General features: G+C 38.8%; 2 protein-coding genes and 2 non-coding genes across 7 annotated transcripts in view; all 4 read left to right on the top strand.

The window, feature by feature from the left end:
* CPD (carboxypeptidase D) overlaps positions 1-26,018 on the top strand; it is an 81,969-nt gene extending 55,951 nt beyond the window's left edge. The window contains exons 11-22 of one of the 3 annotated variants that reach the window (XR_006714784.1): positions 624-793; positions 5,389-5,712; positions 7,883-8,078; positions 11,415-11,550; positions 12,878-13,009; positions 14,707-14,802; positions 14,905-14,969; positions 18,728-18,859; positions 19,418-19,603; positions 19,904-20,003; positions 21,893-24,542; positions 25,754-26,018. Coding sequence is in view for 2 of the 3 variants with exons in the window: in XM_045487773.1 (XP_045343729.1) it covers positions 624-793; positions 5,389-5,712; positions 7,883-8,078; positions 11,415-11,550; positions 12,878-13,009; positions 14,707-14,802; positions 14,905-14,969; positions 18,728-18,859; positions 19,418-19,603; positions 19,904-20,003; positions 21,893-22,119 (1,764 nt within the window). In the remaining variant the exon portion in view is untranslated. Of the gene's footprint in view, positions 1-623; positions 794-5,388; positions 5,713-7,882; positions 8,079-11,414; positions 11,551-12,877; positions 13,010-14,706; positions 14,803-14,904; positions 14,970-18,727; positions 18,860-19,417; positions 19,604-19,903; positions 20,004-20,535; positions 20,585-21,892 lie in introns of those variants that run through there. The other 2 variants (XM_045487773.1, XM_045487774.1) reach the window with 2 other exon arrangements.
* A 7,215-nt stretch (positions 26,019-33,233) lies between these two features.
* On the top strand, positions 33,234-33,340 carry LOC123604798. Its single transcript, XR_006715515.1, has one exon. It is a non-coding gene; the product is annotated as a U6 spliceosomal RNA (small nuclear RNA).
* A 2,483-nt stretch (positions 33,341-35,823) lies between these two features.
* GOSR1 (golgi SNAP receptor complex member 1) lies at positions 35,824-83,158 on the top strand. 2 transcript variants are annotated; one of them, XM_045487771.1, is made up of 9 exons: positions 35,824-35,947; positions 38,662-38,782; positions 43,048-43,135; positions 43,519-43,626; positions 47,608-47,699; positions 51,019-51,093; positions 70,483-70,512; positions 77,537-77,619; positions 81,182-83,158. In XM_045487771.1, exons 1-9 carry the CDS (start codon positions 35,917-35,919, stop codon positions 81,304-81,306), a joined length of 753 nt encoding a protein of 250 aa, XP_045343727.1. In that variant the 5' UTR covers positions 35,824-35,916; the 3' UTR covers positions 81,307-83,158. The 2 variants fall into 2 exon arrangements, with proteins under 2 accessions (XP_045343727.1, XP_045343728.1); XM_045487772.1 differs by having other exon boundaries at positions 35,839-35,947; positions 38,662-38,776.
* Positions 83,159-97,742: 14,584 nt separating this feature from the next.
* Positions 97,743-97,846, top strand: LOC123604709. Its single transcript, XR_006715447.1, has one exon. It is a non-coding gene; the product is annotated as a U6 spliceosomal RNA (small nuclear RNA).
* The last annotated feature ends 11,449 nt before the right edge of the window (positions 97,847-109,295 follow it).

The raw sequence follows: 109,295 nt of genomic DNA, 5'->3' as shown, positions 1-109,295 counted from the left end.
ATTTCAATATAAATTGCAGCTATTATGGCATTTCACCCCTAAATATTTCAGAATGCATCTTTTAGAATAAGGATATTCTTCTATATGATATCTTCAAGTGCCATTATCTCACTGAAGAAAATTAACAGTAATTCTCTAATATTACCTAATACCTAGCCCACATTCAGATTTCCTTCTTTTCCCCCAAAATGTCTTTTCATAGCTATATTTCAGAACCAGGATCTAGTCAAGGTTTATGCATTGCATTTGATTATTACATCTCTTTATTCACTTTAATCTATAATAGTCCTTCCATTTTTTAAAAATGACATTTCCCTTTTAAAGAGGCCAGGACAGTTTTCTTGTAGAATGCCCTATATACTGAAATTGTCAGAAGTGCTAAAGTTTAAACAGTCTTATTTATATTCTTCATGATAAAGACAAACATAACCTATGAAAAATTAGCCTTTCAGCAACTAAAATACTTTGTTTAATGGGTGTTTACCTTTACTATCAACTCCTAAATTCCTCTTTGCTCCACATGTTTATTTTATTACCAATCTGTTATTTGGGATGTAAGCTCCCAAAATAATTAGATGATGATCTTTACCATTGACATATGGGTGTCCTTGTACTTTATCCAGGTTCATCAAGGTGTCAAAGGGTTTGTCCTAGATGCCACGGACGGCAGGGGTATATTAAATGCCACCATTAGTGTTGCTGAAATTAATCACCCAGTGACTACTTACAAAACTGGAGATTACTGGCGTCTCTTGGTTCCAGGAACTTATAAGATCACAGCATCTGCTCGAGGGTGAGTGAATGAATACTTTGAAATTGAGTGCTTTAAGAGACTCTTAAAAACTGAGAACAAACTGAGGGTTGATGGGGGGTGGGAGGGAGGGGAGAGTAGGTGATGGGCATTGAAGAAGGCATCTTTTGGGATGAGCACTGGGTGTTGTTATGGAAACTAATTTGACAATAAATTTCATATAATAAAAAAAAAAAAAAAGAAAAGAAATTGAGTGCTTAAGGAAAGACAAACATGGTTGTATCCTAGAAGATTATTGCCAGAAAGCCCCAGAGAAGCCAAGCAACCCTGAGTTTCATGCTGGGAAGTTTAGAGCTGGTTACCCATTTGAATCTCCTCTAGTGATTAAGTGAGTACATGAATTATCACATTTAAGAAATCTGTGAAATTATGCACTTTGGACAGTGGCCTCTTTTATCCTCCTCCTCTCAGGTCCACTGTTCCCCGTCTAGATGTGAGTAAATTCCTTCACTATTGGTAACAATTCTGGGAAGCACCTTTGGGAAAAAAGGACTCTTGCTCTACTGTATACTTCTAGTCATGTCCAATGACTAGAAGTTACATTTGTTGCCTTTTATTTTCATTTATTTATTGAGAGAGAGAGAGAGAGAGAGAGAGAGAGATTAGGGGAGAGGGGCAGAGGGAGGGAGAGAATATCTCAAGCAGCCTCCACAGTCAGCACAGAGCCCAATGCAGAGCTCAATCCCACAGCCCTGGAATCATCACCTGAGCCAAAACCAAGAGTCGGACACTCAACCTAGTGAGCCACCCGTACATTTGTTCCCTTTTAAAGCTCTTTCACACTTTTTTCTATCCACACTTAAACCATTCTCTTTTTTTTTTCTATTTAAAAAAAAAGTATTTTTAATTTGAGTATAGTTCACACCCAATGTTACATTAGTTTCAGGTATACAACAGTGATTCAACAAGTCTTTACATAATGCTATGCTCACTGTAAGTGTAGCTACCGTTGGTCATTATACAATGCTATTACAATATCATTGACTGTATTTCCTGTACTGTACCATTTATTTCTATGACTTATTCATTCCATAACTGGAAGTCCAGGACATAGAAATAAGTTATTTCTATGACTTATTCATTCCATAACTCCTACTCCTCTTCCCCCATTTTGCTTACCTGCCCCCCACAACTATCAGATTTTTCTCTGTATTTATGCGTCTGTTTCTGCTTTTTGTTTGTTTATTAGTTTGCTTTATGAGATTCCATATCTGAGTGAAATCATACAGTATTTGCTTTCTCAGTCTGACTGATTTCACTCAGCATAATACCCTCTAGGTCCATCCATGCTGTTGCAAATGGCACGATCTCATCTTTTTTTAATGGCTACATTATATACCACTGTGTATATACACCACATCTTCCTTATTCATTGGTTTATTGATGGACACTTAGGTTGTTTCCATCTCTTGGCTATTATAAATAATGCTGAGATAAACATAGGGGTGCATGTATCTTTTCAATATACTGTTTTTGTTTTCTTTGGGCAAATAGTCAATAGTGGCATTATTGGCTTATATGGTATTTCTATTTTTAATTTTTTGAGAAACCTCTATAGTGTGTTCCACAGTGGCTATACCAGTTTACATTCCCACCAGTAGTGTAAAAGTGTTCTTTTTCTCCTCGTCCTTACCAACACTTGTTATTTCTTATCTTTTTTATTTTAGCCATTCTGACAGGTGTAAGGTAATATCTTGTTGTGGTTTTGATTTGCATTTCCCTGATGGTTAGTAATGTTGAGCATCTTTTCATGTGCCTATTGACCATTTATATATCTTCTCTGGAAAAATGTCTATTCAGGTCCTATGCCCAATTTTTAATAGGATTATTTGGGGGTTTTTTGGCTGCTGAGTTGTATAAGTTCTTTATATATTTGGTATATTAACCCCTTACTGAATATATCATTTGCAAATGTCTTCTCTTGTTCAGTAGGTTGCCTTTTTGTTTTGCTGATGATTTCCTTCACTGTGCAAAAACATTTTATTTTGGTGTAGTCCCAATAGTTCATTTTTGTTTTTGTTTCCCTTGCCTTAGGAGACATATCTAGAAAAATGTTTCTTTGGCCAAGATTAGAAAAATTACTACCTCTGTTCTCTTCTAGGATTTTTTATGGTTTCAGGTCTCACATTTAGGTCTTTAATCCATTTTGAATTTATTTATGTGTATGGTGTTAGGAAGTGGTCCAGTTTCATTCTTTTACATGTGGCTGTCCAGTTTTCCCAGCACCATTTATTGAAGAGACTACTTTATCCCTATTGTATATTCTTGCCTTTTTTTTTTTTTAATTTTTTTTTTCAACGTTTATTTATTTTTGGGACAGAGAGAGACAGAGCATGAACGGGGGAGGGGCAGAGAGAGAGGGAGACACAGAATCGGAAACAGGCTCCAGGCTCTGAGCCATCAGCCCAGAGCCCGACGCGGGGCTCGAACTCACGGACCGCGAGATCGTGACCTGGCTGAAGTCGGACGCTTAACCGACTGCGCCACCCAGGCGCCCCTATTCTTGCCTTTTTTTAATCATAGATTAATTGACCATGTATGTGTGGGTTTATTTCTGGGCTCTCTATTCTATTCCAGTGATCTATATTTGTCTATTTTTGTGCCAATACCATACTGTTTTGATTACTACAACTTTGCAGTATATCTTGAAATCTGGAGTTGTGATACCTCCAGCTTTGTTTTTCTTTCTCAAGATTGCTTTGGCTATTTGGGGTCTTTTGTGTTTCCATACAAATTTTAATATTATTTGTTCTAGTTTTATGAAAAATGCTGTGGGGGGGGGGGGCACCTGCATGGCTCAGTAGGTTAAACATCCAATTCTTGATCTCAGTTCAGGTCATGATCTAATGGTTTGTGAGATCAAGTACCATGTTGGGCTCTGCATTGACAGTATGGAAGCTGCTTGGGATTCTCTCTCTCTCCCTATCTCCCTGTCTCTCTGCCTCTCCCCTGCTCACATGCTCTCTCTCTCTCTCTCAAAATAAAAAAAAAGTAAAAATAAATGCTATTGATATTTTGATAGGGATTGCATTGAATCTGTAATTGCTTTAGGTAGTATGGACATCTTAAAAATATCGATTCTTCCAATCCATGAACATGGAATATCTTTCCATTTGTTTGTGTCATCTTCAATATCTTTTTTCAGTGTTTTATAGTTTTCAAAGTACAGGTTTTCACCTCTTTGTTTAGTTTTATTCCTAGGTACTGTATTCTTTTTGATGCAATTGTAAATAGATGGTTTTCTTAATTTCTCTTTCTGCTACTTTGTTATTAATGTGTAGAAATGCTACTGGGTAGTATTTGTATCCTGCAACTTTCTGGGTACTTTGTATCCTGCAACTTTACTGAATTCATTGATTACTACTAGTAGATTTTTGGGTAGCCTTCAGGATTTACTATGTATGATATCATGTCACCTGCAAATAGTGACAGTTTAACCTCTTTACCAATATGGATGCATCTTATTTCTTTTCTTTCTTTTCTCTTCTTTTCTTTTTTCTTTTTTTTTGGGGGGGGGGCGGGGTTGCTATGGCTAGGACTTCCAGTATTCTGTTAAGTAAAAGTGGCAAGAGTGGACATCTTTGTCTTGTTCCTGATCTTAGAGGAAGAGTTCTCAGGTTTTACCATTGAGTATGATGTTAGCTGTGGGTTTTTCATATATGGCCTTTATTATGTTGAGGTATTACTTTGGTGAAATTTTCTTTCTTATTTCTAATTCTCTAAGAAAGGACATTTTCATCTTTTTTTACAGGTTTTACTTCTACAAAGTTATATTTACTTTAAAAAAAAAAAGAGACAATGAACTTAGGACTTTTTTCCTTGGATAAAACTTAATTTTCTTTATCTTCTCTACCCTTTACAAACAGCTTAGAATCAGAACCACCTGTTTAATCCAAAATGCATCATTTTTACCGTGTTGTAGTTTTCTTTTTTGTGTTTTAACAAGTATAGATGTTACAAATGGATATTATTCCCCTCCCTTACTAGTTATCTTATTTCTGAAGAGTTAGCTTGAACATTATATTGAAGGGTAAGAACATGAAAATATTTCTAGTTACTGCTACCTTTTTTAAAAAAGATTTCAAATATCTATTGGTCCATAAAATGTATGGATTAGAACTTCACACTAATGAGAAACGAGGTCTTTTCTGTTTTTCTTACATTTTGTCATAGTATTAGAAAAACGAAAGCAGCAAAATATCTGAAAAATAGGGCAAGAATGATGTGTTTGGTAGTTAATGTCCTAAGTTAGTACCTCTCAAATTTTTCCAACCGTATACCCTGATGACAGACAACTGAACTCAGATTCCAGGAGACGTGGAGTATTTACTGCAAATACTAACTTTCTTTTGAGGTCATATATTTAATCTTAAAAACCCACTCATATTTTACAGTTTACCCATGTCTGTTCTTTGTTAATTTATGTTTAAAACAAATAATAAATTATCACAAAGTTAAAAATTTGACTCTCATAGGATTTATCTCAAGGATTCACATATCCTCTGCAGCCTTCTGTTTCTGCAAAGCATAGGTACTCCACCTGTGGAAGCATGGCTCTAATCTCCCCTTTATTACAGGTATAATCCAGTTACCAAGAATGTGACTGTAAAGAGTGAAGGTGCTATTCAGGTCAACTTCACACTTGTTCGATCGTCAGCAGATTCAAACAATGAATCAAAGAAGGGAAAGGGGGACAGCACCAACACCGATGATGCCAGTGATCCAACCACTAAAGAGTTTGAAACTTTAATTAAAGACCTTTCAGCCGAGAATGGTTTGGAAAGCCTCATGTTACGGTCCTCCTCAAATCTGGCCCTTTACCGATACCACTCGTACAAAGACTTATCAGAGTTTCTGAGAGGACTTGTGATGAACTACCCACACATCACAAATCTCACCAAGTAAGTGTCACCCTCTTACTGCTTTTTTCATTTGTTCGTTCGTTCATTTTTCTTTTCTTTTTCTTTGTTTCTTTCCTTTTTTTTTTTTTTTTTTTTTATTTTTTTTTCAACGTTTATTTATTTTTGGGACAGAGACAGACAGAGCATGAACGGGGGAGGGGCAGAGAGAGAGGGAGACACAGAATCGGAAACAGGCTCCAGGCTCTGAGGGGTCAGCACAGAGCCCGACGCGGGGCTCGAACTCACGGACCGCGAGATCGTGACCTGGCTGAAGTCGGACGCTTAACCGACTGCGCCACCCAGGCGCCCCCCTTTTCTTTTTTTAAAGAAGGTACATTCAACATAAGCCATGTTGAATGGTTCTTGTAATTTATTTGGAACTGCATATGGGGAGAACTGGATTTACTTCTTTTGAAACAGTTCTTTCTAACAATGAATCTGAAAACTTTTATGAGGAACATTGGAGGAGAATTACTTGTTAGATTAGCAATGGATGATCTGTGCCTCCTGGAAAACATAAAATTACTCTTCCTAGTGATAACTTTGAATTAAAAACGCTCTTTCCACTTTCTCAGCTACAGATTCACGTCCTGTCTGTTTCTTAGTTTGTTTTATTTTTCTGGGGGCAAGGGACAAATTTGGAACTGTGAGTTCACCTGTCAGAGATCATTCTTTCTTTTCAAATAGAAAATGAAGCCTGGTTGCTGCCATTCCCCGGACTCTAGTCTCTATTCACAGTTGCTTTTCCCTGAAGCCTTAGGGACATCTGTGATCAAGGGTCCTGGGAAAATATCCAGTACTGGCTTAAGTAAAACCGATGCTGAGCCAGCCTTTATCTTCATTTTCTGGGGCTTCTCTGCCTCACTTCACTGTTTCATTACAAACCTTCTTTAAATCTTGTTACAGTCACTTAAGGAGGGCACTTTTCGGGACGAGCACTGGGTGTCATATGTAAGAGATGAATCACTGGGTTCTACTCCAGATGCCAAGACTACACTGTATGTTAACTAACTTGAGAATTTAAAAAAAAAAAAAAAAATTAAGAAAAAGAAAAGAAAATAGAATAAAAATAAGATGAGAAAAAAATTGTTACAGTTACTTGAAAATTATTTTCTTCATTTGTTGATTCCTGTTGTCTGCTTATTGAGGGTTTTACTCTACAAGTCGCCCCGAGCTGATGGCCCTCTACTACATGCCTTGTGAACATTATCTAGCCTTCTGTATTTTTACTTTGTTTTTGCCAGTACTTTGGCAATACCACTTTCTTCTCTTCCTCAACTGGTTCTTGAATATTTCTGTCCAGTTCAGGTTTTAATATTGTCCATCTTAGTGCTGTATAGAGCTTATAGACCTTCTTATTTTAAAAGGTAAAATCGGACATTATTTTTGCTATCCATTACTTCATCTATTTAAGCTTTTTCAACCTTACAAATCAAGATGCACTTTTTAGTTAAATATTTTCCTCCAAATATGCAACACCTGCCAGTGATGGGACACAAGACAGTTTTAGGTGGTCCACCAACAGGTACTAAGTATCACTGATTAGAAACATGGGAAACCAATAATTTCTATTCTATTAATCCTTCTCAATTTAATGCTAATTTTTTTTTTCTATGTAACTCTTGTAAATCTCCCTTTGTGTAAAAGAAACCAGGCCTTAAGCTCAGAGCTCGTGGGCAAGAGCAGAGCGCTTTAGGATGTTTGCTGCGATACTGGTATTGCATTTATAGTAAAGTATAAAGTATCTTATCTATATAAATTAATTTGCATTTAAAAAGTAAGGCTCTGTGCCTTTATGTATATTTAAATTTTTCCACAATTAAAATTTCAAGCGAGTTAATTTAAAAGCCACACATTAAGTAAATAGTATAGATTATAGAAGAAAGGGCAAATATTGTGATGATGGTATGAAAATGACTGAATATGGAGGAATGCTGAACCAAATCATACTCTTCCCTAAATCTGACAATATCTCACTTGTATTGGATTTTCTTTGGTCAAGGAAAAGTGGTTTTCTTCAGATTTTCTGACACAATGATGCATTCTTTCTGTTTTGAAAGGCTTTTCATGTTTGTGTTCATGTCTGAAACATATTTTTTCAAAAATCTGTATGTTGGCTTCAACATAATGCTTGATTACTTGCTGACTTGATGTTTTTGATTTTTGAAAGTTTGGGACAGAGTTCCGAATATCGTCACATCTGGTCCCTTGAGATCTCCAATAAGCCCAACATATCTGAACCCGAAGAACCAAAGATCCGTTTTGTTGCTGGTATCCATGGAAATGCTCCAGTTGGAACTGAACTGCTTTTGGCCCTGGCGGAATTTCTCTGCCTAAACTACAAAAAGAACCCAGCTGTTACTCAAGTAAGAGATAGCCTGTTCTGACATGCATTAGAAGGAAAAAACTCAATCATACCTTGATATCAAGGCACCATTAAAAATTTTTCAAATTTCCTGTTAAATTTGACACAGAGGCGGGGCGCCTGGGTGGCGCAGTCGGTTAAGCATCCGACTTCAGCCAGGTCACGATCTCACGGTCCGTGAGTTCGAGCCCCGCGTCGGGCTCTGGGCTGATGGCCCAGAGCCTGGAGCCTGTTTCTGATTCTGTGTCTCCCTCTCTCTGCCCCTCCCCCGTTCATGCTCTGTCTCTCTCTGTCCCAAAAATAAATAAACGTTGAAAAAAAAAATTAAATTTGACACAGAGGCACTTTTAGTGCATTACTATAAACTTTACCCTTTGAAAATGGACCACCTTTGTATATACTCACCGTTAACAGTGTCTTTCTGCTGTATTGTATATAATTAGAGGCATAGAGAAAAAAAAAATACTAAAGATTTGCATTCAATCTTTTACTCCTTTATTTACTAGTCAAATTATCCTTCCAATCTTTACTTACCATTCTGTACGTTCTAACTTGAGGGACTTCCATTGCTAGTGACTTGTAATTGGGGCACTATATTGAAAATGAGGTGGGGCATTTCGGTGGCTCAGACGGTTAAGCGTCTGACTTCAGCTCAGGTCATGATCTCATGGTTCGTGACTTCGAGCCCCACGTTGGGCTCTGTGCTGACAGCTCAGAGAAATGGAGCCTGCTTCGGATTCTGTGTCTCCCTCTCTCTCTCTCTGCCCCTCCCCTATGTGTCAGGTACTTACACCGAATACTTTGCATACATCATAATTTAATTCTCAATTTGTTATCTCCATTGTATAGATATGAAAATCGAGGCAGAGATATTTGATAACTTACAGGAGGTCACACAGCTAGTATGTGGTAACACTGGGGTTTAAACCCAAGCGTGTCTCACTCTCAAGTCTGTGCTGTTTTGTTACATGATACTGCCTCCCCTAAAAGAAATTTGGGGAGAATTGAGATCATGATTAGGACCAGAAAGTACCTACGGGATTAAGTAAGATGAACTTAAATCAGACTTGACCAGAAATTATTTTACCATTTTCAGCAAAGCAAATTGTATTGATTTCTTTTTTTTTTTTTTTTTTTTTTTTTTAATTTTTTTTTTTCAACGTTTATTTATTTTGGGGACAGAGAGAGACAGAGCATGAATGGGGGAGGGGCAGAGAGAGAGGGAGACACAGAATCGGAAACAGGCTCCAGGCTCTGAGCCATCAGCCCAGAGCCCGACGCGGGGCTCGAACTCACGGACCGCGAGATCGTGACCTGGCTGAAGTCGGACGCTCAACCGACTGCGCCACCCAGGCGCCCCTGTATTGATTTCTTAATGTGAGTTGTAAAGAGTACTCCAAGGACATGTTTTGTTCTGTTCTTAAAAAATGGGAGAGTATCTAGGATAGTGTTTCTCAAGCCTGGCTATACATTAGAAACATCTGGGAAGTTTTTAAAAATACCAGTGCCTGGGCCCCATCCCTAAAAATATTAGTATTCCTTTAAAAGCTCTTTAGATTATTCCAATGTTTGGCCAGATGGCTGCCTACTGATATTATGGTTATAAAAGTCTGTATGACCTAGGTAAAATACCTACCAGCAATTTCAAAACTTCTAGCTTGTGAGAATTTGCCTCACTGGCCCAATTAGACTAGAACTAGTAATCATACTTTATTATTTTTTTAATGTTTATTTATTCTTGAGAGAGAGAGAGAGAGAGAGACAGAGTGTGAGCAGGGAAGGGGCAGAGAGAGAGGGAAACAGAATCCAAAGCAGGCTCCAGGTTCTGAGCTATCAGCACAGAGCCCCACGTGGGGCTCGGACTTGTGAACCACGAGATCATGACCTGATCATGATGCTTAACCGACTGAGCCACCCAGGCACCCCAATAATTGTACTTTAAATATTTTTTTAATTTATTTTGAGAGAGAGCATGCCAGCAGGGGAGCAGCTGAGAGAGAGAGAGGGGGGAAGAGGGTGTCCCAAGCAGGCTCCACGCTGCCAACCCGGAGCCCAATGCAGGACTTGATCTCATGAACCTCAAGATCATGATCTGATCTGAAATCAAGAGTCAGATACTTAACCAACTGAGCCACCCAGGTGCCCCTCGAAATGTTACTTTAGATTGCCATTTGTTTTGAGATAAGGGCCAGAATTATCTGGCAAGTTCAAGAAAATATACACATACCCCGAGACCTGTAGCAAAGCTCAAGCATGTACACTTTAGAAAAAACTCTCTCCCAGTGGAGAAAGTTAAGAACTAATGAATTTAGGGTCTCCAATATTTTCAATCTTTAGACTGTTTTAGCAGAATAAATAAACCAGGGATTATTTATTCTGAATTACTATCAGAAATATATAAGATAAGATGAAGTATATCAGAAATTAGTTCATGCCACATATGTAGGTATTGATGCATATGGATCATTTGGAGGAGAAATTATTATGGGTAAGGCAAATATTTTACTTCATTTTTTTTGTCATGCTGATTTCAACTCTTCTGTCTCATTGTTTCCAGACATACATTGATATTTGTTACAACATGCATTCCAGTTTTTAACCTGGAAAATACAGTCTTAAGCATTATTATTGGTTTTAGCCAGTGTTTGGCAAACATTTTCTATAAAGGGACATGTAGTATGTATTTCAGGCTTGGTGAGACAGCTGTTCTGTGTTGCAACTATTCAACTCTGAATTACAGCACAAAAACAGTCATATGAATGGGCATGGCCGTGTGCCAATAAAACTTTATTTACAATAGCAAGCAGCGGGCTGGATTTAGCCTGCAGGCAGTGGTTTCTGACCCCTTTGTAAGTCATTAGGAAGTCTGGAAATAGTTGTGCAGTAGTTTTTCATTTCTTTTTAAATTTATTTGAAGCAAGAGAGAATTTTATTTTTATTTATATTAGTCCTGCCTTTTAAGTCTATGTAAAACAGTAAAGACTTGGGGCACCTCGGTGGTTCAGTCGGTTGAGCATCTGACTCTTGATTTCAGCTCAAGTCATGATCCCAGGGTCTTGGGATCGAGCCCCACGTTGGGCTCTGCACTGAGCCTGGAGCCCGCTTGAGATTCTCTCTCTCTCTCTCTCTCTCTCCCCCCCCCCCCCCCTCTCTCTCTCTCTCTCTCTTTCTGTCTGTCTCTCTTTCTCTGCTGCCTCTTTCCCCCGCTTGCACTCTCTCTCTAAAATAAAAATAATAATAATAAAAAATAAAATAAAACAATATAGACTCTGAGGCATGGGAAGTTATGATTCCACATATTGCTAATAAACTTCACTGGTTTCTGTTTCTCTTTTAGCTGGTTGACAGGACTAGAATTGTGATCGTCCCATCTCTAAATCCAGATGGGCGAGAGAGGGCACAAGAGAAAGACTGTACTTCAAAAAGAGGACAGACAAATGCTCATGGCAAAGACTTGGATACAGACTTCACAAGTAAGACTAATTTTGGAGCCATTAAACTGCTTTGCACATAGTTTGATTTCTCTTAGCCAGGAAACTGGTAGATTGTGTAGATGAATAATGGGGAACTTCCTTCCAGGTTGTACATGTAGGGTATAAATGACAAACTAGAAACTTGTCAAATTTTTCTCCTTTATTATTTGCAAATTAATTCAAGTGTTTTCTTATAAATTCAATCAATAATATTGGAAGGGTTCCATTACTAGTCATACAGATATATATTTTTTCTCTCTCTATCCCCCCATGTATGTGCGTACACACATACACACAATTAATGTGTATGTTGATGTAAAGGAGCCTCTTTCTTGTTTACTTAAACAGAATCATAACTATACATATGTTCTTCAACTTTTTTCATTGAGTACATCACTGGTATCCTTCCACTTCAGTACTTATAGATCTCTAACATTCTTATTAATGACATCTTAGTATACTGTTACTGTATGCCAATACTCTAGTTTGATGAACAATGTTCTTACTAATGGACATTTGCTTTCTTTCTAATTTTTTGCTCTTGCAAACAGTGCTACAGAAAACATCCTGATTTCTGAAAATCTTATTTTCTTTCAAAGATAGGTTATATGTTCTCAAAATTATTTTTTTTTAAGTTTAAGTTATTTATTTTGAGAGAGAGAGAGCACAATCAGTGAAGGACAGAGAGAAGGAGAGACAGAATCCCAAGTAGGCTCCGTACCATCAGCGCAGAGCCCCATGTGGGGCTCAAATTCATGAACTGTGAGATCATGACCTGAGCCGAGATCAAGAGTCAGATGCTTAACCAACTGAGCCACCCAGGAGCCCCTCAATATTATTTTTTTTAAGAGGACACATTCGGGGCGCTTGGGTGGTTTAGTTGGTTCTTGATCTCAGCTCAGTTCATGATCTTACAGTTTGTGAGATCAAGCCCCATGTCAGGCTCCACACTGATAGTGCAAAGCCTGCTTGGAATTCTCTCTCCCCCCTCTCTCTGCACCTCTCTCTCTCTCTCTCTCTCTCAAAAATAAATAAACTTAAAAAAAATAGAGGATATGTTCATCCCTTTTTGTTTCCAGTAAGAATTTTCTTAAGCTTGCTTAGAGTCATTAACCTTTACACACTATCCTGAATTATATAAAACTCAAAGTAATCTACCTTCTAGAGTATATCTTTCACACTATTGAGATAGTATTGAGTCATACAGTGTTTATATACAGATTTCTAAAGTTAGCCTCTGATTGTGCTCATTAGAGAATATTTTCTTAGCTATTCATACTAAAATTTTGAAATGGTACTTCATATTTGACTTTTGCATTTTTTTTAGATAATGCCTCCCAGCCTGAGACTAAAGCAATCATTGAAAATTTGATTCAAAAACAGGACTTCAGTCTTTCTGTTGCATTAGATGGTGGTTCAGTGCTGGTCACATACCCGTATGACAAACCAGTACAAACAGGTACGTAGAATATCAATTTATGTATATATTTTCTAAGCTTAGATAGGAAATTCCAAATAGGTAATGTTCCTTCTAAATTTTTTTTAAAAATTGTGAGCATTTGAGCACACTCCATGAGCAACAACCAACTTGGGAAGATTGTGCTTATATCAACAGCTCAGTTACTTGGAGGAGAGAGGTCAGATCTAATGATGGGCCAGCTTTATCCAGTGCAGCCATCTTGTCACATTTGTTCAATCTAGTTCACAAACATTTATTGAATAATTATTATGTCTATGGACATTGGGAATACAAAAGTGAATAAAACACAATGCCTGCCTCAAGAAACTCATACTGTGTTTAAGCAAATATTAGCAATACATGGGAATGCAAGCTGGTGCAGCCACTCTGGAAAACAGTATGGAGGTTCCTCAAAAAAATAAAAATAGAACTACCCTATGACCCAGCAATTGCACTAGTAGGCATTTATCCACGGGATATAGGTGTGCTGTTTCGAAGGGACACGTGCACCCCCATGTTTATAGCAGCACTATCAACAATAGCCAAAGTATGGAAAGAGCCCAAATGTCCATCGATGGATGAATGGATAAAGAAGATGTGGTATATATATATACAATGGAGTATTACTCGGCAATCAAAAAGAATGAAATCTTACCATTTGCAACTATGTGGATGGAACTGGAGGGTATTATGCTAAGTGAAATTAGTCAGAGAAAGACAAAAATCATATGACTTCACTCATATGAGGACTTTAAGAGACAAAACAGATGAACATAAGGGAAGGGAAACAAAAATAATATAAAAATGGGGAGGGGGACAAAGCATAAGAAACTCATAAATGTGGAGAACAAACAGAGGGTTACTGGAGGGAGTGTGGGAGGGGGGATGGGCTAAATGGGTAAGGGGCACTAAGGAATCTACTCCTGAAATCATTGTTGCACTATATGCTAACTAATTTGGATGTAAATCTAAAAAAATAAAAAATAAAACAAATTAATAAAAAAAAATTAGCGATACAGAATCGCCCTTCACTGCTTTAAACCTTGACTGACTTGCTTGCATTTAAAACAAAATTTTTTTTTAATGTTTATTTATTCTTGAGAGAGAGAGCGTGGGTGGGGGAGGGGCAGAGAGAGAGAGAGAGAGACAGGGACAGGATCCAAAGCAGGCTCCAGGCTCTGAGCTGTCAGCACAGAACCTGACACGGGGCTCAAACTTACAAACCGTGAGATCATGACCTGAGCTGAAATCAGATGCTTAACCTACTGAGCCATGCAGGCACCCCGTGACTTGGTCGCACTTAGATGAGTTTAACAATTGCTTCTTGAATCTCTCTGGGGCCATCGTATATGGAGGTAGTTTGTGTTGTTTAAATGCAGCCTATAAGGAATATTGTTATTAGGCCTTCATTGCCCTAAATGTAAGAAAACATACCAAGCAAGTTTGTATTTTAGTGTGGTGTCCTGTTGTGTAAACTAACCATTAGTACCTTCTAATACAAGGAAGATGTGTATCTTCTTAGTCTGATTGTCCTGGGCTCAACAGAACTATGTGATTAATTATAATAATTCCTCAATGCACTTCAGTGGGGTTTAAGATTAACTAGAAGGAGAGAAAGATGACTTTTATATCCATGAAGTTGAACTTGGAGTAAGATTTTTTGGATTTCTCCAACTTCTGAATTTTTCTTTTTATAGTGGAAAACAAAGAGACTCTGAAGCATTTGGCATCTCTTTATGCAAATAATCATCCATCCATGCACATGGGTCAGCCCAGTTGCCCAAATAAATCAGGTAAGTATTTTCCATACCCTTTGTTCTTGTTGGTGCTTTCAGGGACCGAGGGTGTCTTACCTTAAGGTCTTGTTGAGCCTCTGTCTCTCAATGCTTTTGTAGATGAGAATATCCCAGGAGGCGTAATGCGTGGAGCAGAATGGCACAGTCACCTGGGCAGCATGAAGGTATGCTCTATAGAATACAGTGAAAGTAGCATATAATTGTTGGCCATTGAGTGACAGAATAGGTGACTTTTCTGATATAAGCAAAGTGAATGGCAGCTGCTTCATGGCTTTCTTGATAAGACAGCCCTCAACTTAACCTCTGGCAGCATTTTTTTCCACCATTTGAATCATTTTTAATTGTACAGTTCAGTGACATTAATTACATTTAATATAATTAAACTAATCACCATTCTAAACCATCTGTTTCCAAAGCTTTTTTATCACCCCAGAAAGAAACTCTGCATCTGCTAAGCAATAACTCCTGATTCTGCTGGTAACCCCCCAACTCCTGGTAGCCTCTCTACTTTCTGTCTCTATGTTTTTGCCTATTCTAGATATTTCTTGTAAGTGCAATCATAAAATATTTGTCCTTTGTGCCTGTCTTCTTTCACTTAGCGTAATGGTTTCAGGGTTCAACCATTTTCTTAGCCTGTATCAGTCCTCTATTGCTTTTTATGGCTGAATAATGTTCTATTGTACGTATATACCACATTTTGTTTATCAGTTTATCAGTTTAACACTTGAGTTGTTTCTACCTTTTGGCTATAGAATAATGAACAAGTTGTACAGCATACAACTGTAAGTTTGAGCCCTCATTTTCAATTCTTTGGGGTATAGATCTAGATGTGGAATTGCTACCCATGTTCTAATTCTATGTTTAACTTTTTAAGGGACCACTGAACTATTTGGTACATTCCCACCAACAATGTATAGGAGTTCCAGTTTCTCTACATTCTTGTCAAAACTTATTATTTTTCTTTTTTTTTTTTAATTATAGCCATCCTAGCAGGTATGAAGTGGAACTTCATTGTAGTTTTGATTTGCATTTCCTCAAACACTAATGATGTTGAGCATCTTTTCATGTGCTTATTGACCATTTGTACATCTTCTTTGGAGAAATGTCTGTTTCTCCATTGCCTATTTTATTTTGTTTTGTTTTTATTATTTAAAAATTTTTAACATCTATTTACCTTTGAGAGAGAGAGACAGAGCATGAGTGGGGGAGGGGCAGAGAGAGAGGCTCCAAAGCAGGCTCTAGGCTCTGAGCTGTCTGCACAGAGCCCACAAACTGCAAGATCATGACCAGAGCCGAAGTCGAATGCTTAACCAACTGAGCCACCCAGGCACCCCTTATTTTGTTATTTTTAAAATTCCATTGCCTATTTTAAAATTAGGTTGTCTTTTTGTTGTTAGGTTATAAGAATTCTTCATATATTTTGGATGCTAAACCCTTATCATATGTTTGATTGTGAGTAGTTTCTCCTATTATGTTGGTTGTCATTTCATTTTCTTAATAATGCCTTTTGATGCACAAAATTTTTTAATTTTGATGAAGTCAAACTTATCTTTTTGTTGTTCATGCTCTTGTCATATCTAAGACTTCATAGCCAAATCCAAGGTCATGATATACCTCCATGTTTTCTTCTATGAGTTTTATGGATTTAGCTCTTGTATTTAGGTCATTGATATATATATATATATATATATATGTGTATATATATATATATACACATATATATATATGTGTGTATATATATATATATACACACATATATATATATACATATGTATATATGTGTATATATATGTATTTTTTTTTTTACATTTTTTAATGTTTATTTATTTTTCAGAGAGAGAGAGAACAGAGCACGAGTTGGGGAGGGGCAGAGAGAGAGGGAAACACAGAATCCAAAGCAGGCTCCAACTTAACTGACTGAGCCCCCCAGGTGCCCCAGGTCATTGATACATCTTAAGTTGATTTTTGTATATGATAGGAAGTAGGATTTCAACTTCATTTTTTTGCATGTGGAAATCTAATTGTCCAAGCACCATTAGTTTTAAAGATTGTTCTTTCCCTTTGAATGGTCTTGGCACCCTTGTCAAAAATCAATTGACCATAGATGTATGTGTTTATTTCTGGACTCTCAATTCTGTTTCACTGGTCTTTATGTCTGTTCCCCCAGTATCACTGTTTTGAGCGCTGTAGCTTTGTAGTAAGTTTTGAAATTAAGAAGTGTGAGTACTCCAACTTTTTCCTTTTTCAAGATTGTTTTTGGCTATTCAAGGTGCCTTGCAATTACATTTGAATTGAATTGAAGATTGGCTTTGCTTTTCATTTCTTTCTTTCTTTCTTTCTTTCTTTCTTTCTTTCTTTCCTTCCTTCCTTCCTTCCTTCCTTCCTTCCTTCCTTCTTTCCTTCTTTCTTATCAAAAAATGCTGTTGGAATTTGTTAAGGGTTGTGTTGAATCTGTAGATCACTTTGGGTTATATTAACATCTCAATAGTATTGTCTTTCTATTCATGAATGCAGTTATGTCTTTCCATTTACTTAGGTCTTCTTTAATTTCTTTTTGATAGCATTTTAATTGGTTGTCCATCCACTTCAGATTAGTAAGGAGTTGTTAGATGGGTGATTAGCTCATCATTTCATTAACATGTGCAACTAGAAATTTGACTTCATTCTCATCTCTGCCTGCCTTCCCTCCTTTATTTACTAAGAACTTACTATGTATGAGGTACTTTGCTATACTAGTGATAAATGAAATATATTTCCTGTCCCATTGTACAAATAACTATTTTACATAATTAATTGATTTGATCTAGAAGAGAGCAACTCTCAATGTGCCATAAGAAATTAAAGACAGAAAAGATTACACCTAATCAGAGATGTAGTCTTTTCTTAGAGAAAATGGCATTTGGGATGCAGAGATGGTGCAGCAGAACATTCTAGAAAGAGGAAGCAATATGGGCAGAGGTCAATAAGCAGTCTAGTTTAGTTAGAACAAGAGCCGTAACAGAGAGCAGCAGAAGACAAGAATGGAAAGAGAGTTTGGGGCTTTGAACACTTTGTTTTAGTAAGGAATGGGAAGCCACTGAAGGTTTTGAGCAGGTATATAGTAACATGATTGGAACTGTGCTATGGAACAATTAATCTCTCTGTAGTGGGTTGAGATAGTTTGGAGGAAGGAGAGAGTGGCGTGGGGAGACTAGTGTAGAATTCCCTAGACAAACAAAAATGAGGTTCTGGGTTAGGGTGGTGACAATGGGAATGGAGCCACAGGATGAAGTCTCAGAGATATTGCAGAGGTGGAATTGACAGGATTTGGCAAATTATGGATGATGGCAAGAAACCGAAGTCAAAGACAAGAGATTTCATGTCTGCGTGAGGACATGAGTTCATACCATTAACTGAATAAGGAAAAAAAACAGGTTTGGGGGGAAAGGTGGTAAGTTAGGTTTGGGAACCTGTCCACAGCAGCAGTTGCTGGGCCTGGATAATTGCTATTCTGTAAACAGTGGCTGCCGTCACCAGCAGTGGAAGGTACCAGAGGGTGAGTGCTTGTGCTTCTACCTCCACAGCTCTGAGAACGGCTGACGTTCCAGAGTTGAGAGGGAAGCTGGCCATCTGCATGCACTTATTTATAGAGTTGTATTCAGCAAACCCTAGTCAACCTCCTCTACCTGCCAGGCACCATGGCAAGCACTGGAGATACAAAAGTGAATTAGACCTAGTCCCTAGTCTCAGAGACTCTCTTAGCAACAGTCATGTTTGTGACTAAGATTATAATACTGAGCAGTTTATTTGCTAGAAAATGCTTTACAGATTCTTTGCTTACATCACCCAGGTTTTCTTTCTATTCATTTGTTGCATTACAAAGCCTCACTCCTACTTTTATGTGTTAATTTTTCTACATTCGTTTTTGAATTTTATATTCCAGGATTATAGCGTCACCTATGGCCACTGTCCGGAAATCACAGTGTACACGAGCTGCTGCTACTTTCCCAGTGCAGCACAACTCCCTTCCTTGTGGGCAGAAAATAAAAAATCTCTTCTTAGCATGTTGGTGGAGGTGAGCCTTTCCCTTTTTAACTAGAAGCAAGCTCCCAGGAATATGTTCAATGAAAATCTTCATCAAAACATGTTCTTAATTTTTTACTAAAAATTTTATTACTTATTTTAAAAATATGTATGGAAAGAGTTTTGTTGAATTTATATCACCTAGGTCAGTGCCGTGACTTCACGTGACTGGAATCTGCTGTAATTTAGATAATTTAACCCTGTGTGATGTTGCACATTTTTTTCATTTGAATCTCATGCATTAGTTACTTTGAGCGAGTATACTGTGCTGGAAAGTAAATCATTCAAGATATCAGAAGATTTGTGTTCCGACACTTTAGGCTTTGACTGTTATCAAAGTTCTTTTTTCACATATTTCATCTTTATGCTCTGAAGCAGTTTATGAGTAGCAAATGAGGTCAGAAGCATTTGGGGAAGGACCAACAAGCCAGGTTTATGGGGGTTTTTTGCTGTTGCTTTGTTCATTTGTTTATTGTTTTTTATCATGCCTCAGGCTGTTGCCTCTGGAAATATCTGGAAACACATATTTATATGTTGAATATTTTTTCAGGTCCACAAGGGAGTTCATGGTTTTGTTAAAGATAAGACTGGAAAACCAATTTCTAAAGCAGTCATTGTACTCAATGAAGGAATAAAGGTACACACAAAAGAAGGGGGCTATTTCCATGTACTGTTAGCCCCAGGCGTCCATAATATCAACGCCATCGCTGATGGGTATCAGCAACAACATTCACAGGTGAGAAACTCAAACTAAGTAGTATCATGTAAATTCTTATTCTTAATAGTACTTCTGTTTTTCTTTGCAACTCTTGTGAGGAATAAAGAAACACAACGTATAACCAACGCTTGCTTATGATATCTTGTTATCTATCTTTCTAGGCTTTGGCAACACAAGGGAAATTTTGATAGCATTTTGTATACTTGTGATGACAATGACTCATCTCCTTGGTTTGGTATAAAGGCCTTAGGGCTATTCCCAGGATACAGTATACCTTAAGGGAACTTTTTTTGTAATTCTTGCACTTTATCCCTCTAGGTCTTTGTGCATCATGATGCAGCTAGTTCTGTGGTAATAGTCTTTGACACAGATAACCGGATATTTGGTTTGCCAAGGGAGCTTGTGGTAACTGTATCAGGTAAAGAAATTTAAATTTTTAGTAGTTGAAGTTAAAACCGGTTCTGACATTTCAACTTGAGAGTGGATTGCCTCCCAATCACCTGAAGCTAATCACTTTTCTTCTAATACCTCCTTATCTAAACATTTTTTTGGATTTTTCTGGAACACTGTTCTCCCATATGTTCTCATGGCTTGCTCTTTCACGTGTTCAGGTCTATACGCAAATGTCACCTCCAGAGAGACACCTTCCCTGATCACCCTAGCTAAGACAGCACCCCTGTCACTCTCTCTACCCCACTTTTTTTATTATAGGACTTATCACCATTTGACATTATATTATATATTTAGTCATTTACTTGTCTATATTCGATCTTTCCCACTAAAACATAAAAGCCTCAGAGAGAACAGGGAGTTTATCTACATTTCCTGCACCTAGAACCATGGCTGGCACATAGTGGGTCTTAATGAAGAGTTATTGACTGAATGAATGATTTGCTTTATATTAAGATCATAAGTCCCTTGGACTTTGACTTGTATTCTATTTTTTCAAGATCATAGAAGGAAGAGGAGCACCTGAGTGGCTCAGTTGGTTGAGCATCCGACTCTTGATTTCAGCTCAGATCATGATCCCGGGGTCATGGGATCGAGCCCTGCATCAGGGTCTGTGCTGAGTATGGAGCCTGCTTAAAATTCTCTCTGTCCCTCCCTTTGCCCCTCTCCCCAACTCGTGCTCTCTCTCTAAAATACAATACAGTACATCGTGGATCCTGTTTTCTCCAGGATTAATATGTGCCATAGCTTGAATTACTGAAAGGTTAAAAAGTTAAAAAAAAAAAAAAAAAAGTATAGTACAATAATAAATACTCTGTATTGTATCCTTTTGATACAGAGAACCTTGGCTCATTTCTAAGTGCAATTTGGACTTGACACAAAATAACCAAGTTTTATTACAGGGTGTGTGGCAGAGAGAGTCTTAGTTAATAGAGAATGGTATTTTGGAAATATGGTCAAATCATAGATACTAGTGTGGAATATTTAAAGTAAACAGTTATTAGCTTGAACCAGATAAAGTGTGAATAACTTAGTGGTTAGACGGACATGGGAGCTCTGAGTCAGCAATGGTTTAAATCTGGCTTTGCCATCCATTTACTGTCATGAACTTAATTTTTTTTATGATTTTGTTATTATTTCTGTTACTAAGACTCTTATTTGATAACTTATGTACAAATATTTTAAATAAATGGGGGTTTGGGATAAGATAAAATTTGTTGGAAAGGAGCAGAAGTCACTGATTGATATAGACCCAGTTGTAGAGCAATAGTTTGGCTTCATTGTGGTTAATATATATATATATACACACACACACACATACCTACACATACATGCACATGGAAAGCTGTGGAAAAATATTCATGAGCGTTATTAAAAATCATCTCTGGTTAATGGAGATGTGATGTGGAGTTTTGGCTTGGGGTTTTGGTATTTTTACTTACCTGTATTTTTTCTCTTTTTTTAAAAATTTTTGTAATGTTTTTGCTTTTTGAGAGACAGAGAGAGACAGAGCATGAGTGGGGGAGGGGCAGAGAGAGAGAGAGGGAGTCACAGAATCCAAAGGAGACTCCGGGCTCTGTGCTGACAGCTCAGAGCCCGATGCAGGGCTCAAACCCACAAACTGTGTGAGATCATGACCTGAGCCGAAGTCGGACGCTTAACTGACTGAGCCACCCAGGCGCCCCGGTTATCTGTATTTTTCTACACGTACTGCCTGTGTAATAATAAACGGTTGTTTTTGAGTGCATGAAATAAAAATAAAAGAAGTAAAGGGCATATTATGAAAAGCATCACTGTAAGCAGCTTATTCATATCCTTAAAGTGGAACACCACTCAAGTGGCAATTTTGTTTGATAGGTGCCACCATGTCAGCGTTGATCCTAACAGCTTGCATTATTTGGTGCATCTGCTCAATCAAGTCTAACAGACATAAGGATGGCTTTCATCGGCTCAGGCAGCATCATGATGAGTATGAAGATGAAATTCGCATGATGTCAACAGGCTCCAAGAAGTCCCTCTTAAGCCACGAGTTCCAGGATGAAACAGACACTGAAGAGGAAACCTTATATTCTAGCAAACATTGAAACAGACCTCGCACATCTCCCAGCATAAGTACCCAGCAAAATTACAGTTCCTTTTGGGAGACACTGCATTCAGAAGAGAGACTCTCTTGCTTCTTCAAAGAGCTTTGGGAAGTTAACTTGCTAAATTTGTATTCTCTGTGAATTTGGCTGGCGGTTTTGAACTTCCCCTCCTTTAAGTACTGTTACCTTAAAAAAAAAAAAAAAAAATCTGCTTTCTATTTATGCAGCAGAGATGGGACAGCCACTTTGTTTTTCTTTTTAATTTAAGATGAGCTGTTTGGAGCTTACGTTATAACTGCATAAAGCCACTTGGATCTTATATTTTGCACATCAGGTGTTTACTAGTGGCTTTAGCTTTTTTATTTTAAATGGCCAAAAGAATCCAGAAACATTTAGGCAGGGACAGCAGTCAGAATCTGACATAAAGCTTTAAAAACTCAAGGTTTCTCAGCCTACTGAGAAGTACTTTTCTCTAGTTATTAAGCAGCTGGAGTTTCTCTTATTATTCAGGTTTAATGGAGGCTGAATTGATTTTTAAATATATAACATTAGGAAATGAATAATGGGCTTCCGCATTTGGCTTTCTACTTGTTCCAAGGTTAGATCAGAACTGGTGGGCAGTGCTCTAAGCAGGACTTCACTACCTCTCTTATAAGGTTTGGCAAAGTTCTAATACCCCCATTTTACGGGAGAACTTGTTGACTTTGTTGTAAAAGATCTAAATGTCCATTTGAATAGAACTGAGAGGGAGATCTACCAAAAGCTAAAACTCGTGCGGCATATCTTTTAACTTGGTAAAATCCCACAGGTGCTGCTGCTTTTTATCTGTGAAGCACTAGATTATTCTAGGAATGCCTAATTCTTTAATATTTCCTAAATTTGAAACTTTTTCTGTGTTGTACACTTATGGCTTTCAGATGACCCGGCAATGTACAAGATCCGAATTCTACTGAAAATATCTGGAAGTGTGGAAGAGACCTACTTGCACGTCCTTAACCTACATTTGAACACAAAATAACTACAGTTCATGCTCCAGTTCAAGCCTACGGATATCCTACTGTTACTGAAATAGCTTGGCCAGTCTTATTCATATAGGTCTCTGCAAGTGATTGGGTTCTTTGTCCTAATGTTTCATTTGGCAGTCTCTTTTTGATCAACCAATTTTGTTAAAAGTTCAATTGAAAGCATTTCAATATGGCTCCCTCCATTAAAAGAAAATGTAAACTGTGGATTGCCGTGTGCTATAACACCGTGGTGAGAAAGTATCATCTTCACGGCCACTCAGGTTATTGCAAAGACCTGAAAGATTTGCATTTTATTGTGTCTGTCATATCATGCTATTCAATGGAATTGATGCTTTTTTTTAAGTATGAGTCTTACCAATGATCTAATGGTTTAATACCTTTGAATGTTTTTAGTGGCCAACTTGCTGCTGAGTTTGTACTAAATCAGGGGATCAAAAAACTTGCTCTCATCTTTTCAAATTGTATTCTATATCCATTAATGTATCAGTCATCCCAAAGCCTTCCTCTGGAGTGGTTTACCACCCATGTAGGTCATTCCACGTTTTGTGAGGAATGCACCCGAAGTGGCTTTATAAAAAGAGATTTGGCTAAGCAGGAATAATGAGGTCATGATATTTGTTAGTATCTGCGATAAATTTGGGTGGTTCAAGGTTAAGCCATTCTGGTATTAATCCTATCATTAACAACTCTAAATTTTGAGCCCTTGCCACCCCATTCTCACCTGACCACATACACAGAACAGCTAATGCTTCATGAAATATATGTGATTTAACTTCTTCTGATAATACTTTACATTTTCTTTAAGGGGATGATGTGGTAGCATTGCTCTTTTGAGCTTTACTTTTAAGAGCGCAAAGTCAGAAAACCAACAAGGGCCTATGAGTGGCTGGCCCTGGTTGGGACATTGCAGGTGGAAATGAAACGAAGTTGATGCGACAGCCTTTACTTTTTTAGCGTTGGTCTTCAGTAGAGGGTGCCTTTTAAATTCATTTCTCTTTTGAGTTAAACATATCTTTAACTGTACATCACAGTGGCTGGAGTCCATGCCTTTTAAGCATGTATAAAAATTTTTTAGAAATGAACATACAAATAGTTCTTTTAGTAATTTTTCCTGAAAGTAAAACCAAATTCTGCTATAAATCTTGAATCTTTAATGAATTTCTAAATAATGCATTGCTCTGGAAAATAAGACCTTCTCAGCCTGTGTTACCTATGAACATGAATGTATAGGATCATGACTACTAAGATTGTGTTCTCAGCCCTGCTTTGTTTTTTATTTGTGGATCTAATCTTAGACCACATTAACTGCTTAAGGCATTGAAGCCATAGGGGATGGGGAATGCATTTCTTCAGTGTTTCTCCTAGAGACTTTCCATTTCCCTGGAGTCATGGAGGCAAGTAAGTATCACAGTATTAAGGAATTTGCCCAAATCTGAGTTGTGCCTTTCTTTCCTCACAAGGCATGTTTTTTTGTCCTGGTGATCAGTTTGTAAGCCTTCTACCCTCCCAGCTCCTTAATAAAGGCAAAGTGATTGAGTAGGTAATGTTCAAAGTGTCTGCCTGTGTAAATGTACTTGTTAGTGTACGGTTAATGCAGTTCCATAAGATGAACTCAAGTTAATTTCAGAAGGAGAGACCTTTTGGTTTTGCTGTATTTCACTGAACACTTGCATAGTGTTTGGGATTCCATCCAGTTGAGGAATGCTTGCAATTTTCATTGGAGGGAATTTGCTTTGGGACTTTGTCATCCTCCAGAAAGGAAACATAATGTATATTCGGCCCAGTATGATTGATTGGTTAATCTTTGGTAACTTTCACCTGGACGGCATTTGCTGAGTTAATGAATATTGAACTTAAAACTAATTATGAGTTGACAAATAAATAAAAGGTAGTCGTATGCCTCAGCTTATTGTGTTTCTGAGCTAATACCAGGTTACTCAGTAACCATGACTTGCTCCCCTATATCCATTTATTCTCAATAGTAAATAGTTTTCTCGTCTTGTTGCCAGAAATGCACTTGTGCTAGGTTTTGTCCCTGCTGTATTAAAAGCTTCTTGGCTATGAATGCTGTAATGGTGCCCTGCCTTATGGTTCTCTGATAGAATTGTTTTTAACAATAGCAACTTTATTGTTACTACAAAAAATTCGACCGTGGTTGATGTTCAGTGATTTTCTATCTAGAAACTTTTTGGTAGCTCTTTGAGTTTCTGATTTGTTTTTACTAAAGCAGATTCTTTGGGGGTGGTTAGGGCCCTTGATTAATGTCAACTAAACTTGGATTTACCGTTCATGAAGAAATATCTCCCAACACCCATTTCTCCAATTTTTAGCATTGATTAATTAATATTCCATTTGATTTTCAGAATATTGTCCTAGTTGATTTTGATTAGACAGAACATATTATGAAATTGAAAATAGGCTACCATCTTAAGGCAATTGGATATAAATGATGCAAATATGTATGATTATGACTTTTATAAATGGTGTAACATGAGTGTATTAGCTACACTCTATGCTGGCCATGCTGCAGATTTTCTGGAGGTATGACATAATGGTATTTTTTTTATGCTCAGAGTAAAAATCAACTTTTCACCTCTTTGTTTTTCCAGAGTGACATTCCCAGGCTCCAGAACAATTCTATAGCTATTCATATGAGGTGCCCAACACTCATTCATCTCAAGTGCTTCAGTCTTGGTTTATCTCATGCACTGTGCCTTCAAAATGAAATTTTTAAAAGGGACTTTAAATGAAGTTGAATAGTAGTTTTAAAAAAGTCAATCTGTGTAATTTATGTGAAATCTAATTGTAATGAGGTCCTTTCTGTTTTTTATATGTAAACAGATCTACTAATCCTGTATAAAGGTTATTTTATGATGTTTGTCTTTCTTTGTGTTTTGTCTCATAATCTTTTTTCAAAGGCAACAGACCAAAAAAAATTATTGTCCCAATTTGAAAGCTATGTATTTAGTTTTCCTACCTGTGCTACGGGGAAAAAATAGTACCAGGCTAGGAATACAGAGTGTTACCTGTAGAATGTTTTTGTCTTCACAAATTGACTTGAAAGAAAGCTGTTTCCGAAATAATCCCATCTTATAGTAGCCACAGTTCTCCTTTCTGTTTGTGGCTCAGCTAGATTGCTATATGTCCAGTCATTTCACAACAAACACCACAAAGCTGGCCACTGAAAAGTTTATGTATGCATTTCAAACTTGTTTGTTAAAAATTTTATCCTTTTTCCAAATAAGCCACCTTCTATAATGTGTCCTGCCACCTTAGGCACAGTGGTGATGAATTCACTGTCCCCTTTAAATTTAGCAATGATTTGTTGATACTGCTGGTCTAATAGGAATAGGGAAAGCAAAGTTATATAAAAATTTGGGCTCTACTGACAAGGAACTCCTAGTCCAGACCAGAGAAATAGAAATGAAAATATGCTTTACTTCCACAGTGATTGGTTCCTCTAAAAAAGAAAATCTCTGCGGCAGGGGAAGGATAACATGGAGATTCGAACGTGGACTTTGGAGCTGGACTGATCTGTGATTGATTCTTTGTTCTACCACTTGCTCCCCACGTGACCTTGCATTGTACAAGTTTCTCCACATTCTCTAAGTCTTAATATCTCTGCCTGTTAAGGAGTAATACCTGATAGGATTGTATTGACGTGATATTTAACTCAGAATTGAATGCCCATGGTAACCAGCATCACTTTTCTTCATTTGTCTGATCTTTTGAAAGAAAGGTGTTTTATCAAATATATGAACAGAGATCTGTTTACAGGTGGTCATTTTAACTTAGAAGAAATCCCTACACATGAATACTAAAAAACAAAACAAAAAAAAAAGAGCTATGAAATTTTCCATTATGTAGTTCCATAGATTGTCTATAGCATGGCAGTAAAGTTTTAAAAATTATGCCAAATGCTTCAGATTTGTTTTTAAAGGAAATAAGATTGTATTTATGCCTATTCAGTGAAAAGAGCCTTACTTAACCTGCTACAGGAAATCTGAATAGTGATAATGGTTCTTTTCCCCTCAGTGTTTGAAATGTTTTCCTGAATTTTTGTCAGGAGTTTTCTCATAACTGATCAAAGGTAGTAGAACCTTTTGGTTTCTACCATAAATGGTAATCTATCAGTGATGTTTCATTTTTCAGGTTTCTAGAAGCTAATTGTCCTCAGCAATTAAGCATGATGCTCAGTGCTAAATGAGCACTCAGTTATGAATAAATGCCATTGTGTTAGGCCTTCACCTCTAATTCTCACTTGCAGCTAGAACACCAACTGATTGTACGCTGTTTATTGCAAACCTCAGATACATGCATCATTAATTATTACCCACACTTAAAAGCAATGAAATCAGCATACAAAGCCCAATTTTAACTTCAATATTACAGTTTCCACCTACATTCATCAGTAGAATGTTAAAAACAAGCATGTTATTTCTTTTGCACTTTGTCTGGAGTCAGATGGAATCCTATTCCCTATTAACTGCATAGACAAATGTACACAAGGCAAGCAAGGAGCAGAAACTTGTTCAAGTTTAGAGGCCAGGCTGGACAAGACTGAATACAGAAGGGTGAGAAGATTGAAAGTGTGGTAATTGGAAGTGGGAGTATATCGAGATGATTACCTCCATGTCAGCAAAGACAATTTATGGATTCAGTTAGAAACAATAGGAAAAGGTTGTGTTGCAATCAAAATGTAGGTGGAAAATAGTAGCCGATGGAGAAATTTAAGATGGAACATGTAGAAAGAGATTGCAGCTTAAGTAGAAATTGTTATAACCTGGATTATATTCTGTGACTGTCATCGAGATTGACCAAAGGCAAAGGGGTCATGGGGAAAGATCTAGATTGCTAGATCTGAACCACTACTATTTTTGAGTTTTTGAAGTTATTCCAATGTATATAATTATTATTGTCTATTAGGTATTATTCCAGTAGGGTTGTTTAAGATCAAACAGGCTTTTTTTTTCAAGAGTTTGAAAGATGTGAGGTGCCCATAATAATTGATCCTAAAGATAGAGAATGGGATAGGTGGAGAGTGGGCTGATTATGGTAATGGGTGAATTGGACAAGTCATGGATTTTTTAGAAAATAATTTTAGAATAGTTTTAGGACAGAAGAGTTGCAAAGATAATGTAGAATTGACTACTGGGTGTTTACTTGGAAGATGTGGATGTCCAGAGGGCAACAGGGGAAGGGTTGTATATATAGTCTTGTATTCAGCAGAACTTGAATGGATCAAAGGGACTGATCACAGCAAATAAGGTGTCTAGAATCTAGCCAGGCAGGCACAGCCTGCGTGGTCCTGGCGTCACGCCATGTGGTACTACCTCTAGGTAACTGAGTTAAACTCAGTTCTTCTCTAGAGGAAGGCATTTCCATCCTAGATTTGGAGGAGACCTCTTGATTTTTCAAGGGCAATGACCAAACACGGGCAAAGATAACCAAGCACGTAAAGAAATAAGACACTTCCAGTAAGAAAGCAGAAAAAGTTCTATGCTGGTTTCAGATGCTGACATCTGAAAACACTGTAAAACAAATATACTTACTATTTTCAAAGAATAAAAGATAAGCCTGAGACTATAACAGGAAACTATAAAATAATAAAACTTCCAGAAGTGAAAGTACAGAAGTTAAAATGCACAGTTATAATGGCAGATTGGACACAGAGAAGCAATGAACTTGAAAATAGATCCATAGAAACTCTCTCTTATGCAGCACAGAGACAAAAAGGTAGAAAATATGAAAGACAGGGCCAAAGTGTGGACTGAACATAAGACTAATACATGTTTGATCATCAGCGTTCTAGAAGAAAAGGGGAGAAAGACTAGAACATAAACTATTTTGGTACAATGATGCAGAATTTTCCAAAATTGATAAATGACATCTGTAGATTTAGGGCACTCAATCTAAGCAAGAAAAGGTAAACACCCACAACTAGGCACCTGAGTAAAGCCGCTAAGCACCAAAGACAAAGAGAAGAAGTGGTCAGAGAGAAAAGTTAACTTCAAAAAATAAGCAGTTAGACTAAAAGATTAGAGACTCACTCCCAACAGTGGAAACCAGAGTACAGTAAAATTATACTTTGAAGGTGCTGGGTAAAACACTAAATAGCTTCCAACATAGAATTCTATATTGAGCAAGTCATTCAAGAATAAAGGTGAACGACCAGGTAGCTGAAGACATTGGTGAAGCCCAAGCTACCTGTCTTCCAATATCTCATTGCAAAGTAATGCAAAAAACAGGAAGGAAAAATGAAACCTACACAAGAGCCACACTCTCAGCACAACCTGAAGTCAGAGAATTTCGAAATGCCAAACTACCTGAATAAAATGAGAAAAATCATCAAATCTCGGCACGTAGTTCCATATGCCTGCCCCAACACCACACCTGTGCAAGGCTTTGTGGAGAGAAGGCAGATGGAGATGAACGCAAGAAAGAAAAGAAGGGCCTAATGTTAGTCTCAAACTACTGCCAGAAAGACCAAGTCCACCTTCAGTCTGAATGGTCTAAAAACATGTCCAAGTAGATCAGAGTACAAACTATAGAGAAGAGGCTTCAAAGTGAGCACAATTCAAAGGGGGTAGGCATGATTTAAAGGGACAGCTTTGAAACACAGAGCTTCTGGTGAAGGAAAATTTGACAAGTGATGAGAAAGAAAAGAAGCAAAGAGGAATGTTTAAGAGTCCTGCAACTTACAACCTCTCCCTATCACCAAAATAAATCCATAAAAAAATCTAAAGTACCTGGATGTTGCTAGATTGATGGAAGAGACCTCAGCCATGAAGCATGAAAATACGAATGACAGATATGGATATTGACAAAGAAAAAACAAACCTGTCACCATTCGCAGATTTGATTATGCATGTGAAAAATACAAAATAATCCACAAGTAAATTAGAAATAATAAGATAATTTAGTTCTACTTCCAGCTATAGATGAATTGGCTTAAAACAAAAAGACCTTCCCATCAGGAACAATTAGAAAATCTGGATTTAAAAACAAAACAAAACATTTGTTTGAAAGAGTGAAGAACTACTAAGGTAACAAGGACTTATGGGGTCAAGATCCTAGAGCAAAGGGAATTTAGAGGTGAACATGACAGTCAAGTCTCACCTTGAGGGATTTGTTGATTCATAACTGAATCTGAAAGTCATAACTAACTGAGAGTTACAGGTACGTAGTAGCAGAGAGGGCAGGCAAGAGGCAGAGAACCCAAACAGAAGCTGTAGCCAGTATCACTGGGTCGGGGGAAAATATGAATTCAGCACTTATCAAGGAAGGGGGCACTGGTCAACAGGCTTTCAGTTAGGACACTTGGGTGGCACATTAGAAGTAAGGGCAAATTAGAAACGGACCAATTTTTACAAACCCAGAATCCTACTTGGTAAAAGTCCCAGCCCATACTTGAGTAAGCTGGCGTGCCACTACCTGAACTGCCTGTGTGAAGTGCAGTAAACTGTCTCTGGAAGAAGATATCATCTGGGGCCTCAAATGATTACTACAAATTTTAATTTAGAATATGTAGCATCCAATTGAAAGTTATTTTTATTGTCAAAAGACACTATCAAAAGATGAAAGATCAAGAGAAAAAAATAGAAACAGTTCCATAGGAGTTACAGATTTTTCATTTATCGATCAGAAACTTAAAAATAATGGCAATGAATAAATGCAGAAAGAAAAGATGAATTTTAGCAAATAATTAAAATCTATTAAAAATTAAATGGAAGTTTTTCGATTCTGGACAAAATGGAGTAGATGTATTTCTCTTCAATTCCTCCCACCAAGCACAGAAAGGATGGAGAGACGGAGGCAAACCAGTTAGGGACCTCTGTACCCAAGAAACGACATGTGGTGAATTCCTTGGGTTTTCTTTGTGCCTCATATATCCCATAGTGGGTGTTGCATTATATATCCCATAATGGAGAAGCTGGCAATCCAGAGATGCCAAAGGGTGCAGACAAAAAAAACCCCAAAAGAAAATGCTTCTGTAGCCAAAGGACACCAGAAGGGGCAGCCTACGAAGGTGCAATAATTTTAGACAATAATTGCACCGCTCCAGCCAAATGCTACCAAAAACAAACAAACAAACAAACAAACAAACAAACAAAAAACAAGGCCCATTTCTACCCCTTACAGCAATGGCTGAGCCGGAAGCCTAGACTCCACCCTCACCTGGCTGTAATAAAGCCAGGATGAGTGGGTAGTGTCAAAGAAAGCCCAGGTGGAGAGCCAGGACCTCCACACAGCACAGTGGTAATGAGGCCCCCGTCATGGTGTCACCGAGGGCCATCTGTGGAAGAGTAACAAGGCACCCCCACCCACCACCTGGGCTATCAACAGAGGCCAGGGGAGAGTCTGAATTTCTTTACTTCAACCTGGTAGTAACAAGGCAGTTCCCCACCACGCCCACCAGCACAATGTCAGAGGAGTTCTGCTTAAACAGAAGCTTTAAGTAAGATTCAGGGTCTTAAAATATCAAGGATTACAACTTAAAAATCATTAATTATACCAAGAACCCAAAGAATTTCAACTTGAATGAAAAAAAAGATAATCAACAGATGCGAATATCATGATGACACAGATGTTGGAATTATCTGATAAGGACATAATAAATATATTGTAATGAGAAATTATAAATAAACTTAGAACAAATGATAAAAAGAGTCTCAGCAAAGAAATAGAAGGTTTGTCTAGGTGCCTCAGTTGGTTAAGCATCTGACTCTTGATTTCAGCCCAGGTCATGATCCCAGGGTCATGAAATTGACCCATACGTCAAGCTCCATGCTGAGCGTGGAGCCTGCTTAAGCTTCTATCTCTCTCCCTCTCTTTCTGCTCCTCTACCTAGCTTGCATGTTCTCTCTCTCTCTCTCTCAAGTTTTTTTTTAAGAAAAAAAGGAAATAGAATATATGAGGAACCAAATGGAAATTTTAGTTCTGAAAAATACAAAAAATGAAATGAAAAACTCAGTGAATGGGCTCGCTATCAGAATGGAGGGAAGAGAGGAAAGATATACTTGTCAGTGAACTTGAAGAGAGAACATGGAAATTACCCAATATAAAAAAACAGAAAACAGAAAGAAATTAGTAGAGCCTCAGGTATATGTAGGACACTAACAAAAGATCTAGTATTCATCTCATCAGAGTCCCAGAGGAAGAGGAGAAACAGTATGGGGAAGAAAAAGTAGTAGAAGAAACAATGGCTGAAAATTTCCCAACTTTGCCAACTGACATGAACCTAGGATTCAAGAAGCTAAAGAGGATAAAACCGAAGAAAACCACCTTAAGATGCATTGTAATTACCTTTCTGAAAACAAAAGAAAAATTTTGAAAGCAGTGATAGAGAAAAGACACCTTAGCTATAGTGGAAAAACCATTCAAAGAACAGCCAGTTTCTCATCAGAAACGTGGAAGCCAGAAGAAATTGGTACATTTTTCAAGGGCCAAAGGAAAAAAAAATTATGAACCTTAGCTTCTATATCTGGCAACAATATCTTTCAGGAATGAAGGGGAAATCAAGATGTTATCAGATGAAGAAAAACAAGTAGAATTTGTCTCCAGCTGACCTACTCTTTAAAAAAAATGGCTAAATGCCATTTTACAAAGCTGTAATCATCAAGACAGTATGATATTGACACAAAAACAGACCATACACCAATGGAATACAATAGAGAACCCAGAAATGGACCCACAAATATATGGCCAACTAATCTTTGACAAAGCAGGAAAGAGTATCCGCTGGAAAAAAAAAAAAAAAAAAAAAAAAAAAAAAACAGTCTCTTTAGCAAATGGTGCTGGGAAAACTGGACAGCAACACGCAGAAGAATGAAACTGGACCCCTTTCTTACACCATACACAAAAATAAATTCAAAATGGGTGAAAGACCTAAATGTGAGACAGGAAACCATCAAAATCCTCAGGAGAAACAGGCAGCAACCTCTTTTATCTCAGCCACAGCAACTTCTTACTTGACATGTCTCCAAAGGCAAGGGAAATAAAAGCAAAAATGAGCTATTGGGACCTCATCAAGATAAAAGTTTCTGCACTGCAAAGGAAACAATCAAGAAAACTAAAAGGCAACTGACAGGGCTTGCTCCGGCAGCACATATACTAAAATTGGAAGGATACAGAGAAGATTAGCACAGCCCCTGTGCAAGGATGACACGCAAATTCGTGAAGCTTCCATATTTTTATGTGGATCTTGAGAAACTCAACAGCAGACCCTGGGGGAATGGAAGGGAAAAAATAGTTACAAACAGAAAGGGAGGAGGGCAAACCATAAGAGACTCTTAAACACAGAGAACAAACTGAGGGTAGATGGGGAGGTGGGGGAGAGGGAAAATGGGTGCTGGTCATTGAGAAGGGCACTTGTTGGGATGAGCATTGGGTGTTACACGTAAGCGATGAACCATGGGGATCTACCCCAAAAACCAAGAACACACTTTACACACTGTTATGTTAGCCAATTTGACAATAAATTTTATTTTTAAAATAAATAAAAAAAAATTTTAATAAAAAAAAGGCAACTGACAGAATGGGAGAAGATATTTGCAAATGACATATTGGATAAAGGGTTAATCCAAAATCTATAAAGAACTTACCAAACTCAACACCTGAAAAACAAATAATCCAATGAAGAAATGGGCAAAAGACATGAATAGACACTTTTTCAAATAGGACATCCAGATGGCAGACACATGAAAAGATGTTCGACATCACTCATCATCAGGGAAATAAATGCAAATCAAAAACACATTGAGATACTACCTCACACTAGTCAGAGTGGCTAAAATGAACAACTCAGGAAACAACAGATGTTGGTGAGGATGTGGAGAAAGGTGAACCCTCCTGCACTGTTGGTGGAAATGCAAACTTATGCTGCCACTCTGGAAAACAGTGTGGAGGTTCCTCAAACAATTAAAAATGGAATTACCCTACAACCCAGCAATTACACTACTAGGAATTTATCCAAAGGATACAGGAATGCTGATTAGAAGGGGCACAGGCACCCTGATGTTTATAGCAGTGCTATCAACAATAGCCAAATTATGGAAAGAGCCTAAATGTCTATTAACTGATGAGTGGATAAAGAAGATGTGGTATATATATATATATATATACACAATGGAATACTACTCAGCAATGAAAAAGAATGAAATCTTGCCATTTGCAACAACGTGGATGGAACTAGAGGGCATTATGCTAAACAAAATAAGTCAGTCAGAGAAAGATATATGATTTCAATCATATGTGGAATTTGAGAAACTTAACAGATGACCATAGGGGAAGGGAATGAAAAATAAGATAAAAACAGAGAGGGAGGCAAACCATAAGAGACTCTTTTTTTTTTTTTTTTAATTTTTTTTTTCAACGTTTATTCATTTTTGGGACAGAGAGAGAGCATGAACGGGGGAGGGGCAGAGAGAGAGGGAGACACAGAATTGGAAACAGGCTCCAGGCTCCGAGCCATCGCCCAGAGCCCGACGCGGGGCTCGAACTCACGGACCGCGAGATCGTGACCTGGCTGAAGTCGGACGCTTAACCGACTGCGCCACCCAGGCGCCCCTCATAAGAGACTCTTAAATACAGAGAACAAACTGAGGGTTGATGGGGTGGGAGTGGAGGGAAATGGGTGATGGGCATTGAGGAGGGCACTTGTAGGGATGAGCACTGGGTGTTGTATGTAAGTGATGAATCACAGGAATCTACTCCTGAAGCCAAGATTACACTGTATGTTAACTAACTTGAGAAAATACATACATACGTACATACATACATACAGCACACTTACTCAAAAAAACGACTAAATGAAATTCTTGAAACAGAAATGAAATGATAAAAATGATAAAAGAAGGAAACTTGGAACGTCAGGAATGAAGAAAGAAAAATGGAAAGAGTAAAATAAGTGTAAATACAGTCATCTCTCCTTCTCCTTTTGTATTCTATAAATTATGTTTGACAGTCAAAGCAAAAATGATAACATCTGGTGTGGTTCTCGATGAATGTAGAGGAAGTCTTAAAAACAGTCATAACTGGGAATGGGTAAACAGACAGGTATCATTTAAACACCTTTACTGGAGGTAACTTGTACATTTCACTAGAACTGGTAAAATGTGGACACAGGTCGACTGTGATAATTTACGTATCTAGAAAGGGTGGCTTTGGAAGGCTGATTTTGACAGGTTGAGGGTGAAGGATAAGGTACATAAAAGCCGCATACACTTTCTAGATTTGGCAGCTGAAAAAGAAAGAAGGCTGGGACTTGAACTGCTGTAGACAGGAGAACAGGCGACCAGTGGAGAAGAGCACTTATGTCAGAGTGGAATAACTAGGCAGAGAGAGGATGGAAGGGTTGGCCTTGGGAAGAAAAGAGCCTCTGGCTCTGAGAAGGGAAGAGGTTGGCTGAAGACACCTATTGAGAAAAGGTGAGGAAAACAGGGAATTACGTCTAATGATGACTTTCTTCTCAGCCAAGCAGGCCCCTGCTGAGAGAGAGGATAAGCCGAATCGAAGGCGATGATACAGGTTAGGTGTTCCGCCCGAGGGTATGAGCTCCAGGACAGACATTCAGGTAGTGTGAGGGAGTAAAACTCGTTTTCAGTCCCACTGCTCAAAAGCTGTGAAATGATAATTGACCGCCAGGTGGCGGTGTCTGTGGAAGCTCACGTATCCCATCGGCCCTGGCGCCGGGGCGGAAGAAGGTGTGGAGCTAATTCTCTGATTCGCATCGCCTCTACTCTCCTATCCCGACTGACGTTGGATAACAAAGATGGCTGCAGGAACCAGCAATTATTGGGAAGGTAAGGGCGAGCGTTACTGTGTGGGTCTCGCCGAGAGGCAGAAGGGCTGGGTGAGGACGGGTCTTGGGGGAGATGGCAGAGAAAAGAGCCTGACCTCCGGAGTGGCCGAGCCGACGGGTGAGGCTTGTCTAGTGGGAGCCCCGGGCCTGGGGGCTGAGGAGACCGAACGGTCTGGGGCAAGGGGTTACCTGAGAGGCTTCGGGACCTGGAGCAGGGGCTGGGCGGAGAGAGCTGAGCGCGGATTCAGAAGAAGAGGGTCCTGAGCCGCTGGAGGAGAACTGGGTTGAGAGGCTAAGCGAACTTGGGCGAAGGGGCTTGGGGCACGAACTCTGAGAGGAGACGAGTTTTGAGCGAGAATATCCCAAGCCCAGGAGGCAGGAAGAGTCAGCGTTTTAAGAGTTGAGGTCACTGTTGGACAATTGAGTAGGATAAGGGAAAGAAGGAACTTGTCAGTCCGGTCCATCGGGGGAAGTTGTATGAACGAAGTGTCTCCTACTGGGTACCCTTGGCAGCTTCAGGCTGCGACTTCGAGGATTGGGTGTCGAGTCGCGTTTGAAGGCAGAGGAAATAACTTTACCCTCTGCTGTGGAGATGAGTTTGTTATAAAGAGAAAGTTGAGAGAACCCCTGTGAATTGCAAAGATTGTATTTGCTATATTTCTGCCAAAAAACCGTCTTGAGATTTGACAAGTACCTTTATTTACTGAAAATGTGTTCTGATAAAGCGGGCTCGTGTAAAACTCACTCCCGGACCGCGGCAACCAAGGATGAGTGAAGGCTCATCTTTTTCTTTCAGTTGCATCTTTGCTTTATTACAACGGAAACTACTCTCTGAATCCTTTTTCTCTTTTAACCTATTTCCTGTTGCTACCCTCTTGAAGTCTCTTGGAAACTACAAGTAACAGTATTGTCACTATCAGCCACTCGGTCTAAGAGCTTAATTCTAAGTTCATCCATACTTGCCTGTCATATTTTCTTTTCTTTCTTTTTAATTTTTTTAATGTTTATTTTAGAGAGAGAGACAGAGCACGAGCAGGGGAGGGGCAGAGGGAGAGGGAGACACAGAATCCCAAGCAGGCTCCAGGCTCTCAACTGTCAGCACAGAGCCTGATGCGGGGCTGGAACTCATGAACCGCAAGATCATGACCTGAGCCAAAGTCAGAGGCTTAACCAGGCACCCCTTGCCTGTTATAATTTCAAAATACTTTTATTTGATGTTTCTACTAGGGAAGACAGTTACTAGTTACAGAGCAGCGTGGTTTAAAACGTGTATTTAAATGCCTATTTGAAATGTGTGTACTAGGTAGAAAATATTTTTAAATTATGTACAAGTGGCTATTGTTATCTTTAATACTAGTCATTAGGCTATAGTGGGTTTTTTTTTAAACATTTTTATTTATTTTTGAGAGACAGAGAGACAGAGCATGAGTTGGGGAGGGGCAGAGAGAGAGAGGGAGACACAGAATCCGAAGCAGGGTCCAGGCTCTGAACTATTAGCACAGAGCCCAACGCGGGGCTCGAACCCACGAACTACGAGATCATGACTTGAGCCAAGTCAGACGCTTACCGACTGAGCCACCCAGGCGCCCCAGGCTATAGTTTTTTGAAGCTCCATTCTATAATAATTATAGCAGCTTATTATTGACAACCTACTCTGTGCCCGGTGCTTTAAGCACATGATTACTAATGCATAGAAAAACCCTGAAGGTAAGGAGTTTAAAAAACAAAAAGCTGAGGTTCATAGGTTAAGTAGATTTTCACTGAATCTCAGAGCCAGTTCTCAGAATCTCAGAACATTAGGCTTAGCTAAGATTCTAAGACTGTATTATACTGCTTCCTACTTCTGGTTGCTGATAAACATATTGAAATAATATTTTGTATTCCTTATTCATGAAAGATGAATCCTTACGATGTTCCTTTCTACATTTCAGCCCTTTTATTTTGACCTCCACTTTACGATGAATGAGAGTACTCACGTCTAGAAGTAGCTTTCCAGACTGTGGCTTCTCTCCCTCAACCACTAGGCCAAACTACTATACCAGTGTTTCTGTTTGCTTCTGTTCTTTTGAAACTTAGGCTCTTATTTTGTCATACTTATATTTGACCTTGTTGATCGCATATTGTTTGTTGTTGTTTTAAGCTTCTCTAAGTTTCTTTCAGTAAACTTATTGAAAGACCATTTTTTTAATCCTTTGTTAATGATTATTTTTTCTTAAGCCTCAGTTACTGAGTCATTCTAAGAATTTCATAAGCTTTGGAATATAAAGAGATAGGAAAATCTCTGTCAAAAACAGTGATGGTTTTTCTCTTTTATAAAGTTAGTTGGTAAGTTGGTGTAATGTTGGTCATAAACCATACTCGGTTTCTTTATGATTTGTGTTCTCTTCTGTTTCCCGCCAAATTACAAAATTTTAGTCATTGTTACAGAAATAATCCAGGGATGTTAGAACATTTGTTGTCTAGCTGTCTTTGGAATACCAGTGAAACTTTTCACCTCTCCCTGTTTCTCCCCTTCTTGACCCATCTGAAGTTTAAATGAGAGACAGTTTGCTTTTCTGGGTAAATCTTTGGTTTTCTTTTTTAACATTCTTTATGGGAGAAACTACCTCAATTTATGATTATTTTCATAGTTTGTTTCTTCAGAATAGCTGTGTGATTTTTATGTCTGCTGATGGACTCTGTGTTTAATTATTTGCTTTCATGATTTTGTTAAAGATCTCAGGAAACAGGCTCGACAGCTGGAAAATGAACTTGACCTGAAACTAGTTTCCTTCAGTAAACTATGTACAAGTTACAGTCACAGCAGTACTCGAGATGGAAGACGCGACAGGTATAGGTACTACCAGATTCTGTTTCTTATGCCTTAAACCATATAATTTCTTGAAAGCATTAAAAAATAAACTAAAATATATAATTCTGTAACTTGGTCTATTGGTGAGTTTTTGATATTTTTTTGTTATTGTTTATATTTTAGTGGTTTATAAAAATGCTTAATCCTTGAGACTAGCATTCATTTGGGATCCTTAAGTAAAGGTCATAAGGATGTCAGGAGGAAAATGCTAAGGCTTAAGAATGAGTTTGCATCAGAGATAAGTTTCTAGCTCAGCCAGTGTAAGGAAATGTGGTTGATTTTCCCACGTTGTCTGTCTTTCTTTCATTTATTTTTGAGAGAGAGAGACAGAGCATGAGCAGGGGAGGGGCAGAAAGAGAGGGAGACACAGAATCTGAAGCAGGCTCCGGGCTATCAACACAGAGCCTGATGCGGGGCTTAAACTCAGGAGCTGTGAGATCATGACCTGAGCTAAAGTTGGATGCTCAAACAACTGAGCCACCCAGGTTCCCCCCCCCCCCCTTTTTTTTTTAAGCTTACTTATTTATTTTGAGAGAGAGACAGCACAAGTGGGGGAGGTGCAGAGAGACAGGGAGTGAGAGAGAATCTCAAGCAGGCTCTGCGTGGTCAGCACAGGGCCCGACGCAGGGCTTGAACTCATGAAACCATGAGATCATGGTTTCGGCTGTGCCAAAATCAAGAGTTGGATGCTTAACCAACTGAGCCACCCAGACGCCTCTGCCCACGTTGTATTTCTTATATCTTCTGATTGCTAGATGGATCTGAGAAACTACCCAAATGTAAAGTATACATACTGCTATTCTGGTGTTTTAGAATGAATCTAATGCATTGTGTATCCTCACTATTAATCATCCAAGCTATTTTAAATTTTGGGGTTTTTTTTGAGAAGCTTGCATACTACTGTATTGAACATATGGAAGATGTATTTTTATCTTTGAATCTTATGCTCACTTAGGCCATCCCCTTGTTTAAAAAACTGTTAGGAAATATTCACAACACTTAGGAAGGTATGAAGAATAATGGATCATCATGTGCCTGTTTCCCACTTGAAGAAATAATCATTACCAATTCAGTTGAAGTCCCTGTTATCATCCCATTTTCTACTTCTCCGTAATCTACACATTATGTTTGTGTTCCTAAAAAATTTATAGTATCTTACTAGTTGTTTTGCAGCTCGTGTTTTTGTTTAACATTATCTTTGTGTTTAAGCTATGGATGCATTTAACTGTGGTATATTTATTTGCTACATGTAGTATCATATTGTGATAGTGTAATTGTGTATTATAATCTGTAGATGGACATTGTTTCTAATTTTTGCTAATAATTTTAAGGGCTGACACAGTGTTCATCATGTATCAGGTACTGTTTTAAGAGCTTTATATGAAGGCTGGTAGAACATCTTTACCTATAAAAATGTTTCTGTATATCTAGCAGTGGAATTGCTAGTAGTAGAGCTGTTAGTTGTTATCTGCTCTTTATTTCCCATACTTTTCTGAGGATTGGCAGTGGGGTGGGATTATCCTCAGCTACTAATAATAAAACAATAAAACAATAAATAAAACAATAAATAAATAAATAAATAAATAAAACAAAAAGTATCTGGATTTGAGCCCAGATCTTTGTATCTTCAGAGCCTATGCCCTAAACCTTTCTATGCACATTCCAACAAAAGACTCATTTCAACACTACAGCCAAAGTATTGCTTCTTTTTAATAAGGGCACATTATTAAAGAATTAAAGATAGCAGGGCCAACATATTGATTCTGGGACCTAAAAGTAAGCTGTTGGTATATCACATAGCTTTGATTGCATTACATTGCTTTGGACTTGACTTAGCAAGTAAAGAAAATGAGGGATGTTCTTTTGTATGAGTAAACTTAAACTTATTTTACCACAGCATTTTTCCTGAATTTAAGTGTCCCATATATACTATGCCAGTGAGTATACAGTTTTAAAACTATGAATTGTTAAGAGATACAGTTACATAATGATTTTTCTATATTTTCTGTGCTTCATGAACTTAATACTTTTACAACTCCTTTAAAGGGAAAACTATCTTGAAAACATTTCCTCAGAAATTCTACACCAAATTGGGACTGACTTTGTAGGTTCTTATAGCCTAACTCTCCCTTTCAATAAGAAACGTAAGGCCAGGGAGGATCAAGATGCGATATACATTCTTTTTTTTTTTTTTTTTTTTTTTTCAACGTTTATTTATTTTTGGGACAGAGAGAGACAGAGCATGAACGGGGGAGGGGCAGAGAGAGAGGGAGACACAGAATCGGAAACAGGCTCCAGGCTCTGAGCCATCAGCCCAGAGCCTGATGCGGGGCTCGAACTCACGGACCGCGAGATCGTGACCTGAGCTGAAGTCGGACGCTTAACCGACTGCGCCACCCAGGCGCCCCAAGATGCGATATATGTTCTAAAATGTTTTATTATTGCCCAGATTGAAAGCATGTCATAATGCATAAACTCAGTGATGATCAGAATTCTTCGTCTAGGAGTAATTTTTTTTTTTTTTTTTACTTTCTCTATTTTGAGAACTTGATGGTCAATGAATCATCACACATCTATAAAATGAATTAAATTTAACTGAACCTGAATTAAATTTAACTGAATGTGAATATAGAGATTGTCTTCTCATTCATTCAAGTATTTAATGAGTTATCTACCATGTGCCAGGCACTATTCTAGGTGCTTGGCATATATCTGTGAATAAGACAAGCAGTTTCCCTCTTCATGAGGCTTACCTTCATTGACCCATTGTTCTTTTTCATATATCTGGTAGAGGAGGTTCAGCATTTTTGCCTGAGCACATTCTGAGAGAGAACCACAGAACTTTGGGTTGGCCCTAACGTATAATAAAGAACTAGATATTTTGATATATTTTAAGGCAAGTAGCAAATTGAGATTTTTTTAAAGTTTATTTTGAGAGAGAGAGAGAGAGAGAGAGAAAAGGAGGGAGGGAGGGAGGGAGAGGATCCAAAGCAGGCTCCCTGTTGACAGTGCAGAGGCCCATACAGGGCTCAAACCCACGAACCACGAGATCATGACCTGAGCTGTAGTCAGACACTGAACTGACTGAGCCACCCAGGTGCCCCACAAATTGAAATGTTTTAAGAAATAAAAATTTGGACCTAGTTAAACATCTTAAAGTAGAAGTCCTTTTTATTAGCTACTTTTTGGTTTTTTGATTGCTTATTACTATTGCTGTGAAATTGTATGTAGAAAAGGGAAATAGCTAAGGTACTTTTTTGATGTTAAACTGATGACTTACTGTTTTCATTCACCACACCCAAGCACTGTCACAGGACAAGCCAAAGTCTTCAGTAAGATTAAAGAGCATAGTCATTGCCTGAGTACTTATCTGTTTTCAGTATAACTGAGATCTCTTTTGAGATGCTCATAGGATAATGCATACCATTTGCAGATCTAATGAAGGCTAGTGGTTTTTCTGAAGAGGCAGAACAAATTTTCTGGACATCTGGTTTTAGAATTTGAATCTATCAAACATAAGTTTCACTTATAAAAAGTTAGTTTTTTTGACTGGTTATTCAGACTTTAGAAGAGCTCGCATTTTTTGTACAACAAAACTGAAACAGTTTTGTAATATAAGTAGAAATGTAGAGAGTTGGTACTGAAACTTCCTTGCTGGACATAGCTATCTATATTAGACTTAAAGCCAGTACTGATTACTTAATAACTAGTTTTCCACGGATCATGTAAGTCTTAATTTTATTTCTTTTTGGTAAGAGTCCAGCCAAGAAGAGAGAACTTAATTTGAGGAGCCATAATTGCTTAGGGGTAAAAATTTAAAAAACTATTCCCAAAGATCCCATAAAATAATCCATAATACCTCTTACACCTCCTTTTATATGTGGTACTACTTAGTTCTACAGTTCTGTTTCACATAATTTGTTCTTTTAGATTCAGCATTCAGTGGGCACTGCCATAGCTTAAGTTACTTTCATTTGGGAAATTATAAACAAGCATTTGGAACTTCTTTACATTATTAAGAGTAGATGTATTAAAGCTCAGAAAAATCATATATATAATAATATTTTATACTGAATTTAATATTTGGGACATGTGTGATCTTTATAGGAAAACTATGAAAATTGTAGCTTCTTAAAAAATAAGTCTCTGGGATTCCACTTGACCTCTTTAAGAATCACCTTATTATTTTAAGTATGTTTTAAAGGATTCGGTTTAAGTAATGGATTCTCTTTACTGGTTCCTCTCTTTAGCTCTGACACAACACCCCTTTTAAATGGATCAAGCCAAGACAGAATGTTTGAAACAATGGCCATTGAGATTGAACAGCTTTTGGCAAGGGTAAGTACTTTCTGTGAAATGACTGTTTTGCTAGTTACTATGTTAGTCACTTGTTAGCTATGGTACTAGATTATATTAATGCAGACATACTCATTGAAATCACCTTTTCATCCAAGATATGTACCTCCCCAGAACACTTGAATTTTCATTACAGCCATTCTCAAGTCTTTTGGGTGTTATTTTTAGCCTTTATAGATTATTGAGGGGAAATACTGAATCCTTGCCTGTCGTTTTGTTTTTGGTTTGGGGGTGGTTTTTTATTTGCTTGCTGTTAGCCAGAAGCGCATACAGGCAAATATTTGACTTGTATCTCTTTATATTGCTTTTTAAAATATTTTTATTGGTTTTCTTCTCCCTCCTTACTTCCTTCCTCTTCTTTTTAGCTTACAGGAGTAAATGATAAAATGGCAGAATATACCAACAGTGCAGGTGTCCCGTCTTTGAATGCAGCACTGATGCATACATTACAGCGACATAGAGATATATTGCAGGTAGTATATTGCACTGGAGATTTTTAAGTGATTGTAGTAGGTTTTTTTTAAATCCCTGAATAGAATGTATACACGTGTATTTAAGAGATTAAAGGGAAGAATCTTCTGAAATGATAAATATTATGCTGCAGAAATTTGTCTTGTTTTACCTTTTTTCCCTTGGTAGAATAAAATTCTGAAAATGATAGCTCTTGCTTTTGCCTGGTAAAAATGAGTGATATTCATCACTAGGTAAATAAACTTCTATTGTGGAAGACCCTGCAATTTCACTAGCAATAATAGTGAAATAGCCAGCTGTCATGCAGAGGCCCTAATATGGTGGTTTGGAGTATACTTTCATCAGGCCTTAAAGATAATGTGGAAGGGAGGTAATATACTATATTTAGTATATAGTTTGAGAAAATGTTAGAAGTGTACCAATAAAATGAAATAAATTCTTAAATATTTACATTCAGAGATGTTAAAAACATAGAGTAAAAATAGGAAGGCAAATGTTTTTAATGTTGAAAAAATTCAGCAACATTTTCTAATTTTAAAATATAGGTATAGGACACTTTATTTATCTAATGCAAAAATGTGCATGCCATATTAAAAGCTAGCATCACATTTAATGATAAAGTACCGAAAGCATTCCCTTTGAAGAAAAAAGCAAGATAAAGATATCCACAGTCACCACAGATGTTTAATATGGTTTTGGAAGTTCTTGGTGGTACAATTAGAGATATAAATAAACAAGATCTAAATAATGGAAAGGAAGAGGCAAAATTTGCATTATGTAGCAGTGAGAAAATTAGAAACAAATTAAGTAGGATGGTGGATTACAAATTAACATATCAAAGCAAGTAGTTTTCCTACATATAAACAATAACCTGTTAGAAAATATAATAGAAGAAACTATACAATCCTTGTGTAAAAATTTAATAAGAATGACTAAGACTTGCATGTATAAAACTTTACTGAGGAACATAAAAATTTAATTAAAAATTTTTTTTTAATCTTTATTTATTTTTGAGGGAGAGAGAGAGGCAGAGCATGAGCAGGGGAGGGGCAGAGAGAGAGGGAGACACAGAATCCGAAGCAGGCTCCAGGCTCTGAGCTGTCAGCACAGCTCGAACCCACGAGCTGTGAGATCATGACCTGAGCGGAAGGCGGAAGTCAGATGCCTAAACGACTGAGCCACCCAGGTGCCCCCCAAAAGGATTTAATTTAAATAAGAGAAAAAATTATTTTGCCTTTGGAAAGAATATTTCTCTCTAAATTAGCCTATAAATTGAGTGCCTTCCCAATGAAAAGGGGCTTTTTGTTTCTTTTTTTTCTTCTTTTTTTTTTAATTAGCAAAATGACACCAAAGTTCATTTGGATTCACAGAGACACAAGTATAACCAAGAAAAAAAAATGTGAAAATGGAGATAAGTAGTAAAGGATGACTAGTTCTACCAGATATTAAAACCTGTTAAGAAGCTAGAATAACTAAGACAGTTTGATTCTGGAGGAAAAAATATACTAATAGAACTGAATAGAGTTCACATGGAAATTTAGTTTCTGATAAAGGTGGTATTTTAAATCAGTGGGAAAAAGAGGGGTCATAAAATAAATAGACCTGTAATAATTGGCTAATTATTTGGGGGGAGAAAACAAACTTGAATTTCTCAGTCCTCACATCCAGAGTAAATTCCAAATGGATCAAAGATTTATATGTAGAAAAAGAAATTCTAAATGTTCAGAGTAAAGCATGGAAAATTATACATTTTGGGTAATAAAGAACTTTCTAAACCAGACCTAATAATGGAAACTATAACAAATGTCTAATTTACTTAATGTACAGAGAAAGAATAGAAATAAAGAGATAACCTGGGGGCGCCTGGTGGCTCAATCAGTTAAGCTTCCAACTCTTGATTGCAGCTCAGGTCATGATCTCATAGTTGTGAGTTCAAATCTCTGTTAGTGCGGAGCCTGTTTGGGATTTTCTCTCTGTCCCTCCCATGCATTCTCATTCATTCATATTCTCTCTCTCTCTCTCTCTCTCTCTCTCTCTCTCTCTCTCTCTTTAAATAAATAAACTTAAAAAAAAAAAAAAAGATAACCTAATAGGAAAATGGGCAAAGGATACTAACTGGCTGTTTACAGAAAATGTCCAAAATCATAAAAAAGACGTTAAACCACATGCTGAAAGGAAAATATACCCATCAATATGAGGTATGATTTTTCACCTGTCAGATTAGCAAATATTGAAACATATGTAGCACATTACAATAATATAGAAAAATGAGTCCCCATCACTGTTGCTGGGAACATAAATTAGTGGTCATTCTAGAAGGTAGTTTAGCACTATCAAAATTTAAATGTAAGATTCTTTGATTCAGTTATTCTGTTAGGCATTTACCCTTTAAATACACTTAAAAAAGAGAAAGAAATTTCAATAAAATATGTATCTAAGAATGTTTATTTTTCAAATGGCAGTTTTTAAACCAGCAAAAAAACAACTAAAATGTTTGCCAGTAGGGAATTTACTAAATGACAGTCATAAGATAGAATTCTATATACCTATTAAAAAGAATGTAGATTTCTATTTGTTAATATGGAAAGGTTACTTGATGTTTTATGAACTACTGAAAAGAAGGTATATAGCAGAATACAGCCGACCCTTGAACAGTGTGGGGACTAGAGGTGCCAACACCCCACCTCTCCACTCCTGTGCAGTCAAAAATTTGTGTATAATTTTTGACTCCGTAAAAACTTAAGTACTAATAGCCTAGTATTGACTTGAAGCCTAACATAAACAATTGATTAACACATACGTTGCATGTTACACATATTATTCACTGTATTTTTACAATAAAGTAATTTAGAAAAAAGAAAATGTTATTTAAAAAATGATAAAATACATTTACAGAACTGTACTATAAAAAATTGACATGTAAGCGGACCTTTGCATTTCAAATCTGTGTTGTTCAAGAATCAATCGTGGTATGATTTCTTTAGCATAAGTGAAAGAAATAATAGGTAAACTTGTATATACAAAAATGTAGTTCCTGAAAGAAAATACAAGAAAGTGATAATAGTTATGAGCTGTAGAGCAGGATGGTTTTTATTTTTATTACTTTTGGTGCTCTTTTAGTATTCTCCCATGTTCATATATATTTTTGTCTTTAAAGGGCAGTAGGGGCTTTCTGGGAGATTGGATCATGATTTTCATTTTCTTTATATACATCTCTGAATTTTAAAAAGTAATGAATATTCCTTAATAACTTAAAAGTATGGTAGTAGAAAAAGGAAAATATTAAAGATTATTCATTACAATTCTTTTGGTTCTGTTCTTCCTTTGACTGGTTTAGGAATCAAATTTCTGTGGGAGTTCCAAAAAGATGAAATTTGAAAATAAGCCCCATTCGGTGTACACTAAAGAGTCCCTCAGATTTTATTCTAGGCTATTTGGAATCATTTTATCCTAAAATTATTTTCTTCTTCATAATTCTATCTCATAAGGTACTAGAAGATACAAGGATAGTGATCTAGTGCCACTATTACCCTACCACTGAATTGTTTTCATTTGAAAGAAGTTGGTCACTCTTCAGGAAAAGGATTATAATGTTATTTTTACTTCTTGAATGTTTGATTCTTTCTTTTTTTTTTCAGAGGTTTATTTATTAATGTTTATTTTTGAGAGAGAGAGAGAGAGAGAGCGCACATACAAGCTGGGGAGGGGCAGAGAGAGAGAGAGGGAGACAGAGGATCCAAAACGGGCTCTGTGCTGACAGCAGAAAGCCTGATGCGGGGTTCGAATTCACGAACCATGAGATCATGACCTGATTCAAAGTTGGATGTTTAACCAACCGAGCCAACCAGGGGCCCTGACTATTTGATTCTTAAATAGCAGTCTTCTTGACAGAAATTTTTAGTACAATGACAATACATAATGGACTCAATAAAATGAAAATATATAATTAGCTTATGTTGAGACTGGATGTTGATTTATTGCAGGATTATACACATGAATTCCATAAAACCAAAGCAAACTTCATGGCAATACGGGAAAGGGAGAATCTCATGGGATCAGTACGAAAGGATATTGAGTAAGTTACCTTTTATATTATTCTGTAGGATGTTTATTCACATTTAGGTTTAGAGCATATCTGTGATTAACAGCAAACTGAGTAGCAGAACCATGATTTAGAGTTCAAGGTTTCTAATTCCCATTTCACTGTTCTTTAAACATTGCTGCTATAATATGGATCTAATCCACTTTGCTGGACTTATCTCTCGTTTCCCCTAGTTTTATCATTGGCTCCTGCCAATCTTGACTTTACTCTTTTAATTTGGAGTCCAGCTTAGATGATATCTTCCTAAGTTTTTCTCTGATCTCTTAGCACTCACCTTAAGAATTTCCAATAGCTGAAGCTGTCCATGTTTCCCTTTCTGATTACCACCTACCTCTCTACCCTCTCTTTTGCCCTAACAATTATGTGTGTGCGCGCGCACACACACATATATACACACACACACGCAAAGACACATCTGTAACTTTATATATATTTTACATAATATATATATAAAGTAACCTTTATTTCTCTAGAATCTGAAATATCTGTTTTCTATGTTTTATTCAAACTTCATAGCCTTATGTCAAATTATTTAAGAACTCCCATGTTTTTATGCTGATCTCAATCCATAATTTTAAATATTTGATCTTCCATCCCTTTACCTCACCTTCAATAATATATTCTAGCATTTCATATACACATTTAAAGTATTTTTCGCCTCTGACAAGGTAAATCCATTGGGCATCCAATTAAAACTGACGACTTTCCACTTTTGGACTATCTATTGATGCCTATCATTGTCTCACTTGTGAGAAATTTATGACACTTTTCATAAGTAAGTGTGACCTTGTATTTCATAAACATGTCTAAGATATGCATTACCATATGATAAACTGATATGTATCATGTATATTCTGAAAAATGTTTTCCTAGAGCTCCTTTATTTTATTACATCAGTAAGACAGTTCAGCAGCAGAAGTAATTTCATATTCACTGGATTCAAAATTTTTTGCTCAGAACTCTAATTGAGGATTATCTAATTGAGGATTAAACATAACTCTAATAGTTATGTTTCTGTCCCCCAGAATTATCTTGGAAAATTAATTTTTATTGTTTGTCTCTGTTTTATCTTTTTTTTTTAATTTTTTTTTTTAATGTTTATTTATTTTTGAGACAGAGAGAGACAGAGCATGAATGGGGGAGGGGCAGAGAGAGAGGGAGACACAGAATCGGAAGCAGGCTCCAGGCTCTGAGCCATCAGCCCAGAGCCTGACGCGGGGCTCGAACTCACAAACCGTGAGATCATGACCTGAGCCGAACTCAGACGCTCAACCGACTGAGCCACCCAGGCGCCCCCGTTTTATCTCTTTTTTAAATGCTTAGTCTTGTGTACTTTGTAAAACACATGGGAGTAAAAAATCTAAACATTTTTGCCATAGTTAGGAATTTCGTAATATTTTTAGTTCTCGGGAACATATAAGTCTTTTGTTTAATATCTGTACAGACTATTTACATATGCATTTTAGTGCCCCCGGTGTAGGGGACAGCTTTTAATGTTTAGGCATTTTGTTTCCCCACAATTGGTGGGAATTGTTAGAATATAGCCCACTGTAATAACTTGCTTTCTGAAAGATAATCATAAAAGAAACGTGTTCATCCATTCATTAAACTATTTCCTGATTATCAGCCATGAGTAAGACACTAGATAAGTCACAGAAGATGGTAGAAATGAAAAGACCAACTTAGCCTTCTAGGATTTTATAATATAGGAGCTAGAGGGAGTAAGACACATACTCAATATAATACAAAGCAGAATATGATTAGTGAGATGAGATACAGTAGCAATAACTGACATTAAATTTTAAAAAATTTTTTTAGTTTATTTATTTCAAGAGAGAGCGAAGAGGGGAGGGGCACAGAGAGAGGGAGAAAGAGATCCCAACCAGGCTTCACACTGTCCACGCAGAGCCCCATGTGGGGCTCAAACTCACGAAACACGAGATCATGACCTAAGCCAAAACCAAGGGTCAGACGCTTACCCCACTGAGCCACCCAGGTGTCCCAGTAATAACTGACATTTAAAAGTGTTTTGTAGGGGCGCCTGGGTGGCGCAGTCGGTTAAGCGTCCGACTTCAGCCAGGTCACGATCTCGCGGTCCGTGAGTTCGAGCCCCGCGTCGGGCTCTGGGCTGATGGCTCAGAGCCTGGAGCCTGTTTCCGATTCTGTATCTCCCTCTCTCTCTGCCCCTCCCCCGTTCATGCTCTGTCTCTCTCTGTCCCCAAAAAAATAAATAAAACGTTGAAAAAAAAAATTAAAAAAAATAAATAAATAAATAAAAAATAAAAGTGTTTTGTAGTTGTGCACTATTCCATATATTACCGCTTTTTTGACTTCATTCTTTTGGTATAGGTAGAAATCATTAGTCCCGTTTTGTAAAACTAGGTATGTAGAGACTTATCTAAGGTTGACTGGCTAATAAGTGATGGGAGATAGATTTAAATCTAAACTATCTGTCTTCCAACTCCAGTGTGCTCTAGGTTATTTCATGCTGCTTTTTCTGAGGTTTTCTTTTCCACTATACTTTGCAAATTAACACTTCCCCTTAGCCAGTAGTTCAGTTTTATCAGTATGGCCCTCTTGTCTTACTGCAGTGTATGTGCAGTTACTTGAATTTTTTATTTTGTTCTTAATACTTTATTGTGAGTAAAGACCAAAAACGTGAAAGTGTTGATAGTAATGATAAAAAGCATTTTCTTATAAATTTTAATGCACTTAAGACCAAGATAGAAATCCTTAAGTATGCCAAAATGGGCAGATCTTCAGTTGCATTTTAGCTCCATAGGCTCCAGTTGATAGACTGCATGTACCACTGTGAAGGAAAACATTGCATGGCAGTAGCTTCCCACCCCATGTGCTGTGCAGTGATCAGTTTTAAACTTTTACTTCCACTTGGAGACAATAAAGATACCATAATAGACAATAATAATAATAGGCAAAGGAAAATAAGATTTTTGTTTAAGAACGTTGGATGATTTTGGGGCGCCTGGGTGGCTCAGTCGGTTGAGCATCCAACTTTGGCTCAGGTCACGATCTCACAGTCCGTGGGTTTGAGCCCCGCGTCAGGCTCTGTGCTGACAGCTCGGAGCCTGGAACCTGCTTCAGATTCTGTGTCTCCCTCCCTCTCTGCTCCTCCCCTGCTTGTGCTCTATCTCTCTCTGTCTCTCAAAAATAAATAAATGTTAAAAAAAAAGAATGTTGGATGATTTTGGTGAAAATAATAAACATCCCTAAATTAAAGAGGCAATAATATTTATCTTTTTATCATAAATGCCATTTCTCTATTTTGTTCTAGGTCATATAAAAGTGGGTCTGGAGTGAACAACAGAAGAACTGAACTGTTTTTGAAAGAACATGACCACCTTCGAAAGTAGGTATTATTGTACACATACATATCATGTAGTTTCCTATACTTACTAATTCCTTTATTGACATAATAAACGTTTTGTAGTGTTTTTTATAGCAAGCGCTTTATCAGTGCTAATTCATTTAATTCTCCTAACAACCCTCTTTGGTAGAAATGGAATTGTAACTGTTCCAGCTATAATTAGGAAAGATATTATGCTATTGAATATCAAAAATCTGCATTTACATCACTTGTTATTTGTAATACATCTTTTGTCACCTTAATGTTTCTTTTCTTTAGCAAGTCTGTTCCTCTAATACATTTGTACAGTACTATACATTATTAGTAATAATAATGATGCTAAAAATGACTTATGTTTGAGTGGTCTGTTACCACTTATTTATGCCAAGAAGCTTTATAAAGACTAATAGGCCAGGGTGCCTGGTTGGCTCAGTTGGTTAAGTGTCTGACTTCGGCTCAGGTCGTGATCTCTCGGTTCATGAGTTTGAGCCCCACATCAGGCTCTGTGCTGACAGATCAGAACCTGGAGCCTGCTTCAGATCTGTGTCTCCCTCTCTCTCTGACCTTCTCTGCTCACACTTGGTCTCTCTCAAAAATAAACATGAAAAAAAATTAAAAATAAATAAAGAGTAATAGGCCATACACCAAATCTTTAAAAATCCATCAAAAAGAGAATATCATATTATCTAAGAATTCAGAAGAAAATGCCTAGAAACTTGAATGAACTGTATATATATTTTAACGCAAGTCACCGTATTCTATCCCTTTTTCATCTATGTTTTTCTCTGCAAGCTACTGGTTTCTTTAATATTTTCTCTGTATTTTGTTGTAGAACTTAAGGATCAGAAAGTTACTTATCTCTGTGAGGTCAGCCTCAAAGCACTTGAGCAGCTAGTATCTATGATAGTTAAACATTACAAATTATGTTGATATTTGCTGCTGAATATCATAAACTAGTCATGTCTATATGAGCTTAATGTACTATTCAATTTATTTTTCTTTGAAGATCACCACTAAATATAAGCTGTTGAAATCAGAACTTAGAAAAATCGAGACCTTTTTAGAAGCCTGAGTTCTTCTAGTGTTGGATATAGTTATTAGTGTTCCTTCTTAGTCTGTTGAATATTATTGATTGGCACAAGAGGGCAGTCTTTCCTAGAGTATGTTTAGTTTATAGTTACTCGTAGCTTTGGTTATTCTTTTTGTATTTGATAAAAACCACCAGAATAAAGAACTTTGCATTACATCCAAAGCGATGTTAACATATTCTTTAGTTATAGAGTAAATTTAAGGGATAAGATACTTAATACTTAAGTATCTTATACGAAATAAAGGTTAGATTGCATCAATGTTTCTGTATTGTCTCAAAAAGATGTTTAAGTTAGAAATGCAATAGTTGAATTACTTTAGGAATGATATGTTTGTTGCTAAAGAGTATACCAGAGTAATTACATAAATTAAGATCCTTTGTTTCATACTTTCAAGACACACTGTTTATTATAAATTTTATATGAAAATTTGCAGTTTTGCATTTGTGTTAATAATCAAAGAAAGCCTTTCAGGAGTTTTGTATTGTCCATTTTACAGAAAAAATACAACAGTTCAGGGGCACATAACTAATTTGTTTATGGTTATAAAAGTGATGAGAAGACTGAAAATCAAAATGTGTTTTCCATTTTTCTCAGTTTTATATATGCTATACTTTATATATATATATTCCTTTCAATATTCTTGTGAAAAAGTTTCTGTGTGTTCATTCTATATAGAGAGAAACTGAGGCAGGATGAATTAAATGGAATATGAGCTTCTGATGAATCAGGAAAGTTGTTGAGACTGAAAACAAGAGCTCAGTCATTGCTCTCAATGTTGGATCACAGAGCTTCCAAATACATTTTGGAAAAATCAATCTTTTGTGTGTAAATTACGAATATTTGTTAGGTAATAAAATAACGTAAAATCATGAATGATACATGTACAAATAATACAGAAAACTCTGTTTTTTCAATGTCCTCTCTATTTCATTGGCTAAGTGGTTTGAGTCACAATTGGCAAGATCTTTTCAGAACTTTTTTTCCATACAAAAGCTATAAGTGCTCTTTATAATAAAGTCCTTGATGTAGAAACTATGAATAACACAAAAAAAACCATTCAAATCACTCATTAGTACAGATTCTCTAACCATTTTTTACTCATCAGTATATTGTGAGCCTTTTTGCATGTTATTTGATCATTTTTTTATTGTTTTTGCATATATTTTGTAATACAGATAAACCAAAATTTAACCATTTCCTTAAAGTTGGCCTTTTGGATTATTTCCAGTTTTTATTATTGCACATATTGAAGTCTTTACAAATATCCATAATTACTTCCTTATGATAAATTCCTAGAACTGGAATATATTCATATGTAAAGCTTTTGGCATATTACTGTCAAATTTTCCTCTGAAGGTTTTCTGGTTTAGAGAGCTATTAGTAGTATATATGTAAACATTTCCCAGTGCGCTCAGTAACACTGAAATTTTGATTTTTTTTTTTTTTTTAATTTATGGCAAGATAGGCAAAATTTTTCAGGTAATAGATTTTTTTTTTAATATGAGGAATACATTTCCATTAGAGAAAACAAGTTAAATGGCCAAGCAAAAGAAGCATAAAGAAGTAGTAGTTAAAATAACCTAAAAGTGATTATAGGGGCATCTGGGTGGCTCAGTCTGTTGAGCTTCCAACTTCAACTCAGGTCATGATCTCGCAGTTCCTGAGTTTGAGCCCTGCATCGGGCTTGCTGCTGTCAGCACAGAGCCAGCTTGGGATCATCTGTCCCCCTCTCTTTCTGCCCCTCCCCCCACTCATATTTTCTCTCTCTCTCTCTCTCTCTCTCTCAAAAATAAACATTAAAAAAAATTTAAGTGATTATAGAAACCTATAGTGGTTATAGATTATATAGTTCATCAGTACCACTTGTAATTAATAGGCCAGATTTACTGGTAGGGTAATTTTTATGTTGATCTTTCATGAATAAAGGCATTTAATACGCAGTAACTCAGGTAACTAGTTTGATTTTGTGCAGTAGCATTGGACTTTCTATGGCTAAAAACATATGTAGATTTTTATTTGATTCTTCATAACATTTTTATGTTAATGTAAATTTCTGCAGCTTATTTCAAAAATATGTATTTTTCCCTTGAGAAAGATTTTTATAAATGAATGCAAACTTTAAAAAATCCTAACTTTGTAATTATTTTTATCAGTTCCCATTAACACTTTTTGTCTAAACATAAATGTTGTTAGCTTGTAACAGTTTATCTCATGAAAGATAATAATTTCTCTTCCTGTGGATAAGGTAGCTTTCATTTCTTACTTGTCTCTGAAATCTGAGTCTGTTTCAGTGTATCAGTCCGAATAAAATGCTGATTTTGCGTTAGTGTCAAGTTTATAGCTATTTGTTTTTCCCTGGGCTGTAATGTAGATGCATTCCTGTGAGTTCTTTACTTGCTATTTAGATTAATTTCTCTTCTTTTAATCTGTTCTCTTTCATTGCTCTCTTATATTTTCCTTTTTGAAAAAATATCTGAATTAGTTTTGTATTTTAAAGTTCTTTTTTTCCCTTAAAGGAGTTTTACCTTTATGACGTATCTCTCTCCATATTTATTTTATGTATATTTTTTAATGTTTATTTACTTTTGCGAGAGACAGAAACAGAGCATGAGCAGAGGAGGGGCAGAGAGAGAGGGAGCCACAGAATCTGAAGCAGGTTCCAGGCTCTGAGCTGTCAGCACAGAGCCTGACATGGAACTTGAACTCACGAGCCATGAGATCATGACCTGAGCCACAATCAAGAGTCAGACACTTAACCAACTGAACCAAGAACTTTTTTTGTTGTTTCTTTCATAGCATTTATGAAAATATGTAATGATCTGTTTGGTTTTTGGTATTGTGATGATGATGATGATGATGATGATGATGATGATGATGATGAGACTCTCCTTGAATGTAAGCTTCATAAGAGTAAGGACTTGGTTAGTCTAGTTCTTGGCAGTGTTGTGCCCCTAGTTTGTTATATCATAGACACTTAATATTTATTTCTTATATAAATAAATGGATGTAAACAGAAGGTATTAATTTTGGTTTCATATACATGTATATGTAGGACACCTGTTTCCCAATATAGGAAACGTGTTTCATTCATTTACTTACTCCCCAAATATTTACTGAATACATACTGTGTATAAGATACTGGTCCAGATGCTACATATACATATAAAATCTGATTTTGAGAACTAAAGGGGCTATTATTAATGTGATGAATTATTAAAAATCAAATTCTTATATGGTATATATTAACAGTCTTTGGCAACATCTCTCTTACTTACAGATAAGAAACAAGATTCAGAAAGGACATAGGCCAGGGTTTCATAACTATTTAATAATATACTAAACCCACATTTCCCAAACTATTTCCATATTTGTCCCACATCATATTGCTTTCCCTGTGACTTTCTTCTTTAAAATTTTATTTTTCTTGTATTAGGGGGCCAGCATGCATAATGCTATTAAGAGTTGAAAGATCAGTTGCTTTTCACTTCTCTGAAAAGCAAGTGACCTGGTCTCTCTGTATCTGTTTTTGTTTGTTTGTTTGTTTGTTTGTTTGTTTGTTTGCTTGCTTGCTTTTTGGGTTTTTAGTTTTTTGTAATGGGATTGTAGCTGTCCCTTTATGTTATGTAATTTTCAGAAAGAATAGCTTAAGAGTTAAGGCATTATAAAATACCTTAAAAAATCTAAAGAATTTGTTTCACATAACTTTTCAAATATAGGACTTGTTTAAAGCAAGTTACACTTAAATAAACAGGATCAGTTATAGTATTGAGAATTTGTTGTTTTGTTTTCATTCCATTGACATGATTGTTACTGAGATGGCATACATATTTGTATACTTAGGTGTAAATATATCCATGAATGAGTAAAGAATTATTATATTCTCAGAGGCTTACATTTCTCTGCTAACAATTTTTCTTATGACCTTTCTTAGCCTATGTTTAGACTATTGATATTTTGAATCTTTTAAACTCACCAGTCTTGTCATTCAGGTGATCCAAAGTTGTGGTGATGAAAATATTTTCCATAAGCATTTTAAAAACAATGAAAACAGTTTCACTTTTTGTTTGTTTCGTGATTTTCAGCAGATTTCTCTGAGGTCCCACAGCTAGTAGTAAAAGCTGAGATTCAAACCCAGGTATTCTGATTGTGTTGCTTCTACAATATCGCACTGCTTCTAAACTGATTCTTACGGTATCTGTATCACAGAGTTGCTAAGATGACTCACGTAAAAAGGCTTTGCAAACTGTGAGGCTTTTCTATACAAAGCAGAAAATAATGAGAGGTAAAGCACCTGGCTCAGTCACTTGAGCATCCGACCCTTGGTTATGGCTCAGGTCATGATCCCAGGGTCACGGGATTGAGCCCCACAGTACTCAATCCGTGCTGAGCGTGGAGCCTGCATGAGAGTCTCTGTCTTTCTCCTTCTGCCTCTCTCCTCCACTTGCACGTGCTGTCTCTCAAATGAAAAGAAAAAAGAAAAAAAGAACATAATGAGGGTTTTAGGAGTAAGAAAAGCAAATACTAAAAGAGAAAACCTTTTATATGCACTGACAGTTTTCAGGTTTTAAATATAATTTGAAATGCTTGTGATGCTAGGATAATCTTTGTGAAATTAAATCCTAATTGTATTAATGGACCGTGACCATATTTGAAAAGTACGGGACATACGATCACCATAATTTAGTGACCTTCACAAGGAGTGGCTTTATCTCAAAAGTTTTTGGTGTAATCGTATGTACATTTATTGTTTAATAAAAAGCATAAGCCTCCAATTAAATAATGGTCCGATTATAACATCTGTAAATGGGATAGTATAATAGACTCCTGGCATTCAGGATTTGACATTAGCTTTCTCAACTATATATGAAACCTAAAGGTTCATGATGAATAGTTTTGTTGAGATACAAACTTGAATGTTACGAGCTAATGAGCAGGTGTTGAGGAAGGCACTTGGCTAACAAGTATGTATAACCTACATTTACACTTCAGTCTCACTTCTGTGTTCATATTTCTGCTTATTGTTATTTACTTGGTAACTACTATGAAATGATTTATACATGTACATGCATATACTTTTGTTTCTTTGTGAAACATCACTCCAAGGAGAAAATGCCTTTATAAAGGTAATGCTAGTGAAGTGATGCTACAAAAGTGGTGCTCATAAGTAGAAAAATGGGAAGCTTATGGAATAATAGTAGCCGTAAATATGGGAATATGCAAAGATCTTGAGATATATCCCTTACCTATATTAGGGGTATTTTGTATAATAGTGAGTTGAATTTTTAATGTATGAGGACTGCTAGCATTGGATTATTTCACTATGTATCTATCATTTTATTTGTGGGATATTTTTAAGTTTCATGCCAAAGCTCCATTTGTCTCAGGTGATGCAGTTGTCTGCCATGTTGAAATAGGTGACAAAGCAAATTAATAGAACCCCTGAATAATACTTTTCTTATTTTTATATTCATGTGGTAATGTACAATTTTACAAAGCAAAATGACCTAGTTAGGAGCTTTTATAGAGAACTCATTTTTCTTTACTTGGAGCTGTATTGAAATCAAATCCAGGGGTGCCTGGGTGGCTCAGTCAGTTGAGCATCTGACTTTGGCTCAGGTCAGACTCACAGTTCGTGAGTTTGAGTCCCGTGTCAGACTCTACTGACAGCTCAGAGCCTGGAGCCTGCTTCAGGTTCTGTGTCTCCCTCTCTCTGCCCCTCCCCTGCTTGTGCAGGCTCACTCGCTCTCTCTCTCTCACAAAAATAAATATTAAAAATAAAAATTCAGGGGCGCCTGGGTGGCGCAGTCGGTTAAGCGTCCGACTTCAGCCAGGTCACGATCTCGCGGTCTGTGAGTTCGAGCCCCGCGTCAGGCTCTGGGCTGATGGCTCAGAGCCTGGAGCCTGTTTCCGATTCTGTGTCTCCCTCTCTCACTGCCCCTCCCCCGTTCATGCTCTGTCTTTCTCTGTCCCAAAAATAAATAAACGTTGAAAAAAAAAAATTTTTTTTTTTTTTAAATAAAAATAAATAAATAAATAAATAAAAATTCATCTTCAGTTGGTACATTGCTTTGTTAAACAGTAAAATTTGAGTTGGAGATGCTCTGCTGTAGTGAGGAATTTTCTCTCCCCAAATGCATGTTTGCATAATGTGACACATCCTTGGCCTGCTCACCCCCCACCGTGGAATTTATATGGATTAACTGTTAACTGATTGATACTTTATTAATCTAACAAGTTTCTGTTATTCATTTATCAAGCATTTAATGAGTGTCTCCTGTGTGCAAGGTCCTATACTAGACTCTAGGGAACCAAAGATGAATCAGACTCAGTCTCTACTCCTTGGGAATTCATTCTGGTTGGAGAAATAATAAACATAATTGTGCTATCTTGTGAAATGTTACATTTTTAAAGTATTAAATGAGGGGCGCCTGGGTGGCTCAGTCGGTTAAGCGTCCGACTTCGGCTCAGGTCATGATCTCACAGTCCGTGAGTTCGAGCCCCGTGTCGGGCTCTGTGCTGACAGCTCAGAGCCTGGAGCCTGTTTCAGATTCTGTGTCTCCCTCTCTCTCTGCCCCTCCCCTGTTCATGCTCTGTCTCTCTCTGTCTCAAAAATAAATAAACGTTAAAAAAAAATTAAAAGTATTAAATGAGATGACATATATGAAAAAAACTGGAAGCTTTACAAATTTGAGATATTTTTCCTCCAGTGCATAGTACAATGTCTGGTATATCTTAAATGCTTGTATGTTCTTGAATGAATTGATAAGAACAAAAGACCTATGAAAGCATAATATTATGGTATAAAGAAGAATTAGTTCTGCCTGGATATATAGATGAAATGGGAAAGGCTTCACAGACGATTTGACTTCTGAGCTGGACTTTAAAACATGAGCATTTTATGTTGAGAATCAGGTACAGGGATTCCAGGCCAAGAGAGACACTATGAGACATGAAAGTGCCTTGATCTGTATCAACCACGTATCTATAGGCTTATATAGTTTACAAGATACTTATATTTACATTATCCCTTTGAGCCTTATGACAACTTCGTGTAGTGAATTCATAGAGCCAAGGTGCTTAAAGTCTTGACTAGAACCCAGGGCCTGGGGTGTAAGAGAGAGCAATTAGCCATTTTCTTCTTCTTTTTTTAATGTTTATTTTTATTTTTGAGAGAGGGGGTGGAGGGATGGCAGAGAGAGGGAGGGCAGAGACAGGATCCAAAGCAGGCTTTACAGCAGAGAGCCCAGTGCAGGGCTCTAACTCAGGAACCAAGAGATCGTGATCTGAGCTGAAGTCGAATGTTTAACCGAGTGAGCCACCCAGGTGCCCTTAGCCATTTTCTTCTGTGTAGTTTCATAAGTGTCATGATTGCTAGTATTATTGAATTTCTGTGGTTACATTTATGGAACTGTTTTCTGAGTTATAAGTATGTGAGAGAAACATACATAAAATGAAAAGTATAATTCCATTCTTATGTAAGCAGATTAGCTTATATTGATAAATGGAGGGTTTTTTTAGAGGCTTCAGAAACATTGGGAAATGCTTTATTTTTTTATTTTTTTATTTTTTGGAAAATGTTTCTTTAATTCATAGATTTGTGATTTGGGTAGTTTTTTTGGGGGGATTTTCAGTCTTCTTAAACCATTTATCTAAAGAACAGACTATGGAAACTACCATCCCCACATTCTTTCTTAAGCTTTCTGTTTCTGCTATGGTTGAACACATTTGTTGACATTAAAAAAGTATTTTTTGCACCAAAATGTTTGATTAAAATACTTTGAGAAGGGAAAAAGAAACAAAAACTTCTTCTCCATTTATATTTGATTTTCTGTTGTATATATATTGTATGTTGGGTGTAATCAAGACAGTGTGGTATTGGTGAAAGAATAAATACACCAATGGAATAGAATAGAGAGTTCAAAAATTGATGCACACAAATATAATCAACTGATTTTGATAGAGGAACAAAAATAATTCAGTGGACAAAAGAGTTTTTCAACAAAGCGTGCTAGAGCAATTGGATATCCTACATGCAAACACACACACACACACACGAATATAAACACTGTCTTTTTCCCAGAAATAACTCAAAACAGATCATAGTCCTAAACGTAAAATATAGAACTATAAAACTTCTAGAAGTTTTATAATGTAGAAAAAATCTAGATGATATTGGGTTTGGCAGTGAGTTTTTAGATGCAACACTAAAACACCATATATGGGGGCACCTGGGTGGCTCAGTTGGTTGAACAGCCAACTTTGGCTCCGGTCATGATCTCACCATTCGTGAGCTGGAGCCCCACATAGGACTCTGCTGTCAGCTAAGAGCCTGCTGCAGATTCTGTCACCCTCTGTCTCTGCCCCTCCCCTGTGTGCGCATGCTCTCTCTCAAAAATAAAAAAAACATTAAAAATAATACTAAAAATAAAAATGCCGTCTATGAAAGAAAAAACTGATAAGATGGATTTCATTGAAATTAAACACTTCTGCTTTGCCCTGCCAAAGATACTGTCAAGAAAATGAAAAGACAAGACACAGACTGAAAAAAAAATATTTGCACAACACATATTTGATGAACAACTGTTACCTAAAATATTCAAAGGGCTCTTAAAACTCAACAATTAAAAAGTAAGCAAAAGATCTAACAGACACTTCATCTGAGAAGATAAGCAGATGACAGATAAGCATATGAAAAAATGTTCAACATGATGTCATTAGGGAATAGCAAATTACAACAACGACATACCACCATACACCTATGAAAATGGCTAAAATCCAAAACACTGACAGCACCAAATGTTGGCAAGAATGTGGAACAGAGGGAACTCTCATTGCTGGTGGGAATACAATATAGCCACTTTGGCAGCTTCCTTAAAACACTAAATATAGTCTTAGCATATGATCCAGAAATCATGCTCCTTGGTATTTTACCTAAATGAATTGAAAACTTATGTTCAAACAAAAACCTGCACACAAATGTTTATTAGCACCTTTATGCATAATTGCCAGAACTTGGATGCAACCAAGATGACCTTCAGTAAATGAACAGATAAACTGTAGTATATCTGTACAATGGAATATTATTCAGTGATACAGAAAGTAAACTTGCAAGTCCCTGAAGACATGGAGGAGCCTTAAATGCACGAAAGAAGCCAGTCTGAAAAGGCTACACACTGTATAATTCCAACTATGTGACAAAAAGCAAAACTGTAGATGGTAGAGGGGCCCCTGGATGGCTCAGTTGGTTAAGCATCCAACTCTTGATTTCGGCTCAGGTCATGCATGATTTCATGTTCATGGGATCCAGCCCTGTGTTGGACTCTGTACTGACAGCACAGAGCTTTTTTGGGATACTCCCTCTCTCCCTCTTTTTCTTCCCCTTCCCCCCCCCCCCACAAAATAAATAAATAAGCATTAAAAGAGAATTGTAGACAGCAGAAAGTTCAGCTGTTACCAGGGGTTCAGAGTGAGAAGATAGAGTAGGTGGAGCATACAGGAGGACAGTGAAACTGTTCTACATAACACTGTAAGATGGATACATGACATTATGCATTTGTTAAAACCTGTAGTACTATACAGCACAAAGAGTGAACCCTAATATAAACTATGGGTTTTATTTAACTATCAGTATTGTCTCATCAATTGTAATAAAGATACCACACGAAAAGATGTTAATAATAGGTGGGGGATGATGCATAGAGGCACTTGTACTCCAGTGTTTATAGCAGCACTCTCAACAATAGCCAAATTGTGAAAAGAGCCTAAATGTCCATCAACTGATGAATAGATAAAGAAATTGTGGTTTATATACACAATGGAGTACTACGTGGCAATGAGAAAGAATGAAATATGGCCCTTTGTAGCAACGTGGATGGAACTGGAGAGTGTGATGCTAAGTGAAATAAGCCATACAGAGAAAGACAGATACCGTGTTTTCACTTTTCTGTGGATCCTGAGAAACTTAACTGGAACCCATGGGGGAGGGGAAGAAAAAAAAAAAGAGGTTAGAGTGGGAGAGAGCCAAAGCATAAGAGACTCTTAAAAACTGAGAACAAACTGAGGGTTGATGGGGGGTGGGAGGGAGGGGAGGGTAGGTGATGGGTATTGAAGAGGGCATCTTTTGGGTTGAGCACTGGGTGTTGTATGGAAACCAATCTGACAATAAATTTCATATATTAAAAAAATAATAATAGGTGGGGGAAAATGGGTATATGGGAACTCTGTACTTTCTACTGAATACTAAAACTCTTCTAAAAAATAAGTCTACTAATTTTAAAAAATGGAAGAAGTGACTTTCCGGGAACTCACTGCTAATAATTTAGCTTTTACTTTTCTCTTCTTTCTCTCCCTAAATTAGAATTCAGAGTCTGTCACATGCCTTACTTTTTGTCCTTAGGTAACTTCATGTAAATATTTTAAAAATTACTGTGCCAAATAAGCCACACACACACACACACACACACACACAAAAGCAAGTAAAGATATTCTTGGTCAACCCAGATTGGAAAGAAATAAACCACAGTATTCATGGAAGAGGGATTACAAATAGTTTCTATTTCCATCTTTGTTTTTCTGTATCTTCCAGATGTTATCTGTAAAATAAACATCTGTTAGCTCTAAAATAGTTTTTTTTAATATAAATTTTTTTAATGTTTACTTATTTTTGAGAGAGAGAGAGAGAGAGGCAGACTGCAAACGGGGGAGGGGCAGAGAGAGAGGGAGACACAGAATCAGAAGTAGGCTCCAGGCTCCGGGCTATCAGCACAGAGCCCAACGCGGGACTCGAACCCATGAACTGTGAGATCATGACCTGAGCTGAAGTCGGACGCTTAACTGACTGAACCACCCAGGCGCCCCTGAAACAGGTTTTTGTATCCTACTGTAGCTTCATTATATTCACTTAACATGTTTTAAGAGATATTTATACAGAAATAAGACCCAGATCTTGAAGGCCTCTCTGGTTAACTATAAGTGAAAGACTACATTACTACAGTATTTGTTGTAAATGGTAGGATTAGTGGGTGACAGCCTCATCGATTGCAGTTTATAAAGGGTTCAGTTTTAAAATTGTATTTATTATGTACTTGCTTATTTTACTTATTTACTTGTTTACTTATTTAATAGAATAAAAGAGGGTTCTAATTAGGTGTTATCTGAGTGATCTTGCCACATTCTTATTTTTGTTGGTTTAAATTGCTTTCAAATAATGTGCTTGAAATCCCATTTTCATTCCTGAAATTGGTACCATTTGCAATATGTATGTTGGAGGAAATGAATTATTTTAAAAAAGAGAATTATTTAAATGTGGCTTTAGTGATTCCTCCATACAATAATTAGTGATGAAATTTGGCTCATTGTTTTCAGCTAGTTCAAATTGGTCTTGAAAGAAACAGAAACTTGTTGCTTAATTACAGACTCAGATGAATGCCTGTGGGCTGTTATGAAGTGCTTGTTTAAGAAGGATAATTCCACTTGATTGTATATGTTATGCCCCCAAAGGAAAGCAGTTTTAAATTTGACTTTTACTAGATTATGCCGTCTTTATGGAGCCATTCTGTTGTTAAATGGGTATCCACACCATCCAGGATGCTCTTAGTGAATGATGTTTAGTCAGTGGAGGGCTTAGCTAATTAAGGACTTTGAGACTTTGGGCAGTCTGAGAAGAAATTTAAAAATCACTGGGCTTCCTCTGTATGTGCCACTGTATAAATGAAGGATACCATGGGGAGGGAGGACCTCCTTCCTCCATAGAATAGGATATTTGGGATTATAATTTTAGTGTTCTTTATAAGTAAAACCTATTATTAGGTTGGTTTCCTTTTTAGGGAAAGCCGGAAAACTCTTTTATTTGACTGCAGTTCAGATGATGCTGTAAAATTACCATTATATGAAGATAAGTTGTGAATCTCAGAAATATATAATGACATGGGGCGCCTGGGTGGCTCAGTCGGTTAAGCGGCCGACTTCGGCTCAGGTCATGATCTCGCGGTGCATGAGTTCGAGCCCCGCGTCGGGCTCTGTGCTGACAGCTCAGAGCCTGGAGCCTGTTTCAGATTCTGTGTCTCCCTCTCTCTGCCCCTCCCCCGTTCATGCTCTGTCTCTCTCTGTCTCAAAAATAAATAAACGTAAAAAAAAAAGAAATATAAAATGACCTATCTCAGTGAAAACAGTTTAGGAAAACCTATTATTGAAGATCTATTTTTATACAAAAAAAATATGAAGAACAAAGAATGGAGGCATGAGTATTTGCCTTGTAAGATTTTTAATTTGATTTATGTAAGTAGAATGGCCTTACTACATTTATTTTTTTTTTTTTTTAATGTTTATTTATTTGTGTGAGAGAGACAGAATGTGAGTGGGGGAGGGGCAGAGAGAGGGAGACACAGAATCCGAAGCAGGCTCCAGGCTCTGAGCCGTCAGCACAGAGCCCGACGTGGGGCTCAAACTCACAAACTGCCAGATCATGACCTGAGCCGAAGTCGGACGCTTAACCAACTGAGCCACCCAGGCGCCCCCTTACTACATTTAAAATACGATTTCAGTTGGCCAAAATGTTACTTTTAGAAAGGATATCTTTTAAGGAACATACTTATTACATAAACCAAGGCTTATATCTGTGTGCTACAAACAACATCAAAGAATTTTCTTGCTATGTCATGATATAGAAAGTTGTTCCTTAGTGGGCATTTCAACTTCTGCAAGGACATTGTCTTTGAATAGAAAACATAATGACTTTGTTTTCCAACCAGAGTCTAATAGTTAGACTAATTTATTAGCTAGTTTACTGAAATTTAGCTCTGACATCTATGGTTGAGAACAGATAGAAAAGAAATGCTAGTGTATTTTCAAATCTTGTAGAAATCAGATAACTAACATTGAAGTATATCTGGCTGATTTTCTCATGATTTGTGTGAAATGCTTAGCTTTGTATTTTTGCATTACTGTCTAGGCAGATTCAGTTGAGTTTAGTTAAAAATTTATTTTCCACACAGTAGTTTCTCTGTTGTTGTTTTTTTTTAACATTGCTTCACCAGTGTATACTATTTAAGGTATGTACCATTATATTTAATCTTAGAATTGGTACATTGGTCAACACTTCAGTTTTTAAATTTTTCACTTTTTGAGTTAATTGTAGATTCATGTGCATATCACCCAGAGGTAGCATCTTGTAAAATTATAACACTATATATCACAACCAAGATAGTGATAAACTTGTCAGAGCTTATCCATCACCACCAGGTTTCTCCATCGCCCTTTTATTTTTTTACTATTTTTTTTTAAGTTTATATGTTTTTTGAGAGAGAGAGAGAGAAAGAGAGTTGGGGAGGGGCAGAGAGAGAGAAAGAGAGAGAGAATCCTAAGCAGGCTTCACACTGTCAGCACAGAGCCTGATGCTGGGCTCCAACTCACAAACCTGTGAGATCATGACCTGAACCAAAATCAAGAGTCAGACGTTTAACCGACTGAGTCTCCCAGGTGTCCCCCTATTCTCCCTTTTAAAAGCTATTTCCCTCCTGCCTCTCCCTTCCCCATTAACCCTTGGCAACAACCACTCATCTGTTTTCCATTTCTGTAATTTTGTCATTTCAAGAATGTTGTTTATACCTGGAATCATATGGTATATAACCATTTCAGATTGACTTTTTCACTCAGGATGATTCTCTGGAGTTTCGAGCAGCTTGTTGCATGTATCACTAGCACCTTTTTTGTTGTTGTTTTGTTTGGTTTTTTGTTTTGTTTTGTTTTATTGCTGAGTAGTATTCCATACTATGGATGTACCACAATTTGTTTAACCATTCACCCATTGAAAGATTTCTGGGTTGTTTCCAGCTTTTGGTTGTTAACACACAAAAGTTTCTGTGAACATTCACATACAAGTTTTTGTGTGAACATATTTTTTTTTCCTCTGGGATAAATGCCCAGGAGTGCAAGTGCTGGGTTGTATGGTAGTTGCGTGTTTACTTTTTAACTAGTTTTAAAATTATTTTCTAGAGTGGCTACCATTTTACATTCCTGCTAATGTGTGAATGATCTAGTTTCTCCGTATCCTCACCTGTATTTGGTGGTGTCAGTTATTTGCACAACAGTGTGAATGTACTAAATGCCACTAAATTGTACACTTTATAATGGTTAATTTTATGTTACGTGATTTCACTTCAGTATTTTAAAAAATCAGCTCTTAGATATCCACCTCAAGTGCTACTTATGAGATCTAAATGAGAAAAAACAATCAGTTGGACATATCTCTGTGGGACTATTTCTGGGCACTTTTCTGTTCCACTGATCTCTGTGTCTGTCCCTCGACCAGTAACACAGTCTTTTTTCCACCCAGTCTTGATTACTGTAGATATGTAATAAGTCTTGAAATTGGGTAAACTGACTTTCATTTATTCTTTTTTCAGAATCGCTTTAGTTATTCTAATTCTTTTGGCTTTCTTCTATATTTTACAGTGATCTTATCTATATCTAGGAATTGTGTTAAATTTGTAAATCAGTTTGAGGAGAATTGGCATCTTTACTTTGTTGAGTCTTCCAATCCCTGAATGTGATGTGTCTCTCCATTTACTTAGATCTTCTTTGATTACTTTCATCAGCATTTTGTAATTGTCCTATACAAGTCCTATACAGGTTTTGTTAGATTTACATCTATGTTTTTCTTCTTTGAACAGTTATAAATGGCATTGTCTTTTTAGGTTTGGTGTCCACATGTTTTTTCCTAGTACATAGAAATACAGTTGATTTTTGCATGTTTGTAATGCAACTTTGCTGAACTGACTTACTCTAGTTTTTATTTTTTTATTTAAAAAATTTTTAATGTTTATTTTTGAGAGAGAGAGAGAGACAGAGTGTGGGTGGGAGAGGGGCAGAGAAAGGGAGACACAAAACCCAAAGCAGACTCCAGGCTCTGAGCTATCTGCACAGAGCTCAACGCGAGGCTTGCAGTCGTGAACTGCGAGATCATGACTTGAGCCGAAGTTGGACACTTAACCGACTGAGCCACCCAGATGCCCCTAGGAGTTTTTATATAGTTTATTTGGGATTTTCTGTGTAGGCAGTCTTGTCATCTGCAAATAAAGATAATTTTATTTCTTCCTTTCCAATTGTATGTCTTTTATTTCCTTTTCTTGCTTTATTGCATGCCTAGAACTTCCAGCACTATTTTTGAATAAGAGTGGTGAGAATGGGCTTCCTTGCCCTGTCCCAGGTCTTAGGGAGAAATGTTCAGTCTTTCACTGTTAAGTATAATGCTAGCTATAAGTTTTTGTAGATACTCTATCAAGTTGAGGAAATACCCTCTATTCTTATTTTTCCGAGAATTTTCCTCATGAATAGGTGTTATATTTTGTCAAATGCTTTTTAGCCTGTTCATATATGGTGAGTTACATTGATTGATTTTTGAATAATTTTTTAAAGTTTTTGTTTAAATTCCAGTTAGTTAACATACAGTGTAATATTAGTTTCAAGTATACAATATAGTGATCCAGCACTTCGATACAACACCCAATGCTCATCACAAATGCACTCCTTAATCCCCATCGCCTGTTTAACCTGGCCTCCTACCCATCTTCTTCTGGTAACCATCAGTCTGTTTTCTATAGTTAAGAGTCTGTTTCTTGGTTTGCCTCTCTCTTTTTTTCCCCTTTACTCATTTGTTTCATAAATTCCACATATAAGTGAAGTCATTTGGTATTTGTCTTTCTCTAACTGACTTATTTCACTCACCATAATACTCTGTCTAGCTCCATCAGTGTTGTTGCAAATGGCAGGATTTCATTCTTTTTTTACAGATGAGTAGTATTCCATTGTGAGTGTGTGTGTGTGTGTGTGTGTGTGTGTATGTATGTATATATAATATATATATAATAATGTATATATATTATTAAAGAAACTGCCCTTTCCCTATTGTATATTCTTGGCTCCTTTATCATAAATTAACTGTCTATGCATGGGTTTATTTCTGGGCTTTCTTTTCTATTGATCTATGTCTGTTTTTATGGTAGTACCATACTATTTTAATTTCTATAGCTTTGTAATATAGTTTGGAATCAGGGAGCATGGTACTTCCAACTTAGTTCTTCTTTCTCAAGATTGTTTTGGTTATTCAGAGTCCTTTATGATTCCTTATACATCTTAGGATTGTTTGTTTCATTTCTGTAAAAAAAAAAAAATGCCACTGGAATTTTGATAGGAATTACATTGAATCTACATATTGCCTTGGACAGTATGGACATTGTAATAGTATTAATTCTTCCAATCCATGAGCATGGAATATATTTCCATTTATTTGTGTCTTCTTCAGTGTTTTTTATTAATGTCTTGTCATTTTCAATATATAAGTCACCTCCTTGGTAAAATATATTCCTAGGTACTTTATTCTTTTTTATGCAATTATAAATGGGATTGTTTTCTTAATTTCTCTGATAGTTCATTATTAGTGTTTAGAAACAACCAATTTTTGAGTTATGAGTTTTATATTCTGCAGCTTTCTGAATTCATTCTAAAGTTTTTTGATGGAGTCTTTAGGGTTTTCTATATGTAATATAGATATAATTATAGATATATATATATATTTCTATGTATAATATTCAAATTTGGATACGTTTTATTTCTTTTTCTTGCCCAATTGCTCTGGTTAGGACTTCTAAAACTATTGAATAAAAGTGGCAAGAGTCGGCATCCTTGTTTCTGATCTTAGAGGAAAAGCTTTTAGCTTTTCATCGTAAATGATACTAGTTGTGGGCTTGCCATGTACGTAACATTTATTATGTTGTGGTACATTTCCTCTGTACATGCTTCGTTGAGAGTTTTTATCATAAATGGATGTTGACTTTTGTCAGATGCTTTTTCTGCATCTGTTGCGATGATTATGTGATTTTCATCCTTCATTTTGTTAGGGTGGTGTATTCCATTGACTGATTGTAAATGTTGAACCATCTTTGCATCCCTGGAATAAATCCCACTTAATCATCATGTATGATCCTTTTATTATTATTATTGTTATTATTATTATTATTTTAAAGTTTATTTACTTATTTTGGGAGAGAGAGTGTGAACAGGGAAGGGACAGGGAAAAAGAGAGAGAGAGAGAATACCAAACAGGCTCCATATTGTGAGCACAGAGCCCGACACAGTGCTTAGTCTCGCGAACTGTGAGATCATGACCTGAGCCAAAACCAAGAGTTGGATGCTTAACTGACTGAGCCACCCAGGTGCCCCTTTTATGGTATTTTTAAAGCTCATCTTTGTCACCTAGTTCATGCAGTAACTTAGGTTTCCTATTATGAAACCCCAAGTTATTTTATACAGTGAACCTAGAAATTCTTTTGTATAGAAGCAGTTGGAAGAAAATATGCAGATATTGAGTTGAGAACCTACTGTGCACCTTGCATGTGCAGCGCAGATGCAGATGTTTAGGAGTTAGTTTTCCCACTTTCTGCTGTAAAGCAGCACCTTTATACCAGTTTAAATACCTATAAATTCCTCCCTAAAATAGAGTTGTTTGTTTCCAAGGTCTGATGCATAAAGGCAAACATTGTACAGATCAAAGGTGCATTTAGTATCTTTATTCAGATTCTTGAATTGTAAATTTTGTAAGCTGAAATTTGGTTTCGTTTCCAAAACAAAAAACTATTTCCCCAAAATGGAAGGAACTTTAAGGTGTAAATAATTACTTCTTATAGGCATCAGAACTATATTTCCTTATCCTGCCTCAACAAGTTGGTTGTAATTCTTAAGTTTTGAATAGATGGTGGTGACAAGTTTGAGCTATCTAGATTAAAGAAGTTTCATGTCTTTATGCGGTCATTAAAACTGTTCTGTCTTAGGTGCCTGGGCAGTTCAGTCGGCTAAGCATCTGACTTCAGCTCAGGTCATGATCTCACGGTTTGTGGGTTTGAGCCCTGCATTGGGCTCTGTGCTGACAGGTCAGAGCCTGGAGCCTGCTTTGGATAATCTGTCTCCCTCTCTCAGTCCCTACCCCGCTTGCACTCTGTCTGTCTGTCTCTCTCTCTCTCTCAAAAATAAATAAACATTTTTTAAAAAAAACCCTGTTCTGTCTTTAGTCATCAAGTATCTCTGTGAAAGAAATAGATTTAAGCTAACAAAAGTAAGATGAAAATTATATATGTGGATAAATTAAATTTATTTCGGGGACCAGAATATACTCCAGATGCTTTCAAAAGTCTGGGTATTCTGTTTGTATAAATGTCTGAAAAATTATTCTCTAAAATGTAGAAAAATTAAGTACAAGTTTTAAAGTGCTTTAATAATTCCAGAATTTTAATTTTCATTTTATTTGCAGCTCAGATCGTCTGATAGAAGAGACAATAAGGTAGGAAAAAAAAATTTGTTTTACTCTATTGTTTTTTGTTTGTTTGCAACATAAGTGAACAGATCAGGTTAACCCTGTAACTAGGGTTAAAGTTCATTTATCATCCTTAGAGATGGGAATTTCACTAGATTGTGATGAATTTTTACTGTGTCTTTCACTTATAAGAGACATTTGAAGCACAAAATGTTTGTTTCAAGAATTAGTGGAATTAAGCTGACTTACCAAGGTTAATTTTTCTGATTAATTCATACTCAGTACTTTCAGCTTCAGTCTTTTTATTCTTTTTTTTTTTTTTTTTTTTTTTTAAAGGAAAACCATCTTAGACATGTGATTTGGTGTATATACCATTTATGTAGATTGGGTTTCAGTCACAGCAGCTGTGGAAAATGTGCTGCAGTAATATTTAGTATTATCTGTAATAACACTGAAGTAGTTTATTGCTTAAGGTAAGGGACAATTATGTTGGTTTGAACTACTTAATTCTCTAGGTTTGGTGAATTTTTAGATACTATCTTATGATGGTAAAAAAGTAAATGAACTAGATATGATCTCTACAGTTAGAATTCAGCAATGTCTAAAGCATTTTTGGGGGAAGGTGTGATGAAGTACATGGAAACAACAGCAAACATGTACTCTTACTGTAGGCCTTGGTATTATCTCAAATGCTTTACATGCTTTATTTTATTTAATTTCTTTAATGACCCATGAAATAAACACTGTCCAAAACAAAAAAGAAATTAAGGTAAGTTATTTGCTTGTGGTGACATGATTGATAAATTGTGTTCAGGATTCAAATGCTCAAACCTGAATCTCTGTAATTCTAGGACCAGAGCTCTATCTAAGCTACTACTGTATTTCCCACCTTGTAGAAAGTGTACAAGCTTCGGAGTGTGATTTGGTTTGTGCTACTTATTAGATACCTGTTCTTGGTTAAGTTACTTGGAGTCTTCATTTTCTTATGTGTTCAAAAACCGGGATTGATGATCATACCTCCCTAAAAAATTGTTGTGAAGATGAAAGATAATGAGTAAAATGCCTAATACAATGTGTGAATGATACTAGGTAATCTGTAAGTGGTAGCTTTGTCAGGGACGCCTGGGTGGCTCAGTCGGTTGAGCATCCGACCCTTGATTTTGGCTCAGGTCATGATCCCAGTACCTTCTGATATTTCAGATTTTAGGAAAATTCCAGTAGTACAAAGAATTCCCATATACGCTTCACCTGGATTCCCCACACGTTAACAGTTTGCCACATTTGCTTTTTCACTTTTCGCTTTTTGAACTACCTGAAAATAAATTGCAGACATGATGCCTCTCTACCACTAAATATTTCATTGTTCACATTTTAAGTATGCATTTATATTGATACAGGCTCATGGATTCTTATTTTATTTAGTAGATTATAATGTTTCTATCATTATTTAATAAATTATAATCTCTTGTAATAATGTGTAGTTATCATATCTGGGGATTTTGTTTAAATTGCATGCATTGGGTTGTCCATCTGGGCAAAGGTTTTGCAAAATTGCCTAATTGTCAACTGAAATATTTTCCTTGTGACTCCTTCCCTTTCAACAGCACATAAAGTAAGATAGCATTTGCTAAGGACTTTTTACTTAAACTTTCTCTATATTCCTTTTCCTTTTTTCTTCCTTTTTTCCCCTCCTCTTTCTGCCTGATCTTCTTTGGGCCAGGCTGTCTTAATTAAGCTTTTCAATTCAAAGCTGGCCTATTTAAGGGCTGGTAATATAAGTATAAAAAATTTGGAGTACTTCCTAGTATAGGAACATTTGAGAACCATTGAATCACTGCTACTATTATTTTGCTAGGTAAAAGCAAAATAATATAATTATAAGGTCTTTTATTTCACTATTTCCCTTTATTTCAAAATCTGGTAGATATCACAAGTAAATTTTTATTGATTCTAAAGCTAGTTATGATTACTTATAGATAATATAAAATTTAAGTGTCAGATAATTGTTTTTGCATATTCTATATGTAACAATTTACTTTTTACTCTTGGAGATAAAAAATAGATTTTAAGAATATGTACACAACTGAATATAGACTCTGGCATCACTTAATTGTAAAGAACTGATATTTTTAATATTAACTTATTCTTAAGCTTTAAATGTATAACTGATATTGTCTGTTGTTGAAAAAATAAGTGTCTGAGTTTAGTTTACACAACAGGTAAGAAAGTTCCAGTAAGCACATCAATGATTTATCATTTTAAAAGCATTATATATTATTTGGAGCTTATGTTTTGCCTCTGAGTATTTGACCCTTGAAATAACAACGGTCTAGATTTCACTCAGCTTGACTCCAGATGATGCAGTGAGATGGGAAAGTATGTCTAGATATACTTTGTGTGGTACTGGCAATCATGCATATTCACCAAGATAATAACATAATGTATGATGATAATATCCATTCTCCAAGGAATACAAAGTGCTTTGTGGAAATTATTTTTTAATCTTCTTTATCTACTTCTGAGTCAGAGTGCATGGGAGATAGTGATAGTCCCAGTGTAAAAAAACATAAATATATGATTCAAAGATTGCTTTCAGATGCTCAGCCTAGCTTTAAATGAAATTGTGTCACTTTATACAAGACCATAATACCTGTTTTAAAGTACTTTACAAATTTATATTAAAACAATCACATTTTAGGGCCACCTGGGTGGCTCAGTTGGTTGAGCATCCGACCCTTGATTTTGACTCAGGTCCTGATCCCAGGGTCATGGGATCAAGCCCCATGCTGGGTTCTGTGCTGAGTGTGGAGCCTGCTTAAGATTCTCCCTCTCTCTCCCTCTGCCCCTTTCCCTCGCTGGCATGCATGCTCTCTCTCTCTCTAAAACAAAATATAGAAAAAATAAAACAGGGGCACCTGGGTGGCTCAGTTGGTTAAGTGTCTGACTCTTGATTTTGGCTCAGGTTCATGGTTCATGAAATTGAGCCCTGTATCCAGCTCTACACTAACAGCACAGAGCCTCCTTGGGATTCTCTCTCCCCCTGTCTCTTTGCCCCTCCCTCCCCCTCTCAAAATAAATAAACATTAAAATAAATAAATAATTTTTAAAGCCTCATTTTAAATACCTTACATTCTATCATAGACACACACTTAAGGGAAAAATTATGAATAAGAACTAATGATGCAGGGGCACATGGATGGCTCAGTTAGTTAAGCATCTGCCTTGGGCTAAAGTCATTATCTCATGGTCCATGGGCTCAAACACCACATCAGGCTCTGCACTGACAGCACATACCTGCTTAGGATTCTCTCTCTCTCCCTCTCTTTGCCCCTCCCTGACTAGTGCTTTCTTTTCCTCTCAAAACAAATAAATAAACTTAGAAAAAAAAAGCTAATGATGCAAAGGACGTTGTTATTTTGGACTCTTCTTGTGTTCTTTTCGTTCTTTGGATCTAAAATTCAGTGTAAAGTTAACATTGTCTGCTTCCTTCTATTTTAATCTTGACGGTTGTTCTCTAGACCTGCCATCCTGCACTGGTCCTGGGATGCTGTATCCCCATTACCTTAAAATGACCTCCATTTTTTCTTTAATGTTTATTTATTTATGAGAGAGAGTGGGAAAGAGAGAATCCCAAGCAGGCTCCACACTGTCAGTGCAGAGCCCGACTTGGCGGCTTAAACCCACCAACCATGAGATCATGACCTGAGCCAAAATCAAGAGTCGGATGCTTAACGGACTGAGCCACCCAGACACCTCAGTGACCTCCTTTATTGGATCACTTATTTCTTGGATTTGGTGTCTTCCATAAACTCTTAGTTTATTCCCTCATTATGCTGGACCACGTTCTTCAGTGGTTTCCTGAGAAAGAACAGGAGGTACAACTTTTGGACTTTTCACATCTATTCTTGATTCATTGTTTAGCTAAGTTAGGAATAATTTTGAAATTTTTGATGACATTGTTTCCAGTATTGTTTTTAAGTTCAGTGCCAGTTAAGATTTCTGTTCCTTTGTACGTGATGAGCCTTTTTCCTCTGGAAGCTTTTAGGATTATCCCTTTTTCCCTATGCTTTTGGTGTTTTTTAACCTTATCATGCATCTTTTCCAGTTCGTTGTACTGGCCATTGGATGAGTTCCTACAGTCTGGAAACTCCTCTTCAGTTCTGAGACATTTTCTTAAACTCTCATTTTCCCACCTCCTTCTTCACTGTTTTTGTTTTCTGTTTTTTTTGGTTTTAATTTTAAAAGGTAACATGTTGGGCTTTCTGTTCCTTTTTTTACCCTTTCTCTGTTTTCCACTTATCTTTTTTTCTACTTTCTGAGGGGTTTACTCAGTTTGTCCTTTCGAGATTTCTGTTACACTTTTATTTCCATTCTTTTTTTAAATTTATACCGGCTCTTTTCTCAGTGGTGGGTACACTCTTACACACACGTACACATACACACACACACACACACATACATTTATGTCTTTCATGGGTGTGATACCTTCTTTCTCTCTCTGAAGACATTAAATATAATTCGGTTTTAGAGTTTCTTGAACTTCTGTTATTGCCTCTGTTTCCTCAGACTCACTTTTCTGTTTGCTAGTTTTTATTTGCATCTCTGTTAGAGGCCCTTCTCAAACTTGTAGTGATTCTTGATTCTTTGTTCATATTTAAGGGTGAGGCTCCAGAAAATCCAGTAATTGGAAGCTAGTTCTCTGTACATGGGTGGTGGGACTTGCCAAGTAGTAGGCCTTACAATGAATGATCAGAAAGGGACCTGGTTGTTTTGTGGGGAACTTCAAAATGTCAGGATCTTTAAGGTCTCTTTTTCTAGGTTAGATCTTCTACTGAACTGGGGGCAGTCACCTGACTGTGTTGTTCAGGGAAGATAATTTAGGGGTCTGGCAATTCCTTGCACAAATTTCCATTTTTAGCCCTATTTCACAGTTTTGCCTTCAGAGATACCTGATCCCTTTAAATCTTGATCTTTTCTAGGATCTGGGAAAAACTTTTATAAATCATGTTTAACTCCTAGCGGTACTGAGGCAAATAACTACAGTAGATTTGGCGCTGATAATGTTATTCACGTTTCTTCATCACTCAGGTGGAATTCCTGTAATTTTCTTTGTGAGATATGTATAGTTTAGAAAAGTACAGTGTTCTTATTTTAGCAATTTAAATCATTCTAAAATGTAAAGAAAAGTTCATCTGGTAGTGTCCCTCCATTCCTATCCCCTAAGTAACTTGTATTCACTGACAGTTGTGTATCTTTCTAAATATGTTCTCATTGTCATACAAACATATACAATGATGTTTTATTGCTTAAAATAAAAAAGGATTCATACTTTACACATTCTGTGGCTTCGTTAATTATTCAGTGTATCATAAACATTCCTCCAGTTTAATAGAAATAATGCCAACTTATTCTTTTTAATAACCAAATATTATTTCATAGTTTCTTTGTATCATAATCTGTTAAACCATTCCAATGTTGTTTCCATTGGGGGGTGTTTTTGTTTGCTTGTCTCTTACTATTCCAAACAGCGCTCTAATATATATCCTTTGATCTGTCTCCCCACACACTTTTGTTTCTTCTTTGCCTTCTCAAATCTTGAAATTTCAGTTTTGATATGTCATTTGCTTAGAGTACTCCTAGCATTTTCCTCCAATAGGATACCTGGTCTTGGCTGTTCAAGAGTGTGTTCAGTCAGCTCCCAGATAGGTCAGGCTATTAGACCCCTAAGCAGTGGCATACTAGGTGGTAGTGGGTGCCCCAGCAGTTTTTTCTTCTTTAGGGCTGGGCATCACACCATCTGACGGACTGTCAGCTCCTGGCTCATAGGTTTCTGTGGTTGTGTGTACCACCCTTTACCAGCTACAGTTCAGTGCATCACTGTAGCTCCTGTTCACGCACGTCCATATCTTCCATTGTTGGGTTCCTTAGGGTGAATTGAAACCTAGGGCTTTGCCCCAGGCTTGAAGAAAAATCTCGTCTTCCCTGCCATCAGTTCCTTGGTTCTTCCCTTGCTTGAGAGAGTATAGCCTACCTGGCTTTCTTCCTTGGATATTTCAAAAGAATGAGGGATCTCAGATGGACCCCTCCCCATCATATCTGCCTTTGTTCATGTGTTCCTCCATGGAGGAAGTTGGACCAGCGATAGGGTCAGGAATTTGTGCTCTGATCATCATCTTCCCAGAATCTCTTCATCTCTGTTGCTTTTTCTTTTTTTTCAATGCTTGATATATTTTCAGAATTATTCAAGGACATTCTGTTTCCTATTGTTTTTTATGTTATCAGTATCTATAGCTCTCTCCTGTGTGTTATATATAAAAATGGGTACTGACCTATCCTCTAGGATTCTAATGCCCAGGGAGATAAGACTGTTGAAGTTAATCCTGGCATGAAAGCAAAAAGATATTAAGTGAGATTCTTTTAAACAGGACATCAGAATAGTCACATGGAAGAGACTATAGTATAGTCTGTAAGAGAAGGGACATTCCCCCATCTCTTTGAGTCATTTAATGAATGCATAACCTTTGTCACCTGGCTTGGAAACCCAGCATAATGTTGCATGTGTCTCCTAAAATCTGCCTAGATGGTTCTCAAGTAGACTTCTGGAACATAATCTTTTCATAAGTTAAGGGCTGGTTATATATGGGTATTTTGTGATGTGTTAACACTTTTGGTTCTTTTTTTATGATTATAATTTCCTACTTCTCTCTCAACAGTTTTCCTGATTAAAGATATTTTTAGTAGCTGGCCCTTTCAAAACCATTTTAAGAAGCTTTTGTAATAGGGATTTCTCTGTTATTTCATTTGTTACTTTGGGAAAAATCACAGGAAATGGCCTCCTGTCCAGAAAGACATCAGAAGATAGCAGTAGGGATGGAGTGGACATTCAGGAAAAGACAGGGGGAAGGTGACTTGGGAAATGATTTTTTTCTTGCCTGTGCTTTTCAAGATGATGTTGCCCATCTTAGTTTTCTCTTCACTTTTAAGAATATGATGGATCTGCGCAGGATAATCTTAAATGTCAACGTAATTATCTTCTCTTTTCCCCCTTCAGCATTGCTATGGCAACAAAAGAAAATATGACTTCACAGAGAGGAATGTTGAAGTCAATTCAGAGCAAAATGAATACTTTGGCCAGTATCCTTTCTGAAAGTTTGAAATTTCTAGGTTTTTGAGGTGGGGTGGGGGTGGGGGGTCTGTGTGTGTGCTTTTTTGGTTTTGGTTTTGGTTTTGGTCAGGTTGCCATCATCAATAGTGGTTGAGAGCATCAATAGTTACATATGAATATGCCTTGCATTCCTACTCTATAAAAGTTGATACTGTTTAGTACTATCTGTAAAAGATTCTACACCAGAAGTCTGACATTAGTAGATTTAGAAAATTATAAATATGAATTTTCAAATTATTTTACATTTTAAAAACTCCTGGGGCGCCTGGGTTGCTCAGTTGGTTAAGCACCTGACTCTTGATTTATTTCATCTCAAGTCATGATGTCACTGTTGTGAGATCAAGCCCGGGGTCGGACTCCACACTGACAGCATGGAGCCTACTTGGGATTTTCTCTCTCCCTCGCTCTCTGCCCCTCCCCCACTCACGCTTCTCTCTCCCTCCCTCCCTCTCTCCCAAAATAAATAAATAAATGTTTTTTTATTTTTTTAAGTTTTTTAAAAATGTTTTATTATAGAGAGACAGAGCATGAGCAGAGAAGGGGCAGAGAGAGAGGGAGACACAGACTCTAAAGCAGGCTCCAGACTCTGAACTGTCAGCACAGAGTCTGACGCAGGGCTCATATCCACGAACCATGAGATCATGACCTGAGCCGAAGTTGGATGCTCAACCAACTGAGCCACCCAGGCACCCCAGTAAAACTCCACAGTATATATTATTCTTACCTCAACATCATAAATTATATGCTTTTTTATTACTTCTTTCTCCAGTTTGAAGAATAAGTCAGTGTCAGATTCTTAGAAAGAGAAGGAAGGAGACAGCCGTACATGTAGATGAGTTGTAACTGCTGTTAGAGTATTTTCATTGTGATTCGTTATGCACAACCTGAACATTAGAATAGATTCTCTGCTTGTTAATTGTGACCTCTACATTTTTAATTCTTGAGTTTCCTGATTTGAATTAGGATTACTAATACTAACATGAAACCCAGTGGGGAAACTGGTAAGCCTGCTACTCTGAAACATTTTGTTTACTCTCTGAGAAGTCAAGACTTTTAGAGAAAAAGTTTCCTTCCCCAATTAGTAAGGGGAAGGGCCTAAAAAGTTGAGTACCTTCTGGTCCTAGAAATTTTTTTTTTAAGTTTATTTATTTTGAGAGAAAGAACATGAACAGGGAAGGAGCAGAGAGAGAGAGGGAGAGAGAGAATCCCAAACAGGCTGCACACTGTCAGCACAGAGCCTGACACAGGGCTCGAATTCATGAACAGTGAGATCATGACCTGAGCCAAAACCAAGAGTCAGCCACTGAACTGACTGAGCCACCCAGGTACCCTGGTCCTAGATAATTTAAGGTCACTTTTAGTTTGATACTTACTTCCCTAAGGAATATCCTGAAGTGTATTTTGTATTTTCCAACTTTTTGTGAATTTTGTTCCTGTTTTGTCACCCTAAGTGCAAAATAACATATCCATAATTGTTTATATTTTACATAGGGCTGTACAGTTTACAGAGTACTGTTATATACATTGTATCATCTTGCCATTACCACAAATTATAATAATTCTGGAAAAATGTGGGTTCAAAAACAAAATGCGTGTGTTAGTCGAGACTCCATAGAGAGATAGTAACAGAAACCTCATTTAGACTGACTTAAGGGGGGAAAGGAGGGAATTAATTTGTTCATATTTATCTAAAATTCAGGGGTAGAATTTAACCTAAGGCATGGCTCAATTCAGGAGCTCAGATTTTATTGTCAAGAATCTGCTTTTCCTCTCTCTTTTCCCCCTACCTACTCCATCTCTTATCTTTGCTTTCCTGTGATTAGCCTCATTCTCAAAGAGGTTTTCTCCACATAGTGATAGAGATGGCTAGAAGAATCACCTTCTGCCAGTTAAAAATCCCCATGGAAAGGGGGTCTTTTCTAGCAGCTGTAATAAAAGTCCCAAGAGGACTGTAGTTGCCCCAGCTTGAGTCACTAGAAGGGAATATTCTTTCTGGCCAATCTGAGTTTGTAAATATACCTGATGGCAGAGGACAAGGTCAGCCTACACTATTACATGGACTGAACTAGATTATTATAGAAGGAGAGAGAGGGGGGCTTCTCTAAAGGTAATATGCCCATTATAGACAGAATTCCCTAATGCCAAAAGTATTCTAAGGGGATTGTTGATTCTTTACGAAGGAAGAAAAGATTAAGCATTTGTTCTATATGAGATTTGTACCTTGTAAAAGTTTTTGCCTATTATTTCATGCTGCTGCTGCTTCAGTATTTTTAAAAATTATTTCTGCAAATTTTTCTCATTAATTCAAAAAACACATTAATGCCTACAATATGTAAAGCTCTGTTCTGGATAGGGAAATTCAAGATTAGAAGATAACATGGTCCTAATCATATAATATGTAGAATATATAAGTGTACAAATAAATATAGTCCCTGCTGGGTGGTTTAATTACAGGAAAATGCAATAAAGATTCACAGAGTGGAGGTATTATTCTAGCTCTCTAGCATTGTAGGTGGTTTTTGTCAGTGATTTTCCTGCCTTTGATAAAATACCTATATTAACAAAGAGGAGGCACCCGAAGGTATATTGTCAGAAATGCAAAACAGGGGCACCTGGGTGGCTCAGTTGGTCTGACTCTTGGTTTCGGCTCAGGTCATGATCTCATGGTTCATGAGTTCGAGCTGCATGTCAGGCTCCACGCTGCCGGTGCAGAGCCTGCTTGAGATTCTCTCTTTGCCTCTCCCCACCACCCCTTTCTCTCGCTCTCTCTCAAAGTAAATAAACTTTAAAAAATGCAAAACAAGTTAGGATGCACAGGCATGTGCTTTGGTCTACAACATACAAATAAGAGTATGAAGATATTTTGAAATACTAAGTAAAATATAGCTGTGACTGCTTTTTTAAACCTCTAAAATTGGAAATTTCCTATCTTTATGTTTCCTAAGTAGGACAGCTAGAACAGTGTAGCCCCCTTACCTACCGTATCCTACCTACTGCTGCAAAGTAAACTAAAGAATTTAAATAATTCACCAGTGACTGATTTATTCAGACCCTAGACTTGGTTGCCACCACCTATTGCCTGATTCCAAGGGGGTTATCACCCTGTGAGGAGAGGATCAAGAACTTCAGAACTCTTCTGGCCAAACTTCTCACTTTGCTGAGAGAAGGGGTTTAGAGAGAGGAAAAGAGAGAGAAAGGAAAAGAGAACAGAATAGGGTGTTGTTAGCAGTGGTATTGGCTGTACCTACACCCCCCTGCCCTGCAGAGTCCCTCTGTTCCTAAGCTCACTACCTCCCACCCTGACCCCAAGCCTGGTTGTAGTTCCTCGGTTGGTTTGGGACCTTGAGCAGTAGGATGTTCCCAGTTTGGGTATGTGTTTTTTTAAAGACTCCCTCAGTGTAATTTTCTTCCTCTGTATTTCTTCTCATTATTTATTGTTTCTGGACTCCACTGATCTCTATTTTTGTGACCCCTGTGACTTTTCACTAAAGAGGCTTCTTCAAATATGACCTTAATAAAGATTTCCCAAAGATCGTTTTCCTGCTGTGAACAGCCTGATCCAACGAATCAATCTTAGGAAACGGCGAGACTCCCTCATCCTGGGCGGTATTATTGGTGTCTGTACCATCCTATTGCTGCTGTATGCTTTCCACTGATGGAACATCTCCAGGGACTCTTGACAACCACCACTTTCACACCCTGATCCGGAATAAGGAAAAATAGGAAGGAGAAGTTGATTGTCCTGATGATTAGCCTGACCAACAGGATTAATTCAAGACTGATGGTGATGGACTCTGTGATACGGTCAGGTTGAGCTGAAGCCACAGTTTTCCTGTGCTATCTTTTCTAACACACATTTCCTTCTGTTTTTAGTTTAAAAAAAAAAAAAGTTTTCAGTTGCTTTTGTCTTCCCAGGAGGTAAGTAAACCAATCAGAAACAGAGTTTCTATGCTTCAGTAATAGTGTTGAAGGCTGATAACAAGCCAGATCTTACAGCTGGACTCCAGAAAACCAGGTTTCTCTATATCCAAAGACTGTTTTCCTTTCAGCCACCAGATTGGGTTGTGAATAAAAATAGTTCTTGTCCTTGTATTTTACAGTCATGAAGAGAAATCACAAGTCATTTCTTGATAAGCTGTGCTATAAATTTCTACTCTGTGCCCCTGTTTTGGTATTCCAGAAAAATTACATTTTTCACAGGTTCTTTGAGATGCTAACAGGTCAACTTCAACACAGTTGAGGTTGTCTGAAACAGAAGACAAACACTGCAAGAAAAGCTTTTTTTTCTTCCTCTTTTTTTAAATTGTATGCACACTGGGATTAACTATATTGCTGGAAAAGCATTGAGAATAACAGGCTTTTTTGTCCGTCATTGTTTTGATGTTTTGTTTATTTCTTCCATTGGATTAATACTTGCTACTATGAGAAAATGCAATCTCAGTTCTACCATGGTAAAAGTAACTAATAGCCAGTGTCTGTCAGTGCCCCCAACTATTCCTCATCATGTCAGGATTAACCCTGAGTGAGGAGACTGCTCAATTTTCAGTGAGATCTGTTCAGCAAGCCACATGTAAAAAGACATTGATTGAGGGGTCACCATCCAGATTATTCCATTTGTAAATGCTCCATGATTTATGAGCAAAAGTTCAAGAAATACTGCCTAATGTACCAGGAAGTCTGTGTTTTATGAAAACCTACTCATTCCAAATCTGTTAAGCTTTCCAAACATCCAGAGAATGGTTTTACTGTTGAAGGTGCATGTGACAGAATCTATCTGTATCTGCACCTGTCTTCTACTACCATCCCTGGACGGTAACAGAATTTTAAACCACCCACCAGAAATCTTTTCAGGTTTAACCATTTCTCCATTTCTGTAAACTTACAACTTATTCACCTGAACTACCACAAATAGTTTGAAGACGTCAACATCTACACTCCTCACCAAGAAAGAAGGTTGCTCTTCACCATTGGAATGGACTCTGGTATTTATAGTATTGACCTCAGACTGTGCCACAGGGAATAAAAGGATATGAGCGCGTAGTTCTTAACGATATCACAGTGCATCGGTGATGACATTCAGGTGAACTTGATACAAGAGCTGATGGCTATACTAACCCCTGGTCTGGTACAGAAACTGAGAGCTTTTTCATTCTGTTGTCAAAGTTTTATTATGTTCTGGGTATGAAAGCCATTGGATACATTTTTTTAAACTATGGGGTTTATTTTTCTAAATATGGGTTGATTGATCAGATAACTTGATTGGGGATGCCCTGAAAAGAAAGTCTAAGTTTTCCCAATGTAAATCTTAAAGGATCAGAGAAGTTCATTTACTAAATTCTCTGTTGGGAGAATAAGACTGTTCTCCCCTGACACTTTATTATCTTTGATTTTTCAAAGGGCCTTGATTGGTGGTTGTGCCTCAGCTAGAATTTATGGGACTTTCATTGCTATATGGTTGGCATTTATAAAATCTGAAGTATCATAAATAAAGTTATTTATTTAATTATACTACCAGTCTTTTTTACTGGTCTGATTATTTGGTATATTCATTAAAGCTGATTGTGTGAGAGTAAAACTAGGGGCTGAGCTGCTTGCTGCACTGAGCAAATACTTTTGATGGCTGGTGAGCCTTTCCTTTAGGGTAATGCTTAAATGAAGTAATAGAATTATGTTGGTTATTTTCTTTATGAAAATAAACTAGTTCTTCCAAGGAAGTTGATAAGGCTTGGTATAAGATGTTGTTGTCTGGTTGGTCTGATTAACCTCCCAGTGCTATATAGCCCATAGTGAGGTGACCCAGGGCCAAATGTAGCTAGCCAGGACAGGGCTTGTCCTTTCCTCTTATGGTTCTTTCATTTGCAGAAAGAAACCCTGGAGTAAGGAAATAGAAGTGTGTCATTTACAAAAAGAGGATTTGGATCCTGTGGTAGCTGATTTGAACTCTTTCAGTTTGGTGCCATTTAACTTTTTTTTTTGTTTTTTTGTTTTTTTTTTTAACCAGATTGGTTTTCCACCTTTTCTTCTGTCCTTACAGACCTGTTGCCAGGCTCAGGGGCCAACAGTAAGTTGCCTGTCAGAGCTGGGAGTTCAGGAAGGAAGTTTCCTCTTAAGGGAAGTTATTCTTCCTTGGCCATTGTCATATAAGGGACCTTTTCCTTTGGGATTATTTTAGTAATAATTCAAAACTTTCCATTTCACTAAGAAGTGTGAAAACCCACAGCAACAAAAAGGACAGACTTCCCAAAGGTATACTTCTGAGATTTTGTCTTAATGTGAGCTGATGACTTTAGTTAGAAATGTTTAATTTATTACTAAAGTTCAAACCCTGATATCCCAGTGCTTCAGGTGATCTGTCCTGGCTATCTCTACAGTCTTCTTAGTGTTTTCAGTGATGCTGAAGGATTCCCTGTAACCTGTATTGCTCACCCTTTATTTTTCTAATGTTAGAAAAGGGCTTTCCTTCTCCACTATTCCTCTCTCCTTTGTACCAAAATTCACTTGTACAGAGAATGCCTCTTTTTTTCCCTACTACCCAGTACTCAGATCAGGCGTGGAAGTAAAATTGTAAGAATTGGACAAGTGAAGAGAGGAAACATCACGCGGGCACTTTTTTGTACCTGAAACCAAATATTTACTTTAGTTCTTTCCTATTGGATGCTGAGTCCATCTGAATAGGAAAATGTACTTATTGAGCCTTTTGATGTAATAATGACTTTTGGCCTCTATGGAATTGAGGCACCTTGGACTTGCATTCCCACCATTAATGTTTTCTTCACTGTTAATAATCTCAACCTGATGAAAAGGACTTTAAAGAACTGGACTAACCTTTTTGGTCTTCTAATACCTCATGTTTGGTCATTAGCCAGATACGATATTTTTGGAAATTGACCAAGTTTTCTAACTTGCCGTTGAGGGTAAATGGCCATGTCTAGGATTAGTGCTGAAGTTGGTGGCAAATGTAATAACTAGAGAACAAATGGATTCTACCCAGAAAATTAAAATGATTATGTTCCATTCTCCTTTTGGGTTAGAGGTTATTTAGCCTGGTCTCTACAAAGACACAGAGCTTTTCATCATGGTCTTTCTAAACTAATCTTGTTATTTTTTTTATAGACCTGCATATTCTTAAGCGTATATGGGGAAAGAAAATAAGGAAGGACTAAGTGACTCTTAAGGATGTTTATTGGATAAAAAACTGAGACAAAGCTGAGCCGTGTCTTGAGGGATCATTCTCATTTTCTCTGTCCTTAGTGTCTCACTTCAGTACCAGAGTATTTTTATCTGTCCACATCCTGTTAGCTCTTAGAGAGGGAGGGACATCCATTCCAGTCACACTTCGCCATGATAAAAAATGTTTCCTCATGAGAAATGCCAATACAGATTTTTAAAAATCTATTCCAAATGCACTTTCTAATTTTTTTTTTTTTTTTGCTTTTAAAATGGCTTCTTGGAACCAGATTTATTGTATTTGTACTTAATTTTTGTTCTCATCTAAATGCATTTTCTGACTGTATAGAAGAAGCTTTGTTATGTAATTTAATAATAAATTAGAAATCTAAATGGTTGTGCCTGTGGTTGTTTGTATTGAAGCCGCACCATCGAGGCAGTTTGCGGTAGTGATTATGGAATCTTTGCTGTCGATAAGTATTTCTCCTCATGTCCTAAAACCCCGGGTGAAGAAGTGCTGAGAAGCTGCCTATCACCTGTTGTTCAGAAACATCATATGACTATTCCACTGATAATTTAGCCCAAGGGATGCAGGAGAACCTCTTACCAAAATAAAACTTCAGAAGGTATGATTGGGAGTGTAAAATTGTAGAATTTAGCAAGGTAAACAGGTTCTTACCCTCCCTAAATAATGGCTTTTTATCCTGTAGACCAGAACTTGATTCTCTACCCCACCAGAGAATTTGAAAATCCCTCATCTTCCATTACCTCTCCACGTGTTTTTATTCATGTTTTCTTCATCTTTTTTTTTTTAAGTAACGGTATAACTGAGATAAAATTCACATACCATAAAATCCACCCTTTTAGGGTGTACTGATGGGTTTTAGTATGTTAGTTGTACGACCAGCACCACTAACTTCAAAACATTTTCATCACCCCAGAAAGCTGCACTGTTCCCATTAGCAGTGACTCCCCACCCCACTCTCTGTCCTTTTTATCTGACCAGACTGTTCTTACTGATTTGGCCACCCCAGTTTTTCCCTCTCATCCATTCACATGGCCTCTGAAGTACCCCACCTTTCTTGAGATCCTGACCTTTCTTTGGCTACTAACATGTGCCCAGCTCTGTACGTGCACACCCCCACATAGATGTACATAGAGCCCAACACCACTCGTAGTGAGGTTAGCCATCCCTTTCACAGATAAAAAGACAAGCCCAGAAGGATTAAGTAATTTGCCGAAAATCAGAGTGAACAGTAAAGCAAGGATTTGAATCTTGAGGGCTTTTTGATGCCAGATATCGTGCTGGCTCCAGAAAGTATAACTTGTGCTGCATGATCACAGGAGAAGCTAGGAAAGAAGCACCAATTTTGCCTGGTTTTAACAGTGATACATGTAAATCTTATTTAAAGTCCTGTGGCTTGATTATTTTCAAGGAATACTAACTATTGGCTGACTGCTTAGTAAAGAGGACTCATTTGTAAATCACTTCCTTTATGAGAACGAATATATTGAAGTTGTAAAAAAAATTTTTAGTGACTTTAATTCAGGCCACACTTCTTGCTCAGCTCTTTTTGTACCTTCTAGTTTCGAACCTTCTAGTTTCAGAGGTCTTCCTAGAGATGGCCGAGGCCAAGCCAGACAGAGCACCTCAGAGCAGATCCTGAAGCCAGTTCCACCCACACTGAGGCAGTGGTGCATTTTCCTTTCTAGGTGCGATGGCTTTGATGGGCGGCCACTCCTATTATGCTGCCCTTTCTTGGGGAAAGGATCTGAGGCCCTGCCCCAACACGCCATGTCTGATGGCAGAGAGGCCCAGAATTAAAAAAAAAAAAAAAAAAAAAAAAAGTGGGTGGAGACTCTCCCTGAAGATGTTTGCCATCCTCTTGTTTCTCTAAAGCAAAAGCGTGGAGAAAAGTCTGTTCCTCCTCCTGAAGGTACAGATTTGCTGGCTGAGTTGGAACAAAGAGGGATCCTGTTTTGTCTGCTGCCTTCTGCTCCACCCAGCTAAGATTTCCCACTTTGGCAGAGCTCCTCAGCTTGCACAGCTCTTTGTTACTCCCTCTCTGAAAATACTTAAAAAACTAAGAAGATTGGGTGCTGAAAATCTGTAAATGCTTAAAGGAATCCCAGATATCACTTGACGATTTTCTTGCACTCGTCAAATCATTATCTAATTTGTTATCCTGATCTGCGGTATTCAGTTTCCGTCCTTTGGGATACAAAGCTTTTAGGAAACAGTCGCTTTCTCTTAATTACTACTTTTATTTTATTTTATTTTATTTTATTTTATTTTATTTTATTTTATTTTATTATTTTTATTTTATTTTATTTTTTAGATATTCTCAAGCATCATTAGTTCATCCTTTTACTGATGAAATTGCTTACAGCTTGAGGGAGAGCAGGCAAATACAAATAGTAACTATTTTTGATTCAATGCTGAAAAAGTATGGTTCAGACAGAATCATTTCCCCCAAAGCGACAAGTTCTCTCTAAGTGAGTGTGGCACATAATTCATAAAATTCTCCCTCTTGTGGGTAATGTGCTAAGAATATGGAATTCTGTGTTTTTCACTCTGGAATAAGTCCTCAGTCGCCTCCTTGTCCTCTCCTGTCCCCTTCTGCATGTCCCTCTGAGCTGGGTGTCCTACCTCTCATGTAACCCCTTCTCAGCGTGTTCTGCACACAGCTGCCTAGTTTATCCTCCCGAACAACTTCCAACCTCTCGTCACTCTGTTCAGGAATATCTACCAGTTCCCTGTTATGTATGCCCAGTGTGTTATAGTGAGTTAACACCTGGAATACACACCTGGAGCTTTGCCACGTTCATACATCACACAACATCCTGTTCACTTAGTGAGGTAGTATTCGTTTACACAAAAACAAGCCCAAGAGATCAGAGTGCTCCCGGTAGCCATCAGCTGCTCTTTGCCTAACCACAGCATCCTCCTCCCTTGTGAGCTGCAATCAGCAGGGCTACCTGATGGAGTAGGAAGAACAAATCTTGGAGTCAGATGTCCTGTGTTCTGGCACTGGAACAGATACATTTAGGCCATGGGCAAAGTCACTAAACCACTCTTAAGTTCAGTCTTTTCTGCAGAGTGGTCTCTAGTGGCTTTATGCAGTTGTAGAGATTGAATCAAGTAAAAGATAATAGTGGCACAGAATTCCTCAGAATGTCCTCAGGAAACAGTGTGGGGGCAGAGGGAGGGTTCCACTAGACTGTGAGTCCCTGGAGAGCTAGGGCAGTGTTCTTTTCCTTCATGTCATGTGTATGAACTTTATGCAGAAACTGTCACATAATTCTTCTAAGTTCAATTAACTCTGACTCAGAGCCCTGTCCTACTGGGCCTAGCAAAAAAAAAAAAAAAAAAAGAATCTCGGTCATAATTGAATCTCCTTCCCTTTGCGCCTTGGCTTGTACAAAGCTATCAAGAGTCTTTCAACATCCAGAACATTTGAGGCAGGCACTCTAATCCACACTTAACCCCACACTAAACCCAGTATGTTCACTTTCTGAGCCCACGTATGTCACCCTTGGGCACAGGGATCTTTACCAAGGAGCTCCTGAGCCTTGGGTTCGTCCTCCCTGGTGCACCCCAACCCACAGCCATTCCCCTGAGGTGCTGCCACTCTGAGGAGGACTGTGAGGGACTAGGACACTAGCAGAGGGTGAGGCAAAGCGGATACCAGTGACCCCCACACACCTCCCAGTCTGCCAGTGCACATCTCCCTTGATCTTGCCCTTGGTCTTCCCACCTTCCTCTCTCCCCATTCCTTCCAGGGTGAGACACTACTCCCTTAAGACGCACACCCTTGAGGTCTCCTCTGTGGGGATGGTGAGGTGGAAGAATGAGACTCTAATCCCCTGAGGAGCTCATTCTCCTGGTGCTCATCTCAGTACTTGGCAGGTGGTAGGCAGGAAGTGCTTGTCGACTAAAAATGGTGGAAGGAATTTAAAAAGAGAAAAGAAAAAAAAAACCACTGCAAAGTTTTAACACTAGTTTGCTGTGTTTGGAAGCTCAGGACTCACATCCCAGCGCTCAGAGGTGGTCCTGCTCTGTGCCCTCTCGTCTCCACACAGCTCAGAGGGAGTGCCTCCCAGAACACTGTGTGATTTGCCTGCGTCTCAGGACTGTGGAGTACAGAGTCCCAGTCCTTCCAGGGCTCTCACTGGGGCGATTTTGCCCCTCCCGCGGGGGGACGGTTGGCAGTGTCACAACCGTGGTAACGTGGGGAGGATGCCGCTGGCAGTTCGCGTTAGAGGCCAGAGGTGCTACTGACTACCCTACAGCGCGCAGGATGGCCGCCACCGCCCTGGCAAAGAATCCTCCAGCCCCAGATGCCTGTAGAGCCCTTGTTGAGAAACCCTGGCTCAAGTTGAATTCATGTTAAAGTTGGTCATGTTCCTCAGGGATGAAAATTACTCAAATAGGTTCCATAACCACTGACTATCCTCACCACCCTTGACTGGCTCGAACTGCTTCTAGGACAAAGCTGGCGCACGTGATCTTCACTGCCCCTCGCCCTGCCTTTCCTTCCTGCTTTCACCCAGTCACTTCTTCAGCCCATCCCAAGTGGCTTGAGGTTCCAAAGACTTTGTAAAGTTCCTCTTTTGGAATGGCCTCCCTTCCAAGCCTGCCTGGGAAGCACTTCTCCTTGTTTTAAAACCCTACTGTGGGAAGTAACTGCTATGGGGTTTCTTTTGGGGGTGATACAGTGCACTACATAGAGATCTACATAGAGATAGTGGTAGCACAGTGTTGTGAACGTGCTAAATGCTGTTGAGCTGTACATTTTAAAAGACTTGTGTCATGTAAATTTCACTTCCATTTAAAAAACAAAACAAAACACTACTTAAATGGCCTCTCCTCTGGGAAGACTTCCTGACCTGCCCCTCCTTTGTGTCTCTGATCTTCCTTCGTGCTCCCACAACCTCAGTCAGCAAACCTAGTAGATGCTCCATCATTACTGAGGAAGGGAAAGAGGGAGAGGTGAGTGGAAGGACCCAGTTGCCCTGCATTATATTGGCCATAACGCTGGGACATGAATGTCCTCAAATGCCATGGCCTCTTCGTTAACTGCGGCCTCACTGGTTTACAGCAGCTCAGCCCTTCCGTTTCCTTTCCCTGTGACCAGTCAGGGAGAGTAGACGCCACAGTATGGGGTGCCTCTTTTCCCACAACGATTTCAAGACAATCCATTGTCAAAGAAAGCTTGGAACCAAAGAGTGATTACAAACCAGGACTACACTACCAGCTCACTGGAGCGTGACCATCAAGAAAATTCCACTTTGTGGAATTCAGAAAGCTCCTTGTCAGTCAGTCCCTTTAATCCTTGTGGGGACCATCCCTGCCATTCCAGAGCAGGCAGGACTTGAGCCCGTGAGAAAAATGGGGCAGTTTCATAGTATCTATCAAAATCATAAGTTAATGTAACCTTTGACTAAGCAATTCCATTTCTAAGAATCAACCTTATAAGTACAAAAAGATGTGTAAATAAGGATGTTCATAGCAGCATTGACTCTAAAAGAAAGACTATAAGTAACCTAATGTGCATCAGAGGGAAGATGGCTAAATTATATAAATCTATATCATGGAATACTATTCAGCCGTTTAAAAAGAATGCTCATTTACTATGCCCTGATACAGAATGATCTCCAAGCTATGTTAAGTGGGAAAAAATGATATGCATGTGTCATACACACGTAATATGTTTGTTTGTTTTTTTTAGTCTAAAGTTTATTTTGAGAGAGAGAGCATGCAACTGGGGAACGGGCAGAGAGAGAGAAAGAGAGAGAGAGAATCCCAAGCAGGCTCTGTGCCACTAGCACAGAGCCTGATGCGGGACTGGAACCCACGAACCATGAGATCATGATCTGAGCTGAAGTCAGACCCTTAACTGACTGAGCCACCCAGGTGCCCCCATAATATGTTTTTTAAAAAGTTTTATTGGGAAGCCTGACTGGCTCAGTCAGAAGAGCATGAGACCCTTGATCTCCAGGTCATGAGTTTGAGCCCCATGTTGGATGGAGGTAGAGATTACTGAAAGAACCTTTAAAAAGAAAAAAAAAAACATTAAAAATAAATAAAAACAGCTTTATTGAGTTATAATTGGCATACAATAAACTCCATGTATTTAAATTGAACAATTTGATCACCATAATCAAGACAGTGGACATATCCATCATCCCCCAAAGTTTCCTCATGCCCCTTTGTAAATCCCTCCCTCTAACCCCTCCTCATCCTCTCATCCCCAAGCAGCCACTGCTCTGCTCTCTCACTACAGATTAGTTTACATCTTCTAAAGGTTTATAGAAATGGCATCATACAATATGTATTCTTTTGGAGTGGGTCTGCCTTCTTTCTCTTAGCATAATTATTTTGAGATTTATCCATGTTATTGTGTGTACCGATAGACCATTCTTTTTTCTTGCTGAATAGTATTCCATTGCATGAATGTACCACAATTTGCTCATCCACTTCTCTGTTGTTGGACATTTGGGTTGTTCCTAGTTTGGGACAATTACAAATAAACCTACTGTGAACATTCATGTCCATGTCTATGTATGGGCATGTATTTCCCTTTTTCTTAGGTAAATACCTAGGAGTGGAATGACTAGACCAATTGGCTAGTGTGTGTTTAACTTTTTAAGAAATTGCCAAGTTGTTTTCCAAAGGGTACTATTTTATAATCCAGTCTATGAGAGTTCCAGTTCATCCACATCCTCACCAACGTTTGGTATAAGTCTGTTAAACATTAGCCATTCTCATAGGTTTGTAGTGATGTCTTCATTGTGGTTTTAGTATACATTTTCTTAACATCTAATGGTGTCATGTGTTTGTCACCCATATATATATATTTTTTGGTGAAATGTCTGTTTAAAATCTTTTGCTCACTTTTTTTTGAATTTGGGAAATAGTATATTAAACATACCTGTACACATCATACAATTATCAATATTTTGCTAATATTGTTCCATGTATTTTTTTGCATTTATCTATCCTCCAGTTCTTCCACTCCCTCCTTCTTTCCCTGTCTCCCTCCATTCTTTCCTTCCTCTCTTCCTTCCTTGCTTTCTTTCTTTGATGAAATATTTTATTTTTATTTTTTAATTTTATTTTTTAAATTTACATCCAAATTAGTTAGCATATAGTGCAACAATGATTTCAGGAGTAGATTCCTTCATGCCCCTTACCCAATTAGCCCATCCCCCCCACCCCACAACCCCTCCAGTAACCCTCTGTTTGTTCTCCATATTTAAGAGTCTCTTCTGTTTTGCCCCCTCCCTATTTTTATATTATTTTTGTGTCCCTTCCCTTATGTTCATCTGTTCTGTGTCTTAAAGTCCTCATGAGTGAAGTCATATGATATTTGTCTTTCTCTGACTAATTTCCCTTAGCACAATACCCTCTAGTTCCATCCACGTAGTTGCAAATGGCAAGATTTCATTCTTTTTGATTGCCAAGTAATACTCCATTGTATATATATACCACATCTTCTTTATCCATTCATCCATCAATGGACATTTGGGCTCTTTCCATACTTTGGCTATTGTTGATAGTGCTGCTCTAAACATTGGGGTGTGTGTGTCCCTTTGAAACAGCATAGCTGTATCCCTTGGATAAATACCTAGTGGCACAATTGCTGGTTCATAGGTAGTTCTATTTTCAGTTTTTTGAGGCACCTCCATACTGTTTTCCAGAGTGGCTGAACCAGCTTGCATTCCCATCAGCAATGCAAATGAAATCCTCTTTCTCTGCATCCTTGCCAACATCTGTTGTCCGAGTTGTTAATGTTAGCCATTCTGACAGGTGTAAGGTGGTATCTCATTGTGGTTTTGATATGGATGTCCCTGATGATGAGTGATGTTGAGCATGTTTTCATGTGTCAGTTGGCCATCTAAATGTCTTCTCTGGAGAAGTGTCTATTCATGTCTTTTGCCCATTTCTTCACTGGATTATTTGTGTTTTGGGTGTTGAGTTTGAGAAGTTCTTTATAGATTTTGGATAATAACCCTTTAACTGATATGTCGTTTGCAAATATCTTCTCCCATTCTGTCGGTTGCCTTTTAGTTTTGCTGATTGTTTCCTTCGCTGTGCAGAAGTTTTTATTTTGATGAGGTCCCAGTAGTTCATTTTTGCTTTTGTTTCCCTTGCCTCCGGAGATGTGTTGAGTAAGAAGTTGCTGCAACCAAGATCAGAGACGTTTTTGCCTGCTTTCTCCTCAAGGATTCTGATGGCTTCCTATCTTCCTATCTTCCTATTTTACATTTAGGTCTTTCCATTTTGAGTTTATTTTTGTGTATGGTGTAAGAAAGTGGTCCAGGTTCATTTTTCTGCATGTCGCTCTCCAGTTTTCCCAGCGCCACTTGCTGAAGAAACTGTCTTTATTCCATTGGATATTCTTTCCTGCTTTGTCAAAGATCAGTTGGCCATACGTTTGTGGGTCCATTTCTGGGTTCTTTATTCTGTTCCATTGATCTGAGTGTCTGTTGTGCCATTTTGCTCACTTTTATGGGTTATTTTGTGTGTAGAATATTGGGAAAGATACTGGAGATGGTAGAAGCAGCCACCTCTGGGAAACAGAATGAGCAAACTGGAGGCCATAGATGAAAAGAACTCTTATTTTCTCTCCCTGTATATACTGTATTCTATAATTGTTTATATTTTGTAAAGGGGAAATAGGCTGCTTAGAAAAATGACAGTATTGCAAACATGTTTTTTAATTTATGAATAAAGATTGTTCTGTTTAGCCAAGAGCACTTCAGAAACTCCACACTGGTAGAAAATTGGAGCACTGAAGTATTAATGGAACCGTGAGATTTTTACATTGTATCCTATTTAATCATTTATGGTGGCACACACATGGCAATGATGCCATCTGGGCCATGGCTCCTCTAAGACCCCATCAAGCAGGGTTTGGCATTTATGTTTAAGTGAATATTGTTCCAGCTTTTTAATTTCCTCCCTTTTCCGTGCTTCCAGCCCTGCTTCCCACCTGGGACATGACTTAGATTAGTAGGTGTTCTGATCCTCAGTAGGTAACTTCTTCGTCCAAGTTCATGTCCTTTTAAGAAAACAATGGTGAATTAAGAAATGCCTTATCTTCTAAGACCTCTTTGTGACTCTATTCTGGTCCTACTCTTTGATCCAACCCACTAATTAGTTCATAAAAATTTCACATAAACTAAAACTCATCTTATAGGCTGGGCTGGGTTCTGTGAGATTAATATTTAACTCCAAGGAGGCATGGACATTTGCCTTAAAGAAGTTATTTATTCTAGGGAAGGATCTATATTGCTTTCATTATTTGAATGCCATTGATTGTACTATGAAATTGTATTTCAGCCTAACACTCCCTGTATTCCTCTATTGAAAACGGGAAACTCTTATGGATCAATTCACTGGTTCAGCATCTGGGGGGTTTTGTACTTCTTTTTTCCTGACAGAAGAAATGTGTGTTTGTTATGGAAATAAGGATCAAATAGAAAAATTAAAGGAAAATAAATATTACCTGTTTCACTAACATTCTATGATAATGGCTAACACTTGAATTTTTTTTTTCATTTTTGAAATACCTAAACACTTATATGCATATATTTTTTTAAAGTTGGGATCATGTGGTACATTCTTTCTTGTGACCAGATTTTTTTCATGTACTAGAACATACACAGCTTCCATGTCATTACATTTTCTTTCTTTTTTTTTTTTTTTTAATGTTTATTTTATTTTTGGGACAGAGAGAGACAGAGCATGAACGGGGGAGGGGCAGAGAGAGAGGGAGACACAGAATCGGAAACAGGCTCCAGGCTCTGAGCCATCAGCCCAGAGCCCGACGCGGGGCTCGAACTCACGGACCGCGAGATCGTGACCTGGCTGAAGTCGGACGCTTAACCGGCTGCGCCACCCAGGCGCCCCTGTCATTACATTTTCATACATGGCATACTTTGCAGTGGCCACACCAAATTTCATTATGCAGACACCTAATTCCTGCTTGCTTAATTACATAAATATAACCAACAATTATTTTTTATATTTCTCTTTTTTTTTTTTTTTTTAAGTAGGCCCCACACCCAGTGTGGAGCCCAGTGCAGGACCTGAACTCACGACGCTGAGATCGAGACCCTAGCTGCGATCAAGAGTAGGACACCTAACCAACTGAGCCAACCAGGCGCCCCCCCAACACCCTATTTTTTAACTCTAAAGTAGTTTCCAGGTTTACCCCATTATGCATAAGTAAGCAACACTTGGTTTTTCTTTTTCAAAATCTTGAAAGGAAATATTCTGCCAACACCCAAGACATCTGCTGCCTCTTGGCTTCTTTCTGGGTGTGTGTATTTGTTTTTTGAAGTGGATGTAGTTGAGCTCTTCAGTTTGCCCCGAAGAATGTCCAGGCTGTTTCTCGTGGGTATAAGAAAAAGAGATCCCAAGTAGGCTATGCCTGAGTAGAAAGAGTAGCACTCACCCGTTTACAGTGGGCCAGGAATATTTTCGCGGAAGCAGGGCTGCGGAGAGCTAAGTGACCTCCCCTGGAAGTTTCCTTTTAAAACTCTTAAGTCTCATGGACACCGCCTATTCTTTGGAACACTCCTCCTCCTATTTATTGGTTCATTACTACAGCCATTCTCAATCCTTGTTGTGTACTAGAATCACTTGGGAAAGAGGGGTTTAAACATATATGTATATATGTGTATGTAGATAGATAGATATGGATAGATATGAAATTGCGGTATATATCGCTATATAGATGCATGGATAGATGGATAGATAGATAGATAGATAGATAGATAGATAGATAGATAGACAGATAGATAGATAGATATGCCAGATCTACCCCCAGTTTTGATCCAGTTGGACTTGGGGTGGAGCCCAGGACTGAGAACCTCTGCTTTTATGGCTCTTTATTCTCCAGTGGGGCTTGAGTCCCTGCCCTTGGTACTGAACCTCTTTAAGCCACAGGCTGCTCTCAGGGAGTCCCCACTTCCCCCTGGGCTCTGCCGAAGTCATAAGCAGCTGTTTCAGAAATGCTGATGCATAGAGGAAACATATCCCAGCTCACTCCTAGTGATCAGGGTGAAAAGATCAGCATTTCGCTGCAGCTGCATCCACCTCCCTGGATAGCCAATTAGCCACAGAAACAGCAGACACTGCCTGAAGGAGCTCTTTCGGGGCTGAGCTTTTAATGCCCAGAAGCACATTAGGTAGCTAAACAATACTATATTCACATCAGGCAGAACCATCTTGCTTTGGGTTGCAGTATTTATTTTTTGGAGAAAGGGGGCCTTGACTTAGACCTGGAACTTGGTAGCACCTGGATAGCTGGAGAAGAGGGAGAAGCATGGCTGGCATTCTGGGGACACAGCCAGCTGTGGAGGAGGGAGCATTAAACCCAGAGTCAGAAGATACAGGTTTGAATCTCATCTCTACTTTTGCCTAGCAGGAGGACCTTGCAGTTAATACAGCTAATGGTCAATTCCTTCTCTATAAAACATGGATAAAGCTGGGCACCATAATGCTGTCATAATTAAGCTCTAATTATGTTGTCAGAGTTATGGGAAGTAAAGTTTATAAGTATGTCAGCAAATTCAGGAGTGCAGGACTGACCTGGCAGAAGAGAGATTTTTGTGTTTGTGCTAATGGTCAGAAACCAGGCTTCTTATGCTTCTTTAGTCCCCACTCTTGCTGATGTGGGGGAGGAGAGAATACTCAGGGAGCGGCTGACAGCCATCTTCAACAATGATAAGAGCAGCTAAGGAGGAGAAATGTGAGATACATTCTGTGAGGTGGCAGGGGACAGGCAGATGGAGCCCAGCAATCAGTATAACAAGCTCTCTGGGTGATTCTGATGCACACAGACGTCTGAGAACCATCACTCTGGAGTATTTCTTTGTATGAATAATCACACCGTATGTAGCCATTCTACTGTAGATGCATAATTTTTTACCTTGGAACTATTACAAATTGTGCCGCCCTGAACATTCTTGAACACGGGTTTTGGGACACATACATACACTTTTCTGTCGGTTATTTAAATCTGGGAGTAGGAAGGTTAGATTATAGGTTATACCTATATTTAGCTTTAGGATATGCTGTCACAGTTTTCCAAAGCGATTGTAGCAGTTTCCATTCCCACCAACAGTGTATGAATATTCCAGTTCTTCCACATCCTCACTGACACTTGGTTGTCAGTCTGAATTTGCATACGATCCAGCAATTCTGTTTCTGGGTATATGCCCAAAAGAATTGAAATCGGGGTCTCTAAGAATTATGTGTGCACTGATGTCCATAGCATTATTCACAATAATCAAAAGTGTAGAAGCAACCCAAGTATCTATTGATGGATGAATGGATCAGCAAAATGCAGTTTGTATGTACGGTGGAATACTACTCAGCCCTAAAAAGGAAGCAAATCCTAACACGTGCTACAACATGGGCGAAACTTGAAGACATTATGCCAAGTGAGAGAAGCCAGTGACAAAAACAAACACTGTATGATTCCACTTATATGAGGTACCTAGAACCGTCAAATTCTTAGAGACAGAAAACAGAATAGAAAATAGGTGATTGCCATGGACCAGGAGGAGGGGGCAATATGGAGTTAGTGTTCAATAGATACAGAGTTTTAGCTTGGCAAGATGAAAGGAGTTCTGGAGATGGACGGTGGTGATGGTCGCACAAAAGTATGAATGTTCTTACTGAACTGTACCCTTAAAAATGCATAAGGTGGATGACACCTGGGTGGCTCAGTCGGTGGAGCATCCAACTCTTGATCTCAGCTCAGATCATGATCCCAGGGATGTGGGCTCACACCCCACATCAGGCTCTCTACTGAGTGTGGAGTCTGCTTAAGATTCTCTCTCTCTCTCTCTCTCTCTCTCTCTCTCTCTCTCTCTCTGGAAAATAAATAAAAAATGAGTAAGATGGGTGCTTACTTTGGCAGTGCAGGGACTAAAATTGGAATTAAGAGAAGATTAGCATGGCCCCTGTGCAAGAATAACATGCAAATTCTTTTTTTGTTTCCATTTTTTCTTTAAATGAGTAAGAGGGGCACCTGGATAGCTAAGCTGGTTAAGCATCCAACTCTTGATATCAGCTCAGGTCATGATCTCACTGTTCATGAACTCGAGCCCTGCATCAGGCTCTGCACTGACAGTGTGGAGCCTGCTTGGGATTCTTTCTTTCCCTCTCTCTGCCCCTCCCCCACTCATGCTCTCTCAAAATAAGTAAACTTTTAAAAAAATGAATAGTAAGTTTTATGTTATGTGTATTTTACCACAATTAAAAATGAAGAATAAACACTGTGAACTTAAAACTGAAAGGGGCGCCTGGGTGGCTCAGTCGGTTAAGCGTCCGACTTCGGTTCAGGTCATGATCTCGCGGTCTGTGAGTTCGAGCCCCGCGTCGGGCTCTGTGCTGATAGCTCAGAGCCTGGAGCCTGTTTCAGATTCTGTGTCTCCCTCTGTCTCTGACCCTTCCCCGTTCATGCTCTGTCTCTCTCTGTCTCAGAAATAAATAAATATTGAAAAAAAAAACTGAGGAGAGATTCTCTGCTGTCAGGGTAGAAGCCAAAGATGTCGTTTTTATTCCCTCGTGTTCATGGCTGTGTGTAATAACAATAATTTAATTTTAACACTTGCAAAACTTTGTTTTCTCATCTGTAAAATGGGAAGACTAATTCCTACTTAAAATAAATTGTCACTGGGAACAAATGAGATAGTATATGCAAAAAAGTAAGTGGTACCTAGTAGATGTTCAGTAAATGTCAATTGACTGATTTGTTCTTGTAAAACAGAGCTTTTGGGAGTGGAATAGAGGATCTCATGATTTTTCCCCAGGTAATTGGCATTAAGAATGAGACTGAGGGAGGGGCGCCTGGGTGGCTCAGTCAGTTAAGCGTCCGATTTAGGCTCAGGTCATGACCTTGCAGTTTGTGAGTTCAAGCCCTGAGTCAGGCTCTGTGCACACAGCTCAGAGCCTGGAGCCTGCCTCAGATTGTCTTCCTCACTCTCTGCCCCTCCCCACCTTCTCTCAAAAGTAAATAAACATATAAAAAAAAATGTTTGTTTTAATGAGACTGGGGGGCTCCTGGGTGGCCCAGTAGAGGTTAAGCTCTGACTCCAGCTCAGGTCATGATCTTACAGTTTGTGAGTTTGAGCTCCGCATCGGGCTCTCTGCTATCAGCACAGAGCCCACTTCACATCCTCTGCCTCCCTCTCTCTCTCTGCCCCTCCCCCTGCTCTCTCTCAAAAATGGATAAACATTTTTTAAAAATGAGATGGAAGTTTTTGGTGAAAATGAAAATCTGCAGTTCACTATTTAACTCAGGGTAACTCTACCCTCTGTTAGCCATCTGTAAAGAGGGTGACTTCTTCATGTCTGTTCTCTCCAGTCACATGCCCGTGTCCCCAGATGGAGGGTTTTCTTAATTTCTGCCTCACTGAATTCCTCCTTTGAGGAGGGAGGAGGCTCCAGGGAGGTGGTTTTCCTTCCCTGCAGAACCAAGTATCCTGAGAATGAGTCTCCAGGGCTCAGCTTCCCCCAGCCACACCCCCTCCCCACCTCCCCAAGCCCCTGATGTGCCCTGGGGAAATGCCTCTGAGCAAGGAAGGCATCCTGGGGCAAGAGACTCTCTGAGAACTACGGGGAGGGGGGGGGGGGGGGATGTGGCATGGGTTTCTCAAGGAGGCTGCTTGGCAGGCAAGACTTTGCCCTTGATGTGGGTGGACCAGTCAAGCTACCCCTGGTTCCAGAACAGGGCTGGAGGAAACTCCCCAGAAACACAAGCAGCAATGCAGAGACAAAACGCTAAGGCCTCTCATTAAAATGACGACTTGGTCTGTGAAGTAAAATCCAGACCAGATCTAGTATTCTGGCTTTGTAAATGCTGATGGCTGTAGGTGACCAGCAAGAATGCTGACAGCATCGGAGGAGGCAGCTGGAAAGAGCACGGATTTGGAGAACAGAAAGACCTACGTGGGATTTTAAACTACAAACTGTCAGAAGCTGTTCTGTTGGATCACAGTTGTGAACTGTTGCTGGTGGGAGACAGCAGGTGCAAAAGTCATCTCAAAAGCTACTCTGAGATATTTTTTGGTGTGGAAAGCAAAGACCCAGAGAGGTGTGGAAATTTATTTATTTATTTTTTTTTGGAAGTTTATTTATTTATTTTGAGAGAGAGAGGAGAGAGAGAATCCTGAGCCTGTTGTGAGGCTCGAACCCATGAACCGTGAGACCATGACCCTGGCTGAAACCGAGTCGGACGCTCAACCGACTGAGCCACCCAGGTGTCCAAAATTTATTTTAATTAACAAGTACAACTGATAGATTTATTTTGAAGTGGTGAGTATATACAGACGGTGAAGTATTAATCATCTCCTTCCTTAACCAAAATTTCTCACAGTTCTCTAAAATGTGTTTTACAAACCTATAGCTTTCCATTTCAGATGGATAAAGGCAACCATACATTAAACCAGCCCGATGGCAAGAGAAATCTTTTCTTGCATTGAGGGAGAACAAAGGTCGCCAAATTTTAAATTCCCAAATCTCTGCTTCAGTTAATGAATCAGCTAACCACACCTCTTTGTCGGTCGGATCCAATCTTGTGAAACCCATCTTATTATCAGCACAGACTAAGTCTTTTGATGGAACAGTATTCGAATGAAAAGGACATTGAGGTCCCCGAGATGTGCTTCAGAGCTTTTAAGTTAAAAGCTGCCTTAAAAATGTAACTCATATCTCTGATTTGATACGTTTTTTTCTAAAAGATGAAGCTTTTATTATGGTTCTAGACCTGACTCCACTGCTGTCCAGCTGCAAGACCTTGAGCAAGTTCAATTAGCCTCAGATTTCTGTACAAACAACCCCGAAGAGTTAGGAGATGTCCCTGCATGGGGCAGATGTGTGACTCTGACATCACAGTCATTAGATGGCCTGTTCCTTTCCCTGTCCAGAGCCGCCCTCTCTCCCGCCATCCACCACAACTGCATGAAACACATAAAGAAATTGGCATACAAAATAACACGAACTGGGTGATCACAACTGAGTGAAAATCTACACATTGCCCTGAACTCATTCATTCATCAGAAATGCAATGAAGCACCTCCCACGTGCCCAGCCTTTTCCTGGGCCCTGGGCATTAGCTGTTTACAAGATAGACTTAAGACAGACTCTTCCTTGGACTTTTGTGCAACTCAACTTGTATACATTGTGTCCACACAACCAACCAAACAAAAGCCCAATGGCAAATGCTTAGAAAGAAAGAAAAAGAAAGAAAGAAAGAAAGAAAGAAAGAAAGAAAGAAAGAAGAAAGAAAGACAGACATTGGGGCACCTGGGTGGCTCAGTCAGTTAAGCATCCAACCCTTGATTTCGGCTCAGATCATGCATGATCTCACAATTCATGGGATCCAGCCCCACGTCAGGCTCTGCACTGGGTGTGGAGCCTGCTTAAGATTCTCTCTCTCCCTCTGTCCCTCCCCCACTTGCCCTCTTCCTCTTTCAAAATCAAAGAGAGACATTTAAGATTGTGGTGGGGGAGAAGTAGACAGTAAACAAGTGAACAAATAAATGAACAAGATGAATTCAGAGGCTGATAAGTGCTGTACTGAAAATAAGGCTGCTGAATGTGAAGGAGAGTGAATAGAGCAATTCAGGGACATTTTTGTCTTGTTCATTACACTTTTTGCATTTTCCCAGTTTGCCACAATGAAGTATTAATTTTGTAATCAGAACAAAACGAAGGAGGGAAGAAACCACTCCACACTGTGGGAAGTCACCCAGAGGGAGCACAAGGGGGCCCGTACACACCCAGCAGTGGAAGGGGGGTGCTGGTAAGAGGGCTTTTTCCCTGTGTCCCTCCCCTGTTATTCTGTCATCATTATAACTAAACCTGCTGCACAGGGAGCCCAAGTCGGTCTCCTCGGTGCGTGTTTACCTCCTGCCTGTTTAACCAGCTCAAGAGCAGCTCCCAAGGGCCATGATCAAAACATGAGTTCATCGCGCTTGGTTCCTCTGGGAGGGTGAGCTGGCTCAACCTGGAACCGGGTGTCTCCCTCTCGGGGGAATGTCCTGAGACCCTAGAGGGAGCCTGGCCTGGGACTTCCCTCAGCTTCCCAAAGCCCCCAACAGATTGAATGGGTTTGGGGAGAGCTGTGAGGTGGTTTGAGGGGCATGAGAAAACCACACAGGTCCATCCAAGTTGAATCCCATTACATGGACTTTCCAGCATCCAATTTGTCCCTTATGTGGACATCTTGCTACAGCCACAGGCCCTTAGAAAGTTTAGCAGATACAGGAAGGGACTCTGAGCTCAGTAGGGGAAGGAGGACGCACCAGAGGTATCTGCCTCCAGCTGGAGTAATGGGAGGGCAGGGTCCCAGCAAAGGGAAACTGGAGCAGGGGCTGAGAGAAGATCTGAGACAAGAGCCAGACCGAAGCATCCAGTTCTAGGGCGACGGCCAAGAGCAAGAATTGAATCCAAAGCAAAGGTCGGAAGAAGTGAACGCTGGGGAGTCCCTGGAGGCGATGCCGATGCCAAGAGAGCGAGGTTTTCTGGAGATCTGCCCAGTCAGGCCAAGGAGAGAGAGAGCTTCTAGGGGCTTCCAGCCCCTCTGGAAACACCCACTCCATCCCACCCATGTTGTGCCAGTTTTGTGTGTCCTTCCAGTCAGGAGAGGCTGGCATGTGTGAGGAGGCAGTTTTGAGGGAAATTGAAAGTGGCTGCTGCTTAAATCTCTGCCAGGTCCAGCTACAGCACAGAGAGCCCTTAGCTGAGCTCTGCTACTATAAAGCAGCCCGCTGTGTATTCAGAACAAATTCCTTCTTGGAAGCCTGGAAGAAAAACGCTCAGGTATTCACATTGATTGCTTCAGCTAATGGATTATGACGCAGATTTTTCCTCCCTCCCACATTCCTGTTTTTTAAAAATTAAACTATAAATTGTGAAAGTAATACAGAAATAAGTGCTTATTGTAAGATGTTGAGGGTACAAGGTATATGGCATAAAAACTGAGAGGCTGCCTTTGTCCCCTCCCCAGGGTCACCCCCACCCCCACCCAAAGGGTGACTGCTGACTTCAGTTTGGTGAACATAACTTGTATTGCTTTAATGTTAAAAAAAAAAAAAAAAAAAAAAGTTAAAGAATGAAGATCGCATGGGCCGGGAAGCACCAACTTCTTGTGGAGAAGGGTTGCTTACGGCATTCAAGGAGCCTGAGAGGCCCTTGGGACACTGGTCCTTGCGACACGCACGGCCCTCCTGCACACTGCGCCCCTGGGAGGGTCCCAAGAAGACCAGATCTCCTCTCACCCAGAAACCTCATCCTCTTACAGGCAACTGTGCAGAAGGGGATCCTTGTTAAAACGTCCTCGAGGAGCCTACAATTCAAAGCACATTAAGAAACACATAGAAGAAAATTCTCCATCCAATGAAAACAAGTGGGGAAACTCTGGAGACATGGCAGGACACTGAGGCGAGAATGTGGGCCGATCGACCCCCCAGCCACCCACCTGTCCAGCTCCTCACTACTTCCTGTCTCCCCCTTTGCCCCAATGGGAGAAAGAGGCTTCTGGCTGAGGGTCCTGGTAGCCTGGTGGTGCCGGGAGCCATGAAGAAAGTCAAAGCAGCTTAGAGGCCCATCCATCATTGCCAGGGGTCCCGCAACAGTCAGGTCTGGTCAGCCTCAGCACTGCAGGCTCCCAGCCGCCTGGTCTTGGGGGCTTCCTCGTGTAGCCCCACCTGTCAGCATCTTGCCTCTTCCCAGCCCTTCTGGTTGCCATGGCAGCCAGCCACCTGCCCCAGTGGGGAGGCGGGGCTCTTCCCCCAGGCTCCAAGGAGCAGTGAAATCCAGGAGGCTCAGTAGCAAGAGCTGCTCCTGGAGCACTTTTTGGACTTTGCTCCCCTAATGCTTAAGCCCTCTTGTTAAATTATAGGCAGGAAAAGAAAGAGGAGAGAAAAACCGGGCCCCTGAGTGCCCAGCAGTGGGAGAAAAGATAAGCAAATAAATAATAAGTGATGGTTTATACATATTATATAGCCACTAAAAAGGATGTTCACAGAGTCTTTAATAACGTAGGGAATTGCTCGGCTCTGCAAATCTAAAGTAGGTTTGCAAGAAAATGCTCCTCAAAGAAAGGGCTTGGCAGTGCATTAATTTTAGGAAATACCACATCTCAATCCTCTCTTGGAGATTCAGGTTGCCTGTCGGCATATTCAAGGCTCTGAGAAGTCTTCTAGTCAAGCACCTGTATTTAGCCTTATTTAATTCAGTGTTTTCCTCATTTACTTGATAATAGAGCCCTCTTCTGTAGACCCCCTTTCCCAGCCACAGGGTGGAGGCCTGTCACCCTGGTTGCCTCATTGTCTCCCTACTGGTGGTGACTGTGTCTCTAGCAGAGCGTTGGCTCCCCACCCCTCCCTGGAGGCCCCAAGAGCTCTTTGATGGAGAGGTTGCATTTCCTCCCTCCCCTTCTCACCCCCAGTTCCCACCCCATGGCCTGGCACCCAGCAGTTTGTGGTAACACCTTTTGGAATTAGAGTCCATGTTCATTTCCAATGTAGATACTGATGATCTGACTTTTCCCTCCTTCTTATGATGGGTTTTATCATCATAGGATGAGCAACCAATCATCTGCTCCACTGTCACTAATTTACCTATAATAGGGGAGTAATCACCTACCAGGAAGGAGCCAGGTGCACTAACCGGCCTCCTGACATTGCTGTGTGGTGAGCCCAGCACTTTCTCACCTGGATCTTGGCCCATGCCAAAAAAAAAAAAAAAAAGCTATTCTGTGCCATGGAAAGTCATATATCGAGTGGGTTTAGAGCAAGGGTGGGCAGACCGGCCCATGGGGCAGTTCCAGTCCACTACGTTTCTTATAAATAAAGTTTTATTTATTTCCGTATTATCTATGGCTCCTTTAGGGCTACTATCTGGCCCCTTACAGAAAAAGTTTGCCAACCCCCAGTTTAAAGGATCTCTCAAGTTTTATTTATGATTTGCCTTGGGTAATAAGGAAAGGAAAAGTGTCGAGTCTGACGGAATATTGGAAATACTGTTTCAAAGCAAGAAAAAAGCAACTTGCACTCCTCAGTAATTACTAACTGCACAGAGTAGTAGTGATAATAATAATAATAATAAGGCTGGTTTTCATGTCGTTCATCTCAGCTCTTTGCTTTGGGAAAAGCAGTTGAGCAATAAGAAGTAAGCATCTGCTTCTGATGCAGCAACTTGAAGAGTAGCTATAGCCCAGTGAGAAGGAAGGCCCTGCTTCGGGGGAGGCAGCGGAGTTAGGGCCAGGCTCCATTTAAGACAGAAGCGAGAAACAACAAACTTCTTCAAGGATGAAGTCCTGGGGCTCAGGTCAAGATTTCACGGTTCATGAGTTTGAGCCCTGCACTGGGCTCTGTGCTGTGGGATTCTCTGGCTCCCTCTCTCTCTGCCCCTCCCCAACTCATTCTTTCTCTCTCAAAATACATAAATAGACTTCAAAAAATAAAAAATAAAAATGGATGGAGTCCTGGACGCAGGCAGCAGCTCCCAGAGCTCCCAGATCTCCTGTGATCAATCTGGTCCTCCCCCACCTGTCTGCTTCCACCCCTCCCAGGCTGTTCAACAGCATGATGTCCTCTGTGACCACCCCAGACCTCTGGGTCTTTGCTCAGGCTGTTCCCCTCCTGGGACACCCTTCCCCACCCTCCCTTCTTCCCATGCCAGCACTCAGCTCAGCCCAGAGCTCAGCTCTGCGGGGAGCCCTCTGACCCTCCCCAGCGCTGCCCTCAGTGGTTCCCTTTGCTTCCTGCCATCTTCGCACAACTCAGATTCTGTCTACCCTGCAGGTCTCTCTACCTTCCTAGGCCGCAAGCAGCTTGTGAGCAGAGACCACACGCGCTTTGCTCCTGTACGTGTGCTCGTGTAACTAGGAAAAACAGCGCAGTGTAGTTGTATTACTTTGACATATTAACCATATTTCCCCCCTTATATTTCTTTGAATCCTCATTTCCTCCATCCACTCCTATTTTTCATCTCACAGTAGGAAATACTCAGGAAAAAGCAGGAAGGAAAAGGAGCCAGTTCTTGGCTTTTGTGTTTCAAAAGCCTCGTCTTTTGAAAGAACGAAAGGCTTAAGAAATAGATTTGGAAGAATAAATGTAAGATGAGTCAGAGCAGGGCTCCTACCCCGAGAATCTCTGGTCTGAAGGGAAGTGAGAAGGGCAGATTGGGGCCCTGTTTGCCAGTTTCTCCCAGGTTGAGTGTCCATGGACGTAGTGGCAGTGACGGGGACACACAATGCAATTCTCAGGTGGGTGTATAAGATCCAAGAACAGAGGGGCTCTGAGCAGCTTTCTCCGATTGGGCAGATGAAAGGAGAACAGGACGCCAGAGAAGACAAACACTTGCCCAGGGGATCTGGGCAGGCAGCCCATGGGCAGCCTGACAGAACTTCCACAGCCCCCTTTCCTCCTTGCTAGCCAGAATGGCTGGAGCGGTGGCAGCCATTCTGTGACCAGTATTAGGTGGAAGGCATGAGGACAAAGGCTTGAGATTAAGATGCTGAAGCAAGAAGACTGAAGGCACCTGGGTGATGACACCGTGGGGGCACTGCCCATCCCTGGGGTTGCCTACCTCTGGACTTCTTGTTAAATGAGAAAAAAAGAACCCTATCTTGTGCACACAGGTGTTCAGAGGGCCTCGACCAAAAACACTTCCTTTTTTAAAAAATTTTTTAAGTTTATTTATTTTGAGAGAGAGAGCACAAGCAGGGGAGACGGGCAGAGGGAGAGAGAGAGAGAAAGAGAGAGAATCCCCAAGCAGACTCTGCATTGTCAGCACAGAGCCCGACTTGGGGCTCTAACCCACGAACCATGAGATCATGACCTGAGCCGAAACCAAGAGTTGGACGCTTAACCGACCGAGCCAGCCAGGCACCCCTCAACCAAAAGCACTTGTAAATGGGTTCAGTGAGGAGACAATGGAACCATCTCTAGACATGTGAGAGGGCAGAGGAACAGAGGAGCAAGCACTGAGGCTGAACACGGCAACTGAAGGTTGCCTCCACAGCCATCTGCAGGGACTAAGCACAGCGGAATGAGGACCGGATTGTTGCCACCCCTGTCCCCAACGCCTTGGCCTGCTGTCATCCCCAGGGAAAGGGGAGAGATATCTGAACTGACCAAGCTTAAGTTTCTGCCACCAGGCCAAATGGGGCAAAAGAGAAATTATGTTTCTTGCACACCTGAGTTTGGCCTGAGATTATAGGCCGTACATTACCCTTCATAGTATGTGTTAGGGGCGCCCACGATCTCACGGTTTGTGAGATCGAGCCCCACGTCAGGCTCTGTGCTGGCAGCACAGAGCCTGCCTGGGATTCTCTCTCCCTCTCTCAGCCCCTCCGTCTCCCCCCCACCTCTATCTCCATCTCTCTCAAAATAAACATTTAAAAATTAATAAATAAAAATAAATAAATATGTGTTAAATGGAACCGGTGAACAGAACTGAGCCCGAGATCCGCAGCATCAGGGATGAGCTGGTCGATGGACTCCAATCCCTGCAGCCCCTGAGACCATAGTTTGGAGAAGTCTGGTCAGAGAGGATAAATCCCTAGAAGGATCCTGAATAATTCTTTCTATGCTCTCCTCTACACATGCACCTCCTGCCCTCCGCTGCCTGCCCCCCACTGCCTGCCCCACCCCCCTGAGGCTCAGACTGCACCCCACCCCAAGCAGGCTTCTCCATCATCCTGATTCACCCCTTCCCAGCTGGTACCCTCAGCCCTTCCCCAAGACCTTGACAGCAATGAAAGGAGCCACCTTTTATTGTAAATATAGCATCAACAACAATAAAGGCTACTGTTCCCTGAGCAAGATTACATCCGGGACCTTCTCAGGCATAACAATGGCATGGTGATCCAGCTAATCAGAGAGGATAAAGGGCTCAGTGTGTAAACTCAGGCCCAGTGGAGTCCCAGGTGAACAGAAGCATGGCCAGGATGGATCATCTGGCTCTTGGGGCTGTGGGCAGCTCTGTACCCAGTTAGGCCAGATTCAGGGCCACCCTAAATGTGTAGGGCTTTTTCTGGGCCTACCCATGGGCAGGAGGAGAAACTTGAGATTCAGCAGGGCCTCCCAGGAAGCCCATTAAGCAAAGAGGAGTAACCCCCCCCCCACCCCCACCTCAGCATGGAGGTGAGAGGAGCCTGGATGCCTCCAATTTGCACTTCTCAGTGCTTCCTTCCCCTGATGAATTATTCATGTCCATGGCCAGGCAGCAGATCAATAATGCAGGAGGCAGAAGCCCTGGCAGGGCCCATCTTCCAGCTGACCGGCTCTGCCCCAGGATCCAGGGAGGAACTCTCCACAGCCCTCCCTTGATGGGGTGGTGTGGGCTTCTGTGCTTGGGTCGCTGAAATCCTTCATGGAAATCCAGCTGTCCCCAGGGCTCCAGGCTGGGAGCTGGGCTGCAAATATACCCAGGAAGGGGGCCTTTTTTTTTTTTTTACAATTTCCATACCTCATCTGCCTGGAGGGGCCCGTGTGTCCCTCAACACAAAGGAACCATGTGGACCAGTCCAGCCCTGGGAGTAGGAATTCCTATCACAGGATGAGGGTGCAAGAGACATCCCCCACTCTTCCTCCAGGGCCCAGAGTCTGGCAGGTAGAGACCCAGGAGAACCAGAGAGTTCATTCTGGTTGCAAGTAGAAACTTCCATCCAAGCAGGAGCTTCAAGACACCTGTTTGACTTTCTCTGGTCCCTAGCAGGTTCCAGCAGATTCCAGCAGACTCCAGCAGACCCATGGTGGGGGGCCAGAGGCTGGGGAAGTTCCGTGCTTCCTTGGGAATGGTGCTTTGGGGGCACACCCACGGTGACCTTCTGACTGCCTCCCACACACACACCCCCTACTCACACGCGCCTCCTCCGCCAAGGGCTGCAGCCTCACTGGCAAACACTGGGAAGAGGGGTGTAGATGTCATCTGCTAGGAAATGCCATACTTACCCGGGGTTCCTCTCTTTGTCCTTCTCTTTGTTTCTCAGTACTGCCTAGATTTTCTCAGTTTGTTACAACAGATCCTTGTAGTAAGAAAGAAACCCAAATGACTGTTACTTTTGCAGGGGAGAGAAAAGAACCACTAGAGAAGAAAAGAACCACCTAAGGTGAGACTAGCCAGCTGTCCTTCAGGCTTCCAGCCCAGAGCTTCCCCAAACTTAACATGCAAAGGAACAGCCTGGGGATCTTGTTAAAGGTCGATATTCTCCTTAAAGGGCATCGTCTGAGTTTCTGCATTTTTGCCAGCCCTGGTCATGTCCAAGCTAATGGTCCAGGGAGCACACTTTGAGTAGCAAGGCTCTGGAGTCCATCCCAGTGGCTTCCAACCTCAAAAGACTATTGGGGTGACCACTGGAAAAATGTTTTAAAACCCGGATGCTCCAGGGGAGGCTGGCTGGCTCACTTGGTGGAGCATGCAACTCTGGATCTTGTGGTT

This window comes from Leopardus geoffroyi, chromosome E1 (assembly GCF_018350155.1).
Source record: "Leopardus geoffroyi isolate Oge1 chromosome E1, O.geoffroyi_Oge1_pat1.0, whole genome shotgun sequence".
In the NCBI taxonomy this organism is placed as follows: domain Eukaryota; kingdom Metazoa; phylum Chordata; class Mammalia; order Carnivora; family Felidae; genus Leopardus; species Leopardus geoffroyi.
The sequence above is the reverse complement of the archived record's forward strand: the minus strand, read 5'-3'. Positions and strand labels throughout refer to the sequence as shown.

Excerpts from the sequence above, each read along its gene's own strand:
- GOSR1 (XM_045487771.1), top strand. The coding sequence starts at position 35,917 with ATGGCTGCAGGAACCAGCAATTATTGGGAAG. Across the intron at positions 38,783-43,047 it reads GGAAGACGCGACAGGTATAG|CTCTGACACAACACCCCTTT; the intron begins GTACTACCAGAT and ends TCCTCTCTTTAG. Across the intron at positions 43,627-47,607 it reads GACATAGAGATATATTGCAG|GATTATACACATGAATTCCA; the intron begins GTAGTATATTGC and ends GATTTATTGCAG.